Source organism: Camarhynchus parvulus, chromosome 12 (genome assembly GCF_901933205.1).
Source record: "Camarhynchus parvulus chromosome 12, STF_HiC, whole genome shotgun sequence".
Classification (NCBI taxonomy): Eukaryota; Metazoa; Chordata; class Aves; order Passeriformes; family Thraupidae; genus Camarhynchus; species Camarhynchus parvulus.
The window spans coordinates 16739623-16869935 of record NC_044582.1 but is presented as its reverse complement, the minus strand read 5'-3'; the positions used below and the strand labels follow the sequence as shown (position 1 = coordinate 16869935).

General features: G+C 43.7%; 3 protein-coding genes across 4 annotated transcripts; 1 reads left to right on the top strand and 2 right to left on the bottom strand.

Annotated features, from left to right (window-relative positions):
- Positions 1–10423: 10423 nt before the first annotated feature.
- On the bottom strand, positions 10424–37414 carry PPP4R2 (protein phosphatase 4 regulatory subunit 2). Its single transcript, XM_030956660.1, has 9 exons — positions 37231–37414; positions 36450–36531; positions 20299–20469; positions 15745–15838; positions 14882–14919; positions 14485–14559; positions 13966–14109; positions 13433–13701; positions 10424–12472 (listed from the first exon to the last, which is right to left on the bottom strand). The coding sequence occupies exons 1-9, from the start codon at positions 37262–37264 to the stop codon at positions 12159–12161; spliced, it is 1221 nt and encodes a 406-aa protein (XP_030812520.1). The 5' UTR covers positions 37265–37414; the 3' UTR covers positions 10424–12158.
- Positions 37415–41245: 3831 nt separating this feature from the next.
- Positions 41246–62197, bottom strand: GXYLT2 (glucoside xylosyltransferase 2). The gene is made up of 7 exons (XM_030956850.1): positions 61903–62197; positions 55701–55890; positions 55373–55504; positions 49447–49698; positions 47983–48106; positions 44972–45144; positions 41246–44435 (listed from the first exon to the last, which is right to left on the bottom strand). The coding sequence occupies exons 1-7, from the start codon at positions 62082–62084 to the stop codon at positions 44253–44255; spliced, it is 1236 nt and encodes a 411-aa protein (XP_030812710.1). The 5' UTR covers positions 62085–62197; the 3' UTR covers positions 41246–44252.
- A 3341-nt stretch (positions 62198–65538) lies between these two features.
- Positions 65539–103491, top strand: SHQ1 (SHQ1, H/ACA ribonucleoprotein assembly factor). 2 transcript variants are annotated; one of them, XM_030956715.1, is made up of 12 exons: positions 65539–65561; positions 67658–67840; positions 68299–68363; positions 68807–68929; positions 69699–69847; positions 70525–70637; positions 72226–72353; positions 76844–76998; positions 78256–78309; positions 80175–80298; positions 82963–83083; positions 102458–103491. In XM_030956715.1, exons 2-12 carry the CDS (start codon positions 67698–67700, stop codon positions 103104–103106), a joined length of 1824 nt encoding a protein of 607 aa, XP_030812575.1. In that variant the 5' UTR covers positions 65539–65561; positions 67658–67697; the 3' UTR covers positions 103107–103491. The 2 variants fall into 2 exon arrangements, with proteins under 2 accessions (XP_030812575.1, XP_030812576.1); XM_030956716.1 differs by lacking the exon at positions 65539–65561 and adding an exon at positions 65720–65791.
- The last annotated feature ends 26822 nt before the right edge of the window (positions 103492–130313 follow it).

Genomic DNA, 130313 nt, shown 5'->3' with positions numbered 1-130313 from the left:
CTGTATCCTGCTCTTTCTTTATGGTATAAATATTACTAACTAATGTAAATATTAATAAATAGATATAGATGATATAGATATATATAGATATAGATATAGATATAGATATAGATATAGATATAGATATAGATATAGATATAGATATAGATATAGATAGATATGGATGGATATATATAATAATATAGTAATATTATATAATGTATATTACTAATATTATATATAATATATAGTAATATATAGAGATATATATTACTTACTAATATAAATATTACTAACTATATTTATAACTAATATAAATATTACTAAGTATATAAATATTACTAGCACCATAAATCCAGAAGTTAAAGTCCAAGGGCCCAGCAGATCCAGCCTAATTCAATGTTTGGCTCTCCAAACACACCTAGACACACTCCCCCAGCAGATAATTAGTATAGTTTTAGTATAGCATTCTATAATATAATATAATATCATAACAAATCAGCCTTCTGAGAACATGGAGTCATTCTCATCTCTCACCTCATCCTGGGGACCCAGCAAACACCAAACCTATTGCTAAAGACTGGCAAGCCAACAGCTTTAATTGTTGTTTAAAGCCCTGGCTCAGTGGGCTCCTGGGCACAGGCTGGAGCCTCATTCCCAAGCCCCATCCCTTAATACCTGTCTGGATACAGCCTCTCTTTGTGCCACCATTTTAATTGAATACTAAAAAATAATAGTTCACCGAATGCGTGATTTACTGTCAGGCATAAAAATAAAACGACAATAAAGTCACACACATAAATTAAGCAAGAAGCCCTCTAATCTGGTCTCCACCACTGCTGTATTTTCTCTCATGCCTCTGTCTCATTCCTCACCTTCTTTGAAGTACAAAAAGTTACCATTATTGGTAAATATTTATATTCAGTTCTGCAGTGTCAAGATACTGACAGTTAAGGTAAGTCTCCCAAAAAACGTTCCCATCTTCCCAAGACAAGACAAATATTTATCATCTCTGTCGTTTTGAAAGCTTGTGCCTTTTTGGGAATGAGTTTCAGGATTCTCTTTATTCTTGTCTCAGCAACTTTTAGCTAAGGAAACTAGAACAAATTAGGACTCTGTAGCCACATACGCACTAGTTAAAATCAATAGCTCTAATTTTCACATTTAAACCTACAATTTTCATCTGACAGGCTCAGCAGGTTTTAATGCACACAACAATTTACTTTTACTGTTTTAATTGTTTTTAGTCAATCACTTTTATTGCTTCTCTGCATCTGACTAAACAAATTAATAGAGCTGTGTTCATAAATGATTACCTTGTGAAATGGCTTGATAGATACATTTGCCAGGCTCACCTTCTATTACTGCCAACGTTAGTAATATTTATACCAAAATGTACATTTATCCAGGGTTTATAATTAAGAGAGCAACAGAAGAAAAAACAAATCTATTTCCTGAGCACCACAGTATCAAATTTCATCTTTCTAAGTCTTTCCTCAGGCCAGAAGAAAACCACCAAGCCCTGCCTGCATAGCTGGCTGAAAAGCCCTTTCTGGATCACAAAGAATCTTGTCCTGCCATGGATCTGATTTTCTGGGAGAGGAAAACACAGAGAGCATCCAATGTACTGGTCAGCATGGCACAGTTACATGGCATGGATTAATTTCTGTGTTTTGTCCCTTAGCCAGGGGCAGTGGGGCTCCAGCCAAGGCTCTGGGCTCCCTCCTTGTCCCCACCCAGCTCTGCTGCTCTGCCAGGCACAGCAATATTAACCCAGCAGACCTGTGTACAGCCCAGCCTGGAATATCTACTGACTCACCAATCAAAACCAAGATATTGCCCCAATATCAAGGAATTCTACTTTTGTGGATGCTGTAAGAGTAATTTTTCACTGACTGTGAGCTACAAGAGCCAAGAGGCTCAAAACCCTAAATTCTGGATCTTCTTTTTAAATTCGAATTTTATTTTATCTAATGAGACAAAACACCAGAAATCCAGAAGTTAAAGTCCAAGGAGCCCACCAGATCCAGCTTAATTCAATGTTTGGCTCTCCAGACACACCTAGACAGCAGGTAATCAGTGCTTCACCTACAGCTAACATATCAATTCTTCTACACCCATTTTATCAGCACTCTTGTGGGATCCTGTGGATTTTGGGAGCATCCTGCCCTGTGAGGGAGCAAATTCCCCACCAAAGCTCTCCTTGCACCTTCACAGGGCTCCTTCTCCTTCCCCAGCAGCCAGCAGAGAACCAAACCAGCTGCTTTTGTGCAAGAGCTGAAAATGAACCCATATTGGGCAAAACTGCTGACACCAAACTAGTTTTTCAATTGATATTCCCACACAACATCTCTCACATTTGATTTAAGCCTCCAGTGAACCCTCAGAAGCTGCCTGGGTCTGAAGCTGTAGGAAACTGATAAACTGCAGAGTGTGGTGGGAGGGCTTTTCACTGTTCCTTTAGAAACCTGCACAATATCTCATTTGAAAGAGCCCTGGTCTCTGGCTGAGGCTGCTAGGTGCTTCATGAATATAAACTGAACATGTGAATTGTATTGCTCCTTAAGCCTACACTCAGCTGTAACAAGAAAAATCATGAAATGCTTGTATGATTAAAAAAATATGTATATAAGCTGCAAAGAACAAACCCGTTTATTTCCTGAGCTTTGTGAAAAGTTATAATTAGGATTTTGTTTTAGTAGCTCCATATTTCTTGAGTCAGTTCCCTGGTCTGGATCCACATCATTTTTGTTTTAGGGTGCCTGATATTAAGCAGACACTTGATCCCCCAGCAGTTTTCACAAACCCAAGCCTTGCTCCCCTCCCTGCAGTGAGGTAACACAGCTGCTCCCTAATCCTGTCTTTTTATCATCAGGCAGGACAGCACTCTCCAAAAATGCCAAACTGAGCACAACCACCTTGCTGGGATGACATATCCCAGAGCATCTCCATGGCTCAGGACTCTTCAATAAAGCGCTAAGGCTGACAAAAGGCTAAATCAACAAATCTTCTGTCCCAGAGTACCCAACTGCTGCTGCTCAGCACAGGAAGAGCAGAGAAAGCCAGAGGTGGAACAGCCTCTCCACGCACAGACCAATATTTCCATTTCCATCAAAGCCTGCCCTCTCCCAGCACTGCATTCCAGCAGGGAGGATTCACAGAGCCACAGCCACAACAAAGCCTGGGCACATCTGTATTCCCAGGGAAATCAGGATCTCAGCCCTGTGCCCTGAGTGGCAGCTCAGCTCATTTCTCAGCTTGCCTTGAAATGGTAACAAGCTCCAAAAACCACATTTGTTTGTGCAGGACGGGGGCCACAGGACCCTCTGCAGCGCTGTCCAAGGGTGACCCTGAATTTCTTTGTACCAGACTCACACACAGGGCTGCTCTGACTCATGAGAGGGTTTCACACAGCCCAGCTACAGCAGATTTCATACTGCTGTGAGATAATGACATCATTTCCTAAACACTGCTAAAGAATTGGTTCTAGAGTGTGATTTCAGGGCCAGATTCCAGATTCCAAGTACAGGCAGGGCACCCCTGCTGCCCCCATGGGTTGCAGCAGACACCCAGCCAGAGCTGATCACAGCAGCTGGAAGCTTCCAGGCACCACATTTTGCTATTCCCCTCCACACACACCAGAGCTTGATGCTCTTTAATAACTCCTGGGCAAAGCCCTTTACAAATAAGTTCTGCTGAAATGCTGTTCAAGCTCACCTGTTCTGCCACAACACCTAAAAACCCTAATGCAACTCAGGCCTCATTGCATTAACCACAGTGAGCAGCAAAACATGTAGGTGCCACTCAATACAGCCCAAAGAAATACAAAAGCAGCAAGTGGGCAAATAAAAAGTTCCTATAAAAATATAAAAGTTAATAAAATAAAAATATAAAAAAATAAAAGTATAAAAATAAAAGTATACAATTCTTTATAAAATAATTAATTTAATTATCAAATTAATTTAATAATTATTTTAATTAATTAATTTAATAATTAATTTAATTATAAAAATTAAAATATAAAAGTTCCTATTAAAAAGTTCAATATAAATTAGTTCACCTTAGGTCACATAAAATCTTCCTCAGAACCAAGAAGGACACTGTCTTATTGTCCAGACCATCATTTCTTGCTCTTAAAATCAGGAAAAAAAGCACAAGGCATCAGCCTGCAGCATTATGATCAAGACTAATTAATTGTGTTTTCAGGAGGAGGAGCTGCAGTAAGGAACAGCCTGGCCCAGGTTGGAAATAGAAATCAACACTTAAACTTGCTGAGGTGTGTGAGGAGTTCCCTGCCTGGCAGGACCTCTCCTCCCATCCCATGTGCCCCAAATGGAACAGGACTCACTGCCAAGAGCCCTGAGCACCCCACACACCCGCTGTGCCTCACAGGGGTGGGACAGGGAGTGTCCCCAGCACTTCCACGAATGCTTCGGCAGTGCCCTCTCTCCTGCCCTTCACTGAACTCGTGCACACCACACAGTTCACTTTACAGCCTCCAGAGGAGACCAAAGAGTCACATCCGGGCTGTAAATCATATCAGCCCACTGCAATTAAACACACTGAAATTCTGAATCCAAAAAAAAGAGAGCCTTGGTGATGATACAATTGCCAGCTACATCTCCCAAACACTCTGTTGCTGCCCTTCAAACGTGCTTCCCATTTACAAGCTCACAGGAGCAGCTTTACTGCCAATTCCTCCATTGATGGCACATTTTATTGACAAAATACAGCTGAGCCACCTAAAGCAATTTCAGCTACAGAATAACCTTTCACACAAGAAGTTAACCAGCTCCTCCATCCATTTGCAGTAGATTTAGATTAGCAAACCCCACACAGACACACTCAGATCCTTTGAACAGCCAGCTGATGGCTAAGGACAGGGAAATGTTAAACACTATTTCATGCTTTGAGCTCTGGGAAGCAAAGCCTTCTGTACTCATAACTAAAAGATCTGGATTCCCACTCTGCCACAGAATGTTTCCTCTCCCTCTACCTTTTCTCACCCACCTCCAATTTTCCTTTTCTCTGTTTTTCCTTTTTCCTGCATTATAATTTTTTGTTGCACTTCTACAAAGATTGTCTTAAACTTAAACAATGGTGATTAAAAAAAAGGAAAAAAGCTGTCCAGTCTTCCCACAAGCTTAAAAGACACCAGATGTGCACAAGCCTGTCCAGAGTGCAGCCACTGGCTCTGGGGTGGTACTTTTAACCAGCAGCCAGTCAAAGGGAGCCTGTGCAGCCACAGCTGACAAGCTCCCCATCACATAAATACTTCCAAAGCATCAGACTCCTACATAAAATTATGCCTCTCTTTCAAAGGCAGTTGTATAAAACATTCCGTCTGTAAGACTTATGGAAGAAATCACAAGCTTTGAAATGTGCCAAGATTTGCAACTCCAGTTAAAGAAACTTGCGAGGAAGAGAAAGTTCTAAAAGCCACTTTTATTGTCAGGCTTAATTCTGCATTGTCAGGCTCAATTCCGCACTCCTGCCAAGCCTGTCTACAAGTGGCTTTGCCTGATCAAAGATGCCAGGGCTGACCCCTCTGAGCTGGTCCATGGATCACCCCCAGAGCTCCCCCAGCCCAGCTGCTCTGAACATCTGCCCTGCCCTCCTCAGCTCAGCCTGGCCCGAATAACCCCAGGGGAATCATTTAGGGAAAGGGGAGAGCCCCTCCAGAGCCACACAAAGCGCAGCAGCCTGCTGGAGGGAGAGCAATTTGCTGGCACCTCTGCCCCAGTGCAAGATTCTCTCCAGGCAGAGATTCCTGCAGCAGAAATGCAGCTGAGATGTGCTTGGAGTTGAGCTGCAGCTTTCCAGAGAAACATCAGACACACACAAGTGCAAATTCCTCCCCCATGGCCACAGGCAGGGCCCTGCACTGCCAGATCCATAAAGGTCCTAAATGGGAAGTTTGCGTTATTTTTTTAAAATGCTGTAAGAATTTAAAACTTCATAAAGGTGAAATTCCCACTGTGAACACTTCAAATGATTGGGAAGAAAATATTTGTGTTTAGAAGCTGGTTATTTAGAGTAAGTTATCTCCAAAAGGCCCCACCTCTCCATAGTCACACACAGACACACAAGACATCTCCCTGTGCCTCAGCCATTCTCCCTGACTGAGGAAAACCTGGTGAGGGTTCTGCAAGAGACCCCAGAGAGCTCTGAAAAATGCCCTGATAGAGCCAAACCCCTGTGCTTGGAGAACAGCCCCCTGCAGGATCACGCAGACAAGATGTGTATTTTCTGTGGGGTGTTTTAGCAAACAGAGGGAGATCTGAGGAGGAGGCCTTTGGTGCAGGGCTCACAGCTCCTCCACAAGTCAAAGAGAATGCAGAAAGGAATAAATAATCAAAAGACCAGGAGTAGAAAGAAGCTGGTGAGACTCTGAGATACACAGATCTGTTCTGAGTCCAATAGCACCAGGAGTTCGAGGCATTTCTTTTTCTGTGTAAAGTGAATTTTGTTCTAAATTACACAATTACAGAGAGAGAAGAGCCTAATAATAATAGAATTGTGTTTTTCCACATGACTTAAATTTATCCTTGTACAAGAGAAGAGTCAATGTTTGTAGTAATTACATATCTTCTAAACAGAGAGAGACATAATTCTCCCAGGAAAATCCTGGGAATCTGTGTAGATGCTGTGAGAAACTCAGACTAAAGAATTTAAACAATTTTTATTTCTTTTTCTGTAGCTATTGTTTATTGTGTTCTCTAGAGGGTGCTATTCATAGTTTACTAGTAGTGTGAGATGTTTCTACTTTAATCAAATATCACCTTAGTGAGTCACACTATACAAAGATCTGCTACTTTCATTAAAATTTTACCTTCTAATCCACCTGAAGACTGGAGTCTTCTTTCTGTCCCTAACTCAACAGCATCAAAAGTTGTCTCTTTGGCCCAGGAAAACAAAGAAAAAAGCGAGTTTGGGTATCACCCTCTAGCCCAGTCACCTTGTCAAGGAAAACATGTGCCAATCTCCTGCTCCCCAAATTATTGGGGAATTCACATGAATCACTCCTGGAATAAATTGAGGAGTGCAGCAGTCACCGACCAGGGGCTGATTTATGGGGACTCCCCAGCAGCAGAACATCCAAAGGCAAGATCCTGGCTGTGGGACCTGCCTGAGAGAGGCCCCTGTGGCAGGGACTGTCGCTCCTAGCCGAGATTGCCAGGGAGATAAGTGACGCCAAGTGCCGCAGGAGTGTCTGTCTCCCCCATGAACAGTCATTCAGGGACGCAGAACAAAGCTCCTCCTTAACATCCTTCCAAATCAGGACAGGAGAAAAGCAAACAAACTCTCGCACCTCCCATCTCCCAGGCTGCTGCTCCTGGAGCATCTCCGTGCCCGTTTTCCCTCAGTGTGATGTTTGTCTGTTCTAAAGCTCCATCTCCTGGAGCCACGGGATTAACACAGGAGCGGCTCAGCTCCCACCGAAACCAGGGGGGAACTTTGAGAGCAAAGCTTGGAACTTTAAAGGGGCTAGATTTAAAATTATGAAGGATACCCTGGTTTCTGTAATGTGGAAGGTTGCTTGACCTTCCTGGGTTTGTTTTTGGGACAGGGATCTGTGGCAGCGCTGCTGTGGCAGCTCCTGTGATGTCCCAATTCATCCCACGTTCCCGAGGCGGCCTCTGCCGGCCGCGCGTCCCCTCCCTGTCCCCTCCCTGTCCCCGTCCCTATCCGTGTCTCAGTCCCCGTCCCTGTCCCGGCCCTTCCTGTCCTTGGCACACGAAATGTTGTAAATGTTGTGCCCAACAGAGCCCTGAGCTCCGGCAGCAGCTGGACACTTCCATCACCGGGAAATGCTGTTCTCCATCACCGGGAAATGCCCCGCTCCATCCCCAGGGGATGCCACTCTCCATCCCCAGGGAATGCCGCTCTCCATCACCGGGGAATGCCGCTCTCCATCATCGAGGAATGCCCCGCTCCATCCCCAGGGAATGCCGCTCTCCATCGCCGGGAAATGCCCCGCTCCATCCCCAGGGGACGCCACTCTCCATCCCCAGGGAATGCCGCTCTCCATCACCCCGCTCCCGCAATATCTCGAGTTTCCCCTCGTGCTCTGCCAGGAGTAGCTCCACAGCTCGCGTTTCCCAGCATGGGAACGAGCTTGCACAGGAGCTTTCTCACCTATCCAAGGAATCCTCCTCCTCCCAGTCGCTCATGGACCTGCTGAGCTGTGTGACCTCCCTGTCAGGACAGGCCAGGCTGTGCTGGGCTCGCTGGCCCCTCTGTGCTGTCCCAGCACATCCATCGTGCTGCTGGCCCACTCAGCTCTGCTTTCTCTCTCTTTTTACACCTCGTATTTTGCTTCCCACAGGATTATAGAACTACTTCAAGAAGTCCTTGAGGTGAATGAGGATGAAAAGTTGATTAACAAGAGTTTACAATTTACACAACATGGGCCTCCCGTTGGTAATGGAGGGATGCCAGCAGCAATCTGTAACTCTTGTCTCACTGAAATGCACAACCTGAGACAGACAGAGATGCAAATAACCTCTAAACTCTTCCTAGAAGTGCACTGTATGCATGAAAAATGTCAAAGGAGTGCAGAAGGGTGTTCTGTACAGTTGCAGTCAATAGAAGGCATCCATTCTAGCAAAAAAAAAAATCTATTTTTAATAAATCACTGTGTTGCCACTTACCTATTGCAACAGAAAACCCACAGAACCAAGACTCTATCAGGCTTTTGCTCGGGGTTGGTTATTTTCCCCTCACATACAATTAACAAAGAAGCTAAAAATAAAAGCTTGATTCCTTTGTACCAGACCCAGGATAGTCATGATGCAGCTTCTCAGTGAACTGTTTGAGCAAAGGACAGCACACACACAAAACAACTCACAGGCTGAAGCAGATTATTTTAGCCCATTTCCTGCATCCCCCAGGCCAGGCATCAACTGAAACACAATTCCAATTTACTCTTCCAGCTACAAGTATTTCCTGCTGAAATGTTTAAAAACAATACTTGGTGCTGCAGAGGTGCCCCAGCCTTGGAAACCTCCAGAATGCAATTTTTGTATTAAAAAGAAAAGGTCACTTTGTGGGAGTCCACAGTAGATCCCAAAGGATTTTCAAAAGAAACCTCAGTCAGTCCTGGAGCTGGTCAGCAATGCAAAGAGCTGCAATAATCCCTTCCCAAAGCTTTGTGCTGGCAAGGAGCTGCAGGCAAGGACAGCCCCAGAAGTCCATGGGCTGTGCTGTCCCCAGCTCCATTTGGGACACTTAAGGATTCCAGGATTTATTTGTCCTACAGCAAACCTCTCCCACCAGGAGCAATGCCCTTGCATGGTGTCTCAGCAGAGTTGCTGCTCATAAATTAACCCTGAAATCCAACAACTTCTGCTCCATTCACTCAACTCAAAGATTCTTTTGAACATTTTAAATCCAAATCCAGTCTCTACAACCCCAAATCCATGCTGCATTGGAAAGCTCTCCCTAGGCCAAGCTTTCAAGTATTCCCTGAGGTTTAAAAATCAAGGCTGACAGAGAACCTTGGATACCATAACAAAATAATTTTCTAAATTTTTTTTTAAGTATCAAGAGCACAATTAAGTGCTGACTTTGACCTGGTACTCTGAAGAATAAATTCCATTTCACTTTCTGTTCTGGTCCCACGTCATTTTTTATAGGAAACCCACCCACAAACACTATCAAGCACATGCTGGTTTAACCTCACGTTTCCTCCAAGTAGAACACTCCATTTGGCTGTTGCAAGCACAGCATCACAGAGTGCCAGAATAATTTGGGTTGGGGAGGATCCTAAAGCCCATCCCACCCCTGCCATGGCAGGGACACCTCCCACTATCCCAGGCTGCTCCAAGCCCCAATGTCCAACCTGGACTTGGACATTCCAGGGATCCAAGGCAGCCTCAGCACCATCAGTGAGGACTTTCTTCCCCATATCCAATCTAAACCCACTCCCAGTTTGAAGCCATGTACTCTGGGGTGTGCAATTAGGGAATTTAAACCAGATTTTGTTCAATGTAGGGTGCACATTTAGGATTAAGATCTTTGCTGCGAGGTTGAAGCATTATTGCAATTTTTATTAGTTTTTAAAATAAGTTGCAGATACAGAAATGGATCCATACTTCCAAATCCCTCTGCAGGTCTCTGCAGGAGTGGCACTAATGCTGCTCAAACAAACATCTGGGAAGGTCACAGGTGCTTAAAGAACAAGTTTATTGACAATATCGTCACAAATAAACAATCTAAAGAAAATTTCAGAAATCTCTAAACTTAGAAATTTTAAAATTTTCTCATTGGTAAAATATAAAAAAAAAAAAAGAAGTGTAAGATGTCACTATATTCTTAAACTTTCCTAATTTCAATATATTGGTTCAGTCCTTTAATTTGATAACACACATCCAACCCTTCAGCACAATGAAAATGAGTCAAAGTACAATTTTCCTTCTGCAAGGGGATCTCGATCAAGATTTTTTTTTTTTGCAAGCGTCTCCCTGAATCCTGTCTGCTCACAACTTGATAGGTAACATCAGCAAGAAATTACTTTATAAATAGTCCAACTGAGCCAAATTAATTCTGGTATTAACCAAAACCTAAATTTCCCCCAAACAATACAAAGCAGACCATGTAGTACAAGAAACTATCAGCATGCATTTTAGAGGTCATTTTTGTACTTCAGGTACATGAACTTAAAACCAAAGAGGGACAAGTGTGATAAAAATGTACTCAGATATTTCATAACATTAATATTTATTGCTTTATATGAATACTGTATTGAAAGCCCAAGCATTCAGTTTACACACAGAAATTATACAATTATATACCGTTTCACAATGGCAGTGAGCACTCATTACAATCTACAAAAAATCTACTTTACAGAAATTTAAAAATTCTAAATATCAAAAAGGTACAGTTGAAGAAACAGGTATAAATTTGGCAGCCAGTAATTGTGACTGGGAGGTTGCAGCTTGCATGTCTCTAAATATGGGAACTGGAAAATATTGAGTTTAAAGCAGTAGTTTGTGCTTTGAGCTGGTTTGAAAAAAATGTAACACTGGCTGTCAAAGTAGCATGTTCAAAAATATTTAGTTCACTTCCAAAATGTTATACAAATCGTGGTGATTCCTCTGCACCCCTAACCCTTGCAGCTCAGGAACATGACCAGGGTCACATCTCCATCTTTCCCATCCTGTGGTGTGATCAGCCCGATGCCACCTGCAAACCTTGGAGGAACTCTTGAGACTTCTCTACAATATTCACAAGCTCCAAGAAGCACTCAAAAAGGCAAATACCTGCTCATTTCTTCCAAGGTATTTTATTTTCAAACATTTCTTCTACAAAAGTTTAAGCTAATGTTTTGATTACAACGTTCTCAACATAAAGCACATTTTCTCATAAATAAATGAACTCCTTTCACTCAGGCACCTCAGAAGTATACAAAAATGTTGTCATTGGAACAGTTCTCTTGGAATGTGTTTACTCTGGTGTTTTCAACAATGTTAATATTTTCAGGGTTTCATATGGGCCAGATTTCATGTGTTTTTTTTCCAGAGGCAAAGCAAAGTGCCTTGAGAGGTGAACTCAGTCTTTTCCTATAGAAAAAGTATTTGCTGTATTTATCTTTTATAGAAACAGAAAAATATACCCTTTCCCCCTTAGAACACGAGGGTACACGGAGGTGTGCATGCTGTGTGGAGATGTGTGTGTGAAATGGAACACATTTGAAACACACAACAGAAGGTTTCTTGGTGTGTATTTAAATAAAAATCCAGAAACCAGCCTGAAACCCCGAATTTCACATGTCAAATGTTGAAACTGTAACCAAAATATGAAGTAACTGCTAGAGCTGTCAGAAAAAGACAAGACAAAAAGCTTTCTTGCTTACATACAACTAGGTGTGGTGATCTCCAAAAAAGTTGTCAAAATTATAATTACCTTCCAGTTTAAAAACTTTTATTCTAAATAAAAAAAACTATACACAAACCACTGATTTGACCAAACGAAAGTTCAGCGGTAAGCAGGACCTGAAGGAGCTGGTATTCACAGTTCTTATCATGTACAACTCTTTCAAGGTTCAATCCATGGAGAAGTTTATTTTACAACCTGCTTCTTTTTGTAAAACTAAAGGTCCACTTTATTACATAAAATTATTTATACAGTGTAAAACCGGAGCCTTATGGAAAATACTGCCTCTAAGTTTATTTAAATTAGTCTTGCTCCATAGGTTCATCTGCAGCTTCTGTGGCTTCATCACTGTTTTCCATCGGGGTCTCTGAGGAGTTTTCTGGAGTTTCACTAGCATAGGACCCCAGCTCTTCTGTGTCACTGCAGTCAGCTCCACTGGTGGCAGATGCACTGGTGTCACTGTCAGCTGAGTGCAAATCCTTCTCTGCCCGTGGCTGCTCAGACTCCTCCATGGGATTGCTCTCCTCAGAGCTCTCTTCAGGCACACTCGAGGAGTCACTGTCTTTGTCTTGATCTTTTCTGTCCGCACCAACGTTCCCGGGAGACATGAAGGACTCTAGGAACAAAAAGCACAGTGTTACCAAGGGATTTTCCAACTTACCCTGATCATGCTACTTTCCACTCAGAGCTATGCTGAGCAGAACTTCTGCAGCACAGCCAAGGACAGGAAAAACAGACAAAACCCAATTTTATTAGAACAGGTAAAGAGTCAGAGCCACCTTTGTCAGGATATCCAAACTATCCCAAAATACAATAAAAAAAAAGTTATTTTTTTAACAGTTATTTAAAAGTTTCTTTTTTTCACTAAGTTTCACTGGATAAAGACAAAGTTTAAGAAGTAACTTTTTCTGGCTTCCCCACACCTTCCACTTGCTTTCAGAAGCAGTTTTTTGGAAATCAGGAAGCCATGGCTGTTTCAGGTATACAGCCATCATGACCTACAGGAACATTGTACAAATACATGAGCCACAAAAAATAATTCAAAGGAAACTGAAGACTATGTAAAAAAATAGATTAGTCTCTTAACTGCAATTATTTACTTTTTTTAACTTATGTACAGAGCCTTCCCTACAGTGAGATAATTTTTACTGTTCTAATAGGATGTGGAGATGTGGTTGCTCAGTCTCCTCAGTGGAAGAATATAAATTTGTATCTGTATTTAAATAAATTCCATAATTAATAAAGACAGTCAAACAGAGCTGTGACCCATCCCCATTCTGGAGAAAGGATGAGAACACCTGATGATAGCCTAACACAGGGATTCTTGAATTCCTGGTGCACCCTGATCGAACTCATGGCCTCAGAAGATTTTAAGTACCCCAGTGTAAGTTTCAAATTGAGTGTAGGACCAAGGAAAAAGAAATAACAAAATTGCTAAATTATGTAAAATTGAAGCAGCTCAAGCAGCTCTTCTTTAAGCACAACTGGAGACCTTCAGCAATGCCACAGCACTGGTCTCCAGCAAAGAAAATCCCAACTCCTTGGAAGTAAAAGAAGACAGTGAAATCTGAAATACCTTCCTCCTCTTCCTCTGTACAGTGCTGTCTGGCACAGGAAGCATCTTTTTCTTTATCCTGAGATGTAGAGGATGCTTCTGTCTCTTCCCCCATGCCTGAAGAGACTTCACTGGAGGCAGTTTGGTTTGGTGCATCTCTGGCTTCCCCTTCCTTGTCAAATTTAAGTCTTTTTACCTCATGTCCTTCTGCTTCTGCAGGATCATCCTCAGAGTGCTTATTTTTCACCGGGCTGCTCTGAGCACCTTCTGATTCAGACGCTGGTGATTCACTACAAGCAACAAAACCAAATGTAGCTTTTATTGAAGACAAACATTCTGTATCTTGTCACACTTTAAGAAGAGAGTACCAACTCCTTTGATTTAAACACATTAAGTGGTAACAATAGAATTTGCTCCACTTACTACATAACAAAACCTCAAAGTCATCACTCCTGATTTAAGACTCTATTATGCATCCCTTAGAGGGTCAGTCTTTTTAAACTTTTTTTAAAACATAAATAAAAAGCCTGAGCTTCAAACACCTCCTGACAAACCTGTGTTTCTTCTCCTCTGTTTGCTGCAGGCTGGGCTCTTTATGCTCTGTGCTGTCTGGCAAACCGTTGGTTGTCATGGGAGCTGACAAGGAAACCTTCGTCCGACTCACGGGTCTGGGGGTCCCAGGGCCATTTACATTCGATCTTTTAAAATAATAATGAAAAGTTAATCCAGCCTTTCAGCCAAGTCATCTGTTCCCACTTGGCAGAAAGTAGTTATACCCCTCCTTTAAAAGATCAACAGAACTAAACAAATAGATGAAGGGCCTTGCTGTTTTATATTGAATAAAATGTTTCTTGCCTGCAATGTGCAGATTTGATAAAAAAATTTAAATAACAAAAAAAAATTCTCAACAAGGAGGTTAGAGAGATCAAAATATAGAGTACATGGCACACGTGCTCATGCTTCCTCTATCCCCATTCCCCAGTATCCCCTGTCACACCTCATTTTAAGGGTGCTTATTCCCAGAACTCCACTGCTTTGATCCAGTACAAGTGAACCCCTGGAGCCAAACTCACCTGTCAGTGTACCCTTGTGAATTCCCGGGGAACATAACACCATTCATCCGATTTAAACTACTGGAATTATTTTTCCTAACAAACAAAACAACAACAAAATATTATGAATAAAGGAACTTTAAATCACTTTAAGGTTGTTTACACAGAATTTCCCAATCCCAATCTTACAAAGCCCCCACTGTCAGTCCCCAAGGGCTTTTTATTTATTCCCAAATTATTACACTTGCAGGCACCATCCCTGCTGCTGACTGAACTGTCGATAACAAAAGCTGAACTCTGCATGTCTGGCTTTTAGATACAACCACTGATAGCAAGAGAGAGACATCAGACACACACATGCATCCTCCCTGTTACCAACACAAGCTTGAAGTTTCATGGAAAAGAAGATTATACTCACTCTGAAGATGGATATACACAGCTGACAACCATGACATTCTGTAATATACAAACAATAAACATATCAGGAGTTCAGAAACAGAAGCTTCAGATCTTGACAACATCCCAGAACTTTTAAGAGCTACAGGATTTTGGTCCTATCTGTTAAAATACCTGTGCTCCCTCTTACAAGGTCAGGCCATAATTACACTAAAATTCAGGATTTTATTCAGTTTGTTACTGTCCAGCACAATAAGCCTCTGGCCTGAGTGTCTGTAATTTCTAACTGAGGGATCTCTGGAGAACAAAGTATTCAGAAATACTGAAGCACCCATGTGGAACCACATTCTCAAAGTCTCTTCCTGGCTCCTGAAGGATCCCACACTCTGATACAAGCTATAAACTGCCAGTTAAGACACCTGTGTGCTCTTCTGAAGGCACACTCTGCTACAGCACAGGACTTAAATACTGAAACAAAAGACACTGGAGGGAAGGGGCCTCCCTTCTTCTTCACCTCTGGATCTACTCTGAAACCAAGCGTGGGAGGAAATTCCTGATCAAAAGATTCAGGGTATTTCATGTGATCATTTCTAACTAGGACTCCATACAAAAACTGCCACCCTCCACAAACTACAGGCAGAGTACTGCACAGTGATTGGGAAACACAGCAATTGCAGCCCTGAGATTAGTTTTTGTCTGCAGTTATTTTAAAACTGCTTTTTGCTGCTGAAAGCTATGAAACAAACTCAGACATTTAAGAGCAGCCATTAGGTGTACTCTGGCTCTGAGCCCCAGGGAAAGCAGCAGACCTTTGGGAGCAATTGGGAAGTTATTAAGTGGTGGCTGTGACGGTGGAGCTGTGTTCTCTCTCAGAGAAATACATACCTTTTCCACACCTCTTAGAAATTTGTCTGTTCCTGTGTAATTCCTCCTAGGATCTGTCAGCAACTCACAGAGTCGCTGGATAGTGAAGGGGATGCTGCAATGAAATAGATTTGTAACAATTTAATTTTATTTTAGTAAGTACAACTGTTAGGAAGCAACAACATTATCACTTTCTCCCCCTTACTGAGAAGGTGGAACAAAACCAGGACTGAAATTTGTTACCATGAGCAATACTGGGCGGCACCTTAAGGATTTATTTTTCCCTATCTCATACAAAGCTGTTTCCTGTGCTCACCACCACAAAACCCAAGTTGAATCCTAAACACATCATCCCACATCTCACAGGATTCATTTAAACAATGAAAAGGAAATCAGATCATCAACAGTAAACTTTCTGACTGTACTATTCCAATACACAGAACAGAAACTGTAAGGGATTCAAAACAAATTTGAGTCATACACACTAGAGCTAAAAAAGTCTCAACTTGCAGTTTATTTCAGGTTTCACAAAACATAATTACAGAAAAAGCAATAAATGTTGGAATTTGTAGAACCATTATACTTCAGCTGTTACAAATAATCTATTTTGCTACAACTGGACAATGTACTCATCTATCAAGGAACAGATCAGGAAAAATATGTAGTAGTAGTAATAATAATAATAAGTGATGTGTAAGCCCATGGAACCACATAAACACATTTTTGGTTTTGACAATTCTGCACTCAGTTTCATCCCTGGTGAATGAGAAACTGACCTTTCAGAGAAGCAACACTTCACAAACAATTCCCAGTTACCTGAGGTGTCACACACTTTCACTCCAAGTTCAGTGTCACATTTTAACAAATTTCTGTCAAAAATATTTCAGTAAAATTATGAAGTACCGTGCATTTTTATAGTTAACTATTGGAAGTCAAAGCCATAAGCATTTAAAAAGTTATGTAAGAAGAATATTTGGTACAATACAATATTTATGAACGATTTCATGGTTGGGAATACAACTGACACCAAATCCAGAGCAGCATCAATCCAGACTGACATGTATGTGTGTGTGTACATCCCTACACTGTAATTTTTTGTCCAAATTGCACATTTATTATTTTCTGAGGAAATCAGTACATGGTATTTCCAGCCTGTGTCATGAGCTAACACAGCATGGATCTCCAGCTTTGCTCATTAGCTAAAAGCCACATTAGAGAAGCCCAGATCTCCACCAGCTCAGTGCAGAGAGGTCAGCACAGCTCCAATCCATCATCCCACATGACTAAAAGCCAGCAGTACTCAGAGAGTGACTAAGTATCAACAATTTAATTATGTTTTCCAGAACTGCCTGTACATTATGTTACTGAGGAAGTCCCAATCCTCCACAAACCAGAAAAACCACAGGAACAAGTGTTCCTTCTAATTCAGTTTATTACATGAAGGCTCTTAAGCTTGACAATAGTTCTGGCATTATTAATTTCCCTTCCCTTGCTCTTCATTGGTCAACCAGCAATGTTTGACACCCAAATTCTTCATAAAATCATCGAGCTTAGAAGAGACCTTGAAGATCAGGTCCATACTCACAACATTCAGATTCTGCACTGTGCCTTCTAAGTCACAAAGAATTTACTCAATCTGTTAATTTTTCCATATAGATAAAATATTAAATTGATCTTACTATTTCTTGTGATGGTCATTTTGGTTTTGGGTTGGAAACTCATAATTAAAGAGATTTTGCTATTTTTTAATAGAATAGACAGTCCATTCAAAAATCCATTTATTCAACAGAGACAAAAACATACAGATTTTTAAATTATTCTCCATCAGCCAGATCTGTAAGACATCCTGGGGAATCAGTACCTGGCTAATTTGGGTTTAGCTGTACTTTTAACTGGTCTCCTGGAATGCTGTGACATGAAGTGTTTTGGAACATCAGTGCAGTGCTAATTCCCCAAGTACATCAGAAAATTCAAGAAATGTGCAGCCTGCAACTAACTCCAGAAGGAAAAGCTGTAAAGCTGTGGTGGTTTTATTTTTTAACTCTCAGATATAATAAATTAAAAAGAAAAAGGAAAAGCCAACTCATTTCCCTCCAAATTCTTCCCACCAAAGTGAAATTCGTGCATTGAGCAGCAGATGGCACCCGGTGTCACACAATCACCCCTCTGCACAGAACTCCTTCAACATTTACAAATGCTTTTAGTTGACAAAACTCGAAGTTAATTTCACCTCAGAAACTCTTTCTGGTGAAAAAAACTATTGTTTTAAAATAGTCCAACAAGGTGATTTTAAAACAGAAGCAATTTAAATTGGTGTAAATCTATAACGGAACACCAATGTAAAGTTTGTGAGCAGTACAAGAACTGATTGTAAATACTCAGAAATTTAATTAGTTCAGCACATGAGCCGCATGAATAGTCCTGATCTGCCCCCTTAAGGTAACCACTTAAAATTCTATACCAACACACTCAAAACTGCACTTCCAGCACTACATTCCAGAGTGAATAACAAACCAAAAATTCAACAGGACAGGACTGAAGAGGGATCTCAGAACATTACTTATAACAGCTATATTAAACTGTAGCAAAAAAAAGCCTGTAAATGAAATTTGGATTATGATCTACTTTATTCATGCTGTGAAAAATCCTCTGTTATCAGAGATCCCCAATAACTTAGAACTCGGAACTTCCTTGTTTCACTAACAAAGGAAAAAAGGATTTTAAAAATGGCAGAAGTTCCTACTCCAAAGCAATTTTAAGAGAATTATAAAGAGAATCTGGCTGTGAAGACACCATGTCAAATAAGAATCAAACAGGTTAAAAGAGCCAGTTTGTGCTTTTTTTAAAAGGCACTTCAGCTAGAAATCCCCAAAACAGGGGTCACTCTTAATGTGTTACTTCTTTGACTCAAATTAAAAGTTTTTACAAATTTGCTACTTTGAATGAACTCTTTCCCTCTCTCTTAAACAAACACTAATAAAAATGTCCCAACAATAAAGTCACATCAAGTAGGTTCCTTGTCTGCCCTGGTACACTGAAATGACACCCACAGCTCTAAAGCAGCCTGGATATACAAATCACACAACCCAAAACCTGCTGCTGCTGCTGCTGCTTTTTGGACAGATCTCCACATGATTCAGCTTTTACAATCACATCCTCCCTGTGGGGGTTACAGGATTTACTCTGCAATCCCAGATCCTGAAACCCAGGCATTATTTCCTTTAAGGTAACTAATGGATGCAGTTTGCTTCCTCAAAGCCTGGGAGTTTCAGTGCTAAGTATGAGGAAGCTGAGCACCCTGAAGTGTTACAGCAAAGGATGAAAATAGCACAGGCACAGCCTAAGCTCCAGACTCATCATCCAGAGGTTTGTTCAGTGCACTTGGGAACAACAGCAGATAACAGCAGCCCATTCATTAGCTGTCCCTGGGAGAACATTACCCATTTTGTGGGCAATGAAGCATGAACAAAAAGCTGGGGGAGGCGGGAGAGAGGCAGACTTGAGCATAAAGGATAGGTTTGTTTTTAAATTCCTGCAGTGAAGCAGCCCGGTATAAATACTGGGGAGCTGAGAACAAGCTGAATTTCACATTCTTAGAAGTCTCCTACATGAGAGCAATTGTGGGGGGAAGAGGAGATCTGACTTAAGACTCCTAAACTGCAAATAAATGGAGTAGCACGGAACAATGACAGTATAAATGATAAATACAATAGTAAGGACATGTCAGTAGTACCTCTGAACCTGAAATTTCAGAGTATCAGGAAAGGCAAGATTTAGAACATGCCCATTTATCAAGAAGCTGAGAAAAATGTTGAAAGTCTCTTAACAAGCACTGAGCACCACAAGCAGGATGACTCAGCTTATGGTAAGTATGCAATCCAGTTTAACAACAAAAATACTAGATAAGCTAGTAAAAAGGACACACCAAATAAGACAAAAACATCAGGAGCTTTATTTGAAAGGAAACAAAAACTTCCAAAATTAGGAAACCAGCAAAGGGCACAGATACATTTCAATCTAGGACACTGTCATCAATAGATCAAACACCCCATGTCCTTCATCAGTATCACTTCAGCTAGAAATTTGAATCTGGCATAATTTAGTAATTCCAATTCAGGTACACCTTTGCCTCCTGGTCACACCCTGTTTCTCACAGCATGGTTTCTTCAAAAGCCAGTGAACTGCCACAAAACAATCAGGAACTGAGCACCAGAAGACCTCTTTCCATTTGGTATTTCAAAATGCACTAAAAAAAGTCTGACTTAACTGCCTATTTAATCTCTTAAATGCACACAGTAATATGATACTTCTTTGAACTGCACTGTTTAAAAACTGAACACATATTGAAAAAACAAAGTGAATGTCAGCACAGCATGTCACATGTCACACTTTTCATTCAGTGACACAATAATAAAGTTCAGAAACTATTGTAATGTATTTCCAAGGTATATATTTGCTTCTGCTCATCTATTTGAGGAAACAAAATGAACAGTCACAGAGACAGTACAAACTACTATGTTAAAAACAGGGGAAATACGTTTGTAATCCTGATTATAGAAAATAAAGGATACATACCCATTAAATCCAGTAACAATTTTCAGGATTCTTTCTTTCATCTCTTCAAAGGGAATATATTCCACGTTTGGATTGGGGGGCCCTCTTGGTTCAGGAGCTGAGGTTCTGAAATCATCCATGACTTTCTCCAGTTTGAAAATAAAATAGCCTTTAAACTGAGACCACTGAACCCTGCATAAAACACAAGCATTGAAACACAGGCAAGTTAGTCCTAAAGCCAAAGAACAACAGTGTAAGTTTATGTTTGCATAACAACCTTCACCCTGGTATGCCAGTCCTGAGATAAACGAGGCAAGTAATGCAGTGCTGTTTTCCTTCCTGAATTTGAAGCATAGTAACTATTTCAACAATTACACTGGAACAATGGAACACAAATCAACTGCCACTAACCAGGAGAAGCCGTTTCCTTAAAGAACCAATATCCCCTGACAAGGCAAACCTAAACCTGAAATATACATGTGTCTGTACAATGTAAGGGAGCCTATAGTCTTCACTGAGCTCATAAGAGATGGAAGGGGAAACAAACAAACAAACCCAACCAACAAAAAAAAAAAAAAAAAACCACTACACCAAACCATGAAGTTTTTCAAGTTTGGAATCCATAGAGCAACTACACACAGCATTATCTGCTCCCTTCACAAAACCTTACCAAAGGCCTTTTGTAACTCCACACACCTTAAAAACATTTCATGGTACCTCTTTTTTTCAAAAAGGCAAGTATTCATTCCTGGATCACAGTTGGCACTTGCTGACAAATAACTGAGCAAACAACTGACTCCCAATAAACATTCTCACAGCAGTAAGCTATTAAGATGGCTCCACATTACCTCCTGCCTTACAGCTTCAAGTTTCATCACTTATAAGATTCTAGATTTTGACATTTTCAAGCAAACAGGTCCCTCTCACTGGGTACAACAGACAAGTGCTGAGGCAGCCCCTGCCCACCCACGGCAGCCCCAGGAGACATCCAGGGCCTCCCTGGGATGTGCGTGCCTGAGCAGCACAGGGAGCCAGTGAAAGGAGCAACTGATTTAGTGCAGGATCGATTTGTTTCTATTCCTGATGCAGGAGCTTGCACAGCTCCAGCACGGAGAAAAAGAAGAAACAGGGAATAACAAACCAACAATAAAAGAGAGAAAATTATCTTTGACGTTTATCTGTAACACACACGCTCTGGTAGGAGCAGGCTCAAACCAAACAAGTGTAAAATGTGAGCCCCTGGACAGCCCTTCAGCTCCTGCTCAAAGCAATATTAAGCTATACAGAAAACTATATAGCCAAAGGCTCTATCTCTACAGCCCTGCCTATTTCTGACCCCACACAGCAGCTGCCCTTCTGTGGGGCTGACCCAGCTATCTGTGCTGTGAACCACAGGTGGTGATATTTGCTTCTCCAGCACCAGCACCACCAAACCCCAAACCACGGGCCAAGGAAGCTCTATCAGCCTGCTTGCACCAGAAAAGCAGGGCCACGTCATCTTTGCCTTTATTTTCACCTTTGTCTCAAAGAAATAATTGTGAGATGAAAAGGGGCAAAAAACAGCTCAGGTTTATCTAGAGAGATCCAAACACAAAGCCCCTGTCTTCCTCCACAAGAGATCTTTAGGCACCTCACAACAGGAGGGATCACAGGACTTAGTGAACAAAAATAAAAGTTAATAAATAAATAAACATCACGGTCCCAAAAGGGAATGGTATGGACTAAAGAGCACTACTGAGTCTAGCTGGATTGTCTCCAATCAGCATTCTACATCCAAAGCAGAACACTATAATGTTCCAATGTACACTATCAGGCATTACTACTGTAAATGTTAAATTAAAAAGCTGTACAATTCTGCAGTGTTACCACCATGAAACCAAAGTGTTAGTAACAAATCACAGATTTAATACATAAACAAACCACAACCACAGTAAATAACCCCATGACAGTGTGGGATTACTCCCCACAGAGTATCCCAAGAGCTTTACTTGCCTCATGAAAGGGGATTCCACTATTATTCTAAACATTCTTTGACAACCCCATTTGGATATATTTCCACACTGTAAAACTTGAGTTGTTCTTTGTTTTCATTGTTACTTATTTCTTGCTAAATAGTAACACTTATCTTTTCACAGACTATTAACCCATCAGTGTTTGAAATAAATCAACATGAGGTTTAAAATTGCAAGCTCCTGCCTGAAAGTAGTACTCACCAGTTTCTTTACAATGCTGAAACTACAGAAAACAAAGATTGTAACATTGTGCCCATATCGAGAAGTTGAGAAAACTATCACTTGGATTTTAAACTACACCTTTTAATTAGCATTTCTCCCATTATAAAAAGGCTAAGAACTTACATCTGCAACACACTGAACTACTGACACAGAAAGCACCTCTCAACCTGCATTCCAAACCACTTGCTAAATGGCTGTTAGCCAGGTAACACAGGACAGGTTACACACAGAGGCAGCCGGGTTTGAGGATAAACTCACCCTGCAATCACAGGGTGACCACAGCTAGCCCAGAGAGAGCAACACCAGCTCAAATCAACCCAACAGGCTGCTGCTGGAAGCTGTGTAAGCACAGCAGAAGGGGCTCAGCACAGCCTTGCTGCTCAGCCATTCACTGTGTTTCCCCAGCACTGTTGGGTTCCCTGCTGCTCGGGCTGCAGTAGCAGTAGCAGGAAAGCTGAGCTGCTCAAAGGCCACTGTTACACTCAGTGCAATGTCAGACAGAGCAGCAATTCAAACAATAAGCACAGCTGTCCTGTGCATCTCCTGACAGCAGCGCTGTTAAAATAATGAACTCATTTCTGACCAGAAGAACCAAAATTATTTCTGCAGGGACAGTAAGATTTTCTCAGTTCCCATTTACTTAGTGGAAGTGATGAAAAGTGAGTATCACAAGAGCCAAGTCACCTTTCCTGTTTTACCAGTCTATGAAAATGACACGTACAAGTTGGCATCAGCTGAACTTTACAAACTCACGTGTCTCATTCATAGAGAAAACCAGTTCCTTCCTAACAATGGGTCGAGTTGCTTGGCAGTACAAAATTAAGATCAGAAGTCACATATCCTGCTAGCTATCAAAGCAATCTTTATCTACAACTCTAGAAAATTTTTTTTCCCATTCATGGAAAGACTGGTTGCTTAGAAATACAGACAACAGAAGAGACAAACAAGTGCCAAATATCTGTTTTCTAGGAAAAGAAAAATATTCCACATGTATCATAAGCTTCCTGAGAAAGATCTCTATTTTCTCTGCTTTGTTGCACAATGTGAGAACCCAAAACCAAGAGAAAAGTTTGGTCAATACTTTCTATAGTTAGATCAAGAGCCAAATAGAAGCAAAAGAAATTTTTTCTACTCTTGGCTTTATGTACAAGCTCATTAAGTTTTATACACTGGAAAATAACTGATAAACAAGATAAATTCTGTAAGAAAAACAAATTGAGGAAATTCCATGGAAAAAATACTGTTCATACTTTTTTTCAGAGCAGGCTTGATTATAAATACTTGCTCTTCCCACTCAGCATTGCACATAATCAGCCTTTTCTTCCAAACCATGCTCTTCCTGTCCACTACACTAGCTTGGGAATTTGTATCAGCAACTTTGAGAGCTTTCAGAGGCACTCAAAGAAAAAAGTTACTGAGAACACTGCATGATCTGAAACAACACCTTCAAAAATAATACTTTAAAAAATTAGCTGATCCCAAAATGTTTTGGTTCAGTGTACTTTCATTTTAGAGAATGATGGCTTTGCAGCTGTATACATTTTCTGTACATCAAGGCACCTTTCATTACAATATCTGGGTCACCCTGTGTAAATGTACCTGTACATTAGCTCTCCTGGGCTAATGAGCCTGGAGTTCCACACATGCATTCTTTCCAAATAATTTAGGAAAAAATGTCAGCTTATCATGAGAGTCCTCTGCTTCCCTCCCACCAGATCCTGCACCATCCTCCCCTTTATCAACCTAAATGATTTGCCCTGGCATACAAAAAACCAAGAGGAAGAAACTGATTTCAAGTAAAAAGCCCCTAACAAGAAAAAAAAATCAAAGTCAAAAGAATGGCTGAAGAGGAACAATCAATCACAGCACTGCAGAACTACAGCTTGTATCCATACAGACACCACCCATTTCAAATTTTCCCAGGGCAGACACAAATGTTGGTAGTTTAACTCAAAAATTTAATTGTTTTTAAAAAAGTACCTTTAAAAGTCAAGCATGAAAGCATGGAAGCTCATACAGAGTCCAACAAATTCAGTCTTTCTACCTTACTTAAACATTTTATTCATGCTAATAATGTGCCTCAAGGTATGAGGAGATGTTTTAATGTTGCACCCCAGTGCAGTCCCTGACCTTGCAATTTCATTGAACATTAGAAACATAAGAGAAAAATGGATGCAAGATTTCAGTGTTTGAAGACACTCAGCTGTATTTTCAAAGCCCATCAGGAAAGCAGACAGCACCTGACCAAACAGCCAATCCTACAAAGAACATCAGCAAGTTTGGAGAAGATTTACATATAATTAGAGAGACAAGGTGACAAAAGGCTAGGAAAGGGTGAGGGAAGACATGAGACATGAAATGAGCCAGTAGGGATTAAATTAAATGACAGGCTAAGCAAAAAAATTGCTAATATTTTTTTTTCAAAAAATCTCACACATAACTAACAAAACCCCAGAATGGGATCAAAATTAGTAGATGAAGACAAGAAACTTAAACTCTAAGAGGAAAGCCACAAAGGAGGGATGGGGAACTCCACAGTCAGAGCGTGAAACAGTAACACACTGAGTCACTGAGAGTTGATGAAGCAGCAAAAATATCTCCACTGCACCGGGAAGAATAATAAAATACAACAACAAAAAGAAGAGAGATTAATTTAGACACAATCTAACATTGTCAGAGCAGAGTCAGGGAAGAACATAATCCTAAATAGCTCTGTTCTCTAATAAAAGCAATCAATCTTTTTCACACCTGTACTTGAATTACATGATTTGCTCTTGGAACTAATCCATTACTACAGATCAACAGAATTTGCCAAGCAACATCAACCAAGTTTAGAAATGCACCAATTCTACTTGATGAACAGCATCCTCAGCAGGGAACAGGCCACCTCAGACAGAAAGCAGGGCAAAATCTGATGCAATGCTTTGATTTCAAAGAATTAGTAGCAGAAAGTTGCTTGCAAGGAATGACTGTGTCTCTGCTAACATGATTTGCATAGGATTCATCCTTCCAAACATGCATATCCAAACAAAATTGCATTTTACATGGAAATAATCTTATCATATCATTCCCAGAGTGTAAAAGACATCCCCCCATTCCCTTATCTCCTGCTTATGCAAAATGCTTGTCCTGGAGAAACTGTGAAAGCAGCTTTCTCTCTTACCACAATGGTTACTGGGGAGGAGGAGAACCAGCTCAGTATCTGCACTGTTGTGTGTCAGAGAATTAACTGGTATTTTCTTCTGACCACTGGACAAGTTTTTATACTTGATTCTTTTGCCACTTGTTATAGTCACTTTGGGAGATAAGGTATCAATGAGAAGAGTAAAAAGCCTGAAATATTTAACAAAGTTGTTTGGGCAAGACCTGACAAAGATAAAAATCCCTACTATTTTTAAGGGAAAACTATCCATGTTGAACAAGTGACATGTTTCCCTCTCATGTATTTAGCACTGCAAGGCTTTGCTGTAGCAATGCATGCCTACACCAGAACATGACTTGGACACGAGGTGGAGGCTGGGCTGCCAAGTCTCCAGAAGTGCAGAAGGCAACTCCACTGATTTACTCATCTCCCTTTTAAAAACTGACATAAAACATCAGACATAGCCCTGGGGGAGTGCATATGGCTCATCCACTTTAGACAAACTCTACAGATTTTAAGGTTCAAACTCCAGTAAGACTTACTGAAGCAAAGCAGGACAAAACCTAAAATTGACTGAAGAACTGGAGGAAGAATTCAGAGTGCCTGAAACAAGGCTAACTCCTGAAATGAAAGTACTGCAATTGTTCCATAAATCTTTCTGGAATTGCCTTACAGATTAGAGGTTTAATTAAGAAAAACATTATACTGAAGAGATGTTAAGCTTCCAGAGACCCAGCTATGTACTTAAAACATGAAGAGTCCCAGGAGTCCTGGTGGGATGTCTGTCTTCAGATTTCACAGTGTTTAAGTTCATTACAAAATTACTTGATTTAAATTTTAAGAGGATGCCATCTGTTTTGGAGAGATGCTGAATACCACACAGAACGTAAAATGAAACCAAAGTGGATCTACTATTGATTCTGTTCCCTGAACCGGCCATAAAAGAAATATCAGAATTTAATAAAAGGAAATACTTCCCTCTCCACACTTCTCCCACTATTGGCTCTCTGACAAGCAGAAATTTAAAAACAAACAAACAAACAAACAAAAACAAGCACAAAACAAAAATACCCCCACTAAATTAGTATATTTAGAATGCAAACATTTTACGTCCGGCTAAACTGATTTTAAGGCAATGTCCTCAGAACGCACAAGGAAAGAACCAGAGGACAATCTCTGAGGGAGTCACATAACACGGAACAAGAGATGTCAGTCACTGGTATTACCTTTGCCCCCCCAACTTTTGCTGACTTACATGACACTCCCACAGAGACCTCATAGTAGGAAACAGGTGTTTTGAAGTGATTTGCCAACTTTAGTAACTGTTTCTTTTCTTTTGTGTCTTGTTCTAGAGCTCATAGGAGATGAAGATATACTCTAACACACAGTAATTTCCCAAAGCTGTCAAAGGCAAAACTAAAGTTTCATCCAAAACAAGTTAATTCCTTTTCTATTCTGGTCTGTCAATGGGATCTCCAGAGCTATTTGGAAAGTCAAAAGGCAGAGAAAATGAAGTGCACTCAGCAATCACATACCCAATTCAAAGCCCTGGCAAGGCAGCAAACTTTGCAGCGCGCTCTTCCACAGCCTGGCTGCACGGCCCGCGGCTGCCAGCAGGGAGCACAGAGCCCATGGCAGGCAGGAGGAGCCCCAGCGCGGCTCCCTTCCCCCAGGCTGTGCACAGAGCAGCAGCGCGGAGGCAGCGCCGGGAGCCTGCCCGGGCACTCCGGTCCCCCTGCCCGTCCTGTCCCCTTCCCTGGCAGCGCCCCAGCCCTCGGAGCAGCACCCAGGGATCCCCTCCACAGCCCAAGGAACCCATGCAGGCCTGTGGAGAATGGCACCGAGGCCACGCTCAACTCCTCCCTCGGGTGTCTCTGTTCTACTCCTACTCCCTCCACCTTTTCACGGTTTTGTATCAATCCTAACCTTATCCAGCACACCCAAATTTGAGATCTATTCAGTGGCTGTAAACAAGGATACCTGGACATACACAATTATACAGAAAGGGTGCACAAGTTAAAAATTTTAAGAACTGCCTCTAAAACACAATTCCCAGCATTTTCAGACCAGCAAATGAAAAAACCCAAACCTGTTGCAATTTCACATGTTAGCTTTCATACAGGAATTACTATTTCATTATTTAAGATATAAACAGATTGCTTTTAAAACAGGTGTACTTTCAGTTTTTTTCAGGAAATACCACTGAACATTTCTGGGATAAAAAGCTGCAACACTGAACTCCCAGTAAGAGGGAGCTGAGCCATGCTGAGGTTCCCACGGGGATCCCATCCCAGTGCAGAGCAGGAGGGTGCTGGCCCACCAGACACTCAACCTTGTCCTTTGTCTACACCAGAAGGGGCAAGCCTGCTCTGCTGCTCCCACACGCTCCTGTGATCCCACACACAGGGAGGTGAGGCAGATCACTGATCTAACCACAAAATTAATGCTGCAGATAAGGCTGAGTAAGATGTGTGATGTGACTAGTAGGGAGCTAAGCCATTTCTTTAAGGAGCAGCACTCATTTATCAGGTAAAAGAACATACTTCACCTAATTCCACTCTTATGTCAAATATTCTTTGTATTTTAAACCTATTTCTCTATTTGTTGTGCTTTAACGTCTTTTGATGCAATTCATTTTAGTGTCATGATTTTGCACACTGCTGCTATTTTCACCATTCACACAGTGCAGATTAACAGGGGAAATTCCAAACCATGACAACAGATTTACACTGTAAAATCCCCTGTACACCAATGGAGAGTGGCTTCTGGTAAGCAGACAAACATCTCAACCTAACATCAAATCAGAGCCTTAAGCAAGTGCTAGATCCTTTCTGAGTGTTTCTAAATGAGCAAACAATTTCAAAGTTGAGGTGCTCCAGGTAGGGTGAATTTCCTGGAACACTGTGCCTTGCTGCAGTGTGCTCCTGCTGGGAAAACACTGGCAAAGTACTCATCCTGGGGGAGCATCCTGTTCCCTTTCACCTGATAACTCATGTAAAATTAAACACTCACATTTTATCTTCAGCAGGGTTTTACCTCATGTTACCTTTCACTTTAATTAAAAATATATTGAAGAGTTCAAAGGAGGAAAAACTGGTATTTCCCACAAGCACAGGAGGTGTTTTTCCATTTTCACTAGCTGATTGTTGTCAGCCTAAATCCAGTCTTTGCTCTCCTTGGGAGCACAATGAGCTCATTCCAGAACCAGGGAAACTGTCAGACATTAGAACTACAACTACTTCAGTAGTGAGAGTGTTCACCTCTGCTGCTTGCAAATACCTACTGCTCTTGCCAGGAACAACAAAGATTAAGACTTAGTTATGGAAACAAGCAGCTGAAGAAGACATTAAAGCACTATCTGTAATCATCAAGGGATTAATTCTAATCTCAGCTGATAAATATTCAGCTGACTCTAACAGAATATAGCTGTCCCACAGAATAGAAACAAAATTTCAGGCCAAAATTTTCTAAGAAGTACATTTCTGAATACAGTTATCTAAAACCAAACTCAAGTACCTTTCATTTTCTTTTATTTTAAAGTCAAAAACTGACCACAGAACAAAAAAGTACAAGATTAGGAAATTCTTCATTCAAAAAATAACTTCCTTGTAGCAGAGTAGAAAGCAATACAGGACAGCAATGTTGCTTCAGGTATCACCAGTTTGTCCAGAATAACCAAATCCACTCAAGAACTGCTGCAGCTCCTCTGCCCAGTGTGGCTGTCACTGTTAGAGGAGCTGGTCACCTCACAGGAGCTGCAGGCCACACTGACATAATATGATCAATGTTTACTGTATCAAGCAATAAAGCTGGGAAACCAGATTAGGAAAATGCACCCTATGCAGCTACCCCTGGATCTCTGCTGCACTGAGTCCCTGTGCTTGCCACCTTATGCAGTGTCCCAAAAACCCACAGGCCTCACCCAGGTCTCACAGCAGTTCTGCTGGGCTCAAGGAAATTGCACTAGTTACTGATTCCTTCCAAACCAGAAACAAAAGCCACCCAAGTGGCTTCTCCACAAGGCAGCTCAGCTAACACATGCTAAGCTTGGGATGACCAGGTGTACCCAACCTCACTGACCTAATCCACAGGCATTAGGTGTTTGTGCATCATCACACTCGCCTGCCACTTCCAAGCCAAGCATCACCAGGTATTGGCATCATGGAAATTTTGTCATTGTCTTCAAGTAGCTTTATTTCTAAAGCTGAGACATGCCAGACATGTATCAGCTTTGTGGAAAAGCAGCATCAGTCTGGTTTATCCGTAAATTGATAATCCACCTTCCCCAAGTCAACCAGACTGCTTTGTACCCCTCCTTCTGTGTGCACTATTGCCTTGTTTCTTCCCCCCAGGTGCCATCAGACACAAGCCTTGCCAAAGGCTTCAGACAGGACGAGGGATCAAGGCTCACCAATTACGTCAAAATGGAAAAACATCCTTGCCACAGAAAAGTGTAATATAGAGAGAACAAGACTCAAATGCCTGGGAAAGTCCTTCAGATGAAATATTAACAAGCACAGTCCCCACAGAACAGAGATTTGAGGCCCATTGGAAAATATCAGAGGTCACACTGAGGCAGCCACTACAGCAACGTCACTGAAAGGTGAAGGTACAAACCAAGAGAAACCCTGAGGGTGACAACAAATCCCATCAAGCAAGGCAGACAAGTGAGCTTGAGGAGAAGGATGAGCACAGAATACAAGTGATCACCAGAAACACATGCAACTGCATTAACTACCAGAGAATGCATGGTGGAGAGGTCTTCTGTGCAAAGTGACATGGACTGGCTGCCAAAAAGATTATCAGGAAATGTGCTTACAAGAACTGTGTATAGCAACAGGGAAGGAAGCCACACTAACACTGCAAATCTGAAAGTGCAAACAGCTACATTTGTGATTAAAACAGTCCAATCACTCCAAAAACCTCAGTGCTGCAATCAGAGTTTGCTTTTTGCCTTTCCTTACATGTGTTGCATAGAGAAACTAATGTTTATTAAGCTCAGTTCATCACACACATTTTATAATGGCAGTTGAAGTCTGACCTTTCTACTGTAAACTCCACTCCCAATAGATGTGAAGTGGCAGCACTTAAAATAAAACACTACAACAGTGTGTGTTTCCCAAAGCAGCAAGTGATTTCATTGATATCACCGCTGACTGCTCTCAAGTACTGCAGCTACACAATTCACACATACAGAAATTTCTGTTTCTAATAGAGGTAAAAAAGTAAGGAAGCTAAATTAGTGTTGACAAAGGTACATCAGCAGGCTTTTTGACCAAAGATTCCTCTCCTTTCGAGACATCAGTGGAATGGTAATTAGTAGGGGGTAATTCCAGATGCTGAATGGAATGGAGTTAGTGAGGAATAATAGTAGACAACAATGCAAGGAAGTTTACTTACATCTCTTGCTTTACTGAGAGCATGGAAATGGAACAGGCTTACACAATCAAAGGCACACAGAAACTGCTTTCGGAAAAATATGATTGTGCTTATTACAACAGAAACCTGGGAATTGTTTTATTTCATGTTTTAAAATATCATAAGGAATTACATTCCCCAAATAGGCATTAAGATTTCCAGAAAGTAAGTTGTCTCCAAATCAGAAAAAATGCTAGAACACACATATTGAGCAAGACAAATGCTCATTGAATAAAAGCACAGAACATAGTTAAGGGAAAAAAACAGATTTGAATTTAAGCATGTGAAATAAGCCAGAGAACATACGGCTAAAAAATCCTATACATTTGTAACAAGAGAAAGGATATTATACAAGCCTTCACAGTACATAGTTAAAACACTTAAGCTGAGATGCAAACTTGTTCTTGTAGGAATTCATGGCTACTGTATCTTCATTTACCTCTCCTAGCAAACAAACTAGTTCACTGTCATCATAAGCTATCAGGAAAGTTAAACTGATTCAAAAAAGCTTAAAAGTGTAATAAGAAAAAAAGTTCACTGCTACATAAAGTACATGAAACAGCATCAAAAGGTCAAAAGTATTTTTGCCATTATCTCTGGTGGAACTGCAGTTACGTAACTTACATTTACAGTTATGTAATTTACCAAAGGCAAATCGTCCCTGATCCACCTGACGACTGCCGAGGAGGGAAGACCAGAGAACGCTGTAGTTCAACCTGAGCAAAGCTGCAGCCCCAGTGCAGCTCAGGCTCCACTGCAGTGCCTGCGGTGCCAAAGTCCAGCCACACCCAGCTCCACCCGCTGGTGCTCAGAGCCCGCAGCAGGGCACCCCTGTGCTGGCCCGGGGAAGCCGAGCTCTGCCAGCCCTGCTGTGGGAAACACAGGCTCTGCTGGTGGAATCCAGCTGCTGAGTGCCACCAGGGGAGGGCCAACTGCATCCAGGGAGATGGAAACAGGCTCCTTTCTGAGAGCACTGGGCCCAGGATGCTCCAAGGAAAACATTCTTCCCAGTGCACACGGTTAAGCAGTGAAACAGAGCCAAACTGAGGGTATGGAATTGCCATGACTGGAGATTTTCAGAAATGCTGCACAAAGCCTAATCAATTTTATTTAATTTTGGAATTAGCTCTCCTTGAGCACAGGGTCTGCCTGGATCACCTCTACAAGTCACTTCCAACAAGTCTCTGATGACAGTACTGATGTCCAGATTTGCCCTACAATCACATGAATTAAACCTAACTCAAGAAACTCTGCAAAATCCACTTATGTTGGCCCTCCAGGAAACATGTGAAGAAACAATTTCTGTTTTCAGGCTCAGACGAGGTTCAAATAAACATTTCAGAGCTTCCAAAAGAATTTCACTACAGGAAGAAAAAAAAAAAAACCAGATTGTATTTTAATGGCTGTTTAAGCTGCACTAAGAGGAAGAAGCAGTGTAACTGCATCACGTCCTGGGCAGTGCTCTCTACTTAGGCCTAGAAGGATTTTACAATTAATCACTTCTGCCTACAAACTGCATTGCTCCAGATTTTGGTACTTCACAACATTCTGGATTCCTTCACTGGCAGTAAGCTTTTGTATTATACTTTCACTACAGTGAGCCATTAAAACTGCACTTTATAGGTTCCCTGCCCCAGGGCAAGAGTGAGGGAAATGCATAAAAAACCAACATAAAATTTTTGATTGCTTTTGTTTCCAAAGTTTTATTTTCCACTTTAGAAAAATCTAGTTTTCCTTTCCAGTCCAACACATTAGATTTTCTTGGTGAAATACCTAGATAAATGGTTTTAAAACATTTTTGCTATTGAAGGGGCAGAGTGACTCTAAACGGAAGAGAATTTCCTAAGAGATAAAAGAAAACATTAAAACATTTTAAGTACAGTACACAAGATCACAATTGATAAGTGATCTTCATAACCAGCTTTAAGAATTCCTCAGAAACAAGAAAAAACTGTCACTGTTGCATTTTACTTCTAATACTGCAATGCTCTGACTTCTATCCCATCCTTTAAAGCTCTACTTCAGAAAAAATAGATAAGTGGGTTTCTTACAAAAAAAAAGAACACAAAAACTCATCCTGTTTCTAGAGGTCTTTCAGATACAGCTAAGTACACCAGGACTAGCAAATTTCCTCCCTCTTCACTTTCCTCAGTGTTGCAAGTCACACTGATCTGTTACAAACTGGAGACAAGGAGGTTATAACAAACTTCCCTGACTGTACTTGGTCTCACAAAGGAAATTCCACGTTATGATCTCAGTAAAAAGTCAGGTTAATTGAGGAGTATGTTACTCCTCTGAAAAGAAGAAAAAAAATTCCTAAGATTCAAGACAACTTTAAAAAGGTTGAACAACAAACTTTACATTATATTTCACCTAAGGCTAAGTCTTACCATGGCAACTGTTAAGAAACAAAAATATTTCATAGCAGCCAAGCAATGAGACCTTTGCTTCTGTCACCTCTAATAAAGGAAGTTTAGACTGGCTTCTGTAAATGCAGGCCATAATCTCACCAGCAATTAAGTAAATAGTTAACTTTGCACAAGAGGAAAACTTCAAAAAGATGAAGTGAATGCACATCATTGTATGATCAGGACTTTACTGCACAGCACTGATAACACACCTAAGCTTACAGCGATAATAGAACCAAAATTAGCAATGTTTTTGTTCCACACCTCCAGTGAAAAAGACTTCTAATTACAATAAAGATACTGAGAGCCTTATCACAGGTGCAGTGGTGGCTTTACCACCTCTCACCCTTTGTTCCTCTCCTTCACCACCTCTCCAGCACCAGCCACCAGGACAGAACACATGGATCAATGAACTGAGCCTTGTCCTGAAGAGTCAGGGCTGCGAGAAGTTCCTGCCCCAGTTCCTAAGGAGCTGCAGAGGCAGCTCAACAGCCCAAGTAGAACAGTGACCCACGGGCTGCACCAGGCCAGGCTGCTGCCAGAGAAATCCCAAGGAGATCAGAGCCTCACCTAAACCTGCACCTACCTGTTCCCAGCTCCCTCAGATGAATAAGCACTTTGGAACAAGTGGGGGCAGGGAGGTACCCAGCGACCTTACCTGAGCCTGGGCTTTCCATCTGCTGGGGGAGCTGCGTGTGATCAAGCTTGGAGGAGAATCTAAAACATCACTTTAATTTACTTCATTACTACCTTCTCAAACTAATTTTACTGAGTCACCAAGATCTGCTGCAACTGTGTCTGGAAACATTTGGAGGATGAGAGCATTTACCCCAGGATGCAGACTGCAGTTTATCCTCTAAACATGAGTATTCATGATGAAGTTAAAAAGCTGACAGAACCATGAAGACCATGTAACTCTCCTAGAACTAACTGAACACAAAAATATTTCACATTTCACTTGTTCTGATTCGCCTCAGTACTTTTTGTTTGTTACATTAGGAACAGGCTGTGACTGAGTAAGATCCATTGTTGTTCAATAATCAAGTCTGCAAACCATGGGTGTAATTACCCCTGACTAAACCATCCTCACTGCTTGTTTTTTTAAGCTATACTCTGAACTTTGTAAAAATCCTAACAAATGTCATGGCAAACTAGTATTTTATCTTCTCACTCCAAAGTATCTGCTGGTTTAGATTCTATTACACAAAGTTATTTTTACATAAGTGAAAATAAAGACTACCTAGTGCATTTTAAATTTGCATGTATTTGGTAGGTCTGCCTATTCCAGAATACTTGTACTTGTCAAGCTGTACCAGCTTAAAAGTACATTAAGTTCTTTAAAGGCATGTTAGCAATCTTCATATGAGTGATTCCCAGGAGATATTAATTTTTTTACTCATTTTTTCCCTGATATTTTCATACACAACACACCAGTGAACACACAAACATGTTTGATGAACAAATACAGACTTTGCTAGATAATCTGAAGCAAATTTAGTATTATAAACCAATATTTCCATGCCTACCTCCAGACTATATTAGGCACTTCTGATGTTCACATCCAACCTTTTAAAAAACAATTTAATGCAACTGAAAGGTTTAAGAAGGCTGAAAAGAGCTACAGACCTCAAAAAAAACCCAAAAATAAAACTCTGGAAATATAGAAAGCAGGATGGGTATATCAGATGACAGATCCCAGTTCAGGTTTCAGTTTTTAAAAATAAAATAAAAATAATAAAAATAAACCTAGATTTCCTAAATGAAAATAAAATCAGAGAGGAAATAATTTTCCCAAGAACTTGCCCCTATAGAATTGCTTTTTAAAAATTACTTTGGAATATGCGTGATAGTGGCAGAAACAATAAAAACAACCTGAAGAAATATCTCAGAATGGGAAAAAAAATTTAAACATATTTTAGTATGGGCTTACTGTGGTGTGTTTTTTCTGTATAATAAGTACTACACCAAAACAAGAAGCATTACAGCTGTGTATGTCTGCTGAGCATGAGCCTTCTATTCAAAGAGCAAAGTACATTTCAGAACTTGTTTTTCTTTCTAAACCATTAATCCAAGCAGCACTAGCAAGCTACCAAAAAAAAAAAAAAAAAGAAAACCACCAAAAGCTACAAAACCTCTTACAAGTTCGCGGGACTCTAGAAACTCAAACAAAGCCCCTGCGGTCAGTGGCTGATCACAAAACACTCGCAAAAGCAAATCTCCCCTGCTGGAGCCGTAGTCTGGCACTAGGCCTCAAAAACAAGGAGACAGCCTGGGCGCCAGAAAGTGAGCCAAGCTACGGCAGCGCAGCCGGGGAAGCCTTTCCCCTTCCTGCCAAATAGTGAGCCCAAGGAAGTCACCAGAGCGATCCCGGGAAGGAGCGCGGCTCCCTCCGCTCCCGTCCGGGAGAGCGGCACGGCCAGGGCGGCACGGGGGGAACTCCGCCGAGCGGAACAACCGCGGCAGCTCCGAGCGGCTCCCGCCCACCCCGGCTGCAAAAGCACCTCCGGATCGTCCCCCTTCACCGGCAGCGCCCAGAAACAATCACAGGATGGTTACAGAGCTCAGAAAGAAACAATGTGAGGGACTGATATCTTTATGTAAATAACAGAATTAGATACTGCGAACACAGTTATACAACAGTGTATAGCAGGCATTGCGACAGCAGCTGAACTTGCCACTTACAAAACCTGAATCTCTGTTAAAAATCCAGGGAAAGCAACAGGTTTTTTATTGTGCTGAGCAGGATCAGTAAGACCTGACAGACACCCCAGAGCAAGTCTTCCCTCGTTAGATCAAACTATCAGCAGACTAAATTAATCCACACAAAATTAAATGGGAACTAAGGAAAGCTTATTCAGCTCACTGAAGCAACCTACAGGCAAAAAAAGAATCCTGGTAAAATCTCACTGACGTAAAATGCAAGAATTGTTTTAAGTCACAACTGAGGACCACCAAAACAGTCACACTTACATCGTCTCTCCAGTCTTAGCAACATGACAAAGAAACTGATCCAGTATTGGACACACTTCCTTCTTTCCTCTCTTCTCAAAATCTGTTGGCATGAGAACGACACAAAAAGAATGGTAAAAGAAGACGGGACAGAACAAAAATTCACAATAATTAGCGATTTGCTTGAACTATCAGTACAGCTCCCACATAAACACTGTTGTGTTCTCACAATGCTCCGGCTGTTCCCATGAACTCCACCAGCTTCCCAGCCCTGGGAAACACTTATTGTTTTTCCTGCGGAGAAACCGCACGCACCAGAGTGGCAAAAGTTGATTTGCAACTTCTTCTGAGCAGCTACGGCACAGAAAGAGACCGATTTCCTCAAGCTGAGCCCAGAACAGAGAGGGCTGGCGAGGGAGAAGGGGACAGGTCCGGGCTGGGCCGGGATGCGAGGGAAGGGGCCGGGATGCGGGGGAAGGGGGAGCAATGAGGGAGAAGGGGCGGCCAGAGCGGGGAGTCCAGGGCGGCAGCCGGGGAGCCCCGAGAGCCACCGATCCCCCTCACGCAGCCCCGAGGGTCGTTGGGTAGGGAGATCGGGGGCTCTGCCCTCCGCTTCCCCACAACGACCCCCGGGCTCTCCCCACTCTGCGGGACCCCCCCAGCGAGCAGCCCACTCCCCACAGCGCGGGGACCCGTGGCCCCCAGCGAGGGGCGCTCCCCCCACAGCGTCTGAGGGACCTCAGTCTTCCCCTCCGCGCGGCGACACCGCTCCCCCAGCCCCCGCCGCCAGCCTCGCCGCCACCTTTCAGCGCCTCCTGCAGCCTCTCGACGTCCATGATCCGCCCGGGCGATTCCCCCGCGGCTCCGCGCGGCTCCCCCGCCCCAGTCCCGCGCAGACCGGGCCGCGCTCACAGTAAGACCCCGCGCTCAGCGACGCTCCAACATGGCGCCCGCGCCGTGCCCGTGCGCGGCCCCGCGGCCCCGCCCGCCGGGGGCGGAGCCACGGGGCGGAGCCAATGGGCGGTCCCGCGGCGGGGGCGGAGTTAACGGGGGTCCCGCGCCAGGGGGCGGTGCCGGCGACCGTGAGGGAGGGGCAGGGAAGGCGGCGGGAAAAGCGGCGGGAAAGGCTCGGCCGCAGCGCCCGGCCGGCGGAACGGCGGGCACGGGCCGAGCGCGGCTCTTTTTGGGCTTCTCTTCCGGCCGCGAGTTATCCTCCTCCTCATGCCGGCCCCGCCGTGCGGATCCTCCGGGGAGGGAACGCGGAGCCGTTTCCCCTTCACGCGCCGGCCCCTCAGAGAGCTCGTTCTTCCCTCCCCGCTCTCAGGCTGAGGGTGACTGCGCTCCCCCCTGCTTGTGCAAGGACGTGCCTGTCTTTTTATTCTCAAGAAGATCACAGAAGATCCCCACTTGGAAGGGGCCCACCATCCAGTCCAGGTCCTGATCCTGCAGACACGCACCCCAACAATCCCCGCTGTGCATCCCTAGAGCACTGTCCAAATGGCTCCTGGAGCTCTGGCAGCCTTGGGGCCAGGACTATTCCCTGAGGAGCCTGGGCAGTGCCCAGCACCCTCTTGGGGGACGAATCTCTTCTTAATATCCAGCCCAAACCTTCCGACAGCTTCAGGCCATTCCCTCGAGTCCTGTCACTGGTCACAGGAGTGAAGACAGAGATCGGTACCTGTCCCCTCCACTTCCCCTTGTGAGGATGCTGGTGAAGATCCCAGTGAGGTCTCTCTCCCCTCAGACTCCTCCAGGTGACTCTCGTCCTGCCTCTCCCAGCCTGGCACACATGCCCTGTGCTCCTGGGAGGATCCCCTTGCCCATCCTGTGCCAGCTCTTGGCTCTGAGGAGAGGATGTGAAGCCCTGGCAGAGCTGTCACTCCTTCCTGGCCAAGCTCCCGAGGTGAGGCAAGGAGCAGACAAGAGGTTCTAGCCCAGGCCCCTCCACTAACTGGGCAATAGTTTAGTTCACCTTTTCCTGTTCACCTTTTTCACAAGTTCAAATCACCTTTTCCTTCCATTCTCAAAGCTGAAACGTTTAAATGTAATCTTAGGACACAAAAAGCTTGTAGGTAGTTTCATCATCAGTTTGTTGTGTGATCTCAGGCAAAGGGGTGAGGCAATCACACCTGAGCTTCTTCATTAATGAAACATAAATTATAATTACTCCTTGTAAGGTATTTGACACACCTTGTAATAAAAATGTACACAGAGAGGATGATTTCATTTTGTGTCAGTTCCCAGCCTGCTTGTATTCACTGAGACCCAACAATAATCACCTTGTCGGGGAAGATGTGGTCGTTTAAACATCTAAGTAAAGAACAATGAGAAACTGTTTAACAATCCAGGTTTTTTTTTCTTCCACTAAACTTACACAAACCTCATTAAGATTTATGTTTCAGATTTAAAAACGTACTTTTTGAGAGTTATAGGCTGTTCAACCTCTGGACATGGATCAATAATTAAAATTATTTGTGGTGTAAGACCAGCAGCTATTTCTGCTCTCAGTAATGAAGCTTAGATTAGGTATCTAGAGAGCCCTGACCCAACTTGACTTAAAGCAGTTTCCCTTCACTGAAGTGTGACAGCAATTTGTAAGGTATTTCCACCCAGTTTGAACCAAAATTGATTGTTGTGCTTTGAAACAATCTGTAGCAATTCAATACAGCATTCAAGCAAGGGAGATGCAGCAGAATCCAGTGAGAACAATAAGAAAATGACAACCATCTTATATTTCAAGGCCCACTTAGGTCTTCAGAAAAAATTATACATCGATACACATCAAAGAATTTTTAAAAGGAGCATATAAATTGTTTGGTTTCTTTAAATTTATAGCTGCAGAACCTGAGTATGGTACAATAACTTGACACTAAAAATCATGGATCTCTGGGAGGAAAGTTGTTTGTTTTTTTCCTTTGAAGTATATCACAGCCACCTTGAGACAAATTATAATTCTCCTCTGAGAAAACGACTAAAAATCTTTATTGTGCTTTTAAAAAATCTGGAAGACTTGGGAGTATCAAAAGATGACAACAGCTCACACACAGTGCCTATAAAAAAGAGGCTGAAAAGAGAAAAATTGTATTTGTGGGAGCTGCTTCTTTTGAAAGATTATCCACAGGAGATACAAAAAAACCAAGGAATGTGACAAACATTCCAGGCTTTACCTGGCTCAGCCACTGGCCCCAGCAAGTCCCCAGGGATTGTCTCCTATTAATCCAAGAGCTCCTGGCAAACTGGCCAGCAGTTTTCTTTCCAAGCTGTATTTCAGACCTTCCTCCCAGTGCATCCCTGGGACAGGAGCTTCCTGACATCACAAACTCTGGGACCAGCCAGACTAAAACCAGCCCTGTTTTCTCACCTGGAGCCTCAGGTGTGAGAACCACGGTGCTCTTTGGAAGCGCTGGGCACAATGGGAAGGAGATCTTTCCCTGAAGGTGTGGACCCTGAGAGGGCACCTGCTGTGCACAGTTCTAACCCTCACAGGAGGGAATTAACATTTTCAGTAGGATTCAGGAGAAGACGCTTCTACAAGAACAGGTCTTTAAAATAAAGAGCCATGTCATTCCTGTGTCATTATTTCAGCATTAATTACCAAAACTATATTTTTGGGCTATAGTGGAGTAACAGCAGCAATTAAGGCACGTTTACAGAAATGTGAAAGTCAAACCAAAATATTTTACCTCAAAAAAAAACCATTAACAAAGTGCTTTGTTCATCTTCCATGCTGATTCTCAATTTGGTGGTTTTGTCTCCATTTTCATTTCAAAGGAAGTGTTGACAGTCTGGTTTTTATTCTGATCAAGAATGAAAGCAAAATTTCCAAACATCACTCTTTCTTTTGAAGCAGAGATAACGATTCCTTATCTCGTGCCAGCAGGAGGTGCAGGCTGATCCCAGCACACATGAGCACTTGCCCCAAGAGCAGTGGGAAATGTGATCCTGGTGACTGCCCCATCCCATCTCACCTCTGGAAGGGTGCTCACTCTCTATTTACTACCATCACATTTTATTGTACCTGATGGAGAGGAGAAAATGATTCTCTGACAGTTGATAAAGTGTCAAGATTTATTTCTTTCTTTAGTTGTACTTTATTCCCAGCTTGGGAAATCTCTCTTCTCCCCACAGCAACGCTGGCTGGAGCCAGGTTTGCAAGTGAAAAACCCTGGATCACCGAGCAGTGTGACCGTGTGTGTGTAACACACCCCACACACCCAGAGCCTTCCCAGAACCCACACAGAGCTGGGGTTTTACAGCTGGCCCACCCCTGCCCATCCATGTCAATGACAGTTTTATTCTTGATTTCAGAGAGCTGAGGCTGAGCCCAACACATCACCCAGCTGGGAAGTGTCAGCACCAGGATCTGGCTGAACAGACAGCCCAGCAGCTTCTGTCACACAGAGATGGCACAAGCAAGGACAGCACAGCAGTGACCCTACAAAAATGCATACAAGAAGCAGGGAGAGAAATGCTGCTAAATGATCTCCAGAGAGTGAAACATTATGGACAAACAGTAAAGAGCAGAAGATAAAACTCCAGCTTCCTTTGAGACAAGGTTCTGATCTATGCTCACCGTAACACAGCTGGAGCTGCAGCATGACACACGAGCACTTTGGGGGAAGTTAAATGTATTTGTCTCTTTATATCCAATATCAGACTCTTTCACTACAGTAAAACTGTAAAAGAGGAACATTTATTTGTGTTCCCTGCTGTCAAAGCCAGTATACACACACTAAAACATCACACCTACAAAACTCTATCCCAACCAGACCAGCACAAAATCTTGTATTTAAAAGAAAACTAGCAAATTACAGAGCTTGCTTAAAATTCCATTTATTTGTATTGTAAGCCAAGGGATCATCCTCAACTCAGAAATGCACTGCTCAGCCTCCTTGGGAGCTGTAACAATCAGTGCACTTGTCAAAGAAAAATCCACAAGCAATTCAGGGACAGAGAAAAGGGACATTTTTTACACACGTGCTCGTGCTGTGCACACACACACACACTGAGCAGTTTCCAGTTTCCCCTGTAAGCAAAATGCTGGTGAGCTCTATCCATTATACCACTGAAATAACTAAAACACAGGAGAGGAAGGGGAAATGAGGACATAAAGTCTTTGTAAGTATTTACACATCCCATTACTAAGATAAATGAAGGCTAATTAACATGGAATTAGCCACAAGTATGAAATACAAAATGAATTAAAACTGGTTTCTAAGTAAGATGAATATTACAATCAACTACTGTTAAAAATAAAATATAACATGGGTTTGGAAGCTGTAGTGAAATATAAATTAATAATTCTAACAACAACAAAAAACAAAGTTATGTAATTGTTTTAAAACACTTTGGAGAGCTCCAATTATTGCTTTTTTCCTCAGAAAAAGCCCAGCAGGGGGGAACCTCCCCCATTCTTCCCGCCAGCTGATATTACATTAACAAGAGTCTTCATGTTAAAGCAAGTACTTCATATATTTAATAGCTGTGGAGAACACAACTCAGTTCTTCCTAAACAAAATGTAGCACCTCCTGCGAACATAAAAAGCACTGCTTTAATCTCTTATCAGTTCATATGCAATAATGCCTTTGTTTTGTAATGAATTCCACTCCTTCATTTGAATGTGCCTGTGGTTGCAGGGTTCTCTGTGCTGAATCACAGCTTACACAACCTCAGCCTCCCAAACTCCAGAGCCTCAGCACTGGGGCTGCAACTGTCTGGGCAGCACGACTGTGCTGTGCAGCTCTCTGTGCCTTGGAGACACCATGGAAATCAGGAATTCAGCCTGCCCAGCATGCAGCTCCACCAGCCTCCTTAGACCTGTGTCAGCTTTACCCTGACACTTGAAAATAAAGACCAAAAGCAAGCTAATACTTTACACAAGCTCTCAGAATTGCTGGCCTAAAGGTTTACCTGTCATACATTATTTTAGACTTTTTCAATCAGCAGCTTTACCTTCTTTTCTCTGCCTTCTGGTTCTGAAATCTTCAATGACCATTTGGGTTACATTTCAAACTTCTCTCAGTAGGTAGAAGTGTACTCTTGCTTAAAAATTGGCAACTGAAATAGAAAATCCTAAGGCAAGTTGGAAAGGCATCTCTGCTCAAGTTTAAATGACTTTCTGGCTCCCAGGCTTTCAATCACAACAGTCGAGTTAGCTGCCTCTGTCCTTCACAAGTCAATTTACACTCCGGTGGCAAACACTGTGAGATAAGGGCTGGAGTCAGAGCACATTGTTTAACCAAACTGTGATTACGACTTGCAGCAGAGGTGCAAACAAGGTTTCTGTTCCTGTCACTTCTGCGAGGTCCTGCAGTTCTGCTGTCCCTTACTCCAAGGCCCTGTCCCACTGCTGCCCTGCCCAGCTGCCTGCAGCCCTGCTCTCTGCCAGGCTGTGTCACACACACTCTCACACTCCAGGGCTTGGGAAAACCTTCTTGGGACTCCATCCCGTGCACAGGCTCTTATTTGACAGCCTGGGATAGCACCAAGGTCATGTTTTCCCTCCTTTCAGGAACTACCACACGAGGAGAGAGAAATGGGTGAGACAAAAGGGAGACTCCTGCTGTTTTCATATGAAATCCTGACTGGATAGGGGAGAATGCCCAAAACTGCAATTCCTCAGAATTCTCCAGAAACTTCGGGAATATATCCTTTCCCTCATCCAGAGTTCTCTATAACAATGTATGGTACATGAACAGGATATCCCATCTGTGCCAGTTTTCTTTTCATTAGGGGAAGGCTCTATTATCTCACCCAGCTCCTAGTTTGCCTGTTAGATACAAAAATGAGCAGTTCCAAGTAATGGCTGATGTTTTCTGCTCAACAGACTTGAAAAGTAACATCATTTTCTCTGCTGCTTCCTTGAAGCACTCCTACACACACCCATGGGGCTTACACCTAGAAAATGCCCTCTGGGAGTCTGCTCTTGGATCACTGCTCTTTGGGAGTGAGTCTGCTCTTGGATAGCTGCTCTGCAGGAGTATCCTCACTTCCAGTTCCCCAGGGAATGGTCCCAAGCATCTTTCAGCTGCTGCAATTTAAATAAGCTCTTTGTGCTTATCACAAGATGATGATCATACCTTGGAAATTTAAGCTAAATGAAGTATTTTCAATAAACATCAAAGCCATTTTGTATCCTCTTCCACTTTGAGGCTATTCATTTTGATTCCAGCATAAAGCTCTCAACCTCCCCATCCCTGGAAGTGTCCAAGGCCAGGTTGGACAGGGCTGGAGTAACCTGATCTAGTGGAAGGTGTCCCTGCCCATGGCAGGGTGTGGAACAAGATATCCCTGATGGTCCCTTGCAACCCAAACCATTCTAGAATTCTGTGGTCCCAGAAATGGAAGTGCCAGGCAGAAATACATTTCCATGCAGGAGAGGGGAGTCAGGGGCAGCACTGGCCATCTCCCAAGGCAGGGATGGAAAACTGTCTGGCAGTGAAAACTGCCTTTACTGTGCAGAGAATAGCACTTAAAGAAGATGGATCAACAGTACCTGGGTTTGTACTCTTCACTGACAATAGTCTTGGACTGTGCCTCTTGCAATTCACATTACCAAGCCAGAGAATACATTCTTAAACTGTAAGGGACTGGGGAGGCAGGCCACAACTGTACTCCACAAAGAAAGGATTCTCCTGCTGTTCTCAGCAACAATCCCAGTAGGCTTCTAGGATTTCCTGCTTTTTGTAATTTCAAGGGTTATTAGAAAATTGGAAAAAGAAATATTTTAATTCTGAGTTTCAGTAAAAGAGTTCATATTCTTCATTTATATCCTTCATGAAATGGAGTACATGACTTAAAACTTCTGTGTAAGAGAGCTACAGTTAGTATTTGTGGTTGGCCCCCAAGTACACAATGACACGATTTTCATACACCTTCTTCATTGTTTTCTCTATTTGCTTCAAAAATACTTGTGGAATTCTCCCACATAAAGTGTGCACTGTATCCAGAAACCTCGACTGCAGAGGGTAGTACAAGGACTGGAAGAGATTGTCTTCAAATGGAAACTAAGGAAAAGAAACAAGAAAGAATTTTTAGTTTTCACCTGCTGAGTGTCACCAACCCCATCACTTCACATCCTGCCTGCCTGAGAGTTGCATTGACAGGAATTTTATTCATGTAAGGATACTGTAAGGAAACAGGAGTTTTGGCAAGCAGAGCTGTACACACACAACATCCCAGCCTGTTCCTACAGACAAGCTTCTGCCCTCTATGTGCCTGGAGGCCTGAGGTGCTCAGGGAGGACAAGCTTTCCTGGGAATTTTTTTATGGACCAGAGCTGCAGCCCCAGCATGAGAAACTCCACTCCAGCTTTTTCTACCTTCAGTACTACAGAAAAGCAACTGATCAGCCTTTCTGATTACTAAAATACAACAGAAAAAGGTTTAAACCACCTCAAATGCATGAGAAGCCGAAACAACCATGCTCATTTGTGTCTGGTGGGCTGTACCCAAACACAACCACCCACCCTGATGGCTGGCAGAGCAACGTGAGTGAACCCACCCTGGGGCACAGGGAGTGGCTCTGGGGAGGCAGCACTTACATCCCGGATCACCTCGTAGAGGGCCTTGAAGGTGGGCTGCTTGTCGTCGTGGTAGACACCTCTGTTGCCGTGCAGGATGGAGACGCCCTCCTCCTCCGCCCCCCTGCAGTTGCTGCCGTACATGCAGTGGTCAGGCCGGTAGTTCCACTGGCAGGGGAACACGTACAGACACTCTGCCCATGCCAGCAGGGCACAGGGAAGGAGAGGAGACACGTCAGACAAGAGTTACAGCAAATTAAACCAGCCTGGCACCGATGATCGGGGAATGCTCAGTGACATCTTTTGCGAGTATCCCCAACAGAGACACCTCCTTCCCTCATGGGTGACTGCACTCCCCAGCTGCTGGTCCTGAACTGTGCTATTTGCTGGGTCCCCAGGACGAAGGAGGAATTGAGAATCTGACTCCATGTTCTTAGAAAGCTAATTTATTATTATATTATATTAATGTTATATTAAATTTATATGATATTATATTATATTAATATTATATTTCTATTTAATTACATTATATCATACTATATAATATTATACTATACCATATTATATTATATAATATATCATATTATATCATATCATATTATACCATATTATATCATATCATATCATACATACTTATACTAAAGAATAGAGAAAGGATACAAACAGAAGGTTACAAAGAATGATAATGAAAACTCGCGACTGCTTCCAGAGTCCTGACACAGCTGGACTGTGATTGGTCATTAAGTCAAAACAATTCCCATGAAACCAATGAAACAACCACCTGTTGGATAAACAATCTCCAGACCAAAGCAGCAAAACAGGAGAGAAGAACGAGATAATATTGTTTTTCGTTCTTCTCTGAGGCTTCTCAGCTTCCCAGGAGAAAAATCTTGGGCAAAGAGGATTTTTCAGAAAATCTGACAGTGACACTGAACAGACAGGACAACACAAAATCTGGGACTGAACACAACCCAAGGGAGCCCTTCAGACAGCTGAAGTGGAAGAACCAAACCAGAGAGCACACAGCAGGTGGCACTGTCCAGCACCCTGTGCCGTAGGAAGGAGTCTCTGGAGTGACAGGCACGACTGGGGAAGCACACATGGCAGTGGGGTCATGAAAAATCCAGACTCCTCCTGAAGCCAGCAAGGGAAAACTTGCAAAGTATATCCAGTGATTGCTGCTGAAGCTGTCACAGAGGCCATGACAATTTGTTACACAGCAGAGCATAAGGGGTGGTGTATTTTATCCACAGCCCTTCAAAGAGTCATCATCCATTAATTTCACAGGTCTAGGTTATTTAGAGATGAGCCTAATTTCTCAAAAGGGCTCATAACTCCCTTTCTCCTGGTGATTTTTTTTAAACTCCATGCACACCGTGCTTGCAATCTGCTTGTCATAAATCACTCCAGTCCCTGCAACCTTTCTGCCTTGGCCCTGGGGAACAATGAATGATGGCTGGTGCCAGCAGGGCATTGGCAGAAGCACTGAAGATTGAATTCTTCCCTTGGCCTTTCCCAGCTTCCCTGGAAGCCTGCAGCTGGTCTTGTGTGGTTCTTGAAAAGCAGAAGAAAAACTTTCTGACCTTTTCTTCCCTTAAGGCCTCTCCAGCAGAGTTCTCCAGAAAGGGAGAGCAGTCTTTGGAGATGGGCAAAGGAAGCAGCTCCTCAGGCCCAGGGAACGGAGCTCTCTGTGGTTTTAACTCACATCCATAAAAAGGCACCTGCAGCAGTCTTGGCCAATTCCCCTCCCAGCCAGTCTCAATAACCCAGAGCTGAAGACTTCAGAAAATCCAGTTTGCTGTGCTAATGGTACATAGTTCTTTCATTTTCTTTTCTTGAGCAGTCTGATATTACACAATTAATAAAAAATTCTTTACTAGTTCTGAGGAAAGGACAGACTGTGGTGCAGAGGAGTCTCCACATATAGCTTTGATAGAGAACACACATCACAATATTGAAGTTTTTTTGCAGTCTTTGTGTTTTTTCCTGCACACTACAGTGAACAGCTTGTGTCTGACTTCACAACTAATCTGGCTCCATATTTTTCCTTCTCCAGGAGACCATGCTCCCATAACATTTGTTTCTTTTTAGAAATTAATTCCCATTCTATTTTTCCCTAGGACTGGGAGTAATCTATGGGACACTGATGTTTGACATCTGTCTGCAGTAAACAGATGTTTGCCTTTTGCTTTGCTGCTCCTCACTTCAGCAGTTTGCCTGGATTTGGGTATATCCAATTACCTACCCTGTGACTCCTCAGAGAAAAAGAAAGGGGAGCAGAATAAATAAAGATAATTCCAAACTTGGTTTATTCTTATAATAAGTTAAGGTGACAAGGTCACATAGGAAACCAGAAGCAGTAGGGATGGATACTCAGCATCCATTTAGAAGCATGAAATGAAGTTCTCAGCCTCTCTGGGAAGTGTGTGCTATGCTCCAGTGTTTAAATTCCTGCATTTCTCACCAGCAGGACATCCATGACATCATCTGGTGCCTGCTGAGGCCAGGTCACTCAGCTCAGAGGCTGGAAGCTGCTTTAGGTGAGATATTCCAGTGGTTGTGTCCACCTTCTGTCTATATTAGCTTTGTTACTGATTTGCATAATTATCACAAGCCAGCTGAATTTCAGAGAAGTGGGGCTTAGCTTTGCAGAAAGTTTGGCACTTTAACATCCAGATAAATATCTGAAACAAAAACATTTTTGCAGCTACACCCTGGTCCAGTGACACCCTGAAGCACACACATGACATGAACTTCACCCCTTCACTTCATCATTACTTTTACACCTCATTATTTTTCCAAACCTCCAGAAAACAGATTTATATATTCAATGGAACCAAGTCCAAGCCCCATTACCTGCAGCAATGTCAGAAATGTTTTCATAAGTTATAAATCCTTTGAGGATGCAGTTACACAATAACTCCATACCAGAGTATTTATGCATATTATAAATAACAAAGAGCAGTTAAAAAAATCAAGCTCAAGATATTTCCCCAACACAGATAATGAAGACTCCAAGAATCATTCCTTACCTGGGTTAAAGTAAAAAATGATATTTAGCAGATCCTGGTCTCCCCATGTGATGTAATTTTTGTACTTTTGGTACAATGGATATAACATTTCCTCCCAAGTCAAGCCACCTGGTATCAAGCTGTTCTGCAGGGCAGGAAAACAGAAGCAAGGGGTTAAAATCATGATCAGTGCTGTGGTATCTGACCCAGAGTGGGCACACACAAATCTCTAAGCTCGGCTAAGCCATGTTGGACATCCAGGTGAAAACTGAAAAACTGCCAGGAAATGTTGGACCTGGACAGGGCTGTAACAGCAGAACTCACTGCGTTTATCTGAAGAGGAAAACAAAGTCTCCTGGGCCCAGCTCTGATGTCAGCTCCTGCTATTCACAATCTTCCTATTCCAAGTAACAGGAGGGGAAAAAAGTGAAAAAGTGGAAAATGCAGGGACAAGGTGAAAACCAATGTATAAAAGCAAGGAAAATTACAGACTAAAGATCATCCTCCCTGGGAATTATGGTATGAAGAGCAATATTTGGGTTTTTTTTCCTCCAGCTGTTCCAGTAACAATGTGGGAAACCCCTGGCATTGTCTGAGGAACCCCTTGGGGTGAGCAAAGTTTTAGTGATTACAGAATACGTGCTCAACAACACAGATTTGTCATGAAAATGTTCCCTTCTCACTTACACCAGTTCACAGAGTCACTTATCTGCAGCAGGATGCAAATTCTATTCAACAGATGCAGAAATCACCAATTTCTCTGGATATTCACATCAAGCTTTCCAATTTTAAAAACAATACAGCTACTGCACTGAAGATCTATTTTATTCTTTCATGTATCTTTTCAGGGAAATGTAAGAAGTTGGGGAAGCCATTTTTAACACTGCTACCAGACTGCTTCAGCTGCAAGTTCTCACTGCTCCAGCCTTGAGGAAGTTTCATTTATTTTAATAATCACGTTCACAACAGCTTTTAGTGTCCAATTATACATATTCCATATTTCTCTGATTCTTTGTATTACGAACATCATGCAGTTTTACACTGAGCTTTCCAAGATGTGAAAACACACAGTATTTGCAGGGAATGCCCCGACCAAGGAGAGGAATGATGAGGAGGACTCCATTGATATCAGAAGGCTAATTAATTACTTTATTATAGTATATTATTACATTACATCTAAACTGAATCTGCCAAGAACTCAACTCTGCACACCAACAGTCCCAACACACACACGCTTGGCCCTGACAGGCCAAGGAAACAAAACACCATCACTGTGGGCAAACAATCTCCACACTGTATTCTACCTTGGCACAAACACAGGCACAGCAAATGAGATAAAAATTGCTTTACTCGTTCTCTGAGGTTCAGAGAACGTGAATCCCAGAAGTACTCTTGGGAAGACCGCCTTGCTTTTCTCTGTGAGGAGAAATGTGGTTACTAAAGCACACCGACCCTGAGTTTGTGCAAGAGCTGCATCTCTCTCACCTTGAAGTGCGTGCTGCGGATGCGCGTCAGGTTCATCAGCATCACGCCGGAGTTGAGGCCGGTGCTGCCGTAGTAGGGGTGCCGGGCGAAGCGGCTGTACCAGCCAATCTTGGGCATCTCGTGCTCGGGGGCCATGGCAGCCAGCTGGGTGGAGTTGAACTGCCTCAGGAGCTGCCAGATGTCATCGATGGGCCTCAGGAACAGCACGTCAGTGTCCACGTAAAGCAGCGAATCCACATCCTTCAAAATCACCTTTGGGGTTTGCGCACAGCATGAGAAACAAACCAGAGAGGCAACAAACACCAAGGTTATTGGCAAAAGGCACTTTTACTTTAAACTGATCATTTGGAAGAGGTTATTGATTTATCAGCTAAATATAACTACACAGAGGAACAACAGTTATCAGATTATTGGCTTGCTGTTTGCTGAGGGTATTTTTTGAACTGCACAATAAAGCAGCTACCAGAGCACTGAGGCTGGCTTAACTTTCTTCTGAAGCAGCAATTCACTGAGCTCCCAAAAATACCTGCAAGGACTACTTAGTACCTGTTCAGAAATAAAATGTACTTACAGAGCTATTTTCAAGATCTCCAGTGGCAGAAAGGGTAACCCAGGTAACCCAGGAGACCAGAATATTTAGATTTACCTTCATATATAATTAAAATATACAACTGTTTCACATTAATCAAGACAACCCCATTGATCACCAACATATGTGCATCTCCCTGAAGAACAAAATTTGATTGTTAAACAGAAATGTCACATTAAAATACACCAGGTCGTATTCTGAGCTCTGCTACCAGATTCTGTATGAGGAATAACCACAGTAAAGTTGGTCAGGTCAGAAGGGTGTAACTGCAGATTAGAGCCAGGATATTTCAGCAGTTCCTGCTGACCGTGTTCCCCCTTGTGGCTGCCCAAATGCTTACACACTCCTTCATTAATATCCATGGTGGGACAATGACCTGGTGCTTCGAGTCTTTGTAAAGTAATAAAGATCATTACCTACAGCTGACCACCAGTTCCAACTAGATTTTCATTGCTCTTCTTCATTATTTGCTAAAGCTGTCCGAAATGTCCTTAAGTACTGAAATCTTCTTACTTTGGTCTAGCCAAAACCCTTATTTACTTCTCTCTCCTTCTTTGAAAAGCAAACCCAAACGGCTTTGGATTTTCACCATGTGGAACACAACAATCACTCTCTCATCCAAGTGCAATGACATTAATGACAAACTCTCCTATTTATGCAGGTTAAAAGAAATTCTATCAAAGAAATTGGGTTTTACATAAATTCTAATGTATTGTGACTGAGGATTACCTGTGAAATAAGAGTGAACATTAGGATTGATGGGTAAAAAAGTGGGTGAAAAATATCACCTCTAAGCATGCTCAACAGGAATCCACTAAGATGCCAAATCCCTGAGTAAAGACTTAAATGAGATTTTTCACCTGACTCAACACATTGGGATTCAGACTGACATTTAGTCAAGTTTAACAAATCCCTGACCTGTATTTCTGACAGGATAACTACATGTTCTTCCTACAGAACAGGGCAGGCAGGAGAAGGAACTGTCTCTGCATTTTAAACAAAAGTTAGGCTTACAACAAACTCTAAGTAAACACATTCAACACAGTCCAGATCTCTGCTGGATGGAAGATTATAGCAATGCAGCATTTTCTCACAAAAACCCCACAAAATCACCACGTGGAGGTATCTGTAAGTAAGTGACAAAAATTGTACAGTAATACACTAAGAGCTCAGGGTAAATATTTGCAGATGTTAAGTATCTTCAAGTCCAGTATTAAAAACCAAACTAATAAAAAAGACAGGTACTGTAAGAATGAATCCATAGAAGACAGTCTGAAAGGAAGAAAGGTTTTCAGTTTAGGATATCCTGGGTATTGTGTATTAATTATTCTGCAGTACCTAGGAGCCCTGATTCATAGGGACCTGCTATATGAAGTCACATCAAATCAAAATGCATTAGAAAAAGAAAAATCACTCCCAAATTTAGTCTGAGACAGGAGGTAACACTGGAAGACAAGCAGAGCAGACTTTGCCTGTAGATCCACAGCACACTGCAGACCATGTAAGATTTCTGTCTAAGTGGGCCTTGGTAAAAAGGCAATTTGAAGCATTTTCCAGCAGGAAAAACTGACCCCAGTTCAGGGGGAAGTTTAATGAGTACCTACAGACCCTCCTCATCCTTCCCAAGCAGAAGTGACAGCCTGGCCACTGCTTCTTCCACCAGAAAAACGTTCTTTCAGCAGCTTTCAAGATACAAATAAATCTAAATCTGTGGAAGTCCATGGACTGTTATAATTTTCCTACAAATTCAAGCAGGTATTGCAGTTCTTTGTGCAGTGCCTACCAGCACCTGACCCCACCTTGCATTCCTCCTCTGAGGATTCACATGCTCTCCTTCCTGCTGGTTATAAGATTCTTCCTCTCCTGTGTCCAAGGTGTTGCCCTGCAATGACACCCAAGTGGCTAAAAAAAGAGCTGTGCTACCTCCTTTAAGCCCTTCCCACTTTCACATGTTGAGTGTTAAGACTCCTTTAAAAGCTGCAGATGTCAGTTTGAATTGCTCACATCTCTCCTGGCTGTGCCTTGGGTAGGGGGGATTTAATTTCACTCACTGCAGCTGTAGGAGTTCCTCACAGAGCAGGAACTTGCAGTGCAGGTTAAAAGTGACACACAGTGACCTGGAGCAGGGGCTTTGCCAAGCTGTGTCTGGAGGTCTGAGCTCACACAAACCATGCAGACACACCTGACAGCCTGGGATTTTGGAAAGGGATGGCCAGGAACACAGCTTGCTCTGCTTGTCTTCCCCTTGCTCTGCAGGCACTTACATCTTAAATGTGTGATTTTTTTTGCAGCTATATAGAGTATTCTTAGTAAATCTGTCAAAAAGTTCTGCATAGAACTGGCTATATTTAGCCTGGCACTTCTCTTAAATACTCAATTATCTGTAATTTGATTTCACAACTTCTGTCTCCATAGATTCTGCCTGTGTTAGCAAGGTTGGCAAAGAATAACACACTCCTGAGTAAACACACACTGGTGTACTGTGTAGCTGGGCTACCTAAGCGTTTGTGAGGGCTCATGTGGCAGCTTAGCACAGCTTTATCCAAAATTAGGGACAAATCACTAAGCTCAATGCTACAGTAACAGTGCCACAAAGCTGAGTTACTAAACCTCATTGTGGTAAGAGATTAACTCAAGTTACAGCAGAGACTTTTGTCTAGATAAGGCCCTGGCATCTATTCCCCCTGGGCTGGATACTTGAGCATCCCTCAAGAGGAAAGCTGTAACACAGGGATATTGCTAATCTATCTTAAAAGCTCTTAAGTAGATTAAGTGTTTTGAGAAGGGCTCTAAATGTTCATCCAAAAATCATCCAAAAATCCCTTAGGCATTTCAGGATACTTTAGCTGATTGTTTTGGTAGCTCCAGAAGAGCAGCACAGAGACAGCTGCAGCCAGCCCTGAGGGAACAACATCCCTGGGACCAGAGGATGTTCCTCACCTGCTGTCTAACACCCGTGGCAGGAGTACAATCCAGCTCCCAGTGACTGCTGAGAGCACTGCCCTCCTCGTTTAATGTTAAAGTTTCACTCTGGGCTTGCAAAAAGATCTACATCTTCCTCCCTGTGTCTCTACAAATGGCCTGGATGGTTTTGCTGCAGCAGAGTGCAGCAAGAGATTAGTCTTGTGAGATTACACAGAGGCTCCATCTACATCCCCTGCATCCAAGGGGCAAATGTGATCAGATGGCTCAGAATGCCTCTGAAAAATGCAGGATGCTGCACAGTCTTTCTGAATATTTCAGCATCCTGGGCAGAGTCAATAAGCTGGGAATGTGCACTTCAACCTGTGCCTAGGACAGTTCAGTTCTGCAAACTGCAGGGTCACATCCCACAGCTCTGCTTTCACCACTGGGTAAAAGCACTGAAAGGTTCTTACCCCATTTTCCCTGAACACACTCCTCAGACCCTCCTGTCCACTTTCACACGCCTGCTGGTGCTGCAGAGGAGATTTCTTTGGCAGGAAAGGCACTTGTGAATCAAAGACTCGCATTCCACTCGGGTTTAGCATTATTAGAAGCAAGACAATTTGCACAACTGAGAGCTAAGCAGCTGATAACTACTGCTCTCCTGGGGTCCTCCCGAAATCCAGGCACATTTCGTGCTGCTGCAGGGAAAAGTGCTCAGTACAGAGAAGGATGAAAAAAACCCCAAACTGATATTCTGCTGGTATTTATTAGAAATAAAAGTCAAACTAGTTCTCTAAACAGTGAACTAGTGAACACTTGGAATGCTGTGCTCCCACTGTGTGCTGAGAGTTCAAGTGGGATATCAGAATGCAGATATCAAACACTAAAAAACCAAAATAATGGCTGGAATTGCCCAGAAACAGCCTAAGATTGTGCCAGCCTGTGAACTCGAGCACCAAACCTTGAGGGTCCCCCAGGACATTTGCCACCTCAGCTATGATGACAGCTTGTTTATTATACCCACATCAAGTCCGTGTCAGCTGCAACTCCTCTTGGACAGCCCCTCCTACACAAAGCCATAAACCTCAGCCTGACCACACACAGCATTTTGCAACTGCCCCTAGAGAAACAAACATCTACAGCTGCCCCCTCATTCCTCTAACACAACAAGCAACAGTCCAATATTCCTCAAAAGAAGCAACTGGAGAACTTGCAGCAACATGTGAGTGACAAAAAGGAATCGGTAAAAGCACTGCCCAGCCTGAAGGAATCAGCATGAATGCATAGCCCCTTTCTGTCATCAGAACAGTGAAGAGAAATAAAAGTTAAGTCATTCCTATGATTAGCCTCCCAAAATGACAGAAAGTATCCTAGAAGAACAGAGATTTCTGTTTACTCAGGACATCCTGACACTGTATGGAACAAGCTAACACTTAGGGATTATCTTCCAGGTGATACAAATATTTACTCAGAGGAGAGAGGATCCCTGCTGCAGTTGGAGTTACTTCCAGCCCATCTGGCCTTTGTGCTGTTGATAGTCCACCCCTAAATGGCAGATCAGCAGAACTGCTGACAGCACATATTTTCTCACATATGTATTCACAGGCTACGTATCTGGACGTGCAGCTGTCTCTGATTGCTTCCATCTGAGAGGGAAAAGATTTCTTTGTCCTCCCTCCACTTCTCCTGAGACAGCCATGAAGAAATCTGGATCATGTGAACAGCTTGTCACTTCACTGGAGTCACCCCAATCAACAGCAACCCACGAGGTATTTTTGATAGATGTTCTCAGTTCCACAGAAATTGCTTTATGCAAACGTTCTTTCAACTTCTGATATGCAAAATTGGTATCAACACTTCCCTTCTCTCCAAGTTTACGACACTGAGTATAATATAACTTTTCAGTGAACTTGAAGAGTCCAGGATAGACCAAGCTCTTGCATGAAATCCAACTTCAAACACACTGGAATTATTACCTTAAGGGCAATTGTGACAGTCTTGGAAAAAAGAAGTAAAACTCAAGGAAAAGGGAATTACTCAGAGCATCAGTTTAAGCGCTAACATATGGAAAGGAAGATGGTGGGTAAAGAGGGCACGTTGTAAAGAATGTTATTTACAAAAGGCACACAGCATCTACCCCAAAAGATCTGCCCTGACAGAGCTCTCACATTCTCTCTGGAGTCTGGAGAGCCCGAGAGGCTCATGGAACCAGAGACAAATCAGAAACACACATCCTTTGTTAGCCAGGAAAAAGCCAGGCTGGATTTCTGTGTTGGCTTTTTTTTTACAGTGTCTTAAAGTTCAGACTAAAATTATCTTTAAGCAGATGTTTTAGCCTGAAAATGGTTTTAATATTACACCAGCAAAGCTTCCTTTCTGTGGAATTAACCTTTTCCTGAAGCCACCTACTCAGGAATCCAGGTGCCTTACCGGAAGAAAGAGGCGCTGGGCAGCACATGGCTTGAATAACTTCTTCCATTCCTGAGCATTTCCTACTGAGAAGGTTATTGGGTAAATGTTGGACTCAAACTTCTTTGTATATGAGGAAGGCCACTCCTTTAACTGAAAGACATGGTGGGAGGAAATCAGACACTACACATTATAGAGCTTTTATAAAAAAATGCATGCATAAGGAATTTATAAATGTGTACAGTAAGCAACATGCTCAGCTGCTACTTGTTGATGCTCATGTATTTTTTCTCTGAGACTTGTAACTATTTATTTATTTATTTATTTACCACATGACAAAGAAACTCACCTTTGTCTCAAATTCAGGCTTAAGGGAATCCTCAGCAAAGATGTGGAAGCAGAGCCTCCTGCTGCTGAAGAGAACTGCTGATTTCAGCATGATCAGGGTCTCCTCCAGCCGGTCCCCACATGCCACCACTGCCAGATGCATGCACTGCAAGGATGGGGGCTCCTTTGGATGTTTCTGCTCTCCAGGCTTCCTGAAAATTCAGGGATAGGCACATAAAAATTACTGAGGTAGACATGAAGAGAATCCCTCATTAACAGACATCAGGGTTGGTTTTTTTCGTTCACCATTTTGCAAGGGATCAGGAGGTTTTTTTCTGGTTAGGTATTTACAGAACAAGCAAATAGCATGGTAATTTCTGTCCATGGTACAGATCAACAGTGTTACAATTATAACATAAAGAAAAAGGCTATTTTCTGTTATTCCTACATTTCTGAGCTTGCAAAAATCACTACAGACACAGATGAAGCCACCACCTTGCCCTGTGCAAATGACAGCTCTTTCCCCAGCCCAGAGGTCACAAATCCAGAACAGAGTTACAACTACCCAGCCAACTTTCTAGCACAATGCAGATCACACAACTGCAGCCAGCAACTTCATTTCCAAGCCCATAATGGCTAGATTGGAAGATGACATCCATACTTTAAAAAAAACCCACTGCATCCATATGTAAATTGTTCCAACAGTTAATTAATTTTCTATTAAAGATGCATGCCTTAATCCTGGCCTGAAGGCACTGGCAGAGTTTCAAAGGACTGCTCTCCATTTCACCCCATGGAATCCATGAGATTTTGCTAAAATAGAGATTTTTGAAAACAAATATAGTCACATGTCCCAGATGAATCAGACTATATTCCAAGGGCCAAACTGTGGGATTTTCACTTAGCACCCACCTGTGTGGGCTTTAAATACATTTCATCCACATATAGGGAACACAGTAAGAGGCACTATGAAGCTTCCAGCTAGCCAGAAAAATCAGGTTCTCCTGAGGACTTGAAGACCTTTTGAAAGCTGTCTTTTGGTTCTGTGATTAGTGTGGAGGTAAAAATTGCATCCTCCAAGAATGCTTGCACCATGGTGTATCCACATTCCAACACAAATGGCACTTAGCCTCCATCACACAGCATGGAGCTGACCAAGCAACCAAATCCCAGGCACAGTAATCATTCCTGGAGAGTTCAAAAGGTAAATCATAGATCACTGCCTGTTCTGGACATACCTCTGAGCAGAGCACATCAATCCCAGCCCCGCTCAGAACACACAATTACACACACATAATTAATCACTGGAGTTAACGATACTAACAGAAGTTCTAAATAAGGAGAAAAATGACAGTTTAAAGCTGTTATTTTTTTTCCAGGCACTGAAGTGATGCTCTGTGTAACAGCAGCATTCTACCCTTCAGAGCAACCCACCTCTGTGTAAAGAAACACCAGGCACTGACACTTCACTGACTGTACACAGCAACACATTTCATTAAGGGTTTAAAGTCTTCTGCTTTAGTCCTAATTAACCCCCAATTTCATCAGTGTATAAATAATGGAATATTACATCTATGTGAAGTGGTATTTACTTTCCAACCTATTAGTGTAAAAATTGCTGAATTATTGAAGTGAATAATTAGCTGCTCATAGAGATCACCTTTCCCCCCTTCTCTCCATCTGTGTAATGTTTCCCCTTAATTGAGTCTCTAAATCAAGCCATGCACAGGCTGGGAGCTGCTTTGATGTAGTTTCTGGCAATGGAATTCACTGGGAGAGGGACTAAATCCTGCACTTTCATTGGAACATTTCAAAACCCCACACCAAAGCACTGGGCTTTCCTGGGCAGTTTTAGCCACAGTGAGCTCTGCATTATGCAGCTGTTTTGCAGTGAAAAATCCAGTGTGTGCAGACAACACTTCCAAAGGACAGACTCAGCAGAAGCAATCCCTGGTGAAAGCAGAATGCCTGGAAAGCCCATGGGAATAGGGATAACAACAGACATCCAACACAGACATCCTGGAGGAGAAAGCTGAGCCTTGGAGGTGAGGAATTTCCAACATTGCAGGGGTTCAGGAGCCTGGAGTGGCTGAATTGGAATAAACATCCCAGAAAAAGGAGCTTTGTGAACTACATCAGTCACAGACTGGGACACCGAGGGCAATAATCAGTGAGAGAAGTAGCAATGAGGTACAGAAGAACTTTGGGACAGATTTTGCATCTTCTTTGTAAGTACATAAAGAAACTTAGAGGACAGTGAAAGCAAAGGTGAGCTGCAATGGGAGACAGTTCCACAGCAGGATGCATTTGACTGCAATTTTAACTTAGGCTTTAAAAAATAACAATTATCCAGAAGCCTGAGAAGGGGCAGGTGTAGAAGAGGCAAAGTCAAACTGCCTGGAGGGCAAACAAGCAGATCATGGCTAAGAAGCTCCCAGCTCCCCTTCCCTGCCCTGTTCATGCAGGCGCCCCATACAGGGCACGGAGAATGGAAAGGACAGGAGGAACAGCTGGATGGAAGGACATCCCCTAGAGATGTGCAGGACACAGCCAAACTGTCCTACCTGTAAAAGGGGAACAGTTTTTACAGCATAAGAATTTCCCACCTCAAGAGACTCTCAAGACATTAAAAAGCCCAAAGATTCACAGAGTAATGCAATTATTATCATTAGCCAATTCTTCCTAACATTTACATTCATTCCATTATAGTTCAACTAGTCTGTTATGAACAGTCTCTAGCTGGATTTTATAACCTAAATTAAATGTTTAAGCACACTGAAAGCAATGCAGAGACCTGGGCCCTAAAGTTTAATATGTTTGACAAGAACAAATACACAAACTAAGATTAAGCACTCCAGAAACCATCACAAAATACTTGCAGAACACATCCCCACAGAGTGGCTGAAGACTGAACTTGATAAGATGGAGCACAATAAAATGTTTACAGCAAAAACCTTCCAACAATACAGAGCAACTCCCATCCAGTTGCTCACTCGTGGTTTATTTACTGAATACAATTTCTGCAGAAAGGCACTGACACAGCAGGAGCAGCCTGAGTGCTCAAGCACAACAGTGTGCATTCCTAGGTCTTAAAGTTTAGATTACATGTAATTTTCTTATTAGTCACAGCCAAAGTGCCTCAAACATAATTAACCCAAAACCTGTCTAAATCAATCCAAATCCATTCAAAATAATGCATTCCCACCTCATTTCAGAGCCTGCTAATCTATTCAAGCCTTCAAATTTATTCCTGAAAGATAATGCATGCAGAAGCTTCCAAAATGCAATATAGCTGTTGATTTTTGAAACCCTCCTCCCATTATGATCTCATTTACTTTTGCAGCACAAACAAGGGTAGATTTAGGCATTGTATCAAAACTGGTGATTCACTGAGCAGGCTCCTTCCCTGAGAGCCACCCCTCAGTCAACGTCCTAACAATAGCTCCATGATGTAAAACACATTTTCTTGCATACTTTGAAATACAGATTTTTTAATCAATCTTTCTCACTTTGCAGCAGTTGCACAAAACCAACTGGAGCTGCTGTCAATCCAAAAATGGTTAAAGTTTCAACCTTCTCCTACCACTCAGAGAAAGGGGAAAAGCCACTCAAAACCAGAATGGATGTTTCTCTCTCCTTTTATGAAGTGGGTTCTTTATGAAACAAGTATGAAATACTTGGGGTTTCAGCATGTTATTACCAAACTCAAGCCAAACTTGCATCTGTGTGCACACAGGCAGCACATAAAGAAAAAGTATCTTGACAGGTTGCCATGCAAGGGATGTTTTGCATTGGAAAAGTTACTTTCAGGGAGCTAAATGTGCTGGAGAAGGTTCACTTCCCCTGCCTTGCCACGCTGGTTTAAGAGAGAGCATGGTCACATCTGCCCTTCAAATGTAAAATGATCCTCCTTCTTTTTGATACTTTGCACACACGGGTTTGGCATGTATTTCAAATTCTTTATATAAAAAAGTCTTACTGAAAGCATAGAACTTGCTACTTCCAACAGGAATGAGCAGTAAAACCACCACAAAAAATCAAGTTTTCAAAGCTAAGCAGAAACTTGCCTAGATTTGTCAAAATTATCTGATGACCAAAGCAGGACACATGAATGTCATTGCTAATGTTTGTGAGGTACCAGCCAGCTAATGACATGTGCCTACATTAAGCTTTATGTATAGCTTCTTTTGTTAAAAGAATTCTGCACTTCTTAAAATCTGATGCCTTCTGATATTATGGGACAACAGAAAGCAATATTACAAATCTCAGTCAAAATATAATTCATCTTCCCTGCACTATGCTGATTCTCATGAAGCAAACACAAATCCTAAGTTACACACCTTTGTTTCTCAGCTGAGCTCAAAACTTGCATCCTCTGACAAACCAACTTGACAAAACTTAAATGTTTAATGTTTTTTAATGAATTTAAATGTTTTATATCCAAGTTCTGTCAATCAATTCTGCAGTCTCATCCAAGCATCTACACTGTGATCAATCGCCTCACAAGATCTTAAAGTCCTAATCAGATCTGTTACGATCCTGAATGAATCAGTTAGATAAAGTGGGATCTTGCATCAAATAAAAAAATAATGTTCCTTTGCTCATAAGGAGGAACTAAAATGATAATCATGGTCTGTTTCTTAAAATCCAAATTCAACCCCCCCACAGTGCTTTCAGTTTAGCTTGGATCAGACTTTTTAAACCCAGCAGATCCCACCACCTGATGCCCTTCCAACAAGGCAAGCATCACCTCCACTTCAAACTACTTATGTCACATCCTCCCCACAAAAATTCTTTTTTTATGGATACCTACATAAAATATACTACTATATTAGTAGTAACTAATATAACACAGAATCTTCCAGCTAACGCTTGAACAGGACCTACAGAATTGTGCTGCTCAGTTATACAAACTCCTGCTGGGGCCAATGGTGCAGGATGACAAAGGAAAAAACAACCACCAAGCCCCACAAACAAAATTCTGAAGAAAATGCACACTTTGAATACTAAATTCCTCCTTTTTTTTTTTTTTTGCTGTTGTGTTGCAGGCCTTCTAAAAAGGACTTGCAAAGTCAACAAATAATCAAAAAGTTAGATAATGTCAAATTGTGAAACATGAAGATGCCACTGAAAAGCGCTTTGAAGTGGAATGGTTGTTTACACTCTCTGGCAGTTCCACACTTTCCGGGCTCCCTCCTTCAGTGTTCTTCTTGATTTCCATGATAATCACAGAGATATGCCTTAAAGAAAAATGACTTCAGGAGGTACAGTTGCTAGTGGAAATAATCCTGCTTTAATACCGGCATTTAAATTCTGTCCGTGGCCCACTCTCAGCCCCAGAAAACATCTCCTGCATTCAGTGGGGCAACAATGCTGGGAGAAATCAACTGCTTTAATAAGTTAAGGAGTAAGAGCTCAAGAAACGGGAATAGTCTTTCATTCAGAACATCTCTGTGAAATCATGAATCAGAGACACAAAGACATACCAAGTTAATTAGATATATGAGGTCACACTGACCATAATATAATTGGAATGCAAAGGGGAAAACAAGTCCTCCACCCACTGAAAGCTGTCCTTTTTCTCTACTAATTAGTTTTTTAAAAAATACCCTGCCTGTAAGGTGCTGAGACAGGAAACACACCACACCAGGATTTAAAAGACCTTTAAAGTTCTGCTGAATTAATTTACATCTAAAAACCATTCAAAACAAAAAAGCTCGAAAGTTTAAAATTTGCCAGTGCCTCCGCAGTTCGGAACCCAGTGGCAGCACACGGCGGTGAGGAGCCGCATTCCCTTTTCCCTGGCAAACCCAGGGAGCGCACTCCGGAGGTGACAGCAGCCCCTCAGTGCACACAGCAGCAGCACAGTGCCCACGTCAGCCTCCCAAACAGGGCCAGCAGCGAGGGAAAAGCCGCTATTTCAGAACCTGCTCCCGGAGAGGAGGGAACCCCCCCGCTCGGGCACGGGGAAAACCTTCCGTGGCACCTCGGGCAACTACGCTGCCAGGGGAAACGCGCAGGGAAAGTTTGTACTTGCGAAGCTCAGCAGTTCGCAAAGGGTCCTTCATCGCCGATCGCGAGCGGGAGAAGAACCTCTGGGAAAGGGAAGTGCCCGATGCAGCGGCACCGAAGCGACACCGCCGAGGGGACCCGCGGGGCGGGCGGGTCACAGCGGCCGGGGATTCCCGAGGGCAGGGGCCGGGGCACGGAGCCGCCCCCGTTACCTGGCGCTGGCGCTGCCGCCGCCCGCGGGGCTCCTCCTCGGGGGGCTCCGGCCGAGGCGCGGTGGGCGGCGGGCGGGTGCGGAGGGCGCGGGCGGCGGGGCCGCGCTGCCCGCCAGCAGATAGAGCAGCAGCAGCACGGCCAGGCACAGCAGGGCCGCCGCCACCTTGCAGGGCCGCCGCATGGCCGGGTCAGCACGGCCGCATGGCCGGGTGCGCACCGCGGCACGGCCGGGCCAGCAGCTCCGCACGGCCGCGTCCCGCCGGCCGCATCGCCACAGCCCGGCCCGAGCGGGGACGTGGCCGCACGGCCCGGCCCGAGCGGCGCGGGGCGGGGCGGCCCGGGCCGCGCCTACCGTACTGCCTGGAGTAGCAGCCCGGCCCCGGCACCGCCCGGGCACGGCCGAACGCCGGGCTGTGCCACAGCTGGGTGGGTGCTCCTAACGCGGCACCCACCGCGGGTACTCAGAGGGAGCTTTGCTTTCACGGGTGGGCGGTGCTGCGAGAGCGTGAGTGTGATCAGGAGAAGAAGGGGAAGCTCGTCTCGACAGCGCGTTTCCTCCACCGGTGCTAACGGGGAAACCGAGCCTCCCTCGCCTTGCTGCCCCAGTTTATGGCTTGCAGGCAGTGCGCGCTCCTCATTGCATCTGCACCGGGGGCAGGTAAACGAGAAAGTGCAATGCTTGCAGGAGGAACAAGGCGCTCACTCACTTGTGGGTGGCTTTGTCCCCGTGTGACCCATCCGAGCCAGTCTGCTGTGGGACATCAGCAGAAATCACAACACTGAATTTCACAGAAGTAAATCCTGCTTGGGGTCATAATCAGATTTACGATATTGAAATGTACAAAATGACAGAAAAAGACCCTCAAATGTACAAAGTGACAGAAATAGACCTTGAAATGTACAGAGTGACAGAAACAGACATTGAAATGTACAGAATGACAGAAATAGACCTTGAAATGTACAGAATGACAGAAATACAAGGACTCTTGCTGCCCCATGGAGCTGGAGTACAAGCTGTGCAAAGAATGGAGACACCAAAGGGGACAGAAGGGAAAGTGGAGCCCAGCAAGTTTAGTACTGGAGGAGCTTTGCATCCCTCATGGAGCCACTGAAGTGACTCTGGTATTCACTTGGCAGTGGAGCCGTACAGCCTTTTACACTGTCACATTACAATGTAAATTACAGTCCGTTTTACACTGCTCACACCACATGTCTTCGCCAGTGGTGTCCCAAAATGTACTTTGCCTCAGCATCAGTCCAAATGCAATGAACAACTACTCTTTCAAGAGTTTCATCCAACTTGGATTGTGGCCAGATATAAAAATGTAAATTACTTCATGCTAAGAGAAAATAGCAATACTAAATGAGAAACTACAGAAAAACCACAATGCATAAACATATGCTTTTTTCCCAAGAATATATGGACTATAATAAAACCCTACCAAACTTTATCCTCAATGAAAAAGAGTACCAGCGGCTGAAATCATTGAGCTGTTCAAATGTGTGATTTTTGTATCATCAATACAATCATTTTCTTCTCTAGATGAATCAATTAAGCCCTTTTAATAATTTTGTTTTGGATTACCATTTCCAAGGTTATCAGATTTACTCATTATTGTTAGCAATGCAGAACCAATTGTGCTTATCAATTGCAAAGCTTTATGTTTCTATTTCTCAAGCAAACAGCAAGTTGTCCTAATTACTTGCCCAAAACATTGTAGATAATGCATTTTAATTCTTCTGTGCTCCATTAAATAAATACCAGCCAAATTCCCTTCATCAGAAAGATGCACTAATAGATGTCGTCTTTTTACATTTCCAAATAAAACTTTTTCATTGCAGCTCTAAAAAAATTCAGTATGTATTTTACAGAAGAAAACAATACTCATTCCTTAGAGATGCTACTTCATCCTTAACTTGGATGGAAGAGCAGAATGGCTGATGCACCACTTTCTTCACTAAAATCAATATAGAAATAGTTCTGTTACAAGGAAAGTATTAGCACAAAAAAAAAAAAGAACAGGCTGGGAGTTCTTAGGCTCTAAAAAAATGATTCAGAGGCAGTCTTGGAAAGTGTCAGTGAGACAAGAATAAATTCTCGGATGAAACTTCTTTATCTTTTACAGGCTTGTCCTGCAAATTTTAACTTATCGAGAGAAGATGGTGCCTACTGGTTCATAATCCAGCTTTCTGTCCAATATACTTATTACAGATTACTTTGCAAGGTCTAAAAGTTAATTAGTGCTGAAGTTCTCTGGAAATGCATCAAAAGTTTCTGAGGACTTGACTGAGGCCTTGGTCCAATACAAATCAGCATCTGAAATTAGATATCATTAACTTCTTAATGAATAAAAGCTTTTTATATGCCATACATCTTCAACTTCTGCATGTGAAAAAACTGGCACACAAGGAAGTTTAGGCTGAATATTAAAACCATCCAGCAATTTTAAATCAGTGGGGAGAACTATTTATTTTGAAGCAAATTATTTAATTTTTGTGCAGTACTTGAACTGCTGGTTCAGTTCAGTACATATTCAGCGGATTTCCAGTGTACAGGATTGTTTGTCTAATTTTTTTTTTTTGAAAGAAAACTTTTTTAGGAGAGGTTACATAATTATGCTTTTTCCCTCCAGGAAAAATATTTGAATGCCTTTCAGAGGGGGCAGTAAGACAGTCAGTAGCATTTTAAAATGTAGAGAATTATCTAGAAGCAGAATACATCTCACAGTCCAAAGGCAGAAAAATTAGATTAATTGTATATTAGGTGGTACATTTAATAAATTACATATTTTAAAAATAAATACATAAATAAATAAAGATTATTTTAATAAATGGTACATTTAATTATTTTAAAAGTAATTATTATTACTTTTAATAAATTACAGCTCTTGGATCTTCTTGTTCTCCTTCCTGCTGTATTTGTTTTGATCCACCATGGTCTGTCCCCTGTTCACCCTGTCAGTGTTTGCATTAATCCAGTAGTTTAGAAGAGCTTTATGTAATTGGGAATTCCTCCTCTGACAGTGCTCGTGGGGTCACTCTTCTGTTTACTCATCTTCCACCTTATCTGCAGCAAAGGAGAAGGCAGGGGAGTGTAAACATATCAGAAATAGCACAGTTGTTCGCAGGAATAGTACTGGATTAACCAGGGGTGTCACAGAAAAGAAACAAACCATCTCCCCAACACATTCGAGTTCAATTTCCACACTTCTTTATGAAAAGCAGCTGCTGGAATAAAATACGCTCAGTCTGTGTACGATGTTTTATGCAACCACAGGTAAGAATTCATTTTTTTTATTTGTCCAGACGATGGATTATGATTTTCACCCTAAGTGACCTAGCTTTACGCTGCCCACATCCGTACTGCCCGCTAATCACTCCCTTTCCAACAACTCCTGCAAACATCAGGAAACTCCACCAAATTTACAGGAAGCAAGAATTTACAGCAGATCTTTGCATTTCTGCACGTGTCCCGCAAAGGAACAGAGCCATAAACACCGAGCAGCAGAACAGAGCCTGCCGGGCGGGGCGGAACGCGCTGAGGGGCGGCCATGAGGGGAGCGCCCGTAAGGGGGCGGACCTGCCCCAGTGCGCATGCGCGGCTCCGCCCCGGTGCGGGTGGGCGCGGGCAGTGGCGGCGGGAGCGGCGCGGGGCTCTGTGAGTGACGCGGGCGGGCACGGCCGGGGCTGTTCCCGGTGCTATTCCCGGGGTTCTCCCGTTGCCAACGCCTTCCCCGAGGGCTCTGTCCCCTTGCAGGGCCCGCTGCTGGGTGGCTGAGGGAGGGTGCGGCTGCAGGTCGGCGCGTGGCCCGGTGTGACGGCACCGGCGGGAGGCTGTGTGCAGTTCTGGGCTCCTGAGTGCAGGAAAGACAAGGAGAGGGAGCAAAGGTGATGAGGGGTCTGGAGCCTCTCTGTGATGGGGAGAGACTGCGGGAGCTGGGCCTGATTAGGCTGGAGAGGAGAAAAGTGAGATTAATGTACATAAATACCGCCAAGAGGTGTCAGAGCACGGAACCAGGCTCTGTTCAGGGATGCCCAGCGATAGGACGGGGAGCAGCGCCCGTAAAATGGAATACAAAAAGTTTCTCCTCAATGTGAGGAGGTACTTTGGCATGGCGAGTGGCAGAGCGCTGAGCAGGCTGCCGGGGAGTGTGGAGTCTCCCTCTCTGAGGACATTCCAAGCCCACCGGGGTTCCTGTGTCACCTGCTCCAGGTGACCCTGCCTTGGAGGGGTCCCCAGGCCCCCCCAAACCGAGCAATTCTGTGTTTTAATGCCGAGCCTCGCATGGTCCATCCCTGTCCCTGCCCTGCTCCCTCTGCTTTGCCCTGGTGCGCAGGAGAGGCTGGGAGGTGTGATTATTTGGGATTCCTGTGGTCTGAGTGTTGTGTCCCAGTGGTTCCTCAGCTGTGAGATATCGAGGGTTTGTGTAGGACCACCCCAGGAGGGGTTCGGGGTGATGAATTTGGGCCAGGGATGCTCCAAGTGCAGCAGGAGCACAGGGCAGGGAGAGCTGGGCCTGCCTTTGGGGCTGCTGTTTATTTGTGAACCTCTGACTGGGGAAAATAAAAATGCACGCTGATAAGTCATCCCTGAAGAGTCCCAATGAACTTTTGGGGTTTTGGTGCCTCTTAGCTGTCTGTGCTTGTGGTGTTGAGAGAAGAAGAAAATTCACAGGAAAGTGCAGATGGTGTACAGGTGTAGGTGTTCTGCAAGCCAAGTGTTTCCAATTTAGATACAATTCCATAAAACACCTGGCAGCTTTTCAGCCTGGAATGGGTGGGAATGTTAACCCTGGAATCAGGTGATATGGTAAAATGGGAACTTTCATATTTTTTATACATGCTAAATAAGGCTAATTACCTGTAAGAGAAAGGGTGCTCTGTTAATTTACCCTCATTAATGGTTAATGATTTCTAGCTGTTAATGGAATTGTCAGAATGGGGATATGTTTAGTAAAGGTAACTGAAAGCGAGTGAAAAGTAGTTATTTCCCGAATAATAGTTCTGTTCTGGTTATATTTGTTTAAATATTTTAATTATTTTTGGTTTAAAAAGCTAATTTTCAAAACTCCGTGACCTTTTGTAAACACACCTTCCAAAACAAACAAACAAAAAATCCCTAAACAATCCAAACTGGGTTCTAAATTAAACCTGAGATGACAAGCTATTTAAAGGTCAGACAATTGTATATTAGGTAAATAGCACTATATAAATTCCTTTTCTTCTGCTAAATATGTACACATTCCACTGTGTATATATACATATGGTTCTGAGGGATGTTACCTAAACTGTCCTTGAACCTGTTGCTCATATTCTGCCTTACATGTGTGTCAATTACAGAATACAGCTCTATTTTTTGGAAGTATTACTTATTTTCAGGATTTTTAATAGTGGTTTGTGTTCAGTTCACTAGAGAACTGTAAAGGTCTAAGATCTGCTATGTGTGAAATTATAAATAACAGTTACAAGGAGCTGAAAAGTTTTAGGACTGAATTTTAATGTGGTTTTCCTGTGGGATGTAACAGGTGCTTTCCTGTACTCCAGCTCTACATTCTTTGTTTCATTAAGGTGCAGAGAGGTGGTTCCTTTATGTTTTTGATAACACTTTTATGTCATCAGTGTTTTCTTCTTGAGCTTGTGGAGGGTAATTAATGTGAGAATCTGAAATGTTCTTACAGAGTTTTGGAGAAGCATCACTTGCTCTCACAAATTGGAAGCTACAATAATCCTTTTCTTCTTTTCCTGTTTCTGCAGGGCCACACAAGCAGTGTTTGCTTTTCCTGCTGGATCCATCATGATAACTCCAGCTTTTGAACTGACACAGGACCCGGATTTCCTTACAGTAAAAATCAGAGTGCCTTATGCCAGAGCTTCAGAGTTTGACATTTACTTTGAAGGGGAAGATTTCAAATTTTATGCTAAGCCATACTTTCTCAGGCAAGTAGTGGAAAAAGTTTTCAAAAGTTGATCTCCATAGTAGGAAATGAATTTAATTTTGGTCCTTTCAGAATGTCCTTCATTTGCAGCTTTTATTCTGTTGACTACAGACAGCTCAGTTCGTGCAAAGATTTGATTTTTTTGGATCTGGCCTCTTTGTTCCTAGGCATTAAATCATGTTACAGGGAGTTGAAAGAAATACTTTTCTAAATTTACTGCACCATGGCTTTTTAATTGTAGATGGCCAGACAGCTCTCTGGGTGTAAATTCTGTAGAGTGTGTCTTTTGCTGGGAGGAATCCAGGGGGACTGAACTGCATGGATTGCATTACTGTGAAGAGGAGTGTAGCTAAGCCCTTTGTGCTGCTTTTGGAATGTGCCTTACATTTTTATAGGCTGAGACATTAACTTGCAGAATTAGTCAGGCTTTCAGTGAGGCATCTCATTTTTTGCCTGCAGATTGACACTTCCTGGAAGAATTGTAGAGGATGGCAGAGAAAAAGCATCTTACAATACAGATGAAGGTATTGGTATCAGTGTCAAAAAATGTCGTTATTCCCAGTAATTTATGCTTCAAAACAAAGCAAAGAGATAAAGCAATAAATTTGTTGCTTGCAGAACCTTTATTACATGACTTAAGACAATAATCAGATTGGTGAATGTAGCTTCTGTGGATTGTTTGGTGTAAGGATTAAAAATTAAATAAAGCTTGCTTTCTTCTGTTGGTTTGTGTTTATACAGTGTAAGTCAGGAGACTTCAAGTAGTTAAATATTCTCTTTCATGTTTTATCATTAAAATCCTGAATTGTTATGAAATAAGGTTAAAAACATGCACGGGGATCATTGAAAAATAAAATGTTACCTGCATGTGTCCTACTTTTTCTGAGCCTTTCTCATAGAGGAAGAATGCACATTTGCCTGTCTCAGATATTTTAATGCAATGATTATATTCCTACTTTCTTTTAAGGTACTTTTACAATTCAGTTGCCCAAGGAGGTTCCTGGCCAATATTTTGAGGGGCTGGACATGCTGACATCTCTTTTAGCACCAAAGAAATCAAGATCAGCAAAACCCTTGGTAGAAGAGATGGGTATGACAAAATCAATCTAGTTTCTACAAAATGATACACGTGTGTAATGAAACAGTTATTGATCTATAGAGGGATACATGTAGAAAAGTACAATATTTTTATTATTGACTATTCCAAGGTATGAGAAGGATGTGAATAAATAAAAGTATGGATAAGAGCAGAAATAAATATGTTGCAGATCATACACATGTCAACTTTAGAGGTTTAGTTATGTTTTAAATCTTTCCAAAATATGCTTAAAATGTGCTTTAAAAAATGCTAATGCTCTACAGGGCTTTGTACCCCTCTAGTGGCTGTAGAACACACACACAGCTGAGTCTTCTGCTTTCTACAAACTACAACTGGACTATTAGCTCAACTGAGAAGACAATTAAAACCGCAGGTTCTGGTGCATGTCCCACTTGACATCAGTATTTAACAGACAAAAATGTTTGGCCATCTCTGATTTTTAAATTCCTGGTTTAAATGATTGATAACATTACTGTCAGGGTTCTCCCAGCATCAAATGCTGATCTTACTGAATTCAGTGGAAGATGTATTTCAGTCTGAGGAAGTGCATTTAAAATTTAGTGTTCCTGATGGTCATTTTTGAAAATTGGGGAGTTTAAAGCAGGACAGTGTTAGAGATCTGTATGACCCCGTGTTGAGTGAGATTTCTTAAAAGATGCAGTAAGATAAGAAAGGCAAACACCAGCAGCACAATAAACCTTTCAAGGAAGCAGCATGTATTTTTCTATGTAATAACTTTCTTTTTCTGACCATGCTGTAGATGCATCTGCCTCTACTGAGCTATGTGAAGAGAATGAAGAAGAATTTGACTGGGAAATGGAACAGATTCCTTTTGAAGAGAGCCCTTCACCACTGCAGCACCCCTATGGATTTGGGAATTTGCGCTCAGGGGTGTTCCAGAGGCTGCAGGTGGGTGCATTTTTTCTTCTCCTCTCCTAGAAGTTCTGGGTAACTGTGTAGGCTTCCTTGCTCACAGGACAGCAACTTCTGAAAAGTGCAACTCAGTTATGTTACTCTAACTTGCTATTGTATGAATTATAGTATTCCCAGGGCTTGGAGCAGGATTGCTGTTTATGAATGAAGTATTTACGTTCTGGTTGGACATGCATGCTGCTTTATTACCGTGACATTTGTGAAGAAATACATTTCCCATCAGGAAATGGGATGGGAAATAACTACCTAATGATGTTTAAAAGGGCACTGCAATTGCCTATTAATTAATGTACAACCACTTCAGAGAGTGAGAGTATTCTCAAAAGTCAAATGGTGTGTGATTCTTACCTTGTATTTGTTGGGGTTGTGTGCTTTTGTTTAACATTGCAAATTTATCATAATGCAAAATAACCTCCCTGCCTTATGATAAAATGGCCTGCCTTGATAATATCATGAGTTCTAAGGAGCTTCAAATAATTGCATTTCCTTGGAATTTTGATGTTTTATTTGCATAGTGGAGCCTGAATTTGGAGATTGGAGCTTTTCTAGGGATTTCAGTGTAATTCTGATAAACATCCTACTTAAATTCTTCCTGAATAAATCTTGTGTGCCATACCAGAAGCTTGGTTCTATAATTTTGTTGCCATTTGCAGGATGAGCTCAGTGATGTTATTGACCTTAAGGATCCAGACCAGACTCCTGCAGAGGAACGTAGGAGGAGACGTTTGGCAGCTGAGGCTGCCAAGTTTGAGCCTGATCATTACCTGTGAGTACTGATTAGTACTGATTAACTTCACCTGGCCAGGTACCGCTGAAACACATTCCCTTCTCACAAATGATAGGATTTAAGATCACTTCTGGAAAGAACAGCTTTACTTTTGGTCTGATTTTGTCTCATCAGAGCAGGCTATTTGTTTTTTGCCTTCATCATGTGAAACTTGTTTTACAGCAGCATGAAGAAAATGTCCAAATCAAAACTTTGTTTCTTTTATGCTTCATTCCATGTAGCGAGGTGAAAATGATTCTTTGTGGCTTTCAGATTGGAGTATTTCAGGTCAAGTTAGGTTCAGATAAGTAAATTAAATGAAAGCCATGAGATTTATTAATATAATTGATTCCTGCAAGATGGATCTGATGGGAGAATAGGGTAGTTGCCAGTGGGGAGAATTAGTACTGTGGTGTGTTTTGTGGGGACAGGAAGGCTTAACCCATTTTGGGTTGTTTCAGAAGTTAACTTTGCAAACCTGGAGTTTTTCCTCAGTTGGATGTTTCAGAGGCATCCTCATATCTTCCTGTAACACAAAAAAACAGAAGAGCTTTCTTGAATTACATTTCACTAGAACTGATGTAGTTCCTAACCTCTAATGGGATGCAAATTGCAGTAATTTCAAATTTCAATTTTAGACTCTGTGTTCTGGCCTGGTAGAGCTACGCCATTTAGTTTAATGGCTGTGTCTTGGTTGTTTCAGAACAGATGATACCAGCCTTTCTTCAACAAAAATTGTTTTCCTGAGGAGAACAGAAGCTCTGGTAGAAATGGGGGCAAACAACTGTTCTGGTGGCCTTGAGGAAAGTGTACCCTGGCTGATAAGTTGCTTTGACATTGAAGGGAGGCAGCAAAAAAATCTGTCAATGTGAGAGAGAAGCAGATTGCATTCTCTGTTCAGGTTTTGTGTGGGGATGAAGAAGGTATTGAGAAATTTCCTGTGTTTTTTTTTTCAATTCTCAGTATTTATACCATTGTTTGGCTTGAAGAAAAAGCTCAGATGGTAATAGGAGGCTTAGAACTTGAATCCTTTAGGATAAATCCTCGCAGAATTGAGATTTTTACCACAGTGGCTTTGTGCTGAGATGGTGGTGATCTCCCTTCCAGAATTCATGTACCTCTCTTCTTTTTCCACCTTGCTGCTGCATGTCCTTGTTAAAGTCCATCCCTGCTTCACCTTTACCCTTCTGCTGCATGACTTCCTCCCAAAAAATTCCCTGGCTCTTGAGTGGGAGAGCTACCCAACAAAATGATTTGTCTGAGAAGCCTTTGGAGTGTTTTCGTTCAGCTGCATTCAGAACAAATCAGGTTGGTTCAGCTTCATGTGATGCTGCAAGCTCATTAATTCCTGGGCTTCTGGGTGGCCCAGGAAAGGTGGAGGAGGTAAGGAAGGAATACTGAAACATAGGAGAATATTGTGTTTTCTTAGATAATTATTATTTTATGCTTTAAAGTCAAAGAACGTATTTCTAACATGGAAAATAACCCGGGGCCAAGTGAGATGTATTCTATGGATGTGTTAATATCTACCCACATATAATATGAATTGAAATAAATAGCATATGAAAGTTCTTTTTATTTTCCCTAGAGCTGATTTTTTTGAAGATGAAACTATTAAGCATCTTTTAAAGTACAAACCCTGGTGGATTGATGCTCATAGAAAGATGACAGCCTTGCAGGGAGAAAGTCATCAGGAACATGACAGTCCTGCATTTGGTGAGAATATACATATATATATATAAAAAAATATATATATATACACAATCTGTTGCTTGAATGGTAATTGCTGTGATGCCATGTTATAGCTTATTGTTCTTAAAGCAAATTTATTGCTCTATTACATTTAATATTTATTACTGTATTACATTACTTTATGTGTCTCAGAAACTTTTTTGAAAGAAAACTCTTTGTGTCCATTTAGAAACCTAAAGGGATGTTCCAGGGTAAGTAGGTGACCTTGTGGTAACACTGCTAAGAGATAACTGAGGCTGCCTCCCTGCACACAGTGATTACAGAGAGCACTGCAAGTTGCTATTGAGCATTTTCTCCTATTGTTCTTTGTTAATTTCCTATGTTGTATGAAAATCTGATATTCCTAAAGCAGATGATGATTATCCCTTCACCAGGGGTTCTCAGATAATACCTGCACTTCCCCATTTTCCCTGAGAGAAAAATAGAATTTGGATAGATGTTGTGTATTTTACTGTGAATGTAATCTGATCTTCATTCCTGGTGTCTTTTCAGCCTCTGAAATTGTTAATTATGTCCATCATAAACACTTGATTTAAAAAGCAGTGGACAAAGGTACAAGAGGCTTGAGAATACAATAATAAGAGGTTCCTTTGTTTGTTTTTATCCATTCACTCCTTAGTAAATGAAACACTACTCCTGTTAGCTTGGCTTAAGGAATATAATTAAAGAGAAGAGCTGCTGGATGATTTTATTGATAAGGAATGTTTCTCCTCCAAATTGAGGTACTGAGGAAAAACATGTCTGTTGTTGGGTTTTAGGGTCAAAACCAGAACAACTCCTCAAAAGGCTGGCAAGCCTGCTAATGGAAATTACAGGGAGAAGGGACTTTTTATAAAGGATCCAGAAAAGGGACTTCATAAAGGATCATCTTTGCTCCATACCATTTGTAATGACAGATATCTATTTCATAAGAATGGTCAAAAAAACCTCACCTTCATGGGGCTGAGTGGAGAGGATCATGCTGTTTTGTGAATCTTGAGGAAATTTAAGTAACAAAAGAAGCAATCTGGACTTTAGGTGATGTCAATGCCAACAAACCCACCCTTTTCCTTGGAGAAACCTAAGTTTTGGTAACATTTGTGCTGTTTGGGGAAGTGACTGAAATCAGTGGAGGTTCCTAACCCTGAGTGAGCTGTGGTGAAGGAAACCACCATGAGAGGGAGTGCAGGTTCTACTTGAAGGTCTCCTGTGTATGGGAATGCAGAAGGGCAGGAGGTGGCTCCAGGCTGTTCCACCTGGGATCTGAGCATCAGCAGGATGTGTCCCCTGGGGTTTTCTATTGCTGTACCAGCCAAGGGAATGGTGCACTTAATCAGCAATTCCTCTCTGTCCTGTGGGAAGGAAGGATTTGGTTTTGAATGAAGACATGCTGCACCTCAGGTTAAATGTAAAAGTGAGTTTATGGTGGGAGACATAAAAATTAGCAGATTCTTTAAAAAATTATTTTCTTTTTCAGAAACACTGAATAAAGAGAATTATTTTTTTTCTCTTCCTTTTCCTGACTTACATTGATGTCTTTTCACTTGTTATCTTTATTGGTTTCTTGGAACCAAAATCTTGATTACTTTTGTCTTTATAATGTCTTTGGCTGCAAGAAGTAATTAGAAGTACAGATGGCCTTTTTTATTTTTTGCATGACATTGCAATTAACTGAAGATTTTCTTTGGTTGATTACTGCTCTTATATTTATCCCTAGTTATTTTCTCTTTGTTTTTACATCATCAAGTTCTTCTAATGTCTCATTACCAAGTTTTTTTCTCTTTTTGGTTCATCTCTTCTCATTAACATTTAAAGTTTTCATCTCTCTTCTGTCCTTACTTTGAATCTATTTTTATTTGACCTTTTTACTTTTTCTCCAGCTTGTGTGCATGGTTTGTGTATTTTGCCTTTTTGAAATTTTTCCTTATCCCAAGTGTCTTTTCTTTTTGTCCTTTTTGTTCATCTTACTGTGCATTCTCTTGTTCACACTTACAATGTCTCATTCAAGTCAAGTAATACTCCATAAAGCCTTATTAATTACACAGCCTTTCCCATGAGGGGTAACATTTTTGGAAAGCTTCCTTGCTGCTGCTGCTGAAGTTTACGTTAGTGTCTTGCTTCTACAGATTCCAGATGAAAGGGTTTGTATTTTCTAACAGTCACATTCAGCTTGGTTAAGAGTTCATTTTTATTCTACTTCCAATTGCACTACTGTAAAAAACTCTTCTTTAGGCAACACAATAATCTTCAAAGGCTCAGGCTGACATATGTATTTAATCTAACATTTATATGCTCCAAGGATATCTTATTTTGTTCAGGGTAACCTCTCATGCTTACAGTGACTGTTCTCTTTCTTATTTCTTTCTAGAAAGAGAAGCAATTTCCTCTCAAAGTTCCACCTTTCAGTAAGGCTTGGCTCAAATATATGCCATTACTGGTGGATTCATAAGTTTAAGATGGATTACTTTTCTTTTTTTATCAAATTTCTGTCTACCTGCTTTGCTCAGTTTTCAGGGCTTTGCATCTTGTGTTCCTTCCTGGCTCTGCTGCAGAGCAGTTTTTATTATGTGAGGAAATTCTGCTTTTTATTCATACAAATAAAGGGTCCCACTGTAAAGTATCTCGGGGTTTAAAAGGCAAGATAAATATCAATAACTAACTTCATTCTGACTGACCTGCTCTCTGCTGACTTCTCCATCTGATGATGCTGATTCCTTAACCTACAGGGGTAGAGGCACACATTTAAAAACCTTTAAATTGTAATGTAATATTTCAGTTTAAAGGAAAAAAAATAAGGAAGGAGGGTTCAGTTCTGCTCAGTTCTTTCCCTTTGGGAGAGCTGTGGGATTCAAGACTTGGCTTGACAGGATCATAAACTGAGGCTCTGCTCTCACCAGCAGATTATCAGAGGTGCTGCCTGAGCTGTACTTTCCTGACTGACCACTGAGTCAGCTCTCTGTGTGGGTCCAGCACATTTTATCTAAGTGCCCCTAACACATTTAGAGCTGGAAGTGTCATAGTAGTCTGGAGATACAGATCTCCCAGTGATTTAAGTGGTGTTATCACAGTGTAAAATAGCAGTAGGGCTGTAACAAAACACCCTCTGGCTGTCAGACCTCATCCTCCCCTCAGAGATTAAACTCTGCTTCACTGACACTGCTACTAGAGGACAATTTGAAGTATCTTCTTTTTTAATATGAGGAATGGCCAGCTTAAAACAAGTAAAAGAGGTGATTAAAATGTAAAGGTAATGTCTGCAGCCTCATCTGTCAGAAACTTTGTGAGATGAATGTCTGACTCCTTTAGATGTGGATATATTAACACACATTTATATTCTGGCATGGTTTTGCCACTGGCAAATACACAAAGCAATTTTAAATCAAAGTTACAAAAAAGTTGCCAATTTAGCTTACTTGATAAGTAGCAGCAAGTGCTGCTTTGCATCAGATTAATACTGATTGTGGTACAGATTGTTAGCTAAAACTTGGCAATGTAAGTGTACAAAAGTGTACAGGCTTAGTACAGCAGAAATGTAATTACAATTTTAATTGTTCTGATAATTTCACACCATGTACTTGGAAGTACAGGGAAAACAAAGTAGGTGGTGGTTTGGACTGTTAATAATGAGTTTCAGGCTTGGATAATTAATTTTCAAAAACTTCAGGCAATTGATAGAATTTTTTTTCCAGCATTGAAGTATTTTCTCAGAGAAAGATATTTTATTTAAAACACCTGGCACTTTGCAGCAACTTAGGGAGCATCTTGTAACATTTACCTTTGGAATTGTCTAGTCTACATCTTGTTTGCTGGTATGTAATAGATCTGCAGTTTCTGTGTTTATGGTCCAGTTGTAGATGTTATGATGCTTCAGAGTTGGAATTTTAAAGGAAGAAAACTTTACTGCTATATTTCATTAATTTCATTGGGAGTTTCTTTGGTGTTTAAAAGTGAAGTGTGGTTCATGTTTACACTGAAGAATCAACTTCTGAGGAAATTTACTGATAGAATACATCATCTCTAGTTGTGATTCAAGGGGTGATACTGACCTGCTTAGCATGAACAGAAAAAACAGAGTTAGAACGGCCATGCTCTTTCTTAATTGTCCCTTGCCTCTGGATTTTTGTCCCATAAAATGTGGGCTTCAGAATCCTCATTTTACTTGGATCCTGATTGTGCATTTATCCCTGTATAAGATATCCAGGCATCCACAGAAAGCCTTGGCACCTGAGAGGTTCAAAATCATCAGTGTGTCCATGCAGTGCTGTGCTGGAGCTTGACATTGAAATGAATCTACCAGAGCTTAATAAAAGTTAAGAAGGGAAGTAAGAGTGATTTAGGCTTTTTTTTGAGTGATGGGTGACTTGGGATTAGTTACCTGCTCCTTTTTAAAGACACTGTTGAGGTAGTATTACCACCTATTAAAGTGAATGTGCCAGCTTTAAATTCATAATCAATTATCCTTTTACTTTTTATAGTTGTCTTCTCTGAGGCAGAGAGAGAGCAGATGAGGAAGTTCACAAATAAATCTTATCTTCTGGATAAAAGGAGCCGTCACCACGCATATCTTGGGTTAATTGATATTCTTCTGGCATATTGCTACGAGATCCGTGTCAATGAAGGGGACAAGAATGTAAGTTAATAAAAGTAAAAAATATAACATGTGTTAGGAACCTAGTGCTGGATCCTGCACTGCCATTTAGGGAACTTACCTTTTAACATGCACTTATTCCCAGGCATTAAAGTTACGTGATGAAGTTAAAATTAAAGACTTTAGATTTGGTGCACATGGGGATTAGTAGGATTTCTAAATACCTGTGTTCTTCTGCAGCAGCATTGGAGTAGGGGAGATGTGGAGTACCAGGAGATTCTAGGCAATTCTGTGCAGTTCTGATTTGTGTATCTTGATTCAGGCAAATTTAACAAGTAATTTTTCTTTTTTGTTCTGTGTGGATACCTTGCCCTCTTGGAATTGCTTCCCAGATACAACTCTGTTCCTCTCATCTCCTGTGCTGATATGAACCAAGGGGTTGTGTTTTCAATGCTTTTAACCAAAATATTGGCACATGTCATCAGAGCCATTCTGGCTTAATCAGACTGACACACGGGGCATGGACTGCAGCATGACAAGCAAAATGTCCAGACCTGCTGGTTCACCAGAATAATCTGGGATTGTTGTTGTGTTGCGTGTTAGAGCTGCACAGAATTGCAAATCTGCCAGGACCACAGTTGTGCAATTCTTTATTGGTTTTGCAGTAACTGTATGATGTGTGTGGAAAACACACTGGGGTTTTTTCTCCCTTTCCCCCTGCCCTTTTTTTTAATTCCTATTTAATAGGAAAACCAAGACTTTCAGGCCACACAAATCTTTACTAGAGCCAGGATTATAGATCAAGGCTTTCTGGCTTTTTGCCCCAGTCATCCCACTGGACCACACTTCCACTCAAATGCTATGAATCTGTCACATATTAAGAATAATGACATTTTACATGTACTGCTGGCTTCAGGACTCTCTCTGCAAGCCAAAAGGCTTGAGCTGTTTTCATGAAACAAGGCATTTGAGCTTGGCTTTTGTTGATTCAAGTATCTGTTGCTTTGTGCAAAGGGACAGAATTCCACTAAAATACCATTTCTCTGTGTATTGCTGTTATATTTTAAAGATTTTGTGCATGGGCTGGATCTTCCTACTATGGGAAGCAACTCAGTTATTCAACATCTGCATTGCAATATAATTTTTAATGCTGTCCTGTGGCCATTTCAATGCACATAATGTAATTACTGCTTCTTATTTACAAAAGTTCTTGAATTGCTGCCAGAATGTTACCTTAAATAGTTTGCCAGCAGTGTTGGATTAGATAATACTTATTTTACTGTCTTCTCTTAAAATCAGGTTGAATCATCTTGGAACATCAGGAAACTGAGTGCAACGTTGTGCTGGCTGGAGGTAAGGTAAAAGTAAAGTTTTGTGTTGTGTTTTTGCTGGCTTACTTGGGGTTTTTTTTGGTGTTTTGTGTTGTTTCTGTGCCAAATTTGCTTTTTAATTATTGAAGATTAATTGTATATCCTATTTTTAATGGTACCAGAAATTGATTTCTGGGCTCCACAAGTTATTGGGCATGTATTGCTTTACCCGCCTCTTTCTTTTCAGCCTTACTCTTGGAATAATAAAGGCTGGAAAAGACCTTTAAGATCCTCAGGTCCAACCATTTCCAGCACAATCACCATGTCCACCATTAAGCCATGTCCAAGTGCCTCATCCTTGTTTGAGTTACTGCTCATCCTCTGGAACCAGCAGAGATCAGAGGAAAGCCTGAATTCCATCTCTCCACATTCAGGTTATTCACTGAAAGCGCCCAGGCCTGTGCAAAGAAATTGTTACAGAGCTGGGGGTGGAAAGGAATGGACCTGGCCTGAAATCCATTAATTCTTCTAATGCAGGATGGTGGAAAGACCTGTCCCAGCTCTGAGCTGAGTCTGCTGAGCCAAGTCTCACTTTGCAGGATCAAAACTGAAACTGGACAGGATTTTTGGGTCCAGTCCTTCAATCTTTTCCACTAATGTTGAATGTTATATTCAGTTACAACTTGTCTTGTGACAACAGGTTTTCTTTTATTTCGAGTTCTGCAGTAGCAGGTTACAAAGGAGTGCAGTAAAAATGCCCTGTCTTAATTCACAATTTATTTTTTTTTCTTTATCCCTATCCTAACATAGTGAAGGAGTTTTCTGCATGTGCTTACCCTCTGATAGAGCAGTTCTTGGTGCAGCCTGTGCCAACAGTGTATTTCACACCTAGAAAACTCACAGTCCTGGCACCAAACTCTTAATAACTATCTCTGTTGGACAAACCATTAGGGCTGGGAGTTTTCATCATTCTGTACAAAAAGGAATGCCTCAGCTCTGGTTTGTTTGAGCTGACTGCCATTTTGCTGGCCATGACATGTACACACCTTAGCCTCTAAATATTCAATCACAAACCATAAATGATTTAAATGCTTGCTGGTGATCCATTAAAATGAGCAATGGGTTGAGGTAGTCACAGAATGCAAAGAAGTGCTGGCTGTCAGCAAAGTGCTTTTATTAATTTTAATAGATTGAGAGTTCAAGATGAAATAGGTATTTTTTTTAAAATTCATTAATAAATGGAGCATTTTGTCTTGAAAAGTGAAAGCTGGGAGGGAAATCACTTTTAAGAAAGTCTTTAATAACTCCTTAATGCCTCTGGCCTGAGTAAATTAGAGGTGTTCCTCACTCATGAAGGAGAACAATGAACTGTTCTCCCCAGGCAGGTATATTTATCCCTGTCTTGAATATCTAGAATTTTCATGAAAAGCAGAGTCATGTATCATTTTTAAAGTTCTTACATGTACACATGTATTTGGTTAATATCATATGGATTTAATTTTCCTTTATTCTTAAAAGGCTTTTTATAGCTTCTCCTTAATATATGTAATAATGTGGGACAGATGTAATTTATTGCTTTAATCTAAAGGATGGCAAAGTCTTGACTGAGATGTTTTATTCCCATGTTCTCTCTGGTTTTTTTAAAATCCCAAACCACTAAAATGTACAGGACTTCTGTTATCTTGCCATGCAAACTCAGTGTGCAGTGTCTTGTTTCTGTTTAACATGTACATTTCCATATCTATTCAAATACAGATTTTTAGAGGCATAATAAATCAAAATATGCTTTTTTTTTTCTATTCTGCTATGGCTTTTTTTCCTTAAAGGAAAACAAACAAGCACACAGACAATGGAGATTTTTTCACCAATGCACACAGACTAATGGAGATTTTTCACTTATGCACGCAGAGTTTCTCCAGCATCCATGATGTCCTGGTATCTTTTGGAAGAAGAGTGCTGTGCTATCCCCTGTACAGGCATTTTGAGCTGGTGACACGTGCTTTCAGTGACACAGTCATGATTCTGCAGCTGGGTGAGTGTTTAGGGACTGGGAGTTGTACAAACCATCTTTATACCTTGGCTTGTTAAAGTTACCTGCAGCTTCTCTATTTACATGAGTTACTTCTTTGAGAAAAGCATTAGATTTATTTTTTGGACAGAAAGATCACTGAGAAGCAGTGGTTTATTTTAAATGCTTGTCAGTTGCAGGATTAAAAACCCACACAAGTGGCAATATTAATCTTTACTACTGCCAAAAACTGTTGCTGATGGAAAATTCCATTGACATTATAACAGTCAGGGAGTGAAGTTTTAAGGGGAAGATGGATGCTGTCCCTCCTCACTTATCTGCACTGCCTTATGTTGCTGTTCATAAGTGTGAAAAAGAAAATTCTGATAACAAAACTGCTGTGATGCCTTTCTCTGTGTAGGATATAGTTCATGTGAGGTAAGAAATTTGCTTTTATTTTAATGTCACAATGGAAAATGGTGTTGCAGTGAACATTGAGTGATCCAGTGAAATACTGCCTGACTGGGTAAGTTAGTACCAGGATATGTTAATTTAAAAGTTTGTAGATTGCTTTCCTTGTGCCTCAGAATGCTGTTCCATTAAAAAGAGAGAATTACAGCAAAGTTCAGTTTATCTTTAGATGAGTGCACCTTCTTGAAAATGTGGCAAAACGCATAGAAGTCTGTGGGGAAAAGAATGTAAAATAGAGATATATGACTTAAACTTTCCTTCCAAATGATGAAAACTGGTAGAATTTCATGATGGTGTAAAATCAGATTATCATATCAAATGGCACATACAGAGCTGGGGTCAAATTTTATCCTCATTTTGAAATAGTCTGTGGGAAGAGGACTGGATTTCTGAGTCTGTAAAATTCAGTTTTCAGGCTGTTCAGGCAGCTCTCTCAGCAAGGAGCTCCAGAAGGATCCAGTGATCTGCAGACACCTCCTCTGACTTTCCTGTTACACACATTGGAAGCTTTTTTATTCATGGTTTTAAACACAACTAGTGGGATTTTTTGAATAATCAAGAAGTAGCATCTGCACATAAAAAGCAGTTTATTTATTGATCACTATAATGCAGAGCTGTAACTACGCAAAAACTGTTAAATATCATGGGCCCATGTTCTGAAAGCAGAGATTTGATAGCTTGCCTGATGCAGGATTCCCTGATTCAAGTCTGGCAAGATTTGCAGCCTCTCATTAGAGACCCATCAAGCTACCGTAATCCAAAACTTTGAATTTATGAAGAAAGACATTTTTAGTTGGGAATTAGTGTAACATTCACTGATGTACATTGTTACTTGGCAGATGAGTAACAGGAGTGGATGTTGGAAATGGTTTGGGCTGACAGCTTGACAGCTGGAACCTGAAAAAATCGGCAAAATTTTAATTCCACACATCATTTCTTTGTGAAAGAGCACACTTCTTTTTAGTCAAAATAGTGATGCTTGACAAGCATTGATGGGGATACAGTTTAAAAGTTATTAGTTATATTTGGGGTTTTAGGTTTTCTTTGACTCGGTTTCCAAAACCAGTGGGTTTTTTCTGTTCTGTTTGCCATGGCTTTTTGCTCTCTCCATTTCCTCTTCCTTATTGCCATCTTCCTCCCCTTTAACTTTCATTCTCTGGCTGTATCTTTTTTCAGCATGGAATTACTTACAAATAAGCAAACAAATTTTGCGCTTGAACAGCAGGGGGAGTTCTGATCTTTTTTGTTTCTTTTTTTTTTTTCCCTCTCCTCTAAATCTGTAAAATGTAATTTCATCCCTGTTCAGGTTTCATAGCCTAGGAGGAGCCAGCCTCTTGGGAGAGGGTTATTAGATTCCATTTGCAGTGGTGGCTGTTTTCATTTGAATGTGGGGTTTTTTTCCCCACCATTAAACGGTGAAAATAATTTTTTTTAAGTGTTCCAGCACTTAACCCTTTAGCAACTGTCATCAGGAAACTAAGGGGGGAGATTCCAGCTAATTGGAATGTTGCATAGGAAGGAAAAGTCAAACTGACAATGGAAGGTTTTCTAGTTGTGGACTGAGAATACAGTAAAAGACTAAAAATGTTTTTTGACTGCATGTCAGATAGCTCCTTCCTGAACATGAAGTGAGTTTTTTCTTTCATTTTGCCAAGCTATTCTGTGACTAGCAGAAGTATGAAAAGTTCTCCCTAATTCCAGGCCCTGTTAGGTAATCCTTCCATTGCCTCTCCCAGTTCCATGTGCTTGGCCCTGCTGTGAGCTGTGTGTTCCCAGCACTGCTGTTCGTGTAGGCACAAAGGGAAAAAATGCTCCTCTTAAGAGAGATGCTGGGCCATAACTTCTTGTTATTTGTGAGCTACTTTTGAACTTAGTTTGTCTCTTTTTAAATACAGTGCCTGCCTGTCTGTGCTGCAGTTTGGAGCAGTGGAGGAGCTGGGGGAAGGGGCTGCTTCAGCTGTGGAGAATTACACGCATGGCTGGGCCTGCAGGCTCTGGTCCTGCAGACATTCCTGCTGAATCCAGGGCTCCCCATCCCCAGGGATGTGGATGCTGGAGGGCACAGTTACTGGGCTGCTGTTCCCAGCCTGGGAATCAACCCCACTTTCCAAGGAGGTCGTGGATACTGTGGTTATTAAACCCTCAGGTGGGAGAGGATAAAGATGATCTGTTGTTGTGAATTTCTTGTGAATCACAAAATCAAAAATCTGCTTCCAGGGAAAGCTGCAGTGTTGAAGTGTCTGCTGGACATTCACAAGATTTTTATGGAGAGTGACCCTGCCTACATCCTTAATGATCTCTTCATTACAGACTATTGCATCTGGATCCAGAAAGTCAAGTAAGTTCTTCAGTAGTTGCTGATATGGGAGATGTTTTTAGCATACTTCATCTGTGAACAAATAGCAGTAAAATAAACTCTGTATCCTATATGTGGGAATATGATCAGTTTTTTCATTTAGTAACTGCCTGTCCAGCAATTCTTGATACAGAAGCAAAGACATTCAGTGCATTTTTTTAATACAGGGATGCCATTGGAGAAGGGAGGGAGGAATTGGATTTTAAGAAAAAATATGAATTTTCATTAATATATTAATGGGGGTTTTGAGGGAAAAAACAGCTTGTGGGGATTTCTCATTCTATTGTGATCTTTCCTATGAAGATAAATGTTTATGTAGCACTTATGTAACTTCAGGATAAAGGCTGGAAGGAGCTTTCACTTCAGAAATGACAGCACATGCAAAGCATTCCCAGCTGCATGGGGCATTGATTTATGGGCTGTAGCAGTTGCACCAATTGATTATTAACACCAGAACAAGTGTCAGAAATCCCCATGTGCTCTGTGCTCCTGCCCTTGCAGCTCTCCCTGGCACTGTGGGAAGCTTTGGCTTCCACTACTTGAGAGGAAAGAAGGACTTTGCTACCTCCAGACAAAACCCCTGCACTTCTGTGTCTCACCTTTGTTCTTTTAATGGACTCAGCATGGCTTATTCCCAGAGTTTTGGGTAGTTTGCAGCCAGACTGGTTGGAATACCAGCATGTTTTAATGGCTTAAAACCAAAAGTACCAGTAGGAAAACAGTGGGAAGTGGATTAAATGATTAAAGCAAGCTGCATGTTCAAATCTTACTAAGCTTTATATTGTTCTTGTCAGATTTACTCTGTTTTTTGTATTATTTTTCCTTCCTTTTTATATCTTCACAGCCTTCTCTGAAAGCCACAAAAGGTGTGAGTTGGAGCAGGCATGACTAATATACACACAAAAAAATGGCATTGTCTATTTGTTAATACAGCAATGCAGGCTCCTGAACCAGTGGCTAAAATAGTCTTTGTATTTACCAGAGACTCTGGGGGATAAAATACCTGAAGTGCACAAGACAGTGAAGGGGATATAGAGGGAATCTGGTAATTGTGATTAGAGGGGGGAATGAGGCAGAATTGAAGCAGCCTGCACAGGCTGTTATGTTTAGGTGTGACCTTAGCAGTACTTCTTGGAGAATTAAAGACCCTCAGTTCACAGCTGCTCATGATGGTTTGTAATGTTGATTCTTATTCTCTGTGTGCTTCCAGTGACACTGTTCCATTAGGTAACAACATATAAGATACTTTAAAACAATTACAGGTGTTTCTAAATATTTTGATTCATCAATCCTGCTGAATTCCTGAAACAGCCAGTTGATTTTACAGTGTCAAATTTGAAGAGGCTTTTTTCAACCACACCTGAAATGTGTGGGAAATTCACCAGGTATGGGGAAATTCAGGTTGAAGTTGAGTAGAAAAAGTGCAGTAAATAAAGGAGAAAGTTATTTCATGGGTCTTTCACAAAGAAATGAGTCATTAAGCAGTAATACCTCTGCTGCCCATATCAATGAATATAATGACTAGCAAGTCAGTCATAAACCCCGTTTTCTTTAAATCCAGCCCAGGAAAATGCACAGTAGCTATAAGTGACTGATAGATTAACACATTTCCTCCCAGACTCTCACATTATGTCCCAGTTAAGCAGAACTGACAGCTGCTGGAAAGAGGGCAATTAAGCTATCTTATTGTCAGAGTGACATGGCACAATGGCTGTCTGTCATTAGGAGAGCAAGAGAGAGAGAGAGAGGAGCTGCAGAACCCAGTCCTATTTTTAGGCCTGAATCAGGACAGCATTTAAGCATATGCTGCAGTTATTGCTGTGCAGTTCAGCAGTGTTTGAAGTTCAGCAAGTGCAAAGGGAATGGGAACACTTGGTTTTGTTCCTTTTGGTTGAAGGGAACAGCTAAGCTCACTTGTCACTCAGGACATACCTTGACAGGGTGGTGATTTGTGTGTTCAAGGCAAGGGGTCCCAGCTCCCCAAGGTGAGGCTCCTGGAGAGGAGGGTGGTGCATCTTCCCTTTCAGGGATGAAGGTTGTGGCATCCCTCTGGTAATTCCCTCTGAAGAACTGGCACAGGTGCCCAGAGCAGCTGGGGCTGCCCCTGGATCCCGGGCAGTGCCCAAGGCCAGGTTGGACACTGGGGCTTGGAGCAGCCTGGGACAGTGGAAGGTGTCCCTGCCATGGCAAGGAGGTGGATTGAGGAGAGCTTTGAGTTTCTTTCCCACCCCAACCATTCTGTGATTCTATAATTGCTGTTGTGGTGGAAGAGTTTTGTGAGGGGAAGGTGTTTATAGATGTTATTTTGGTGGTTTTTCAGTGTTAAAGTTATTTCCATCTCCAGTCAGTCTGGATACTTCCCCTGTTTTCTTTCTTAACTATTATTTGCTCCATCAGGCTTCATTAACTTCGTCTCCATTTCCTCCTGTCCTTTTGTGGCTGAGGATAATCTCAAAATCCATGGAGGGTTTTCCTTTTCTTCTCTTTCCCTGTAAGCAACAAACTCCTGGTGGAGGCTGGGGTCTCTGTTTAAACAATTAAAACAGACTGTAGGTTCTTTTTAGTGAAGAATCTGGGCAATTTAAAAGCAGCTGGAAACAAGCTCTTCAGCTCACCTGTGCTGGCACAGATCTCTGGGTTTAGGGAGAAAGTTTGGCACAGGCAAAACCATAATGGATATATCCAGTGAAAGAGAGCACTCAGTCCCATTCCAGATGAAGAGAAACACCTCTGGTAGGTACTAGCTTTTAAATTTGCCATGTGGAAACAAAATCCTTATAGCCAGCAGAGTGTCAATAGCTGATTACAAATTTGGTTTGAGATCATAGTTTGGCTGTGGGTAAATTAGATGAATAAGTGAATGTGTCACTGGGTTGGCAAAAGCTGATTTATTTGAAGCAGTGTATCTGGAATTGGAAATTATGAAGATGCTGAATAAAACACACACAGGTGGCTAATGGTCAATTGGGGATGGGGAGTACAAGCTAGGTCTGGAATTCTAAGGATTTTTTTGTTTTGTTTAGGTTTTTTTCCCAGAAAAATTACTTTATTCAGGTGCCTATTACTAAGAAAAAAGTAGATTCCAAAATGTCTTAGACAATGGAAGATATTAGCAAGTGTAGCTAAAATGTCATCTTCCTGCTTGCAATCTTAAAGACAGTTTCACCTGCTTTCTAGGTCCTCAGTATTTCCCTTCAAGCTGCTTGTGGAGTGACTATTAATAGTTCCACCCATTGTGTAAGGTGGCATGTAAATCCTTTTAAGTGTTGTTAGGTTTTGAAGAAAGGGAGCATGTTGCTCAGCCAAACTTATCAGAAAAGAGGGAAAAGTAAATGTTAACCTGGGTAACAAAAGCTTGACAAAGACCTATGAAGGCAGCTTGTGGTAAATCTCAGCAGGTGGTGTCAACATTTCTGTTGAAAAGCCAGATGCAGCCAGATGGAAAATTGCATCTTTAACCCCTGAGGTCATAATGACATGTCATCACTTCATTTGATCCCCCTGCTAAGTGAGCTTATCATCCACCCTGCTGTCACTTCTGTTATTGCTTTCATTTCCATAATAAAATTAAATTTAATTTGCCTGGTTTGCATGCTTTTGTTCTTCAGGTCCGAGCTTTTACAAGCCACTCTGATACATATGGCAGCCTCTCCAAGGTGAAATTAGAACTGAATTTTTGTTCTGAGTCTGAGGTTTTCTCCATCTTTCACACCTTCCTTTAAGCAGAAGGGGATGAAGGAGAGGAAGAGGGTTTTTGGGGAAACCACTGGTTGGTTGATGGCTGCAATATGGGCAGCTGAGGCCAGGGCTATCCAGGTGTGCATTTAGTGCAGGAGAGCTTTTTCTCCCTCCTGTCAGGAGTCTGTGTCTGTGACCCCACAGGAGCTGTGTCCTTTAGAGAAGCCAGAGTAGTTTACACACTGTCTCTTGCTGTGCTGAGGTTCCTTTGTGTGGCCTGATGTCTTTCTCCAGTGTTTTGTGTTCCCCTTTGTGCCAGGCTCTATTCACATGGGGGTTTTTGGCTGCTGTTGTACATATGTGTCTGCTGGCCATGACATGGGTGGGAGGCTGAACAGCTTCCTCCAGTCCTTGGCAGTACAGGCAGTTCTGCACCCCTGCTCAAGGGAACAGCTCCAGCCCATGGCACTTTGAAGTATTTTTACCTAGTATTTACATGCATATTTAGCTTTAAATGTGTACCACTTTAATATTTGTAAATGTGTATTATCTGTGTTCCTGAATTGGAGGTGAAGCTGGGAGTGTTCCTGGCAGTTTTCCAGGGTTTGGTGCTCTCAGTATTGAATCACAGAATGGTTTGGATTGGAAGGGACTGTGGAGATCATCCAGTTCCAACCCTTTGCCATGGGCAGGGAGACTCCCACAAGACCAGCTTCCTCATCCAGCCTGCCTGTTGTACAGTGGTTTTTTTCTCATAGTTTTATAGGTATGACATGTACAGGAGAATGTTTGATCCCATGTATGTTTTTCTACTTTCTAACTTAGCATAAGATTATAAAGATCATTGTTTGTGTTGTATTTTGTAGTAGCTTCAACACGTGCAGTGAGGGAGAGCTGTGAGCTGAGGCAGCTGAGCTGTTAAATTGCCTTGCTGTGTTCTGTGGAACTGTATTTGCAACTTGCTTTGTTATCCTTCACAAATACGTGCTCTGCACCCTGAGACAAATGTGGTGGTGCTAATTTTGGTGACTGTAGGTGTAACATGCCAGTTTGAGCATGGACTCCTTGATTTAAAGTGAAAACCAGGATTCCTTGTGGCATTTATACAGTCTCTGTAGGAGCTGCTGTCTTCATTAGTACTAAGTAATTTAAAATCAGATATTCCTGAGCATGTCATATTTGCTTCTCCTGGTTTGCAGGTGAGACAGCCCCTGAAGGGTGGGTTGGCCTCGTAGGTCTGTTTTCCTTTTCATCTCTTCCTTACAATGGAAGCCTTGTCCTTGTTACACTGTAATTACCCAGTCTGAAGCCAGCAGGGAGTTGCTGCTTGATGTGTAGGATGTGAATTTCTCCTAAATAAATGTAGGATTAATTACATTCACAGCATGTCACGGAGGTGATGAGATCGACTGTGATTGTTCAGGCCCCCTTTTCTTTTCCCCAGGTTTTCTGAATCCCTTGTTTAATCAATACAGTGTAATGCTGCCCTGATGCTGCAAAGGCATGAAGGAGTCCAGGACTTTGAGAGAGGAAAAAAAGATTTGTGAGATACAGGATTTTTACTGCCTGTCTCACATCAGATCCTAAAGTGCACAAGGGAGTAAAGAACTCCACTTCTAGTATTGTAGTTTCAGTCCATTGCATTGGCTTTACCTCAGGCTTTTGCTACATTTGGGAAAATATTTTGTAACATATAAACATCTGTAAGCTTCTGCAGTCAAATATAATCTTTCAGTGAATGTAAACAGAATTTTAACAAATTCTGATGGCGTGTTAAAATAATTTGTGGAATGGATTATTTATCTGCAAACTGAAGAAATTCAATTTGGTTATTATTTGCTAAAATCTGGAAAACTTTTAAAAATATTTCAAAGTGTGTAGAAACGTTCTTGATTGTACCACTCTTGCAGCTGTTTCTTCTTGGCATTTTTGTTTTCTTTCATGTTTTGGGGTTTTGAAAAGCTCAAAACACTTGAAAAGACACAAGCCAGACTTTTACAAGTCTTTTGTTATTTCCTTTTTTACTGCTTATAGAGTTGATATTCATGGATTAATAGAATGGTTTGGGCTGGAGGGCACCTTAAAGCTCATCCCATTCCACCCCTGCCAGGGCAGGGACACCTTCCATTATCCCAGGGTGCTCCCAGCCCCAGTGTCCAGCCTGGCCTTGGGCACTGCCAGGGATCCAGGGGCAGCCACAGCTACTCTGGGCACCTGTGCCAGGCCTGCCCACCCTCCCAGGGAAGAATTTCTTCCTAATACCCCATCTAAACCTGCCTATACTCATGAAGTCCTGTTTCACCTTTTATGGCACTTCCACGTTCCTAGGAAGGGTTTAATTCTAACCTTTGAAACTCAGGACTACTAAATGAGGAGTGAATGGAGTTTTTCTTGTAGTGTCAGCACCTCTGCTGTGAAAATACTGAGTTCAGGTAGGAGAATTCAGGAACAAAACTGTCCTAAAATGGTGCGCTGCTAATGTTAGTTTATTAAATTTTTGATTTGTGATGGGGGAAAGAGGGAATATGTTAACACATAATAAGAATGAATTGATGCTTTAGAGCCTTCTCAAATGTTAGAGGAATATGCTAATTTTCAGCTGTTAACCTCCTGGATCCAGCAGCCCTGATTCCAAAGAACAAAGGCATAAGCAGTAATATATTCTGGATGAAAATCCTGCCTCTTGGCTCTGTGGGATTAATCTGATTTGTACAGCACATTTAAAGCACTTCATCCAGTTGAGGCGTGAGGGAAAATGCCCCTGGTGGTGTTGTGTTACAGGTCATGGGCAGCTGCTCCTGCTCTGCCTGCCTTTGGCTTTGCCTTCACCTTCATTGCATGGCAGCCTTGGTTTAGGGGAGGCTGCAGGAGTTTCAGGTTTGATAAAAACTCCAGTTTGCAGAGTGTGTGGTGCAGAGAAAAGCCAAATGGCTTTCATGGTGCTGCTTTGAAAGCAGCTTTGCCATTAGCATGTGTTTTTAGCTTATGTTCTGCTGTGGCCTGTTGTGTTCACTTATCAGGTAGTGTAACAGCCCCATCACAAAACCCCTTAACTTGATCTGTTTTGTAGTGAGAGGATTATATTTTGGACTGTAGCTTTTTAATGATAATGTCATTGTGGGATGCACTGAAGCCACATCATTCTCTTGCCCCACTCCCTGCAAAACAAAACCCCTCCTATTCTGAAGATTTTTAATTTGAAGGCTATTCTTTCCTTTGCTGTTCTGCTTTGGTAAGAGCCATGCAGGTACAAGGACAAGCCCCAAAACCTTGGTGCTGCTCATGGTCACACCTGGAACACGGGGTGCACCCTGACTGCCCTGAGAGAGAGCACTTGCTGCAGGAGCTCAGGACTACAATCCCCAATTACTGGAGCTCAGGACTACAATCCCCAATTATTGTAATTCCTTCTTAGCAGGTTTTACAGGCTGGCATTGCTGCTGCTGGCAGGCAGTTCAGTGTGCAGCACTGCTTGGAGCACTCGTGCTGTGCTGGCTTTGCTTCCCATTCACTTCCTTGGTGGCCTGGAGTGCTGAATTAACTTTGAGCTGTCCCAGCTGCTCTTACCAATAATGAGTGGCTGCTTCAGATGGTCTTTGAGATTAATTTAATGCATATTTAAAAATCTGTAAGGAAGCACATAATCTATCCTGTTAGAATATTTTTTGGTGGCATTAAATGTTATTTATTTATTTAAAGGTGTAAAATGAATTGCACAGGCTGCCCCAATCAGGCTATAAGTGCTTATTTGAACAATGTGCATTTTAATACAAGTGAGTCTAAAATGACACACTCAGTAAAAGCTTGCAGAGCACAGTTATGGATTGGAGAATAAAAGACAGCTGAGGGCAACAGCTTCAGAAAAATAGGTTGGGTCATGCTTGAGAACAGTTTGAACCTGAGCAGGTGAGAGGGTGAGTGCACTTCAGCTGAAGAAGCAGAGTAGTATCACTTAGAAGAAGGAAGTGGCATGACCTCAAAATGCATCATTTGTAAGACTGTGTTAAAACACTGATTCTAGTGCTTGTTCAAGAAGATGTTGAAAAATGGAGAGGATTAGGGGGGAAAGTACTTCATGAATGTAAATGTCTGAGTGACCTGTGTTACACTAAGACATCAAATAAACTCAGGAATGCATTGGAAAGAAAATTAAAGGTTGATTAGGACTTGTCTACAAGTATGATAGGAGAGAGATTTCAGGTTTTAGCTATTGAGTTGTATAAAAAAATTTAAAAATCACTCAGTCTATTTGAACAGGAAAAATTCAGACAGCAATAAATTTTCACATTTTCCTAGTGAAAAGTAATTGAGTTGACTCATTCTTCCTGTGTTGTTGGGTAATTCTGTACAGTCCTACTTGTTTCTATCAAAATTGCACAGCTCAGATAAACACGTTTTGGTTCAAACCTGAGTTCTGGGTCTGATGCAGGAAGTATTGGAGATAACAGGAAACAGGAACTGCTGTCATTTTCCTTAAAGCTTAGGTAGGACTTCATCAGTTCATCAGAGAGTTGGTAGAACCCCCAAATTTAGTTCTTTTCATCCCAAGTCATCTGCTCTTACACCTTAGATCACAATTCTTGGATTTAAGAAGAGTAACTAATAATTTGCAGGCACATTCTGTGTGTCTCCTCTTTCAGTGTTTTGATGCATGTTTTTAATACAATTTCTGTTGGTTTGCTGCCAGTGCCTCTCCTTAGGTCCTACATCCTGTTTAAGGCCTGAGCTGTCACTTCAGGTGTCTGTAAAGCAGGAGGTGCACAGAGAGCACTTGTAAATAACAATACCCAACTATCACAGTGCACTGACCTAAGAGCCTTAAGGCAAAACACTGCCCTGAGGGCTCAGAAAGGTGATAGACAGATGTGTATTATATCAGAAATTCCCTCTCATGTATGTTTTAGCAAGCCCTGTAAAACATGGATTTTTAACAAGGGATTTAATCTCTCCTTCCAGCTGCTAGCTGCAGTTTCCTTTGATGTTTTTGCTCTCCTGCCCTCTGTTGTTTTTTCCTATTTATTCCATCACTTTTCTATAGCTCAGCTTCCTTCAGGCTGTGTCTGAATGCACCTTGCTGTGGGCAGAGAAGGCAAAGAAAAAAGCCATTTTTCCCCCCTCAGGCTACTGCTTTGATTTTCCAGAGTTGTTGGGAGGCAGTTGCTGTGTGCCTGCAGACAGGTCAGTGATCTGTGTTCAGGCAGCACAGCTCAGCTGAGTGCATTTCTTGGATGAGGGGAAGGATGAGCTGGTGCAGTCGCTGCCTTTCTGAGCAGGTGGAATGTGCAGCTCTGCTCCAGGGGGGAAGCTGCGCTCCAGGCTGGGAACATCTTCCTGCTTTGTTTCCAACCTGCTCAGCAGCTAGCTTAATAATAATCATTATGTCCATGAGGCATGATCGTGGAGCGGTTTGGATTGGGAGGGACCTTTACAGGCATCCAGTCCAACCCTCCTGCAGTGAGCTGGGACATCTTCAACTCAGGTTGCTCCAAGCCCTGCCCAACCTGACCCTGAATATTTCCAGGGATGGGGCAGCCACAGCTTCTCTGGGCTGCCTTTTCCAGTGTTGTATCACCCTCGTTGTTAGAAACTGTTCTTATATCTAACCTAAGTGGACCCTGCTGCAGTTCCAGGCTATCCCCCCTTGTTCAGTGGTGCCCCAGAGCAGCTGGGAGCAGGTGCTTGAGCACACCAGGGGATGTGGAGGAGCTGGGAGCAGCCTGTTCACTCCAGGCCCTGCAATAAGCTCCTTTCCTGCCAGCAGTTTGCAAGATGCTTGGGTTTGGTGTCTTTTCCTGTTCGACTGAGGGTGAGGGGGCTGCAGGTGGAGTTTTCCCTTCAGGTGTTCCGGGTGTCAGTCACAGCAATGTAGCAGTGGAAGAGTTAAACTCTGATCCACTGATTGTTGTTTGGTGGATAAATTCCATTGTGAATGGGTAGGATCACGTTGGAGTAATGTTTGTAATTGTGCCTTTAAGCCTGTTCCCTGCTATTGTTGTTATTTTTATAATACAGGACTTTGCTAGCATTATCCTGAGACTAAAATTCACATTTTCTGCCCTGCTGTGTGAGTACCTTTCCTTCCCCTACTGTAACACAAATTGTCTGATTTGCAGCATGAGAAGAGCTTTCTCCTAGATCACCAGCAGTGATGGTGAAGACCAAATTCTAGGTAATGGCAGCAAAGAAACTTGAGGGAAATGGGACTAATACAGAACAGTTCAGTGTTCCATTTCTGTAACATAGCCAATATTACTATCATTTTATAAAATCTCTCTGCATCTGTTTTGTGGTGAGTTATCTATTCATCTTTCATTATTTGTGTTTATCATATATGACTTTGGAAGCTGTGCCATTATTAGATGTTTGGACTGGCTGCATATTACTGGAGCTGTTTTGGCAACATAGCTCCATTTAACTATTCTTAAAATATATAAACACTCTTCAGTTTCTTTTTATAGTGCAATATTAATTCCAAGTCTGTTTTCTCTTACGAATATTTTCATAATATCATCTACATAAGTAAGCTGTACTTGATTTCTTTTATAATCCATGATCTGTTTGGTTTCAACTTATCAAAAAGACCAAGTAATGAAAGTAAGATGTTATATTGGAAAGCTTCATCTTTTTTTAAAATATTTATAAATGTGAAGTTCAGCTCATGCAGTATTTAGATTCATTATGAAAGAATCACTGTGGAATTTCAGAATAAATAAGGGGAGAAAGTCACTTGAAACATTCAGACTTATTAACATAAAAGAAGTCACTTAAATTGAAACGCTGGTGCTGTTTTCTATTTGATTTATGGTTAACAAACTGTAATACTTTAAGCTATGTAGATAGCAGTTCATGTTTACAAGACTGCCAGTTGGATTGCAGTATAAGTACATCACTCTCTTGGTTTCAGAATCCATGTAATGCCCTTTGAAAGCCAGAATTCCAAGATTAAAGCATTTTATGTTCCCCTTAAGCCCTCTGGATCGTCCCCATCAGCCGTTGTTTATGGGGCAGGGCTGTGTTTTGTCACCTGCACAGAAGGGGGGTTTCTCCTGCCCAGAGTCGTCTCCTGGGGCTGCATTTCAGCTTTTCTGCTCCTCTCCAGTTGAAGTGGGGGCATGCTGCTCACAGGGAGATGCATTTTCCAGACTTTTGAACCCAGCACTGATTTTTCAGCGAGGTTTTCCTGTTTGCAGTGAAGATTTGCTGTGCGGGGAACACTTTTCCAGTCTCTGCTTTGTCTGGTATCTGTGAGGAAAGGAGGAAAACAGACTTTATAAACTTCCCAACCCAATTCTTGTGCTCTAGTCCCTTTCCCACATTCTTTGACACCTCCACCAGGCACGAGGTGTATCCACAGCTGGAATTAGCATGGCTCAGCTGGCTGGTGGGTGCCTGCCCTGGCCTCCTACAATAGCTGTGTCCTGCCAGCCTTGGTCCCAGGAGGCTCAGTACTCATCCCTCCGCTTATTTTCATGAAATATGTAGAAATTCAAAGATCTTTAAATTCTAGTTGCTCTTAAATTTGATAAAGTTGGCTGCTGTTTCCAGGAGCTGTTAGAAAGGAAATGATTACCAGTCAGTATGGACAAGGAAAGTGTAACTGTGCAAAGCTAGGTTATTTAGGCTGAAAATCAGAGTCCCATCATCTTGAGAGATAGAAAGCAAGAATTCCTACCTGCAGTTGCATAAAAGATCTTGCACAGATTGAGCACTTATTTTTTTGAGTACTGACTTGAAGTTTAGAAATTAAGTAGTCTTTGATGTGCTGGGGGGGTGGTTTGTTTCTTTTCTATGAAAACAGTGATTAATCCAGAACTAATTCCTGTGAACAAATGTTATGTTTTTGCTGTTGTGTTTACACTTATCTGTCTTTTGTTGCAGATAAGGTAGAAGATTAGTTAAAGTTTAAGTCAATTTTTACCTAAGTTCTGAAGAAAATGATCCTGTTTTTCCTTTACTAACATTCTTCCATTATCTTCTGTACTCATTGATCAGAGCTAATGAGATTTTAATGGAGTTATTTATGGCTTCTCCCTCTCACTATAAAAGTGTATAATAAACTGAGCACATGAAACTGTTGGATGGTTCTGTTTGTTTTTATCTCTGTTAATTCTATGACCTCTTCTGGGATTCTTTCAGATCTCCTAAGGCAGGTAGGGTATTATGAGCTAACCAGCTAATAAAGGCCAGAAAGAAATTTAGTAGATGTTACTTACTCATCTTTCTGATGATTGTAAAATATTTTCTGTGCTCTTCTGACTGAGAGACTTTTGCTGCCATGGAAAGGTTCAGGTGCTGTGTGTATTTTTCAGTTCATGCCTTAAACTTCATGGTAGTATTGTGCTTTAAGTTTTAGCTTGAAAGGAATAGTTGTGTTCCCAGATCTGGATGAAATAAAATCTGTGCACAGATTGCCCAGCCTTGTGGGGAATTGGGGTAGAAGTCTGTAGTAAGGTACTTGAGCAGTAAAGTTAGTTGTTGTCATGGTCTGTAATACAGCAGTGTGCATGACAGGCAAAGTGGGTGGCACTATTAATACTTACCAAGATTATTTTCTGCTCTGAATTTCCTTCAGAACTTCCTTTGGAGTATTTTTGTTCCCTGATCCTGAACTTGCTTTTTCAAAGCTAATTCACTATGATTGGAGGTCACTGACTAGTGTATAATTGAAGCACTCATTATAAATAACCTTGAAAGCGAAATAATAAATGGTGAAATATGTGAGATGCTATAAAACACACTCTAAAAGGTGTAATTGAGCCTTAGTCTCTTGTCTCTGGGCAGATTCTGAGGCTCAAGTTCTTTGTAACCCATGACTTTTTAAAGAGTGGTTTGGGCAAATGGATGGTGCCTTTAGTGTGATGAGTTTCTTATTATTGCACCTAAATGTCCATTTGTAAGGGTTCTTTTCCTGAACTGGAGGGGTTTTGTGATCTAACCCCAGTGTTGGACCATTTATGCAATTTTGTGCCTGTTGACTGGAGCTGTTTCTGCATTAATGAGTTTTGCTTTAGTATTCAGTGCCATCATCATTATTGCTCCTGTGTCTTACCAGTCAGGCCTGATCAAACCTAGACTCTTTCATGTCTTGAATATTTTATTAAAATCAAATTGTCTGTCAATTCTGTATCATAAGAATTCAATCTTTTTTTTTTCTTTCAAGCTGCCTGAAAGTGCACATCAGGTGTGGAGGGATGTTTCTCATTGTTGGTTGCCTTGCTGAAGGAATTGTGCTACTTTTGGGCTAAACCCCTGAAGTTTAAGTTCTGTTACAGCCATTTTTTGAATGTGCCTTTCCTCTGCTTTATCTTCCACCCCTGGCTCTCAGAACATGCTGATCAGTGACCAGGGTGATCTCAGTTACCAGCTTCAAGCTTTCCCCAAAAATCAGTTTGGTTGCTCCAGTAGCTGTTTGGGACTAGATAGAAGCTGCATCTGAATTTTAGAGCAAAGCACAATTTATTTTCTCCTTGATGGACTGGTTGAGTGCTTTGCCAGCTGTGTCATTCTTGTATGAGCTCCCTTTCTTATCTTCTGCTTCTGTGTTTGGCTGTAACTTGTTGAGCCTTCTGCTTTGAGGGAACTTGAACTGTAGACTTACTGCCATAGAGATATGAATGTACACCAGGATCCTGACAGGGTTTCATGGGGAGCTCAGCTGGAATTATCTGGAGACTGGAACAGTGTCTCTTCATACCCCTGGTGTCTGGGCACATAAGGCTTGGGCTGGAAGACAGTGATGGATGGAATCCAGCAAGAGCCACTGTGAGCAGGGGAAAATGAGACCATCTGAAGGGTGTGGAGAGCCTGTCCCTTTGCAGGTGCCCTTTTGTTCACTAGTGACAGACCCTGCAGAAACACCAGTCATGTCCTATTGCAGCCTGTCCTCAACCAGTCTTGGTGGCAAGGCAGAAAATTTCATTTTTCCTTATAGTTTAACTGACATTTCAATGTCTCGCAGATAGTAAATTTGCACACTCTCTGTATCTGAACTGCTGAGGCTCTGGGATAATATCTGGTGATGTCTGAGATAATATTAACTCTAGAATTGTCTTAATACTTGCAGTGCCTTTGGCTAAATGAATAATTGTGGGAAATTGTAAGCAGTGCTGCCAGGTATGTAATTTGGAACACATTTAAAGTGGAGATACTGGTCTGATTGTATTGCTTGATATCTTATCTGTTTTCTCAAAGAAAGAGGCTGGCTGTGAAACTTTCTCTGCTAAGTCTGAGTTTTGCCAGGCCTTGTGGAGAAAGGTGCTGTAAATATAGCCTGATGCTTTCTCTTTAAACTTGGTAACTCCTTGTGTGTTAAAGATATAAAACTAAGGCCCTTGTGATGCAGCAGACTGGGAGCCTTTTTCTTAATGCAGCAGCTTTACTATGAGATGGATCCTGTGTGTCCCGAGCTCCTGCTGAGTGGAGATAAGTTCAATAGCAGCCCTTTCAGTATGTGTCAGCCCTGCAGAGTGGCACAGCAGGCTGCTGGTGGTGTTTGGATGTTTGAATGCATCCTGAAGAGCTGCAGGGCCGGACTCGGCCCCGCTCGCTCCGCAGGCACGTCTGTGCTTGACACGGCTCTGCTGCCTCTGAGACTTGTTTATCTTGCCTGCGAGGCTTAAAGATAATTAATGGAAGTGCTTCACACTCTAAAACAGGGCTTGGCAGCCCTGCCAGCATGGAGCACTGATTCCCACTGGAACACCGAGTGGGCCCTATCCACATGTGAGCAACATCACTTCTAGTTCGTTCCGAGATCAGTTGGGTCCCATTCAAGCAGCAGGCTGGCCAGCAGAGCTGCTGTCAGTGTTTGTGACACTGAGGGTCCTGTGCTTGGTTCCTTTCCTTCTGTGCTGGGGCAGGAGCAACTCGATGTGCCCTGGCAGCTCTGAGCTGTCACTTGGCTGGGATGAGCCAGGGGAGATACTGGGAGGCTCAGCTGGGTTGTGCCATGTCTTACACCTTGTTTACACTGAGTACTTCAGAACAGGGGCTGTTTGTGTGCATCTGTGAATGCAAAGCCAAATTGATGAGCCAGTAGAAATAATCCTTCTATTGTTTACAAAAACAAAAGCAAGCTGGAGCTTGTGCCTGTGCAGGAAAAGTCACTTTCTATTCCACAGATTTTACTGACTGCAGCTTTGGGAGGCTCTGCTGCCAGTGTGAATCTTTCATAGACCCATGGAAGAGTTTGGGTTGGAAGGGACCTTAAAGATCAGCCAGTTTCAACCAGGGACACCTTACACTGTCCCAGGCTGCTCCAAGCCCTTTCCAGCCTGGCCTTGGACACTTCCAGGGGTCCAGGGGCAGCCACAGTTGCTCTGGGCAATGACATTCACTCCCATGTTTGCAAATAATCTGCAGAGTGTTTTAGATCTGTAATTCCCCTGCCATGATTGAGTATACAGCACCACCATCATTCAGAATGAGAAGCAGATTGCTGATTTTTATATTTTCAAGTTCTCCTTGAGTTATTTGGTCTTTTTTAACATAACTGCTAAAACAAGAGTTCTGCATGTAAGGGAAGTACCAGGCAGATGGGAAGGTCTGAGCTATTAACACTTTCTTTAAACCCTTTTCCTCACATAGTGCTGACTGATGGACATGTATACAGAAGCAATTTTTTTTTTTCTTCATCATTTGGGAAAAATGAGAGATTTTGTGGCTGGATGTACCCCCCTCCAAGTCCTGCATTTGTTTTTTACTGTCAGTGATTGGGTTGATTTTTGTCTTCCAGCTTATGTGAAATCTTCCTTGAAAACAATCAAATCCCTGATGTCTGTCTGCAGTGAGACTTCTTCCTCACAGCTCTATGTTCTGGAGATAACAGCTATCTTGCCTCTTCAGATCCTGTGCTCCCTGTACTCCCTGGAACAGAAAGCAGAACTGGAGCTTGGCTTCACCTGGAGTTGTGTCCTGCTCTTCTCCCACCCTGCTTGTCACTCATGTCCCTGTCCTGCAGTCACTGCCATCACCAGCTCTTCTCTTCATGCTGCCACAGGTGGCCTTTGCTGTAAACCTCTAATGATCTCCCTTGCCTGTTGCCATAATCCTCTTTTTATTTTTCTCAGAGCTCTATCCATCTCCCTTTATTTGCTAAATCTCCTTTGATTCTTTGTTCTTTTCAGCCCAGTTTCACTCCTTTGTAATCTAAGATCTGTAGAACAAGATTTTTTTCTTCTTCTAGCACCTGAAGAAACTCTCCTGTGCCTAGACAAGGATTACTGTAGTTCTGTCTTGGAATTTTAATTCCAGACTACATGGACAAGCCCCGAGATGCTTCTCTTATCTGTTCCTCAAAGCTATGCATTAAACAAAACATGCATCTGATCAGTTTAACCTGTAATTAAACATTTTCCTTAAGCAACTGACATTGTGATAACTAATAATTATCATGTGTAGCACCTTTAAAACCTATTATGCATGTTTATGTAAGAACACTATTACCATAATAATAAGATATCATTACCACAAATGTGCATACTGAATGAGCATGTCTTAAAGTAATCATGGATTCCATTAATCATACTTGAAAAATTAAAGTATTTGCTGTCTAATCTCTCAAACACTACTTGAAAGGTTTTGGAAACAGCAGGGCCTGTTTACTCCAGGTCTCTCATACACAAGATCTCATTTCTGGTGTCTCATTTTTGTTTTCCTGAATTGTTGCTTATCTTTCACCTTGAGAAACCATCAGCTCAGAGACCCACAGTCTCCCTTTGAGAGCACCTCCATGCTGATTTTTAGTCTGTTTGCCTCGTTTTTTGTCCAGGGAGTGCTGCCACCTTTTCTTAAGGCTGATGTGAAATGCACTCCTGAAACTTGGTTCTCCTTCAAATTAGATAATTGCCTTAAAGGAGATGAACTGATGGCTAATTGTAATTCTCTTAGTCCCTTGCACAGGGGCAGAAAAGAAACAACCCCATTCTTCAAGTGTTGTTGTCTTTTTTTTTTTTTAATACAAGATTGCAGAGTTGGGGAGCAGAATCTTTTGGGTTATTGTATAAAATTGTTAAAGGGTGGCAGTTTTGAGTTTGTCTCATATTTAAAAGTTGAGCTCTGTAGATTCTGATGGAGACTGGATGAGAAGAGTGAAAGTTGGGAAGAAACATTTGACCTACTGGGAAAACTGAAATGAGACTTTTTGTAGTCAGAATCTTTGGGTTTGGAAGGGGCCTTTAAAGGGCATCTAGTCCAACCCCCTGCAGTGAGCAGGGACAGCAAATACCTGATGTGGCCAAGAGTTAAAAAACCAACATAATTGCTTTAGGGAGATCATTCTTTTATCTGTCAGCAGGAGCACTTTGAATTTAGTAGCATAATGTGTGTAGAGTCAGGTTCATCGCTGTGTGTTTTCTTCTTTAACACTTGGTATTAGGTAACCTGGACACAGCAAAGTATTTATTAATGCCAAAAAAGCACATTATGCCATACAGCTCCTTACTACTTGGTGCAGTTCTGTGATATATTTATGTATCTTAATATATAAAATGCATTATAAGAAAATAATGAAGTAGGAGGAGAGGATTTTAAGGACTGAGAGTCTGGAGCAGGGGAAATAGGCATGAAAAGGTAGAAAAAATAGGCAAAAGGAAAAAAACCTAATAGAATTACAGTATAGAATTATAGAATACATATATAGAAATTGACAGATACAATGGAAGTGTGGGGAGAAACAGGACTTTGAAAATTGCTTTTCTGTCATAATGGCAGCAGTGAAGCAGGGCTGAGACTGGCAGTGGGAACTGGGGGGAAATTGTTGTGGCAGGGGGTGTGTGGTGAGCTGCTCATGGTGTCAGTGGAATGAAATGGGACAAAGCAGGGTTCTGTGGCAGGGCACACCCAGCCTTGGGAGCTCCTGTGGCTGTGGACAGGGGAGGAAAAGGAATTGAACCTTCATGGTCTGAGCAGCTCTCACAGGGGAAGGGGCACGTGCACAGACAGTTAGAAGGAAGGAAAGAGGCTGTTGGAAAAGCAAAGCAAAATGCTTTCTGAAAGGGATATAAACTCTTGTGACCTGGGGTATAAATCAGCTTCTCCCCAGTGTGCTCAGCAGGCAGATCTCCCTGCAGCCACTTGTTCTGTTCCCACCTACCTGCAGGGCTCCATGAACCTCTCAATGCATCACTTGGCTTCTTTTCCTTTCTCTTTTCTGATGGAGCAGGGAGAATGCTTGCTTTGTTCCCAATTAAGTTGGCAACTTCTCAAATCCCCCATAACTTTTCAAGAAGAATGCAAGTCCTTGATAAAAAAAAATGGAAATAAGTTGCCAGAAAGAAAACATTATTCTAATACATTTTTAAAAATCGGTGCCCCTTTTTTTATTAGAGGCTGGTAGGATCATGTTGCATTTAATTCTTAGCTTTAGATTTGAAAATTCTAGAAATACAAATTGTTTTCTGTTGCTTTACTTCTGGGAAAATTATTTCACAGTTTCCTGGTCAGTGGGTTGAACTAAGGAAGTCTAGAGTGTTTTATTCCAAGTTTTTAAAGCATTTAAATGTTGCCCTGTCTGTAAAACGTGTAATAGGCTGCACTGGATTTCCCTTCCCCCACTTAAAAATGCAATTCCTTTAGGAGCAAAAAAAAAGAAGTGGAAGCATCTATGTTATACTGAGTAATTATGCCCCCTGGGAAATAGAATATAAAGATCTTTAAAATCATTCAAGTGAGAGAACAAGCGCTTTAACTTTTGCCTTGCAGGAGCTGTGTATTACATCCCCAGCTCCTTGCTCCAGTGTCAGTGTGTCGTGCCTTGCAGGTTCACAGCCCTGGCAGAGGAAATGAAACCCAGTCAGTTACTGCAGGATTTATAGCAGACCTGCTGCTGCAGGAAGTGGTGAAAAGCTGATTGATAGTCTGAGGCAAAACTCCACAACAAGAAGCAGGATGTATGTTTGGGTTTTTATGCCCGTTTTCCCCTCTGCCCTCACCCCCCTCCATTTCGAGTCTCTGTTTATAAATCCGTGGTGCCCTTTCCTGGTAAAGCATGTGCTGCTTCCAGCACTGGAGGAAATGGATGGGGCTGCACCAGACATTTGAAGCCAATGTGGTGTGTCTGCTTTATTAGGGGCATCTATCTAAATGGTCCTGGTACTCCTGCTGAATTATATTTCAGCTGAATTCCAAGGGAAGGGTGAAGTACATCTGCAGCCAGAGTTACTGAACATCTCCTGTGAACATGGGTGCACCAGGCTGGGTGGGAGAGGAGGAGCCTGGATCACTAATCAGAATTTCTCCTGGTTCATGTGCATTTCACAGATACATCTGGGAGGGTAGGAAACCAAATTGATTTTGCTGCACATAAACTTCATCCAACCAGCCCTGTGCTGCAGAGTGTGCTGCTACAGACAGCAAACCTGAAAAGGTTTGTTCTGAAATCTCCTCCCTCACTGTGCACAGCTGAAGCATCCCACAGCAGGATCTTTCAGGAAGGTATCCTCAAAGCCTTTCAGTGGGATATTGTCTAACCTTGTGGGAAAAGTTACCCTAAATAATTGTAATTATGCATCCTTCTGATTGTTTTTCCTCCTGTAACATCCACTTCTACAATCAGGGTCGCAGAAGAAAGTTGTTTGCATACCAAGCAAATGGAAGAAATGTTTGAGATTGGTGTTCTCGTTATCAAATGGGAAAGTTCTGCTTGTCAGGTTCAATAACATATCTTGTTCTTTGTTAAAGGTCAAAAAAGTTGGCTGCACTCTGTGAGTCCTTGCAGAAAACCACGCTCAGCAAGACCCACGTGGGGCTGGAGCTGGAAGAGCTGGAAGCAGCAGCAGTGCTGGTACAGGAGGAAGAGAAGGCGTTAAAAGCTGCTGGCACAGTTTCCAAGCAACAGCTGCTTTGCTCCGAGTCGGAGACAAGTGACTCTGAAGAATCCAGCAGCACTTCATCATCTGAGACAGAAGGCTCTGATTCAGATGAGCAGGAGTCCTCGACCAGTGAAGATGGGGAAATAAATTCTTTGCAAGGCACGCTGAAGGAGGAGAGGACAGCTCCACTTATTGACTGTAATGGATTGAGGCAGGGCACAGACACTTGGGCGATGGAGGTCGGGGATGGGAAATCAAAGGTTTCCTTGCAATCTACAACTCCTCCTGGAAAACTGGTAGAAGAATTAGAAATGCAAATCCAGTCTGCAATGAGACTTTCTGAGCAGCCTGAAGGATTGGCTACTGCAGGCTGCATTTCACAGGAACAAGAAGAAAACCCTGTACCCGAGCCTGACAGATTTTCAGAAGATGCTGCTGGGAAGGGAAATTTCTTGGAGGTGTCTCCCAAGCCCAACCCGTTGCTTTTTCTCTGCAGCACAAATGAAGATGAAGACTAAAGGACTGTGCAGGAGCACAGTGTGACCCATGGGCTCACAGCTTGTTCGAGAATGAGCTGTCCCAAGGCTGTCCTGTTCTGCACAAAGATGTTTTTCTTTTTTTGTTGGAGGACAAGACTGGTTTGAAAAGAATTGATAGGACTGTGTGATAGTCTCGCAGTTAATTTTTATTTTTGTCCAATTCAACAGTCTAATATTTCATGTGAGAATGTATAATTTCAATAAACTTCTAGAAACTGTTTTCATTAAGCTTATTCAGTGATAGAATGATGTCCTAATCAAATACAACTGAAATGACTAATTTTAATTTTCTCTAGCTGTTGGGATATACTTGAAAAATATCCTCATTATGTTTGGATAAACTTGTTTATGACATTGTACTGTTATTTGTAAATGCTTCATAGTAAACTATTTCAAATAATGGTTATAAGTTTAAAAGTTTAAATAGTGATGGCAAATTATTTTGAAATATATAAATTCTGTATTTTTTGTACAAAATAAAGGAAATTTCTATGCCATCAATACAAGACCCAATGGTTGTGTCTTTTATGTGTGAGAGATAGAAGTTTGTATTTCTGCAGTTCTTCCTACGTTCTTTCAGCAGTTTTGTAATGTGTTCATTTTTTTGTGCTGTTTTTGAGCAGTTTCTGCATGTGTACCCTTCTGTTGCTGTTTAAAGAACAGAAATCCCAATTATTTAATGTTTTTCTGCAGATGCTCTCAGTTCCACCACAGCAGGGTTAACCAGAGTGAAGGAACAACACCCTTTGTGGATCTTGGAACAGGACTGAGAGCAAACCTGGCCTGGGTAGTCCTGGCTTTGTTAATCTGGCCCACACCTTTGGCCAACTCATTTATCCTTTTTTGCCTTTAAAATGTTCAAATAATCCAGTCAGGTTAACACAGTTTGTTAGCTAATTTATATTATTGAAATCAGGTGGCTGCTCCCAATCATCTCCTTTTTTGTTAGCCAATTTCTGCAAAAGGATTTGGGAAGATGGAGCATGGACCACCAGGTGTGGCTCAGCAGGAGCACAGACCCAACAGCAGCATCTGATTCACTCCTCTGCAGAAGCAAGTTTTGATTACTTTTCAACCTTTTTTCTATTAAAGTGTACAAAAATCCTAAGCTAAAGGACTTATTCTTCACCAGTGCTGTTCCCTGCTGGAAATCGGCAGGTGAGCTCTGTTCCTGCACCAGCTCCTGCTCAGTGAGAGCTGCAGCCCTCACCTGCCAATATTTTTCATGTTCTTAAATACCTGCTGCTCTCTTAATCAGTCTCTGTGTTCTGTTCCCTGGGGGAGAAACCTTTCCCATCCTGTGTGGTAGGGAGCACTTATTCTTCTAAATGCCAGCAATAAAATCCACACCAGAGCTGCCAAAGTCTGAGAGAAAGGGGGAAATGCACTTCAGAAGAAAAGAGCAATGGTCCTGCTCTCCCCAAATTCCAGGGATGAGCTCAGGAGCTTCTGCAGCTGCCCAGGGGCTAGAGAAATCTGTGTAAAACTCTGTTTTCTGGTTGTGGAGCTGATAAGGGGTGTTGATTGTTGTGGATTGACTGATGGCAGTTTGATGTGACCTCTGTAGGGGTGGGGTGTGAAGTTTTTGCCTGTGGGGTGATCAGAATTCCACCTGAGGCTGAACTGCCTAGGACAGTGGAGGGTCTGGATGAGCAGTGCCTGCGAAAGGGAAGCTTTGCTTCTCCAGAAAGAGTGCACAGAGACACTTCCAAGAGAAAAGTGGAACTTTAATACTATTTAGCCAAAATTGAGGCTTACTGAGTGTGTGAAGTATCAACAATCAGGAAAACAAAACAAAACAAAAAATAAACCAAACCAAAACAAAAAACACCACAAACAAACAGAGACACAAAAAGGAACTCCTAAGAAGTCAAATTTATTTAGAAGGAAGGCCTTTGCATCCAGGAGTTGGCTGGAAGAGGATGGAGATGTTTTAGGGACACGCTTGTTCATGTAGTACTTTAAGGTGTTAAAAGCAACAAGTGAAGTGCTGGAAACCATCAGAAGGAGCTAAACAGAAGTGGGTTTTGATTTTTATTCTTTTTTCTCATGGGAACAGTGCCACATTTTCCTCTCTCTTCAAATCAAAAATTAGAGCTGAATTGATTAAATATCTCTTTTTTTTCCCCTGGCTTTCCTTGATTCCAAACAGATTTGTGAAAAGCTTGTAAGGGCTTTGCTGCCCGTCAAAACAAGAAAGCATCGATTAGACTTGATTTAGTGCAATAAATGATAAATATGGCCAAGGCATTGATTCAGAGCCCTGAGTGAAGGGGCCGGGTGACCCTCCAGCAGTGCCACAGCTGAGCGTTGTCACAGCCCAGCCCATGGCTCAAGGCTGCAGAAAACAAACAGGGAAACACATGTCAGGCAGATAAATGGCTCTGCTGCTTAGAGCTCTCCGTGGAGGCCATTTGTCTCCAAGATAAGGAAGAATGCACTCCAAAGCCGGGGGGAGATAAGCTGCAAGAAGAAAATGGATGTGGAGCTGCTGTGGTGGCACCTGGGCGGTGGCACAGGGAGCACAGAGGGTCCCCAAGCCCTGCAGGGACAGGGTAAGCACCAGGGAGGTGTCCCATGGGAACCTGCAGACCCTTCCTAAGCATTTAGCAGTGGATGACATTTATACCTTCACAGCAAACAAACAAATGTGTCTGTGGCAGTTGTGTGAGTCACCCAAGTGTTCCCTGAGCCTCTCGTGGATCTGTTCCTCCCCCTTTTCCTGGCATGTGGGCACATGTGAGGCATGATTTTGCATTTGCACAACAGCTCTGGGTTTGTAGTATTGTGGTACCCACAAATCAGGCTATTTTTACATCCTTAGGTTTTGGAGAAGTAACAGTCCTGCTTCAACAAATGCTGAATTAGGTGACCTGACTGAGATCAGATCCAAAATGCACTTGGTAATGTTGGTTTGCATTTTGTTTAATTGTTTTCTCATATCATAAGGCACCACACAGCAGCAGCTGAGCACAGTTGGTGGCACTGTGAGGATGCTTGGAGACAAAAACAAGATCTGTGTCCCTTAGGTGAGGACTAAGGCGTTGGCAGAGCTCCATGAAGGGCAGCTCTGACCCAAGAGCAGCTCATTTCTGTGGGAGAAGTGATAAGCAGCGAAAAGGACAAAAAGTTTCAGGTCTAGAAAGCAGCAAGGTCTGATAATGTAACTCCACAGTGATTCCAGGAGCTCTGTGCTCAGTCCTTCTCTTTAATGCTGATGTGCTGAGTGACTTAAATGAAATAACTTTCCCCAGTTTCACAGAGGTACCAGGCCTAACTCAGGGAGGTCCAAACTCTGGAAGGGAAGCACAGAAATAGAGTAAAAAGGAGTAAAACTCAAATCTGACAGTGGAGATTTCTGTCTGCTACTGACGTGTGCAGAGCAAGGGTGAGGAGCTAAAATCTCCAATTTCTGATGTATTCTTAAATACCTTTCTGTGCATCCAAGTGACTCAAGACCATCAGTGCATTGGGAGCTGTGGTGCTCACCCACACCAGCTGCAGTCACTGCTCCTCCAAATCCCTGGAAATTTGACAAAGCTGACCAAAATTAGATCCCAGAAACCTCCTAAAAATGTAATGTGTCTGAAGGCTTGGGCTCTGTTCCCCTGTGTGTCAGCAGCTCCATGGAACACCTCTGAGCCCTCTGCCCAGGGCATCTGTGAGGCCTCAGCAGCCCCTGCACAAGGCTTTGGTGGCTCTCTGGGACAGCTCCTTTTCTCAGGCAGGGCCACAGCTGCCTTTATCCATAACCCAGGGTAAAACCTGGGTGAGTGCAAGGCCTGGAAACAGATTTCCTCCTGGCAGCAGGGTCACCTTCCTAGAAGAGCCCAGAAATGTAAAAGCCTCTCTCACTCATCACTGATTTGCCTTGTACTCCTTTTCTCCATGCAGAGCCTGAGTGTCACCCTGCTCCACAAGGTCCCATCTCTGCTCACAGGGTGCTCATCTGCAGCACACCCACTCTTCAACTCCACGCATTTTATTTAATATTATTTTTTATTTTCTCATTCTGCCCCTGGGATGTGGTGGGAGCTCACCATGTCCTGCTTCCCACGGGGTGGGAGCTGCAAGGGCTGAAGAAGCAGAGCAGAGAAGCTGCTGAGCAGGCAGCCAGCACTGAGCTTCAACAAAGCTGGGGAGCCACAGGAGGAGAATCTCAGCAGCCCCTTCAGTCAGGAGCCAGCTGTGTGTGTGCTTGGCTTCCCAGGGAGGGCAGGCACTGCTGCTGCTGTTTGCATTTTGCGTTTTGCAAGCTCCACTTTTGCTTTTGGTCTGGAGTCAGTGGTGGGGTGGATGGCTGCAAACATCCCTCTCTCTAATTACGGATGTGTGAGAGATTTGGGAGCGTAACTCATCAATGGTAATGAGATGTTTAAAGCATAAATCAACAGAATATCAAGATGAGAGCGGGTTCCCCTCAGCTGTGCCCCAGACAAGGCAGGTAAGTGACCTGCTGGCTGCACCCCACCTGCCAGGGCTGTGATTACATTCCATCTCCCACCCGCAATTTTTGGCAATTAGGCAGAAATGTCCCATTTCCTGCGGTAAATAAATAGGGATGCGTGTTTTGCCTTGATGTAACTCCACCTCCCCTAATATGCTGCATTGTCCATTGATTTGCCTAATTATGTGTATTACAGCGGCACGAGGCGCTGGGTAGCAGCAGGGGTCCGCGCTGGGGAGAGGAGGAGGAGGGTGAGTGCTCCATCTGTTCTGCGAGCTGAGCCGCCGGGAGAGGCTCGGGACTGGAGTGGGAAATGGAGGGAAGGAATTACCATTTAGTGCAGGTGCCTCTGGAAGGGGAATCCCACTGCCAGGTGCTGGCAGGCGGCTCTCCTGAGCTCCCCACGTGCTTAATTACCCTACAGCGAGTCTTCCCAGCTCGAATTAGAGCAGGCAATTGCTGCTGAAGCCTTGGAACAAAACGGGGAGTGCAGCAGGGCTTCATCCATCTCACTGCAGAGACCTGCGTTTCCCATCCAGCGAGATTCATGCCCCATTCGGCCGAATTTAAAAGCACTTACCTGGAATGAGATGATTAATTTAAAAATCTGAATGCAGGAGTGCAGCAGACAAGGTCAAAGCATCCCAGCTGTGCATCTGGGCTCCAGTGGTGACATTACCAAAACAGCAAGTGCGCTCCTCTGTGCTGTGGGTTTGGGAAGAAGTTACTCAGGATGTGGGAGCCAGTGCAGGGAGAACCAGGGGGGCACGGGATGAGCTGTCAGTATTTGCTGTCCTGAGCAAGGAGCTTTATTCCTCCACAGCTGATTCTCCCTGCCACGCTCCTGGATGGCTGATGGATCAGGGGTGGCAGTACGGGAATGTGCTGCTCGTTCTCCTGCTGCTGCCAGCCGGTAACTCAGCAAATCAGCCTGTCAGTGCGACTGGAGAATATCTGAGGGGTAAAACCTGCCCAGAACCTGTCGTGTGCCGTGTAACAAGCAGCACACAGGGGCTGTGACATCCTGGGAATAACACACCCGGAGGGGGAACGCTATCGAAGTTAAAGTCGTGCTGTGTATCCTGCAGGGCTTTAAATTGCCTCAGCACTTTTTTGTGGTTTCTGCGCGGCAGGGCAGGGCTGTGAGGAGCTGCACACAACCTGTGCAGGCTGGGCTGTGTCCAGGTGATCCTGCAGCACCCAGGGAGGGTCCCAGCTGCATCCGCTCAGGCTGCATCAAAGAGCTGCGGGTGTCACGGTCGGGAGCTGTGAAACCGAGCCGAGGTGCCTGGCAGTGCTCCAGGGCTTTATCCACGGTGTGAAGGATTAGACGAGGATTTGGCATGGGGCATGGAAAGCTGCCTTTTACCTTCACATGTCCGACAGCAAACCCCACTGGGCTCGGTGTGGAGGGAGGGGAGGCTCTCAGAGAGCGGGGGAAAGAGCCCTGCCTAAAAATTGGGATAAATCTGTATCCCAAGAAGATCCTGATGCTAACATGATTATGCTCTGAAATCCTGAAGGTTTGAGCTATGAATAATTGCAGCGATGTGCCTTTTCAGAATGTATTTATTGCACAGCAGGTTTGGACAATGCTCTCAGGCACAGGGCGGGACTCTTGGGGTGTCCAGCGCAGGACAGGAGCTGGATTTGGATGATCTGTATGGGTCCCTTCCAACTCAGCAGATTCCGGGACTCTGATAGCTGAAACAGCCCGTGGAGCCTTAATACCCAGCTCTTAATGACCCTAATGGAAAGTCCTAAATCACACTTTGATTATAACCTGCAGAGCTGTTGGGTGTCAGTGCAAAGCCAGCACGGGCAGGGAAGGGCGCGTGTGTGTGTGTTAATCAATTTGCTTTTCAAAGTGGCTAAAAACAGAAGCCTGAGGAGTTCCCCCTGCGAGGTGCTTTCCCTGGATGCTGCTCCTTGTGCTAATGGTATCCTCTCACCAGAGAAAACATCCCACTCCAGAGCTGAAGTGGTTGGCAGGAGCTGTAATTAAGGTGTGAAGAGACTTTCCACACAAGAACCTGCCTTCCTGTGCCGGGCTCCTCCTTGAGAACAGAGACTCTTTGGCAATTGGCTTTTACACGTGGGCTTGGAAGCATGTTTGTATTCCTGCTATTCTGTTTGGATCGCTAATCCTCCAATTTGCACCTTAACTCCCTTAAAATAAAACAAGGGCAGAAATGTTATGGCGCTGATTTGTAGTAATAAGCATAAAAGAACAAAATATTTATAATATAAATATTTATAATACAAGTGTTTCTGGACCAAAATTTATCAAAACCTCGTTCTCAAACTGCTATTAATATATTTTTTTTAAATACTGCTAGTTGCTAGAACAGTATTTCTGAGGCTTAGAAATATGGTTTAGATATTTTTTCTTAAAGAATTGCTGGCTTTATTAATTAAGTAGAGCTTTATATAGGGAAAAGAGAAACTAAAGAAAATAGTGATGTATTAGCTTGGTAGGAGAAGTGATTCAATGTGAGGAAACTCACAGACCAGTCCATTAAGAGAATCTGTTGGATTTTGGTGAGTCATGGGAAGATATTTTCATTAATAATGTGAAGCAGACCCTGGTGCACATGTCTGTGGGAATGCAGGAGGCTCTGTGCAGGGAATGCCCAGCCCTGAGCATGTGTCTGCTCAGGGATCCACATCCTCCTTCCCCATGGGCTCTGACCCAACCAGGCCCTGCAGAAAGGGCTGGAGCTGCAGTATCAGCTTTTCCTGGCTGCTAATGTTGCTTTAAGAGTCCTGAGTTCCTTGAAACTGGCTGGGTATTTCCACTGGATCCCACCCCAGGCACAGTGAGGGCTGAGGAGGGGTAATTTTGACTCATTACTGTTTTCTTGAGTGACCACGGGCACCTCCCTTACACTCCTGGCACCCCACATCCCTTAAGATTCCAGCATTAAATCTCCCTTGCCAGGCAGTGGTGCTCCCCAGCCACAGGCAGGAAAGAGGTGAAATCTGTGCTCATATTCCCTTTTTCTCTCCCATTTACATTTCGCTGGCAGGTTACTGAGATTACAGGTTAATCAGTGCTGCAGAGAAACTGGGTGATCTGGTGGGACTGGGCCTGAAGGCTGGAGCAGAGCAGTGCCAGCTCCAAGCTGGGATACCAGCACAGGATGGGTGTTTTAAAGATCAGGGCAGTGCCAGCTCCAAGCTGGGATACCAGCACAGGATGGGTGTTTTAAAGATCAGGGCAGTGCCAGCTCCAAGCTGGGATACCAGCACAGGATGGGTGTTTTAAAGATCAGGGCAGTGCCAGCTCCAAGCTGGGATACCAGCACGGGATGGGTGTTGGATAAATCAGGGAGAGCGGGCCCGATGAGCGGCTGCGATGGGGAAAGTGCAAACACCCGGAGACGTCCCAGGCTGGGAATGTGGTTTGAGTGCTGCACTGCCCCTCACATCACACACACAATTACAAGCCGTGTGGTGAGCAGATGGGAGCTCCAGGGAGGCTTTAAGCTGGCGGAACGCGTGCGAGGGAAGGCGGGAGGAGATATCCAAACCTCCCCGGGAGAGCGGGAGCCGCGGGCCTGGCTGGATCCGCTCCACGGGCCTGCTGGGCTGGCTCCACTCTGGGGAGCTGCTGCTGCTCTGCTGAGTGGAATCCATGCTAAAGATGCCACAAGAAGTGCCTGTGGAGGCTGGCTCTGGGCTCTGTGCTCAGCCACAGAGGGCCCACATGGGCCCACAGACTGTGCTGGCCTTTCCTCAGCATTCCCTGAGCTCCAGGACTTCCAGGCTTTGATGAGACCTCAGGAAAACCCCCTGCAAGGACAAGGACATCCTTTGCTTTTCAAACTCAGTTGTGGCTGCTGCTCTGTCCCAAGCCTGACTTTGTGTCCTCCAGCAGCCTGGCACGGCAGAGTCCATGGAGAAAGAGGCTGGGAGCTCGGCCAGAGGTGAGACTGCGGCTTTCCTGGCCTCTTCCCTCCCTGCTAAGTTTGCATCTTGCTTTGGGGAATACAGACAGGAAAAAATGGACACATCTGGCTTAAAAATAATCTGCTGAATTGCAATTTCCATCGGCTCCAAGAGGTGCCCAGCAGTGGCCTCTGCCCGCTGCGGGCGGGGTGGGAAATCAAAGCCTGGAGATTTCACAGGCGACAGAAGAGCTCCATGCAAAACTCACTGCACAACTCGAGGAAAAACGTCTGCAAATCGCCAGCCTGAATTTTCACTCCACCCTAGTCCAAAACCAGCCCCAGGCAATTCTTTGCCGGCTGAGATTAATCCGTGGGCGTCTTTAATCTGAAATGCTAAATCGGAGGAGAGTTTCAGTCTGTGCAAGCCCGCCCGCCTGCGCCGGGACTTCTGATTCTCTTTTTCCGTTACTTTTTCCCTATTGCTACAACAATTAATTAAGAATGGTTCTGCTGAACCCTGTTGATTCATTTGGCACTTGGAAGCTTAATGAGGTGTGAACCTGCAGACTGCGGCATCGGTGTAGCTGACACGGTAATTTATATCAATTGCTGTGATTAGTCCAGCTCCTCAATCACCGCGTTGTTTCTCCGAGCAATCTGTCACAGCCTGGACGCGGGGACCTCAGCGCTGGGTTTCTCTTACACTGCCAGCAATGTTCTTGAGGTGCTGCTAACAAGGAAAATACAACTCATGGGATGCTTTGAGAATAGCAGCACACGGATTGCTCTGGTTGTAATGTGCTTTTCTCTCCCGAGGTGGCTGAGATGCAGCCCTGGTTTGCAGCTGTGGGGTTGGGGTGCAGGTACCTGCCCCAGCAGTGTTTTGGGAGGGTGTTCTTTCCAGGTCAAAAGGTCTTGTTGCTTCAGCCTGTCAGGAGCTGGCTGTGAAAATCACTCTGTGGGTTGTCGTGTTCGCTGTGCTGTGACCAGATTATTCATCAGTAACTTGAACTTCTGCAAATTCAGCCCAGGGCCGTTGGAGCCACCCCGGATCCCCTTGCCCATGACGTGGGGTTGAGTAGAGCACAGCAAGGGCTGTGTGACCTCTCTGCAATCACATCTCCCAGTTATGTCCTTGGTGATGGCACTGCATCCTATTCACTTCCATATTCTAACAAAAATCATGGAATCACAGAATGGGTTGGAAGGGATCCTGAAGACAATCCTGTTCTATCTCTGCTGCCATGGCAGGGACACCTTCCACTGTCCCAGGCTGCTCCAAGCCCCATCCAACCTGACCTTGGACACTGCCAGGGGTTTCAGGGGCAGCCACAGCTTCTCTGGGCACCCTGAGCCTCCCCACTCTCACAGGGAAGAATTTCTTCTTAGTGTAAAATCGGAACCTGTCCTCCTTCAGGTTGTCACTACAATCCTTGTGAAAAGTCCCTCTCCAGACTTTTAAACCCCTACAATCACACAAATGCCACTATTTTAAGTTTTGGGAACAGCTCGGTGTTGAGGCATAACATAAAAGAGAAGGACGAGTTCCCTTTTGGCAGCCTGGGTTCAACAGAGCCCCCACAACTTAAATCATCATCTCTGCTCTCCAAAAATACCTGCCCTACGGGCTAAAGGTCCGTTGCCTGCTGCTGCATCATCTCCAGGTGCCCCTGTACACACGGCCTTGTTTGTTGCATGAGGATGGTGCCTTGTGGGCCACCAGGGAGCCCAGTGGCACACCCAGCCTGGGTGTCGGGTTTGTTGTTGCTGAAATGGCTCCCGAGGTATTAAAAAGTTTTTTTTCCCAGCCCTGTGATCAAGGAAGAAGTCTGGATTCCTCAGCTCTGGTTCTCAAGGTTTATTTTCTCTTATCAATAACATTCTTTCTCTGACCTGCTGAGATCTGTCCAGCAGGTCTGGTTGTGGCACCCTGACCACCCTCAGGGCAGTGTTATCTTTTTATACTAAAAATTACGTGTACTTGATTTACAATAACTTTCCAATACCTATCACCTGTGTTAGACAGTCTGTCTCTAAACCCATCCAAAGTGCCACCATCACAGCAGAAGATGGAGGACAAGAAGGACAGGAGACGCCCAGATTCCTCCATCTTGCCTCCATTCCAAAAACCCCAAAATTCTACTTTTTCACCCTGTGACAAATTCACTATCATTCTACTCAAACCCTTGTGGCTTGTAACTCCTCGCACAGAGTTGGTAATTGTTTCCATAGGTTAAAATCAAAGGCACGGGTGTGTTTGACTCCGTGCCAAGGTCTCTGAGCCCCCTGTCAGGGTCTGGAGTCCTGCAGGGCAGCCAGAGGAATGTCCTGGGCTCTGACAGCTGGGGACAGGGCTGGGATGGCAGCAGTCCCTTGGGGACAGGGCTGGGATGGCAGAAGTCTTTTGGGGACAGGGCTAGGATGGCAGCAGTGCCTTGGTGGCAGGGCTGGGATGGCAGCAGTGCCTTGGGGACAGGGCTGGGATGGCAGCAGGTCCATGGGGACAGGGCTGGGATGGCAGCAGTGCCTTGGGGACAGGGCTAGGGGCAGAGCACTGTGGAGCTCAGCAGGGCCGTGCGGCGCTGGGCAGGGGCTGTAACTCAGCCCTGCTGATGGGGAGGGCTTTAAATCAGCCTAATTGAGCTGCTGGGGTTGCACTGGAGCTGATGCTACTTTTGTTTATTTTACGCCTGGTTAATGGGAAAATAAACAAACCACCCACCCCCCCGAACTGAAACCAGAAACGGGAGAAACGGAGCTACGCCAAAATAAACCCGCTTTGAATTGTTCCCTTCAGCTGGATGTCTAAACAGGAGAAATGGATACGTGAATAAATCTGAGAAGCTGAACAATCAAGGTAAAGATCTTTTTAATGTTCACAGGACCAGCAGGAAATCGTTGAGTTGATGTTTCTGGAAAAGAAAATTCAGCATATGCAATGTTAACGCTTTCAAACTGATCAGTGAGGCACGGGCACATCATTTCTGTACCACTGCAGATGTGTAAACTAATTTTAACACCCTTTCTATTTTCAGCACAGAGTCCTCAGAGTAAGTGAGCATTTGACCTGTAACCACTGAGAGTAGTGTTCACTTTGGGGCCTGTGTGTAGAGAAATATAATTTATTTTAATGATATTTAAGCTAATGAGCTTGGCTAATAGGTATTTTTTAAGCCCTTTATAGGGGTTCAGTCATGGGACAACACGCCACTGGGCACAAATGCTCATTTACTCTGCAAAATGTCAGAGAATGGCCCAGCTATTAGTAAAGTGCATTCTGTTTGATTTTTAAGAATATATTTCCATAAATTACTGGCCCTAGAAATGAAATAAATCAGCCAGCTATTCAGTGAAATCTTAAATGTTAATTGAGAGTCGTGGGAGTGGCCGGAGCCAAAGGAGGGAAGGATGTGGGGATCTCCTTGGGTGCTGGCTCAGAGGCCGCCTCACCCCATGGCTTGTCCAGCATCCCATGGATGTGCTCACCTCAGGTGTGGATTCACTTCTGCTGCTGATCCTGGCAACAGGCCTCCCCATGGTTGGGGCATTGTCCTGCCGCTCTGGGTGCCACCATGGAGCAGGCTGGGGCAGCCTGGGGCTGCTGTCCTGAGCAACATGGAAAGCCTGGAAGGGAAAAGTGAGCCCTGAGGGAGGAGGAGGATTGAGGAACTGTCTGGGGACCAGAAGGGTGATGGTCAAATGGGTCACCTGGTCTGGCTGCAGGCACTTGAGTTGCACCATGTGTAGGCTGCTGTGGGCACAGCTTCTTCCCAACAGACCTGGTTGAATCTGGGGTGTCAGGATGGTTCCTTGCATGTTCCATTTTTATTTATTTTGCTCAGTGCCAGCTAACCAATGTTTCCATTTAGGGAAGATGTTTCTTCCACTGGCACCAGCTGGAACTGGTCACGTTCTCAGCAACCCTAGAACTGGGCAGGGAACGTATATCTGTGATGTCATGGCATCAGGGAACACCAGAAGGGAACAGACCTTGCAAGGTCTCTTTTCTTGTCCTCAGGCAGGTTGATCTGTGTCAAAATCAATCCCTGAAGCTGCTTGTTTATTTAACCCCTTCCTGAACTTTCCCAGCACCGGAGGTCCCACAGTGTGACCCTACCAGCCCTGTCAGAGTTTTGGTCACAGCCTGTGGCGTGGATGTGTTCTTACACAAGTGCTTCATAACAAGGACAGCAGGTTTCTCTTCTCTCCTTATTAGCAGCAGTGATGTGAAGCTCCTTCCTACCCCAGAACAGCAGCAGCAGAGGGAGGGGGCAAGGGCAGCAATTAAATCTGTGTCAGTGCTCCCTGTGGGCAAACCCTGAGGCTGTTCAGGACTCTGGATCTGAACCCCCCATCTCCTTTCCTCTTCCTTCTGTCAGGTGAAGTGGTCCGGGTTGGTGCTGTGCATCCTCCTCCCCGTCTTTCCCCAGGGCTCCTCTCCTCTGGACAGGCTGATCCACAGGTAAAGCTGTGGCACCTCCACATACCAGCAGCCCAGACCTGCGCTGAGCAGATGAAAGATTATAGTGATCAATTTGGTGAGAAGGGAGATTTTTCTCCATCTGTCCACCCTCAAGGCTCTATTTCCTCATAAACCATTCCCCGAGACATCAGGAAAATGGAAGCTGTTCAGAAATGGAGGAGATAGTTAACCCAAAATGAATGAATATCCCACACACTGGCTGCTCTCTGGAGCAGGAGGGCAGCAGCTGGGCTTTTGCAAAGAGCAAAGTGCCTCAGATGCTGATGTTTTCACCCAGCATCACTCCTCCCTGAGCTGCTCTGCTCAGCCAAGCACATCCAAACCCTCCTCCCTCTGCTCGAAGGTGCCTCTGCCCCGACCCAGGCAGGAGGAGGGCTGGATGAACTGAGCTGGCCATGGGGGAGTGCTCATCAGCAGAGCCCAGGGCTGCCAGGCTGCTCCTGGCCAGCCTCAGTGATTTCCTCCCTGGAATACAAGCTCGTGGATTGATTGGTTTGCATTTTAAGGGAACAGCAGAAGATGAAGACGCTCCACAGGATCTGTGTTTGTGCAGCTTTCATGTCCCATGATTCCAATCCTTCGGCTTCATTACCACTCAGTGTGAAACTTTTTGGAAGCAGCAAGGTCAGCTCTGGAGGATGGGGCAGGTTTCCTGGTGGGACTTCAGGACACAGTGGGGCGCCTGCCTCAGTTTCCCCCTTAGGGCTGGATGAACCAAAGGGATAAAATCCTTGCCCTTGTCCAGGTGTGCCTCCCTCCCCACCCTGGTTCTTGCAATGAATTTAACTCTCTTCCTGCTCCATCACTTTTTTTTCTTTTCCTTTCTGTTGCAATGGAGAACACTTTTTACATTGCCATGTGGGCTTCTTGCCAGACAGAGATCTTCAGGGCATCCTCCAGACAGAGCAGAAGAAAAGGAGTGAGCCACTGGGTTTGGAAACATCCTGCACAGAAAATGCTGTGGATGGATTTGCAGCTGAGCCTGCTGGAGGCGAAATCCCAGGGCTTTCTGTAGGTGCATGGGGTGGTTTTCCTGAGGGCCAGGCATGGCCAGGGATCAGGAGTGGGAAGTGCTCCTTGGAGGAGCTGGGAGCTGCAGGGCAGACCTCAGCCTTGCTCTTAGCCCTGTTCAGCCTACAGATGCTCCAAAGCCCTGAGGAAACGATGGCACTACGTGATTTTATTTCTGCCTAAAGCAAACTTTCTGCCAGGAAAACTTCTCCCACGGATCCTGAACTGAGCCTGTGTGGGCAGCCCCCAGCAGCTGGTGCTGTCTCCCACCAAAGCCCAGTAGCACTGAGTGCCAGAGCTGCATCCCAAAATAATTGGGGTCCTCTCAAGATGGAGAGCAGCGAGCTCAGCTTGGAGGAATGAAAACCACTTATCCTAAAAGATACCCCTGGAGCTGTAGGTGATGCTGGGGGATGATGGTCCAAGGGAGAACCTCGTGGCAGCACCTCAGCCCACTGATGCTGCAGGAGAGAGCTCAGCTCTTCCCACAGCCACCATCCTCCTGCCATCCCTGTCCCCATGTCCCTGCCATCCCTGTGTCCCTGCCATCCCTGTGTCCGTGTCCCTGCCATCCCTGTGTCCCTGCCATCCCTGTGTCCATGTCCCTGGCCATCCCTGTGTCCCTGCCATCCCTGTGTCCATGTCCCTGCCATCCCTGTGTCCCTGCCATCCCTGTCCCCATGCCAGCCCCGACCCTCAGCTCCCTCTGGGCTTTCAGATGCTTCCACAATGCCAGCCAGGGTTGGGAGCAGCATGCTATTGTAAGCATGAATGCAGAATCAGTCCCTTTCCTACCAGCTGTCAAAAAGTATTATTTAATCTCAAATAGCTCTCAGTAGCTTTTTTTTTGTTGTTGTTTCCTCTAGTTTGTTTTAAGAAGGTTGTTGAGTGTGAGAAAGCAGGAAGCAGTGTCAATAACACAGTGGGTTTTTTTCTTTTCACAGACACCCTTTGAACTCCCTTTACTCTGCCTCCCCTCCAGTTACATTTACACACCCTATAAATAACCTTCCAGGGCTTTGAAATGCTTTTATTAAAGCTGAGAGTGGAGATTTTTTTTTCCAAATCCAGTGTTATTTGCTGCATTATCTGTAGACAACCTTCAGCATAATTACTATAAATGGCTTTAGGTTTTAACCCATCCCTGTGTGCGCTGAATGAGAAGGAAAACTGGGCAGAAAAGTGGCAGAAGCTTGGGAAGGAGGTGATGGATGTGCTGGGACCCCATGGCCCCAGGTCTGTGGGGTGAGGGGAGCTGAGTCCAAGCCTGACCCAATTCACTGCCCATGGAGATCCTTGGGGACAGCTTGGACACTTGCAAGGTCCTACAGGAGCACTGGATGTCTGTGGGAGGCACTGGGACTGTGGTTGGGGATGAAGATCCATGAGCAAGGTGTCCCCAAGTGCAGCCTGCCCTGCCCCAAACCCCTGCACATGTTCAGCTGTCACCTCTGCATCCAGGGAGGGAACCTGGGCCACCATCCTCATGGCTGGGGTCAGTTCAGCACAATCTGGTTCTCTGGGATGGGTATTTCTGTTGCTTTGTTGTTGCTTTAGCCTTTACCTGGGTAACTCCCAATTTTCACTGATTTAAGCCAGAAAATGATAGTTTTTCATAGTAATTCTCTGCTGCCCTTCAGCTCTCTGTTCCTTGGCTTTCTATGCCAGCAGCATTGCAGATCTGGCAGTAAGGTTTTGGGATTTCTCTGCTCTGGGTTTCCTTCCTTGCCACTGTCCTTTGTGGTGCAGCAAATTGAGGGGAACCACCTGTACAGCTTCTGCTGACCCACATTTTGCTCTTCTCCCTTTCATTATTTTTTTTCTATTATCATCACTAAGGCTGTGGCTTAGAGAGTGCTCAGATGAAGTTTTGCTGTCTCCTGGAGCCAGCTCCCTGGAAAGCCACCACGTCCCCTTGTGCAGCCCTCAGTGACAGCAGATGGAGCTTGCTGGAAACTTAACGAGGTGGAAGGGCGCTCCCCCCAGCCTTGCAGCCCCCAGGAGTGTTTGTCTCTGCCTCCTACCTCACCAAATGATGAAAATCTCCTTCACCATCACCAGTCTTCGATTTTCTGTGCCACCAGGCTGATGCAGGGAACTCCTGCAACTCACCTGGGCTGGGGGTGGCTCTGCTCTGATGAATGTCCCTTGCAGCCACCTGCCACAAGAGCTGGATCTAGATGGCCTTTAGGGTACCCACTAACCCAAACCATCCTCTGATTCTATGGTTCTGTGCATTTGAAAGTCAGGAAATGACAAAACCAACCCGTGATATTTTTAATTAATTGAAATATTTGTGTTTGTGAACACTTTCTTCTTGTTTCATTAATAACTACAGAGGTACAGTTAAAAAATAGCTCCTTAATGATATTAACTAGGAAGCTAAGCCTTTATCATAATATTAAATAGAATAAAATTTTGTGACTGGATTAAACAGTCTTTAATGCATTTATTCCTTCACAATGGATTTCACTGTTTGGAGGTGGACACTTTTGGTAAGGGGAATGAGAACCAGAAGAAAAAAAGGACTTTTAGGAAAATATTATAACTGCCTGAAAACAAACCCACTAGTCCTGAAATATTTATAAATACATTGTTAGTATTATTGGGATGATGCATTTTGGAGGAACTGAAGGAAGGAGGAATTTTCCTGACCAGTGTGCTGGGAGCCTGGCAGGTGATTTTCTATTCTGGATGCAGCTTTTGCAGGCGAGTGTGAGCGATGAAGGGCATTAGCTAAATAAGAGATGATTTAGTGGTGATGGCACTGCTGGTCCACAGATCCCACAGCTGCTAAATTTCAATATAAACTCCCTACCTCTGGAGGCAGAAAGAACTGAACACGCACAAGAGACTGTTTCTGAATATATTTTTCCCCCTCTCTCCAATAAAAGGCACAAATAATAGCGTATTTTTCAAAGTGCAAAGCACTTTACATTGCAAATACTTACATTAAATTTACATTTCATGGGTGAGTGGCCATAGCTGCTGCTTGCCACATTCTTGCTGGTGACATCCAGCAGCTGTAGATGATCTAGTGCCCACTGGCTGAGCGTGCCTGGGTTGTCCAGGAGCAGAGGGGCTGAGGGCAGAGCACTCTGGAGCTCCAGAGCACCTCCACAACCTTGTCTCCAAAGCCAGAAGGGAGAGAGTGGGAGCTCAGGGCAGCAGGTGCTGGGAGAAGGCTTGTGCAGCAAGGCACTGAATTCTGGGCAAAGCCAAGGGGAAATCCATTCTTCCAGTCCTGGGGGGACATGATTCCTGTGCCCTCGAGGCCAGGGGGAGAGAGACAAATCCTTTTGGCAGGGCAGCAGCCGAGCCGTGCGCTCCCGCTCGGCAGGGCAGGCCCGTGGATGCGCGGTGCTTCCCTGGAAAGGTCAGCACACTCACCATCCCTGTTTTCTGCAGAGGTGATGGATGAGCTGCAAACACTGTGCTGACAGTTGTTGTGGCCATGGAAAACTCATTTTCTGCTGCTCCTCACTGCGAGGTGCAGGATGGCCGCAGTTCCCTCGATAACGGCTGTGCCCCTCCTGCCATGTGCCACCTTGCTGGGTTGTGTTGGCAGAGACAATTTTCATGGAATCACAGAATCATTTAGGTTGGAAAAGACCTCCAAGACCATCAAGTCCAACTGTTAACCCAGCGCTGCCAGTGCCAGTCTCCAAGTGCCACATCCACATGTCTTTAATCCCATGTCTCCAAGGGCCACATCCATGTTTTTTAAATCCCTCCAAGGGTGGTGACTCCAGCACTGGCCTGAGCAGCCTGTTCCAGGGCTTGACAACTCTTCAAGTGAAGAACATTTTCCTAATAGCCAGTCTCAGATAATTTCCTGTATAATATCCAATCTAAGATTGATTTCCACGCCCTCCTTTGAGGAGCTCCCTGTCGGAGCCACCCTGGCAGTTACGGGCTCCCTGATTGTCCTGCCTGATCAGAAAAGGTTGCACTCCCCTCCCTGGCCCTGCAGACAATTGCTGCTGTGCTTGAGGCCACTCACCAAAACCTGGGTGCCTCCTGGGTTGTAGGGATGGGTGTGCAACCCCCTGGCTGTGGTCATGTCCCTCTGCAAAGTCCCTCTGCCATGAGCACACGGTGTCAGACAGAAGCCCAGCATTCCTTCACTGCCATAAGAAAATGTGGGGGGTTTTTTTCTTCTTTCTTTGTTTATCTACAACATCCTTGATGACTGTTCTGGTCAGTCCATACTGTGACCTTCTCACTCAGTGCATTGTTTCATTTCTAGTCTCAAGGTTTACTGTTTGTCATTTATCTGTGTTGGCTCTGGCACCTGCGAGCCCGGGGTCTGCCCCTGAGTCACTCCTCACCTGCAGGGATGATTCCTCATCAGTTTCTGTGCTGGCATTTACCATCCTGGCAGCCTCTAGAGCCTGCCTGGTGTGTGAGCCCAGGCTGAGTCACAGCTGGGTTTGCATCCATGGAAAATTAGTGGAGACCTGAGAAGGCACAGTGGGGTCTGATCCCATCTGCAGAGAGCACAGCAGGGCAGGGGTGCTGGCACAGGGAGCCCTGGTGGGAACCTGTCCATTCCAGGCCTGGAACAAGCATTTCTTTCCTGTGGGATTTATCCTACTGTGGGTTTTGCCCACACTCACAGATTAAAACCCATGTGGGTTTGCCAGCCTGCGCTGCAGCCATGACTCTGCTGATGTGTAACTGTAGCTGCCTGTTGGGATTTGCTCCTCTGGATTTGTTTGCAGGCTCCTGGGACAGATCTCCCGTTTGATGAATCTTTTTGTGCACGCTGTGCTCCTGTTCCCTGGGAGCAGCAGCACAGCAGCGCTGTGTCACTGAGCCTCACACCATGTCACAGCCTGTGCCACATCGTGGGGCCAGCTCCTGCTCGCAGCATCATCATTTCCAGAGCGGTCCCTCTGTGAAAAAATCCCAAGCAGTTCCTTAATAAACTAGTTCAGGGTATAAAGTATTTAACTGTTGTGTAATTTCCTGGCAAGCCAGCGGGTCCCCTCATAAATGCAGGAGTGTCGTGCTGGCTCCTGGCCAGGCTCAGGCGTCCCTGGCCACTTGCCCCGTGCCAGCTCGTAAAATCCTCCCATGCTGCTCCCCTTCCCGTCTCACTCCCCACGCCAGGTCCCTGTGGTGCCACTGCCAGCTAGGGGGGGTTCTGTGAGCCCCCCAAGTCGTACTTAAGAATCATTGCCCTGTTCTGTGCAGGGAGGAGGCTGGACAGTGTCACCCAGCCACCACGGCCCCAGCACCTGGGTGACAGAACCAGTTTTTCTCCTCCCGTTTGCACACTTTCCCCAGGGGTCAGATGGTTTCTGGCGCCTGCAGCAAAGCCACAGGAAATATCACCGACTTCAGGGGTTTCTCTGGGTTTTAGCAGTTTCTCACCTTTCCAGGCAGGAGGAAAAGCGTGGAGAAGTGATTCATCCCACCCCTGAAAGCCAAGCCAAAACCCACCAGGGAGGCAGCCAAGCCTCGGGCAGCCAGGCAAACCTCCCATGCTCTGACCCAAGGTCACGGCTGTGGGGCCTGACTCACATTCCTCACCCTTCAGGGTCTGATCCCAGGGGCCTTGTGCCTCACCACAGTGGCCCATCCCTTCTTTCTGTCGATTAATTCCCTGCAATAACCCCCAGCCTCTGCCTTCCCCACAGCCTTCTCCCTCGAGGCACAGCTCCTGGCTCGTGCTGCTGCGTGCCCGCGGGTCTGTTGGGGTGCTGGTCCATCTCCTGGGCTGCTGGTGGCTCTGCTGAAGTGCTGGTGGGTTTTTTGGGGTGCTGGAGGGTCTGCTGTGGTGCTGGTGGTCTGCCAGGGTGCTGCAGCTGCCCGTCCATGTGCTGTCCTGATGTGCTGGCCAGCTGAGGAAGGCGTGCAGGCTGCGTTTGAACCAGGAGGGAGGTGGGACCGGGATGCAGCTTCAAAGGCTCTGAACTGGCAGCCAAGAAGTTCAAAGTGGCAGATTTGGGGTTTGTTTCAAGACTTGATACCTTATTTTCTGAGCTGCTGGGATGATGTGCTGGGGTTTGGGAGGCTCTGGTGGCCTGGCTGGGTGTGTGGCTGGGAAACAGGTCCTGTGTTTGCTCAGACCCCTCCGGGCAGGGGATGATGCTGACCTGGTGCTGCAGCCCCCAGCAAGCCTGGAGCAGAGAGGAGGAGAAACCAGATGCCTTTTTATGTGAACTGAATCCATCTGGCCACAGACAGACAGACAGGCAGACAAACAGACAGACAGACAGCCATTCCACACTGGGCTGTGTGGGCCTGGGCGGGTGGCAGGGGCTCTCCAAGGAGAAGATGGGGAGAGGAGGACATGGAGCTGGGCTGCCTGGAAACACCTGGGCTGTAATGAGAGAAGATAACTATTCACCTGGCTGTGAGACTGGGCACACTGGGCACACTGGGTGTCCTGTGACGCCAGCACAGAGGACAATACCTGACCTGGGCTGCCTGCATGGCAGGGTCTGCTGAAAGTCCTTCCTGTGCCTGGAATCAGTTAGGATTGTCCCAAATGATCTCTAGGGTCCCTTATAATCCTTCTAATCATTCTTTGATTCTACATTTTGCTTTTTTATGCAAAAAATAAGATCCTTCTTTTATTCTTCAGATCCTGCACATCTCTACAGAACCATCCATTTGGGTGTGAGCAAAGGTTAAGTTCCCACAGCCGTGCGTGGGCCCCTTGTGTTTAGCCCTATGGAAACAAAGAGTGAAGGAAATCTGCTGGCACCCAGCCTTGTGCAAAGCTCACTGAGGCTGATGAGTTTTCCTGATAACTTTGAGGACTTTGGACTCTGCCCTTTGGCACTTGTGGCTGAGTGCCCTCCGAAGGGATTGATGCCCTGTGGGTGAGAGAGGGAGTTCCTGGGAAGCCCCTTCCATGTTCTCATCCACAGAGGGTTTTTGTATTAACAAATATGTTTTGGGTAGGGCAGATAAAACATCATTATCCATATTTCTGAAGGAGGATCACTTACAGGCTCTCTCACAGTGTGCATGTGTTGGCCTGGATCTGCTTGAGGATGCAGTTGTGCTGGGGATGGTTTGGATCTGTTTGGGTCATTTGTGCCGAGCCAAAGAAGCAGCAAAATCATCATGCTCTAAATGCTCTTTGGAAGGATTTTGTTCTCATGAGATTTCTGTTAATTGTCTTAGTGAGGGGTGGCATGTTCGAATTTGGCAATTCCTACACTAAATGCACAAGAGGCCAAAATTTACTGGCAAGTTTTCCCCTAGAAATGCTCCCAAACACCCACCTTGACCCATTCCTCATCAGTCCAGGTGTTCATGGTCACATTTTAGTCCTGTATGTGTAAGTTAGTGTACATTACATGTACATTCTCCCCACAGGAACACCCGAGCACCTGCTCAGTACTCTGCAGAACCACAGCTCCAGAGCACAGCTTACAGCCATGACACAAATTAGGATTTTATTCACCATTTTATACCAGCACTATCTGTACCTTGCTGCCTAATGTGGGTTTTTTCTCTCTTTCCAGGCCAATTTCAGACCAGTTGCTTTGTTTGCTTGTCCTATATCTATTTCCTCCAACCAACTTCTGCCATGGAAGGTTTCTTTTGGAAGCACAATCCCACGAGGAAATCAATTGTATTTTTCTTTGAAATTGCACACTTCTCCATATTTCCTTATCTTTAGCTAAGTGGCCATCACCTCCTAATTATAGTTTCCTCTTATTTTAACTACTGTGCTCAATTTACAGCCTAATTACTCTTACCTTGTTTGTTTAATGAAGCTTATATAATGATTCCTGTGATCTTCATGAAACGTTACGCTGGGATTTTACTTTTTGCTTTATAAACTGCGATTTTATATTAATGTTTTTAACCTCAGGTTTCTAATCATAAAGTCATAAGGAGTTTAATTGATTTGAAACTAGCCATGCCCTGAAGTGTGTACATGTCAGATTGATCCAAATTGATCCAACGTGTTTAAATAAAACTCGTGCCAAAAGCCCGTTGCACCTTATGCTACCAGATATTTGCCCAAAGCCCTCTGGTTACCTAATTATGCTGCCATCTCAGTGTAATAAATTATTGATCAGGATGTGTTTTTATGTGTGTTTGTTGTAGTTTGGGGAGCCAGAGAAGTCCCCCAGTCCCACAAGTCAGCACAGGCACATCGTGTTGGAGGCAATGGTGCAAATCCACGTGGTGCTGGTACTGGAGGCTCTGCCTGCTGCTCACTGCAGCAATTTGCAAGAGTCTGGTCACATCCTTGTGTCTTCTTAGAGTTTGGGTCAATCTGGGGGCTCTGGGAAGCTCCTCCTGCAGTTTAAAGAAAGGAATGGGAGGCCAGAGGGAGAATACAAGGTGTGGACCCAAGCTGAGACAGCAGCGACATGTGATTTCAAACCCAGGGGTCTGCCTGGAAATCCTCAGTGTCTCATCTGCTGGGTCTGCTTTGCACATGGAGCTGCACAATTTGTGGAGATCTGACAGCCCCAAATGTTGCCAGCTCGCAAGCACTCAGCTGTCTCGTGACAGACCCAGAGGCTGCAGTCCCCAAGGCACCCTGCAAACTGTGGCCAGCTGCCTCCCACAAGATGCTAAATTTGGTATCTCTGGCTGAGGGATGCAGCAGCCATTCCTGCCTTTGAAAACACCCAATAAATACCGGAAGTCACTGTTTCATGGTGAACACCTTGAAGCCATGGAAATGCCTTTTGGAAAGTATGATTTGATTCAAGAAATCCGAGGTGTAATCAGCAAAATCAAATGCTGCATTTGTACCTGAACCTGCCCAAGCAGTGCTCAGGTCATGTCACCATCACCAGGGTGTCTTTCCAGGGCCCCCATCCCTCCTCTGGAATTGTCTGTGTGGCCAGAAAATCTGATGAGCTGATTGACAGGAGTACAAATCTGTGAAGTGAAATGAAGACAGTTCAATCTAGGAAGATGGCAACAGATTTTTGTCTTTAATTAGACCTCAGTATTACTATTGGATTTTTTATTTATTCTGGGGTTGGATTGGATCTCAATAAAATAGCTACATGTGTCAGTACAGATGAGCAGAGACAAAACTGCTGAGTGGCCTAAAACATGGCAAAATTGATTACAGTGACTGGGACAGTCAGAAGTAATGAAGCCAGTTTTGGTTTTAACCATCTTGCATTATTTTATTAAAATTTATGCCAAGAAGCATTGGTTGAGCTATGATAGATATTAATGCAGAGACGCATAAATAAATAAATTTAAAAAACCCAACAGGTGGATGTTGAGCCCCAGTAAATATTTCCTGGCACAGCCCTCTGTCTCAGCCATTTCTCCTTCCCAGTTTCAAAGGTGAGAGGTTGTGCCTGGGGTGAAGAGTTGGAGCTGGGTGAGGACAATCCCACAGGAAAATTTCCTTGGAGTCCTGGCCTTTGCTGATCTGCCAGGGGCAGCAGAGCAGGGGCAGACAGCAGGGGTGTAGTAAAATACAAAAATGCTGTTATCAGCCAAGCACCTGATCTCCAAGTTTCAGGGTAGTTTTCCTGTGAGTTTCAAGTTTGTGCTCCAGAGTCTGAGCTTCAGAGTGCTCTTTGCTATGTAGATGACACTAATTAACTAAATGAGCTCTGTTCCTCACAGACGGGACTTGTGGATTCAAAGAAATCAGAAACTCAGAGCTCAGAAAAATCATGTTTGTTGGCTTTTATTTAACTGTTCATGCCCTTGAGACCGCAGGTAAGGGAGAGCTTTGTGCACTGGAGGTGTGGCTGCACTGCTTGTGTGCTCCATGTGCCACCTTAGCCCACGACATCCACAAAAATCCTCATTTAAGTTGTCATTTCTCCACAGGCCAAACAGAAGCATTGTGCCTTGATTCCAGGGGAGAATTCCCCATGGAGCCCTTGTGCTTGTGTTGCCCATGCTGGGGTAGCCCTCTGCACACAGTGTGTAAATCACACATCTCTACGCTGCCTCGCTAGTAAAATACTGGAGCTCTAGAAATAATGTGCATTGCTCTCATGAGAATATTTTTTATCAATTGGCCCATAAAATCCACCAAGGAATTATGTGAGTACCAATATATCTCTACCATCCTCCCACTGATGAGAGCGTTTATTTGGTATAGACGAAATTGAATTTTAATTTGTTCTCCTTCGCGCGGGCAGTTTTCTTCTCCGGGTGTAAATACGGTGCTTAAACAAACCAGTGAGTCTTCTGGGACGTGGCTCCTGTGCATCACTGCTCCTCATGCCTTGGTGGCACTGGCTGATGGCAAACCAGCTCTGTCTGAGCCTCCTGAGCAGCACAATCCCCGTGACCACTGCTGGACACATTGGAAGGGACAGATTTCCCTGGGTGGCCGTGGCAGCCCTGTGTGCCCTCAGCGCTGTCTGAGCCCACACTGCAGAGTTACACACGCTGCAGGCGCTGGCTGTCTCTCCCTGTATGCACATCCTGGGGTTTGCAGCAGGTTCTGGCACCTGAGGACATCTCTGTGCTGCCTTCACGGCTCTGACAGTCCCCAAGTGCTGGGGGTGACATTGCCCACGTGGGGCCTGGGCTGCTCTGACAGCCTGGATGGTCACCACTGTCCCCCAGCCCAGATTGTCACCACTGTCCCCAGCCCAGATGGTCACCACTGTCCCCCAGCCCAGATGGTCACTGCTGTCCCCCCTCCACACTGAGCACAGTGTCAGCCCTGCCAGCAGTGCTCAGGGCTGGAGGAAACTCTCTTCGCCACAGCAGTAGGGGAGGATCATGGAATCACAGAATTGTTTGGGTTGGAGAAGCCCTCTGAGACCACTGAGTGCAGCTGTCACCTCAGCACCACCATGTTCACCAATGTCCTCAAATACCATATGCACACAGCTTTTGAACACTTCCAGTGATGATGAATCCACCGCTTTCCTGGGCAGCCTGTTCGAGTGCCTGACCATGCTGAAGAAATTTTCCCAAATACCCAACCTAAGCCTCTCCATACAATCATTTGGCCCATGTGATTTTCTGTGCCTCACAGAGGGTCTGGGGCTGTCAGAGGTCTTGGGGGAATAGTGGGTGGTGGAGCCAAATGTTTCCATGGTGTCCAGTGGTACAGCAGGTGCTGGGGGGGCTGATGGACATGGGATCCATGGGACCTGATGGGCAGCCAGGTTGAAGGCAAAAAGGGACAGTGACACCCATGGAGCTGCTGATGGTGGTCTGCAGGAAAACGGGTATTGCCCAGTCAGCAGGTCACCAGCTGCCTCTCAGACTCCAGCCTGGGGATCCAGCCTGAAAACCAGCTGATCCAAACACTGGTTCTGGTGCACATATTTAAGCTGAACAGGGCATTCACAGCTATGCTGTAAATCGAGCACTCCCTGCTTTCCCTCGCTGCAGTGAGAGCCCCAGGGTGATGGAAAGGCCCTGGCTGTGGCAGCTCAGTGGTGTGAGGGCTGGAAGGGGCCAGGCAGAGGTTAGGCCTAATGGCAGGGTGAGGACAGGATGATTTATCCCGGTCCCTGCTGGGCAGGGGGATATCTCTATCTCTGCCGAGCCCCACAGCTGGCTGATAGAGCCCAGCTCGCTCTCCTTGATAAGCATGTGGGCAGCATATATAATTCTTGCAGAGCTTTCCTGCTAACCTAAACAGAGATTCTGCAAACTTTATGTGCTCGGAAGATAAAAGGTAATGAGACTCCATACATTTCCTGGCTGAGCCCCTTTACCAACCTTTCAATTGCTTCCAAAATGCCCTGTCGTAACCTCTCCATTAGAAATAGATTGGCGGTCTTAATTCTCCTCTTATCACCGACAGCGCCCAGGGGAAAGAGTCATGTCCTTCCCCTGCTGCTCTCCGGGAGAGATTTGCCTCCCGATGCAGCTGCAGCCCCGAGCAGGTCCTGTGCTGGGGCTGTGCCACGCAGATGGGGAGGCGGCGGGGAGTTGTGGCACTTCATCTATCTGCACTGATGGAGAAGAATTAAAGGAACAGGGGAGCATTGAAAACAGGCAATTGCATTCCTGAGGTCGGGCTATTACATTTTATTTATCATTTAAAAGCACCGTGTCTGCTGCCCTTTGGAACCTGCTGAAATCCAGCCCTGCTGGTGCTGCCCTGAATGTGCAGAAAAGAGCAATTTCTGTTCCTCATTAAACAAAGATGCCATCCGCTCCATCAGCTTTTGGGTTTGGTTCCAAGCAGCTCAAAGCTATTTTATGCGTCCTGATTTTTTTAAACCATGGCTGATGCCCACTTTCCTTTGCTCCTGGCTCCCTGGCCAAGCCAGCAAGCAGAATCACATTGCTTTAGCCTGGTCCCATGCTGGCTCAGGAATCCCTGAAGCAGTGATCCTGCTTCTAGCGCTGAATTCTGTTCTGTTTCTGGAGGTAAATAAGCCAAGGTGAGGTAAATAAGCTGGTACCTGTGCTTTGTGCCCTGAGTCTTCCTGGCTTGGCCTGTGGCTGGTCCATGAGCTGGTGCTGGTCCTGGGATGCTCCCTGCCTGCTCTCCTGCCACAGAGGCTCCAGGCACCCAAGCTCCACACTGGGGCCACCTGTTGATGGTCAAGCCTGGGATGTGTTCCATATAAATCTGACATTTAAACCTCTCCAGGCTCTAGTGAGGCTGATGCAAGGTGTGCTCCCTGTTTTCCAGGACTTTCAGGATGGGTGTGCTGGGAGCAGTGGGATTTGCTCTGCTGGGATGGGGAGGACATGGAGAGCCCAGGGGATGTTTCCAGGCTGCTCTCTGCCATCTGATGGGCTGGGGCAGCCCCTTGGACAGGCACACAATGAGACTCCTGCAGGCTGGGATGGATTTATCAGGCTGTGCTGCTCAAATGGTCCCAGAGCATCTGCCCAAGGCCAGTCTGACCCTTGCTGGTTTCTGCCTGCTCGGGAGGCTGGCAATGGGAGCTGCTCCTCCCAAGGCATTGCAATGCAGCCAGCCAAGTGCCAGAGCATCACCAAATGACTATTGATTTTCTAGCAGGGTGTCTGAGCTGTAAGCAAGAGAACTGCTCTTTAGCCTGGCTGCGTGTGGTGAAGAAGAGAAAATCAGCAAAGTGTCACTTACAGATCCAGTGTGCCTTGCTGACCCCACACACCCTGGGTGCCAAAGAGAGTGTCACTCCCAGGGGCAGCAGCAGGCTTTGGAGATGTTCTGTATCATGTGGATTTGAGGCTGTGCAGGCAAAGGAGGCTCATGCTGTTTGCCTTTTTGGGGAGTTGTGCCCACAGGTGACAGTGTGGAAGTGGCTGGGAAGCTCTGAAAGCTCCTGAGGCAGGTGGGTTGCAGGAAGGGGGCTCATGCCACAGAATCACAGAATGGTTTGGGTTGGAAGGGAACACCTCATTCCAACCCCCTGCCACAAGTAGGGACACCTTGCACTGGACCAGGCTGCTCTGAGCCCTGTCCAGCCTGGGCACTC

What these genes read in the sequence shown, in the direction of transcription:
- PPP4R2 (XM_030956660.1), bottom strand. Translation starts at nt 37,264, where the DNA reads ATGGACGTCGAGAGGCTGCAGGAGGCGCTGAAAG. An exon ending in TCACAAGGGTACACTGACAG is followed by an intron (nt 14,110 to 14,484) that starts GTGAGTTTGGCT and finishes TTATTTTAAAAG; the next exon opens with ATCGAATGTAAATGGCCCTG. An exon ending in ACAGAGGAGAAGAAACACAG is followed by an intron (nt 13,702 to 13,965) that starts GTTTGTCAGGAG and finishes TGTTGCTTGTAG; the next exon opens with TGAATCACCAGCGTCTGAAT.
- GXYLT2 (XM_030956850.1), bottom strand. Translation starts at nt 62,084, where the DNA reads ATGCGGCGGCCCTGCAAGGTGGCGGCGGCCCTGCTGTGCCTGGCCGTG. An exon ending in AGCCTGAATTTGAGACAAAG is followed by an intron (nt 55,505 to 55,700) that starts GTGAGTTTCTTT and finishes CATGTCTTTCAG; the next exon opens with TTAAAGGAGTGGCCTTCCTC. An exon ending in TCTACGAGGTGATCCGGGAT is followed by an intron (nt 44,436 to 44,971) that starts GTAAGTGCTGCC and finishes TCTTTTCCTTAG; the next exon opens with TTTCCATTTGAAGACAATCT.
- SHQ1 (XM_030956715.1), top strand. Translation starts at nt 67,698, where the DNA reads ATGATAACTCCAGCTTTTGAACTGACACAGGACCCGGATTTCCTTACA. An exon ending in GCTAAGCCATACTTTCTCAG is followed by an intron (nt 67,841 to 68,298) that starts GCAAGTAGTGGA and finishes TTTTGCCTGCAG; the next exon opens with ATTGACACTTCCTGGAAGAA. An exon ending in TTTGAGCCTGATCATTACCT is followed by an intron (nt 70,638 to 72,225) that starts GTGAGTACTGAT and finishes TATTTTCCCTAG; the next exon opens with AGCTGATTTTTTTGAAGATG.